Source organism: Ammospiza nelsoni, chromosome 27 (genome assembly GCF_027579445.1).
Source record: "Ammospiza nelsoni isolate bAmmNel1 chromosome 27, bAmmNel1.pri, whole genome shotgun sequence".
In the NCBI taxonomy this organism is placed as follows: Eukaryota; Metazoa; Chordata; class Aves; order Passeriformes; family Passerellidae; genus Ammospiza; species Ammospiza nelsoni.
In genome coordinates, this window is record NC_080659.1 from 6,194,870 (window position 1) to 6,315,512 (window position 120,643).

Sequence of the window (120,643 nt, forward strand, 5' to 3'; positions counted from 1 at the left end):
GTTTTTGGTTACAGGTGATTCTTGCATGAAATCCTGATAAATCATTCGGGCACCTCCCGGGTTTCCCTTATTTCAGTGAAGTGGGAGCATCAGTAAAGTCGATTTTCAGCAGGAGACTGAGCGGCCACCACGGGACAGGGACAGGGGGACAGGATGAAGAGAGAAGGGAACAGGGACAAGGAGAGGGGCAGGAACGGGGATTGGGACGGGAATAGACAGGGACTGGGACAGGGATGGGGACAGGGATCAGGACAGGAACAAGGTCCAGGATCGGATTAGGACAGACACAAGAATAAGGGCAGGGACTCGGATGGGGGACAGGGATGGGGACAGGAACAGGGACCGTGGCAGAGGCAGGGATGGGGATAGGAACGAGGATCGGGACAGGAATGGGGACAGGGACAGGAATGAGGATCGGGGACAGGGATTGGGATGGGGGACAGGACCAGGACCGGGACAGGACCAGGACCGGGACAGGACCAGGACCGGGACCAGGATCGGGACAGGATCGGACCAGGACCGGGACAGGACCGGGACCAGGATCGGGTCCGGGACAGGATCGGGTCCGGGTCCAGGACCGGGACAGGATCGGGTCCGGGTCCAGGACCGGGACAGGATCGGGTCCGGGTCCAGGACCGGGACAGGACCGGGACAGGATCGGGTCCGGGTCCAGGACCGGGACAGGATCGGGTCCGGGACAGGACCGGGACAGGACCAGGACAGGATCGGGTCCGGGACAGGACCAGGACCGGGACAGGATCGGGTCCGGGTCCAGGACCGGGACAGGATCGGGACAGGATCGGGTCCGGGTCCAGGACCGGGACAGGATCGGGACAGGATCGGGTCCGGGTCCGGTGCGGGCCCCGCGCGCGCCCCCGCCCCGGGGGAAGCCCCGGCCCCGCGCACGCGCGCGCGCCCCCGCCCGCGCCGTCCCTCCCGCGCGCGCCCGGCCCCGCGCATGCGCAACCTCCGCCCCCTCACCGCCCCCTCCCGCCCCGCCGCCGCCGCCGCGCAGGCGCCCTGCGGCCGCCCCCCCTCCCTGCGCCGGCGCATGCGCGTCGCCCCCCCTCGGCCGCGGGGAGGGGGATGCGGACGGGGGAAGATGGCGGCCTCGAACAACCCGCGGAAATTCAGCGAGAAGATCGCGCTGCACAACCAGAAGCAGGCGGAGGAGACGGCGGCCTTCGAGGAGGTCATGAAGGACCTGAGCCTGACCCGCGCGCACCGGGTGAGCCTCGTTGCCGCCGCCCCCGGCTGAGGCGGGCGGGGGGGCTGCGAGGGGCGGCGCCCCCCCCGCGGAGCCCCTCGGGCCGGGGGCAGCGGCGGCGCGCGGCGGGCGGGGCGGGCAGCGCCCCCTGGCGGGGGCGGGCGGCGCCCGCGGGCGGGGGGAAGAGGCCCCCTCAGCCCCCCCGTTCCCCCCCACCCCCGGTTTAGCGGCACCGGGCCCGGCCCGCGCCGCCCACCGGGGCCCACGGGGCCCGCGGCATCCTCCGGAGACCGGCACCTGCCGCGGGGGAGGCCCCGGTGCCGCCCGCCGGAGGGTCGGGGCAGCGGCATCACGGCACGGCCGGAGCGGGCCCGGCGGGGAGGGGGCTGTGCCGGGCCGGGCTGCGGCGGGGGCACCCCCGTGTCCCTGCCAGGGGGCTGAGGGGGGTCCCGGTTCCTCACACCGGGACAGGCCCCGGGGCGGAGGGAGGGGGATCCCGGATGCTCTGCCGGTGTCTGAGGGGAGATGCCAGTTGCATCAGCCCGGGACGGGCCCGGCCCTGAGGGGATCCCCGTTCCTCCGGCCCTGAGGGGTTCCCGGTTCTCCGTCCCCGCCGGGAGGGATGCCCGGCTCCCGGCACAGGCCGGGGCTGTGCCTCGCCCGCAGCTCCTAGCAGGTGTCGCGGTTCCTCGGCCGGAGTGTGCCGTGGGCTCCTGGCTCTGAGCCGCGGGCCGGGGTCCCTCAGAGCCCCCCGAGCATCCCCCGCTGTCCGGCTGTGCAGCGGGAGCTGCCGGCCTCGCCGGGGCCGGTGTTGTTCCCGTTACGCTCCGGTTGTCGTAGGTGCAAATTGCTGCACTTCCAAAGCCTCCCTTGGCTGGTGATGTCTCTGCAAAGCCCATCAGCAGAAATTCCCGGCGTAACCAATGCGCTTTCCGGGCACGAGATGCCTTTCCTGGTCCAGATTCGGGGATGTCGGGGCTGTTCTGTTCCCGTCTCACCTGCTCGTGTCAGTGTTTTGTTTTTAACTGTTTCAAGAAAATTTACGAGCCTGTTTGCGGCGGAAGCTTTGCAAGAACAACAGAAGGCACGGTTGGATTTGCAGGAAAAGGTTCCCTTTTATTCCTCTGTCAGGAGAGGGTAAATATTTGTTTTGAATTGGTGGTGCTGCTGGTTGGATGGAAAGGAAAGGCACCTGCCTGGGGAGGTGTGGGGCTGGAGCTCACGCTCACCTGGATGCTGGATGTTCCTGCTGCAGTTAGCTGGCACCAGAGTGAGGATAATTTGGAGGTGTTTTAGTCCCTGGAATCATCCTGTGTGGCTCAGGATCCCGGGCTTCTGCCTTCAATGCTCAGTCCTTGCTGCTGCTCCAGAGCTGGGTGCTCCTGAGGGACTCCTTGCAATCTGCAATTACAGGTTGTCCTTCAGTTAACTCACACGCTGGGCTCTCACCTTCTGCAGGAGTCAGAATCCAGGTTCATTTCTCCTGAGTTTACTTTTCTCCCAAATCCGAGTGCTCCTAGCCCAGGTTTTGCTCTTGGAAACCCACCACGCTTTCAAGAACCGGGTTTTGAGGAGAGAACCCAAGATGAATAACTTTTGTGAGCATTTTGGGTACTGAAGTGATGGAAACACTGACCAGAGAGCTGAGGAAAATGTCTCCTTTGTAGACTTTTTCTTGCAAATTCCATGATTTCATCGGGGTTTAAAATGCAGCATAAGAGCAAAAAGGGGTTAAGCACAACTTTGCTGTTTGCTCTCATTTTCATTTGGCAGGCAGCACGTTGCTGTCAGTTTGAAAACGCCTTACTCAGTTGGTGGAAGCAGCCCAACATTTCTGTTGCCTTTTCATTATTAGTAATTGTCTTTTTGCAATGTTTACCATCTTGTCTGCTTTATTGTTGGTTACTGCTCGGAGCAGAGGCAGAAATTCTGAACTTCCACCATCACCTTCCACCTATTTACGGTATGGCACCCGCGTGGGGTGTTTACCTTCTGATCCCTCCTGCAAAGACAAGCCCAGGAATCACCGGGGGAGCTGCAGTGTGCCCAGCAGCGGTGTGCCAGGCTGAGGGGCAGCAGGGCTCCTGCAGCTGTGTGGGAGCTGCAGTGTGCCCAGCAGTGTGTGCCGGGCTGAGGGGCAGCAGGGCTGGCTGCAGCTGTGTGGCACGGTGTGTGTGTTCCTGGGGAGCTGCAGTGTGCCCAGCAGTGCTGTCCCAGGCTGAGGGGCAGCACGGCTGGCTGCAGCTGTGTGGGAGCTGCAGTGTGCCCAGCAGCGGTGTGCCGGGCTGAGGGGCAGCAGGGCTGGCTGCAGCTGTGTGGGAGCTGCAGTGTGCCCAGCAGTGTGTGCCGGGCTGAGGGGCAGCAGGGCTGGCTGCAGCTGTGTGGCACGGTGTGTGTTCCTGGGGAGCTGCAGTGTGCCCAGCAGCGGTGTGCCAGGCTGAGGGGCAGCAGGGCTGGCTGCAGCTGTGTGGGAGCTGCAGTGTGCCCAGCAGCGGTGTGCCAGGCTGAGGGGCAGCAGGGCTGGCTGCAGCTGTGTGGCACGGTGTGTGTGTTCCTGGGGAGCTGCAGTGTGCCCAGCAGTGTGTGCCAGGCTGAGGGGCAGCAGGGCTCCTGCAGCTGTGTGGCACAGTGCATTCCTGGGGAGCTGCGGTGTGCCAGGCTGAGGGGCAGCAGGGCTGGCTGCAGCTGTGTGTTCCTGGGGAGCTGCAGTGTGCCCAGCAGTGTGTGCCAGGCTGAGGGGCAGCAGGGCTGGCTGCAGCTGTGTGGCACAGTGCATTCCTGGGGAGCTGCAGTGTGCCCAGCAGCGGTGTGCCAGGCTGAGGGGCAGCAGGGCTGGCTGCAGCTGTGTGTTCCTGGGGAGCTGCAGTGTGCCCAGCAGCGGTGTGCCAGGCTGAGGGGCAGCAGGGCTGGCTGCAGCTGTGTGGCACGGCGCGTTCCTGGCGGTGCAGCCCTGCTGAGGCGCAGACCTTGCACGCAGCGGAGGTGGGTGCTCCGTGCGAGCTCTGGAGCTGCTTAATTGTCTGTGAGTGGGACCTTGGTGCTCAGAATGCAGAGCTTGCTGCCAGTCCCTTGGTAACAAAGTGGGTGAGGACAGCAGAGGGGGAGTTGGCGTTTTTTTTTTCTGTGACATTGACTCCTGTGTTTTGTTTGTGGCTCTCCTCCTTCCCTTTTTTAATTTTTTTGGAGTTTCAGGACTGCACTGATTTCTGGGCTTGTTTACCAGGGCCTGTCTCAATTTCTCAGCCCAGGGATGCTTTGATGCAGCTATTTACTCATCCAAGGTTGTTGCTGCCCTTTCAAATTGTAATTAACCAAAAAATTAACTGCAGATACTGCTGAGCCCTCCAAGATGTGACTGTTGAAATGGTAAAAAATGTAAGATTTTTAAAGCCAATTTGTGACCTGCATTTTAAGGGTTGTTCTTGTTGGAGATCTTCTCAAGTTTCCAGGATTGCTTTTATTTTATTTTAATATTCACTTAAAGTCACATAATTTTGAGGGCTTTCAGCCAGAGCTGTGTTTGAGCTCCCTCTGATGGGCCTTGCAGTCTTCCCTTGGAAAAAAGACCCCCCCAAACTCCAGAAAGCTGCCAGTGGGTGCTGTCACCCAGCCCCACCTGCCCTGGAGCAAACCCAGGGAATCAAACCCAGCTTAATGGTGACGTTTGGAGACTCTGTGCAAGTTTCCATCACCCTTTGCTTGTGTTTTTTTAGGTGTTATCCAAAGTTCTGCATGGCTTTTGTTGAGTTCCTGACAACCATGTGAAGTGAAAAGTTCGTGTTTATATTTTAAACCTGGCTAATTTTAATACAAAATCCTGTTGTAGTTTAATTTTGTCAAGTGGAATATGTTGTAATAGCATAGATTTGATTTTTTTTTTGAAATAAAAATGAAGTAAAACCCTGCAGTTTGTGATGGAGTGTGTGTAAAACCCACACACACCCCCCTGCCACAAAATTGTACTCAAAACTGAGGCACTCAGTGGTTTTCTGGTTCCTGTAGAAGAGATCAAAATGTCTCTTTGTACATCCCCAGCTCAGCGCTGGATGCAGATAATATGCAAAACAGTATTTAAAAGCTTAGTTAAATCAGGAATGCTAATCTGCTTTGAAAAATGAGAAGCACTGATGATGATGATGATGATACAGAGCTGCAGTGGTCCCTGATGTCTTCAGCAGGTTTTTATTAAATAATGTGATACAAAAGAAATTCCTGATGACGTAAGAGTGGTTTTGAATGTCTGAGAGATATTAAAGAAATGCATCAAAACCAGGACTGAGCCCTCCTAGCACCGAGATTGATGCTTGCAGCTGGCAGCTCAGCTTAAAAGTGAGTTTTCTCTCAAACACCAATGGGAATTCTCCAAGCTCTAGGGGTGTTTTTTTCCTTCATTAACTTTCGCACGGTTTGCACCCTGAGTTTGCACATTTCCAGACCAAGAAATGAGTGCTTTGGATTTCACCTGGTCTCACCCACTGCTGAATTCCCTTCTCTGATGAGCCCCAGGATCACTGAGGTTGGAAAACTCAACCTCATTGGCACATCAGCTTGTGCCACCTGCAGCCCCCTGGGCAGCCCCTGCAGTGCCTGGCACTGTTTCCTTGCAGGAGTTCCCTTGTCCTGGGCACCCTTTCCTTGCAGGAATTCCTGCTGTCCTGGGCACCCTTTCCTTGCAGGAATTCCTGCTGTCCCGGGCACCCTTTCCTTGCACGAGTTCCCTTGTCCTGGGCACCCTTTCCTTGCAGGAGTTCCCTTGTCCTGGGCACCCTTTCCTTGCAGGAATTCCTGCTGTCCTGGGCACCCTTTCCTTGCAGGAATTCCTGCTGTCCTGGGCACCCTTTCCTTGCACGAGTTCCTGCTGTCCCGGGCACCCTTTCCTTGCAGGAATTCCTGCTGTCCCGGGCACCCTTTCCTTGCAGGAGTTCCTGCTGCTGGCCAGCTCCAGGCCGTTCCCTTGTCCTGGGACAGGGCCCCAAGCAGAGCAGGGACTTTGCAGCCCCTGAGGTGCCTCAGGTGCCACCACCTCGGGCTGTGGCACCATCAGAGGCAGCCTGAGCCAGCAGGGCCCCCCATTCTTTGAAGGAATGTTTGTAAATCAGAGGGTGAGAGCAGAGGGACCTGCCAGGGCACAAAGAATCTCTGTTCTTGTGCAACCCTTGGCTTCCCTCAGCCTGCCTGAGCTGTCCAAGGTAAACACAGAGAGCTCTGCTGTGCCATCCTGGGAAACTGCGCTGAGTAGGGCAGGCTTGCTTCAGCTTTTGGTAGATTTTTATTTATTTTTTTTTTTAAGGAGACAGTGACTTTTTTCCTGATTGTCCCATCACTCCCACACAGCACAGCTGCTGCTGGACGGAGTCACTCTGTGTGCAGTGGGCAAATCCCTGGGTGTTAAAGATGCAGCAAGGCTGGGAAGGCTCTGGGAGCACGTGAGGCTGGATTGTACAACTGCTGCATTTCGGGTGTTTGGTTGTAATTCTCAGGGTGAACATGTGGGACTCGCTCCGGCTGCTGCGCTTGGGTTTTATTTAGCATCAGCTCTGGGTGGTAATTTGCATTTATAGAAGGTGCTCGTTTAGGAAGGGAGTTTGTTCTCAAGGTGAGGCACAGTCAGTTCTTCCAGTTCCTTGGGGTTGATTTGGGGTTTTCCCCTCCAGACAAGCTGCAGAGGGGAGCTGAGCCTGTGGTTACCCTGAAAAGGGGAGGTGTGGGTACTGAATCTCTGGGTTCAGCAGTCAGAAACTGAAACTTGTGGTGCAGCCTTGGAGTTGCGGCTGTGACTGTGCAGGTGCCAGAGGTGCCAAAGCCTGGGGGCAGGAGGGGCTGGTGCTGAGTTATCTGAGCTCTGTGCTGGCCAGGGCTGAAGGGAGATCTCTGTGTGAGTGAAACACCACCCCCAAAACAGCCCCAGGAACTGTGCTCGAAGGCATCTTCAGGAGTGTTTGCTATTGGAAAGTGATTTCAGCAGCAGTGTGGCCTGGGTGAGCTATCCTCAGGACCTGTGAGGTGGGACAGAAAGGAGCTGTTCCTCCCAGCACAGAGGAGAAGGAGGGGAAGCCCCAGGGCCGGGAACACAAAACCCCAGAGTGTGGCTGTGGCTGGGTGGGGACGTGGCCTTGGGAACATTTTTATTGTTCTTGGGTTTCTCCATCAGATTGGTTCTTATCAATTCTTATCAAGTAAACTGCAATTTTATATTTCTGACTATCTCAGAAACAACGTTTATTGAAATCCCCCTGCTCCTCTCACTGACACTCTGTTCCCCATTTTATAATCAATTTATCAATGCCATTGATTTTGGTTGAGCAGCCCTTCCTGCACTTCAGGAATATCAAAGCCCTGGCTGTGCTGGGGCAGCAGCACCGGGCACATTTCAGTGAGACTTTTCCCTCCTGTGTTCATCCAGCGTGGCCACGTGTGGCTGCAGCAGGGATGGAGCAGATTAAACCCAACCCATGGGTTTGGGCCTTCTGGGGGGGTTTTAACCCAGATTCCTGCACTGTGTAAGAAATCCCTTGCCGTGAGAGTGGGGAGGCCCTGGCAGGGGTCACTCACAGTAAACTGTGGATTTCCCATCCCTGGAAGTGTCCAGGCCGGGGGCTTGCAGCACCCTGGGGTAGTGGAAGGTGTCCCTGCCCCTGGCACAGGGTGGAATTTGATGGTTTAAGGTCCTTCCAACCCAAACCTGTCTGGGATTCTGTGACATTACCGAGTGTTATCGAGCACTGGAGTGGTAATCAAACAGTAATTTGGCAAAAACCAGACATCCTCTCAAAAATGATCAATAGGGATTTAACCAAAATGTATTCAAGGCTAAATATTTGTGTGTGTTCCCCATTATCCATCTGTGATTGCAAGGGAACATTTTCTTGAGCAGTGCAAGGGCAGTTTGGGCCATGGCCCCGGCACATCGATCGCTCCCTAATGCTCTGTTCCACTCTGGCATCGATATTTCTGTGCCTAATGAAGCTCTGAAACTCAAGTAGGCTTCAAGGCACTTTCCAGCAAATACAAGGCTGTATCTTGGAAAGGAAAAAGTGAAGGAAATAGGGTTTTCTGGGTTAGAACCATTCCTGGTTGTGCTGGCTGCAATTCTGCCCTGCTGTTTTGTAGTGAGGGGTTGGAGTAGGGCAGTGAACAGCAGCAAATTCCAAATCAGGTGGGATTTTGGGACCAGGGTTCATTTTGTGGCAGTGACCAGCTGTGACCTTGCTGCTGCTTCACTTTTTTCTCTTTTGGTCTCAACTCCTCCCATTCTGTGAAACAAATGTGCTCCCAAAGGCTGTGGTGCCATCCCTGGGGTGGTGGGAATTGTCCCTGGGTCCTCAATGTCCCTTCCAAGCCAAACCATCCTGGAATTCCTGAGCTCGAGGGGGGCAGCTGGGTGTGAGTCTGTATTAGCAGCATCTCTGGAGTTAATATTTCAAATGTTGCTCTGATTTGTTTGAGATGATTTGCATTTTGTGGTGTTGAAGTGGAATCCAGGAATGAGGATCTCTGAGTATCTCCAGCAGTGTTTGTGAGCACTGAGCAGCCCCTCTTGATCATTTCATGTTTTATGTTTTGGCCTGATCTCCTTGGGACTTCATAATTTATAAAGTTGTAACCAAGTGTTGATAACAGCCTTGTTTTGCACATTATTTCTCAGGAATTGAAAATTCTTCCCCTCGTAGCAGAACAATCCTTTGCAATCAAACAACAACACCACACACCCACAATAAGCAGCTCTTCAATAATGAACTGGGGGAGGCTGAAGTGCTGCAGCTTGAGGCTGCAGCCAGAATTCCCCAGCCCTGGCTTCAGGTCTCTGCTCACAGGCAGATTTTCTGCAAGTGTCTTTCCCCTCCTTGCCTGCTCTCTCTTTTCCTGGTGATGGGGAATCTCCTCTGTGCTCTCTCTTTTCCTGATGATTGGGAATCTCCTCTGTGCTCTCTCCCTTTTCCTGATGATGGGAAATCTCTGTGCTCTCCCTTTTCCTGGTGATGGGGAATCTCCTGTGTGCTGTCCCTTTTCCAGGTGATGGGAAATCTCCTCTGTGCTCTCTCTTTTCCTGATGATGGGAAATCTTCTCTGTGCTCTCTCTTTTCCTGGTGATGGGGAATCTCCTCTGTGCTCTCTCCCTTTTCCTGGTGATTGGGAAATCTCCTCTGTGCTCTCTCTTTTCCTGGTGATGGGGAATCTCCTGTGTGCTGTCCCTTTTCCTGGTGATGGGGAATCTCCTGTGTGCTCTCCCTTTTCCTGGTGATGGGAAATCTCCTGTGTGCTCTCTCTTTTCCAGGTGATGGGAAATCTCCTCTGTGCTCTCTCTTTTCCTGATGATGGGAAATCTCCTCTGTGCTCTCTCTTTTCCTGGTGATTGGGAAATCTCCTCTGTGCTCTCTCTTTTCCTGGTGATGGGGAATCTCCTGTGTGCTCTCCCTTTTCCTGGTGATGGGAAATCTCCTCTGTGCTCTCCCTTTTCCTGGTGATGGGGAATCTCCTGTGTGCTCTCCCTTTTCCAGGTGATGGGGAATCTCCTGTGTGCTCTCCCTTTTCCTGGTGATGGGAAATCTCCTCTGTGCTCACTTTTCCAGGTGATGGGGAATCTCCTGTGTGCTCTCCCTTTTCCTGGTGATGGGGAATCTCCTGTGTGCTGTCCCTGCTGAGCTGCTCACTGCTGCTCTCACTCTGGTTACTTAGCACTCCAGAGCAGTGAGATGTGTAAACTGCACACTGCAGCTCTGGCAGATGAATTTGCAGTTCATGTTGGTACCCAGCTATTACTGTTTATGCCAATATGATTTTCCTTGGACGGCTGAGGTCTCGGAGGGGAGGGAATTGCAGCTGATATCCCAAATACACGAACCTGCAGGCAGATGGTGATAGCTCCCACCCCACCTCAGACAGAGGAGCAGTTGTTGGTGACAGGATGGGGCCTTGTGCAGGAGATTTCTCCAGCTCTGGAGCCTCAGAGTGGGATTTCAACATCTGTAAGCTGGATTAAAGGAATGAAGAACCTCTGTGGGAGAGGGGCAGGCAGGGGTTGTTTCACACCCTCACTTCTCACTTCTTGGTTCCTTGCAGGCTCAGTGCAGATTGTATTGTTGGCAGCAAGAGGGATAGAGAATATCTGATTTAATATTTATTTAATATCTTAAATATTGCAAAGTTTCCAGCAGCCAGCTCAGATTCAGATGTCTGATTGACCTTCTCCCTGTAATTAGATTTGCCTCTGGTTCAGGGAGATGCTGGTGCTGAATGAGCCTTTTGCATTCGAAGGATTTGGACTCTGATGATGTTTGGGATATTTTTGATACCTGAATGGTTGGCTGATGCCACACTTTCAAGCCACAAACAATTTTCTGTAGTTTTTGGCCATCTGAGGGCAGGGTGAGGTGGCCCTGAACCCCAAAGAGTACAAACATGCCCTGCCTGGCTCCTAATTTACGAAACTTGTGGGGTTACATAACTGAATTTTCATTCTTTAGCTAAAAATAAAAAATGGAACATAAAAGCTATTTTCATCTTACTTAATGAGGGCATCTCTGCTTTTATTTCAGCTTTTCTGAGGCATTTCAATAGAGGAATGGGGATGGTTGAGGAGCTTTTTAGTGGAGCTGGACGATTGTTTCTCCATCAGATCCCCGCTCAGAAGGAATATTTGCTTTAAGAAAAGAAGGTCCCTTTTAACTCAGCCTTTTGTGTGAGAAATTAATTTTTAGGTTGGTTTGTAGTAATCAGTGCTGTGTAGCACCTCAGCTGTGTGGGGTAGGGCTGTCTCTGCTTTTTGGGGTTGGGTTTTGGGGTTGGCTTTTGGGTTTGCTCTCCACAAGTCACCGAGTGCCCAAAGTTTGATGATAACGAAGACAAAGTGATCCTTGCTCCCAATTCTCTGCACCATTCATTGTCAGCTAATAACCCTCACAAAAACAAACAGGATTTCGAGTGTACAACCAAAAGGAATTCTGGATATCCAGCACTAAAGGAGCTGCTCTGCTTTCTGCTGGATTCTCAGCACTATCCATGCCTGCCTGTGGTGCAGGGAAGGGCAGGTGGGAGCTGCCAGGGTCTGTGCTGTGTGTGCACGGCTCTGGTGCCCGCTGGAGCTGCCAGGGTCTGTGCTGTGTGTGCAGGCTCTGCCATGGCTCTGGTGCCCGCTGGAGCTGCCAGGGTCTGTGCTGTGTGTGCACGGCTCTGGTGCCCGCTGGAGCTGCCAGGGTCTGTGCTGTGTGTGCACAGCTCTGCCATGGCTCTGGTGCCCACTGGAGCTGCCAGGGTCTGTGCTGTGTGTGCAGGCTCTGCCATGGCTCTGGTGCCCGCTGGAGCTGCCAGGGTCTGTGCTGTGTGTGCAGGCTCTGCCATGGCTCTGGTGCCAGCTGGAGCTGCCAGGGTCTGTGCTGTGTGTGCACGGCTCTGCCATGGCTCTGGTGCCCACTGGAGCTGCCAGGGTCTGTGCTGTGTGTGCACGGCTCTGCCATGGCTCTGGTGCCCACTGGAGCTGCCAGGGTCTGTGCTGTGTGTGCACGGCTCTGCCATGGCTCTGGTGCCCCTCTGGAGCTGCCAGGGTCTGTGCTGTGTGTGCACGGCTCTGCCATGGCTCTGGTGCCCCTCTGGAGCTGCCAGGGTCTGTGCTGTGTGTGCAGGCTCTGCCATGGCTCTGGTGCCCCTCTGGAGCTGTGCTTGGCTCCCTGCCCGCCCATAGAGCCCCACTCACAAGAACAGTCACTATTTTAAGGCTCCACTTTGCTGTATCCTGTTTTTGCTGCTCAGTTGTGACTGTGAAGTTTTAAACAGTAAACCTTTGTTCACCAGAAATAGCAAAGTGTTTTTTAAACACCGAGTCACAGCCCGTGCGTTGAGTTTCATTCTCATTGTGATGGGTTTGTTTGTTTCTTTAAATCCTGCAAGGTGTGCTCCTAATGAGTCTTTGCCCTCGACCACCCAGTGATTTATATTCATTCATTTTGGGGAGAAAAAGGCAGTTTTTCTCTGGTTTTACTGTCCAGAAATTAGAAAAGAAATAAAGAATAAAAAATAATCACAGCATTAAGTGCTGTTACCTCCTCTCTTCCCTCCTCTTCCTTTGGGTTCACAAGGAATAACATATTTTTCTTGTGGAAAAAAAATTGTCTTTTTCTTGTAAAACAAAAAATTCTTAAAAAATCCTGATTTGAGTGCGCTGTGGGTTTTGGGGGCTGTAAATAGTGTTGGGCTGTGAGATCTTTGCGCTCTGACAGGAATTGCAGGAGGCAGCTGGGGCAGAGCTGGGAGCCTGGCTCATTTTCCAGCCCCTTTCCTCACGGTTTTACAGCTCAGCAAGCTGAGGAGCTGCTGCAGCTCCTGGAGGAGAACCTGATGGGGCCTTGGAATTTGGAGATGACTCATGAGAGGACAAAACAATCCAGTTAAGTGATTTGAGGTCTTAAATAATCTCTTCAACAGGAAGGTGAAGAAAACATGAACTCATGAGTAATAATTGGCTCTCTTGGAGTGCTAAAAGTGCAGAGCTGGGGCTGGGCCAGGCTCAGCTGATTCCTGCTCTGCTGATCAATAACAGCTCAGCTCTCATCAATGCAATTTATTGGGCTGGACTCTAATGCTCTTAGCAGGAGATTATTGGGATTGCAGTTCTGATTTGGGATTCTTGGGGTGTCCTGTGCATGGCCAGGAGCTGGGCTTGATCCCGATGGGTCCCTTTGAATTCAGCATTTCTGTGATAAATTCATGGGTCCTTTTCAACTCAGACTTTCCTGTGAGAAATTAATTTTAGGCTGAAAAAAAAAAAAGAGTGGTTTTAGCCCCAAATCCAGAGGGTGGGAATGCCTTGCTCAGTTATCCCAGACTGGAGAGAAGAATTCAGTCCATCACCTCCCTCTCCTCTGTCAGAGCACGGAATTTGCAGTTCTGCCTTAATTCTGAGAGGTTTCTCAGCAGCTGCAGGGGCCTCCTGCAGGTGTTGCAGCCTTTGAGCCCTCAGGATTTTCCTGGGAAGCCACTGGAAGTGCAGGATTGAAGCAATGCTATCAGGTAACCTTCAAAATAATCCCATTTACAAAGTCCCAAGTCAGCTGCCTGGCTGTGCCCTTCCCTGTGCCTGCAGGTTTTATTGCTCTCCCAGTGCAAACCCCTTTTTCTGAACCCCAGTTTGTTTTTATTGCTCTCCCAGTGCAAACCCCTTTTTCTGAACCGCAGTTTGTTTTTCCATGGAGCTCCTGTTTCATTCCAGGAGATGCAGGAGGAGGATTTTGCTTCCCCTTTGCTCTTGCTGAGCTGGTGGGAGCTGGAACAGTTCCAGGCAGCAGCACAACCCTTTGCTCCTGGTCCTTGGAGGTGTCACCTCCCGTTTTGTTGTTCATTTTTGAAGTTTTGGAGAAAATTTGGGTGTTTTAGTGCATAGGGGTGGAAGTTAAAATCCCTGAAAATCAAGGCTGGCCTGAGGAAGGAGTTGCTTGGGAAGTGTCTCAGTGGCAGAAACAAAACTGCTGCTCTTTTGTGGCTGCTAAATTCCAAGATATTACAACAGCTTCCTTCCCTTCAAAAAAAAAGAACCCAAAAAGGCAACAAAAACGCTTTTTTTTTTGGCCTTTTCCTGCATTTTTGTTCTTCCTGGCTGCGCTGGCTTGGCCTGAGCCGTGTTTGTGTCCTGCCACGGCGATGGGATCATGGAACAAATCCTTGAGGTGGCTGCAGTGACAGTTGTGCTGTGGAGGAGTAAACAATGATGTAGCAGTTCCACGGGCTGGGGTCACAGCCAGTTCAGCCCATGTGTCTGCAGCTTTTCGGGGCAATTTTCACTTGTTTCTAGTAGACATTTGGCTTCCTGTTTTGGCTTTGCTTTTGTCCCATCCCCTGCAAAATCCATCTCTCCAGGACACCAGGGTCCTCGGGAGCCCAGCAGGGACTGGCACAGGCAGCAAGGGAAACTTTTGCTGGGCTTGTCCTCACTCCTGTGTCCAAGCCAGCCTTCAGACCTTCACTTTCATGACACCAAAACCACCCAGAACATTCAAACCACCCCCCCAACTGTTGCAAAACATTTTGTTCCAAGCTGCTGCTGGAATCCCTGAGGTCCCCGTGGAGGCAGCAGAGCAGCTGCTCTCGCTGTGGATTATCCCTTTCCTCTCAACTGCAGCCTTCATTTCCTCTCCCCTCCTTCCTGGGAGGAACAGCTGCGCCTCTGGAGCCTCTGCTGCTCTTGGAGCAGGGCTGGAAATGCAGGAAATGGGTGACTGTGGAAATCTGCCTCTTCTGAGCGTGAGCCCAGGCACAGCCAGGCATGGGCTGGCAGACGGGGCTGGGAGAGCCAGGGAGCTGCCTCTGGACCTGTTCCCTCCTCCTCATGGCCATGAAATGGTGATTATTCCCAAAAACCCCAGTTTGGGTCCCAAATCCAGAGGGTGGGAGAGCCAGGGAGCGGCCTCTGGACCTGTTCCCTCCTCCTCATATCCCTGAAATGTTGGTTATTCCCAAAAACCCCAGTTTGGATCCCAAATCCAGAGGGTGGGAATGCCTCCCTCAGGTGATCCCAGAACTCTCTCCATCCCCTCCCTCTCTGTCAGAGCACAGATTTGCAGTTCTGCCTGAATTCTGAGGGGTTTTTCAGCAGCTGCAGGGGCTCTTTGTGCTCACACGGGCTCTGGTTGGGATTTCTGAGCCCCTTTTTATCTCCCAGCTGACAGCAGCCTGCTCACCTCGCTGGAGTTGCAGATATGTTTTATCTCCTGGCTCTCAAGCCCTTTCCTAGAGGATCAGGGTGTGTTATCACAGATTGGAGCTGTGGTTTGCTGTTATCACACCTTTTCCTTTCTCTGAGGTGCTCTATAGACAATTTCAAACATGTGCCTTTGCACCATGAGATTTATTTCCCTCGTTTATCGGGGCATTGCAGATAAACTCCATTATTTACATACTGCAGGTGCTTGCTGAGGTGAAAATATTGCTGTTGTTAGATTTCATAATACTAATTTTTAATTACATGGGAAATTAAAATAAAAAGCTAAACCTGCAAATCCATCTCCTCAGCCACCTATTGAGTATTTGATAACAGCACGGGTGAATTTATATCAGTAACATGTAAATAATGGAAGTATTTGTAATTATTTGCAATAAATTATCCAAAGCATGATAAAATGATAAAAACAATCAGTATTCACCCAAGCTTTAAAGGCATTATAGAGATTAAAAAGTCTCCAAAAGTCTTCCCAACCTTCATTCCTCTCCCCTGGGGGCAGCAGGATATTTTAATTCATTTATCCTCACTCCCCAGAGGGGCCCAGAGGTGCTGGTGCTGACTGGGAGCCCCTGGAATATTTGGAATATCTTCATTTCTCCCCATTTTCCCTGGATTGCTCCTGGCTTGCAGCTCCACACAAACCCTGAGTTTCTGATGGGAGAGTGAAAGGTGCAGGGAAGCACTGAGGAGTCCCAGAGGAGCCTCTCCAGAATTCCCTGCTGGATTATTCCCATTTTCCAGGAGGATCCCTGAGATGGGGACACTTTGGGACCTGAAACCAAATCCTCTGCCTCTGAAACTTGTTCTGTGCTCAGAACTTGGTGTCTGCTCATTGTTGGTTTTCATTTTCAGCTTGGGGATGTGCAGAGGCACCAACAGCTGCTGGAATGAACAGAAATTCCCTTTTCCTTGCTTTACCAGGAGTTTCCCTTTTCCATTTGTGATTCTTTCCTCATTTCATTAAAGAAATCCCAGGCACTTTTCAGGGAGGGTGGGTTCATGAGCGAGCAGTTATTTGCATGTATTAATTTTAGTAATTATTTGAGTAGCAAGTGTTGAGTTTTTAAAACTCAAATTTTAGTGTGGATTTTGCAGTGTTAACAGAAAAATGTTCCCTTGAGAAGCCAAAGTCTGGGTGTTTGGAGAGGTTTTGGCACCTTAAAGAACTTTAAAAATAATTAAGGGTTAATGAAAGAGGTGATTTTAGCTGGTGGCAGCACCACACTCAGCTTGGCATGAGGGGATTTCCCAACAATGCAGAACTCCCACCAAACCCTGCCTGCAGAACTGAGGGCCCAATTAAGCTTCGATAATACTTTTCTAATTTTAATCTGCGCTGATTTTGCTGCTCGTTAGGCTGGAGGTGCTAAAGAGGAAGGGTTTTTTTAAAGGGTGAAACATGAAATTGTAAGAAAGCTCGGTGTGGAAGCTGCAAGGCAGTGCACAAGCTGTTATCACCAAATCTCTGCTTCCTGCAGTCATCAGATATCTGGGGCTTTATCAAACGGACACCCCACCCTGTCATTATCGTGCTGGCACTCCAGCTGCAGCTGCTAAAAAAGGCACTTTGAGAAAAACCTTTACTGTGGATTTGGGTTGATCTGCAGTGCCAGAACTGCCAAACTGCCCAGTGAGTTCTGCCCTCAAATTTGTAATTTACTCGGAGTTTCAATAACTTCAAGTATTGAATTCTTAATAAATGCTTTGTTTAATTTCCACCTGCATATTAGAAAATCTGTAGGAAACTGGATTTGTATTTAGGGTTTTGTTTCTCTCTTTATTTATTATTTTTTTAATTGTAGAACTTGAATCTCTCCCTACAAACACAGCTGGATGTCCAGCAAATGGTAACCCCAAAGGAAAAGTTGATGTATTTCATATAAATGTTCACAAAAATGGTGATTTTTCATTACTACATTGCATTTTAAAGAAAAAAATGAGGATTTAAAGTTAAGTGGCGTAAGAGAAAGGGCTGGTGGAAGGAAAATTACAGATTCCATTTGGATCTGGTGTTTGGGGAGCATTTCTTCAGAACAAGAAAACCGAGTAGAAATGAAGTGGTTTAACAAGCAAAAGCTGTTTCCTTAGCTAAAGCTTCCTTGGGAAGGATCTGGGTTATTTAACAATATTTCAGCTGTCAGGGAGCTGCTCTTGGCCACAGCACAGAGAAATGGAGAAGCTGCAGAGTGGAGTCACCGAGTTCTCGTGGTTCATGAAATTAATAAATCTGGTGAGCCCTCAGTAATTCCTTATCATCCTCCCCTGTCTGAATTCGTCCAGAATCCAAATTGCACTAATTGAATCCAACCCCAGGAGATAACCCTGGGGCTGCCCTGAGACTTGTTAACATTTCCAGAGTAATTGGAATTTTTCTGTTACGAAAATGCTTTTCCTTTTTGTTGCTTTCTTTTAGAATCAAAGCTCTCTCCAAACCTCATCCCCAGTTGGGCCATGTACCTGCTGCACCTCGCAGGGTGGATGGAGAGGAAAATGAAATAATTTCATTTCAGCCGCAGCATCTGTTTTCCTAAAGGGTGGGCAGGCCCTGGCACAGCCTGCCCAGAGAAATTGTGGATTTCCCATCCCTGAAGTGTCCAGGGCCAGCCTGGAGCAGCCTGGGATAGAGGAAGGAGTGGGGTGAAGTAAATCATATTTAATGTCCCTTCCCAAACTCGTATTCTAGATTTTGCTGCTGCTGCTTCTCACTGTGCACTGAAGTATCTTAGACTAATTTGCAGCTTTTTGTTTGGAGGGAGGGGAAAGGAGCTGACTTCAGTCCTGATTTCCTGCTGCAGTGACAGCAAAGTGCTGAGATCCAAACCAACTTTAGTTCCAGCTGAGGAGCCGGGGCTGGGAGCGCTCAGGACACAAATCCTGCTCTGCTTCCTCTTGATCTCCCCAGATTGCAAGTGGCAGCTGTTGATGGGCTCAATGAGTGCAGAGCCTGGGGGCCGCTCTGGGTCCTGCTCTCCTGCAAGGCAGGAGCTGGGCTGAGCAGGGCTGAGCAGCTCTCCCCGTGCTGATGGATGAGAGCAGCAGTCCCTGCTCTCGTTTCTGGCACACATCTCCAGCCCTGCTTATCCTTGTTTAATTCACGCTGCAGCCAAGGCTCCCCAGCTCTGGGGTCGCCTCATTTCCATGAGGTGCAGCAGAAAGACAAATGCTCCTGACCTCCCTGTGCTGTGCTGCTTTGAGGTGGGAATATCCTGAGAAAAAACCCCAAATCCTAAAAAAACACAGAGCCACCCCCTCCTCCCTGGGTGCCTTTTGGAGGTTCTTGAAAGGAAACCAACACCTGTTGAAATAGTTACTTCAATGTTTGGCCCAAATCCCAAACAAGGGTTTTTTTTTTCTTTAACAACAAAAACATATGCAGGGGCCAGGGAAAAAGCACAGCTAGTTCTGACATTGTGCTTTTTGTGCTCTGAGTTGGAGGGGCTGTGACTCATTAAGTGATACTAGCACAGGCTTTCTCTCATTTCAAGTCTTGCTTCAGGAATTGCGTGGCAAAATATTGCACAAGAAAGGCAAAGGGGCCTTTCCTGCTCCTTACACGGGACCTTTCCGAGCCATTTGATAGGGAGAACTGGGAATATGTTATAAATCTTCAGCCTGAGGGGATTATCTGCCCTTTTTTTAAGGGAAAGAACCCTAAACCACTTTGTGGGTGGTGCTGAGGGTTTGGGAGCCCCCTGGAAAAGGCTGGACACAACCCTGGGGCTGTTTGCCCACCTCAGTGATCCTGGGGTTCTGTGCTCCATGGGGAGGTTTCATCTCCACAGTCAGCTCCTAGGTCGGGCATTAGTTTGGTCCCTCAGCTCAGGCACAGGGATTTTAACTGTGCAGTTGGAAATTGCTGGTTTCTGGGGGAGATTCTGTGAATAAAAAGTCTTTGAGTTTTCTAGGAATTGTTTGAATGTCAGGAAGATGCGTGCTCAGGGTGAGCTTGTACTCAGGGACTATTTTAATATGAAATTCCTCCCCGGGAGGGTGGGAGGCTCTGGGATGGAATTCCCAGCCCAGCTGTGGTGCCCCTGGATCTCTGGCAGTGCCCAGGGCCAGGCTGGAGCAGCCTGGGATGGTGGGAGGTGTCCCTGCCATGGCAGGGCTGGGATGAGGTGATCCCTGAGGTCCCTTACAACCCAAACCATTCTGGAGTTGTGTGATCCTGCATGGACACTGCCCAGAGTGTTGGCATGGAGCAAACGGGCTGGGCCTTGTCTCTGTGTCCTGTCTGGGTGCTGGCACTGTGCTGTGGGCACCTGGGGCATCCCTGAACATCCTGAACGTCCCTGAGCACCCCTGAGCATTTCTGAGCATCCCTGAACATCCCTGAGCATTCCTCAGCATCCCTCAGCATCCGTGAGCACCCCTGAGCATTTCTGAACATCCCTGAGCACCCCTGAGCATCCCTGAACATCCCTGAGCATTCCTCAGCATCCCAGAACATGCCTGAACATCCCTGAGCATTTCTGAGCATCCCTGAACACCTTCAGCACCCCTGAGCACCCTGAGCTCCCTCAGCACGCCAGCTGAACACCCAGCAGTGTCTCCAGCCCTGGGCAAACCCCTGGACCACGTTACTGCAGGGTGGTTCCTGCAATCCAGTGAAGCTCTGCAGGCCCTCCATGTGTGCCTGTGCCACAGGGAATTCCTGGTGGTGCTTTGGGTGCTCCGTGGCTGGAGGGGTTCTCTGTGAAATCCTCTCTGTGCTTTGTTTGAGAACCTGGCTCTGCCTTTCCCTGGAAATCCCTCCCTGCCCTTTCTCCAGGGCTTTTCCTGCTGCAAGAAACTTGTGGGGAAGGTCGACCCTCCTTTGTGAAAGTTGGATTGATGCCCTTTAATGATTTCCATTCTCAGTGATCACAGTGTGCTGCTTATAACTGTTGAAATTGTGTTTTCCTCCTTCTTTTCTTTCAGCTACAGCTGCAGAAAACCCAATATTTGCAACTGGGGCAGAGTCGTGGCCAGTACTATGGGGGGTCATTGCCAAATGTGAATCAGATTGGGAACAGTGCCATGGATCTCCCCTTCCAGGTGAGTTCTGAGGATTTTTCCTTGGGTTTGGTGAGGAGTTCTGGGCTTGGATGCTGCTGTGTCCCCCCAGGCAGCTGCTGCTCCAGAAGTCACACCTTGCTTTGAAAACTCCTGCTGGGCTGGGATCTGGGGGTATTTTTTATGTTGATTGTGGTAGATTTTAGTTCTCTGAGAGATACAATTCCTGATGGAGTCTGGGAAGATGCTGTAAATTCAGAGCAAAATGGGAGGAAATAAAGATGATGTTGGGGTGGAGGAATTGATGTGCATGTTCTGTGGGAGGAATCCTGGGAGAGGAGGAGAGCAGTGGGACACAAAGTGGTATCAGAATTATCACTTCTTTTTGGAAAGGAAATGTAAGAAAGTCCTGGCTGGGTTTTGTGACTCCAGGAATGATGCACCTTAAACAAAATCAGAGTTTCAGGTGAATATTTTGCTGTTTGAAGCGTGTTTGGACAGAGGATGTTGTCCAAGGACAGGATTAGCTGGTGGATCCTTTGTGAACTCCTGATTTCCACGTTTAGTTGATTTAGAGAGCTCAAAATAATGAACATTTCTGCATTGGTTTTCCTTTTTTGAGCAGTCAGAGTTACAGTTGAGCTCACAAGGATGTGGTGGGAAGGAAATTTTGCAGTTTGTGGTTTTCTGATGAAGGCTGCTTAATAAAGATGGAGAAACTCTTGCTGACCTCCTCTAACTGCTGCTTGAAATAGGTGCAGACAGCTGGATTTGGGCAGGTTGAAAGCTTGAATCTCATGCAAGAGGAGAGGCAAAAGTCTATTTTAACCTTTAATTCTTTGGGGAATGCAGGGCAGAGGTTTGTAGTGGATTGGAGTCCCCAGTGTTACTCCACAGTGTCTCCTCTGTTCAAGCTTTTCTCTTCAGCTTTTTGCTAAGCAGGTTAAGAATTCCTGTTAAACAACAATATTGCAGTATTTCTGTGCTTGATGGACCTGGACTGTTTTAATCCTGACTGCTGAAAAGGGAATATTCAAATATTTACGAATGACTGGAGGAGGAGACAGAAACAAACTATCCTTACACCCTGGGGTTTTTTATATTTTTTCACACACACACACACTAAAAAAAAACCCAAATTGATGTTGTTCCAGATAACAAATGGTGACAAACAACAAAACAAGCCCGTGTGTTTGTAGCAGGGGGAAAAGCTTTCCAGGTTTTTCCAATCTGAGGCTGAGAGCGCGACTGCAAACGTCTCTGGGATGGTGTGAAGGCAGAGCCTGCGTGGTTGTGCCTGCTGGGAGCGTTGGTGTCTGAGCATCTTCTGCTTCTTTGATTTGCAGCACAACGGAGCTCTGGCTGAAGCCTTTGGAGCAGTTCCTGTCTCTTTGGTAAACAAGTTTTTAGGTTTGTGCAAATACGTATTTAGGACTGGTCCCTTAGCCCAGGTGGATACGTATTTGTGCACAGCTGTGCCCTGCACAGGAGTTATTGCTTCACCCCAGGGCTGCCCCACAAAGCCAGGCTGTGCCATGCATCCCAGTCTGGAACGTGCAAATAATTCCTGTGCAGGCTCCCTGCACTTGCTGTCGTGTGGCTCTTTCTGGTTTTTGGGGGTTTCTTTGGTGCAGCCAGGGGATTATCCAGTCTTGGCCTGTGGTTTCAGCAATCTCTGAGCATGTGCACTCAGCCTGCATGTTTAAATCATGGGGAAGGGCAGAATGAATTCCCAAATCCTGCTTGGCACCAGGAGGCACCAAAGCATCATCCAGCAGTAGGTACCACTCCTCCTTCCCCCCCATCCCCCTCACTGGGTTCATTTCCTGACAAATCCTGAAAGGACACTTGGAGAGCACGGAGCTTTTTCCTTCCTGTCTGCATTGAGCTGCTTTTCCCATGGTTTGGGGGCTTTGGGGTCTGCTCTCAAACCCTTGAATGTTCTTCAGGGGAGTGAAACCCTTGTAGTTCTTCATGTTCCCAAATACAATCAGTGCTCAGATCTATTAATTATTTTTAATCAGTTTTTCTCCCTAGAGTTAAATATCTCATGCTATGCAGAGATGGGGAGTTTTAATCCAGGAACACCATCCTGGTGTTTGGCCCTAAATAAATTTCATAGGAAGGTTGCAGAGAGCAGCCAGACCTGCTGGAGGTGATACCCATTTCCTCAGGTGTTTTCTGTTCCCCTAAATTCAGGATTCTTTTGGGATCCTGGTTCCTGGAAAGCCAGGGAACAGCATTGCCCCCAAATCCCTCTTTCTGTGAGCTGTAGCCCTGATCTGGGACACATTCTATGTTTGTGCCACTGCTGCACTCAGATGAGATTTTTGTTGTGTTTTTCATAAGGAAATTGTGCCAGTGAAAGGTAAAACCCTACGAAATAGCTGTTTTTACATGGAACTTTTTGTCTTTCTAATTTTCTGCCTTGGTCTCCCTTTAAATTCCAGGTGAGCCCTGTGCTCAGGGCTGGCTGCTCCTTTTTTAGCAGCACTGTGCTGACACCACTGACATAGGAAATTGCTTTTCCTGTTGACCTTCCAGGCACGTATTTGCAAGTTTTGCTGCCTTTTGGGCTGTAACAACAGCAAAAAGGAGGAGTTTGAGACCTTTTGTCACTTTGGAATGATGAATATTCCCACTTGTGTGTGGGGATTGTTGCTCAGTGCTCGCAGCAGAGATTAAAGCACCGTGTTTGAATTTAAACCCCTTAAAATTGAGATTCTATCTGAGATTTCTCAGCCAAGTGAGGAAGTGAAGCACAAACCCCATGATCTGAAGTGCTGAGAGTCCTGTAAAAAGTCACTGTGCTCCTTTCTAGTCCCCTGTTGCCTTAAATATTCTGCTGCATATAAAATGTTGGCCCTGAAATGAGAAAATAAACACCACAGCCCCTCTGCAGCTCTGTTAACACAGCCTGTGTGTGCAGAGAGGGTGAGGAGCCCAATATTTGCTGAAGAGAAAAGGGTTTAAAATAGTAGAAAGGCTCTTTAAAAAGTTCATACAAACAAAGCCTTTCAAAATAAATGCAAAGCTTTATAGAAATAATCTTTTCAACAGCCAAAGCTGACACTTGGAAAAAAAAGAAAAGCAAAAAAGCCAAAGAAAAAGGGATGAATGTGGGAGCCAGATGGTTTCATGGCTTGGCAGACAGGACAGTGCATTTGCCACGTGCAGCACCTGAATGGAGGAGGAAATTTTGGATTTCCAAACAGATGGTGTTGAGGGACTCAGCAAAGCTGTTCACATTGGCAGGGAGTGCAGGGCTGGGGAGGATTTCTCTCCCTGGAGAGCCATAAATTGCTGCTGGAGTACGAGCAGAGATTGACCCCTCGGTGCTTCCTCCGTCCCCCCGGTACGCACTGGGAAGGGCTGTGGAAAATGTGAGAGTTTTCCAGTTCAGCCTGGGAATTCATCTTCCCTGTCCTTCCCCTGCCATCCTCCTGCTCTGAAATCATCTGCTCAGGATGTCAGTGAGATAAGAGTCCAGGTGGGATCATCCCACCTCGGGTCACTGAAGGAGCTGAAAATCACTTCAAAGCCATCCGACAGAGGAGGAAGGAAACTGCTTTTCTTTTTCTTTTCATTCTCTCAGTGTCCCCTTCAAATAAATGTGCTGCAAGGAGGGGTGAGAGGCAGCCCTGGGAGCGGGCAGCGTGTCCTGGGGAATGCTGAGCTCAGCGTGCAGCTCCTCCTGCATCTCCTGGCCCGGGTCAGGCTCTGGCATGTTCCACCCTGCATGCTGCACCGAGGGCATGTGGCCAGCGCCTGGCAGCTCTGCCGCGCTCAGCCCGGGGCTTCAGGGCTGCCAGGCTGTGAGGGCAGTGCTGGGCCAGGCCAGGGCGCTCCAGCATGGCCCTTCTGGAGGAGGCAGCTTTCCCAAAAAGCTGTGGAGGAGAAACAACCACACAACGTGCACATGGTGTTTGGAGTGGGACTGCTCAGAGCGAGCCAGCCTGGCACAGCAGCAGGAGGAGGAGGAGGAGGAGGCTCTGGGCAGGCTGGGCTGTCCCCTGGGGGTAATGGCCGTGTCTCTCCCAGACCCCGTTCCAGTCGTCGGCGCTGGACACGAGCAGGACCACGCGGCACCACGGGCTGGTGGACAGAGTGTACCGGGACCGGAACCGCCTGGGCTCGCCCCACCGCCGCCCGCTCTCTGTGGACAAGCACGGCCGCCAGATATCCTTGGGGACAGGGCTGTGCCCGGCCGTGCCTCCTGCTGCATCCCCGGGGGTGCCACACCATCCATCCCTCCTGCTGCATCCATCCCCAGGGGTGCCACACCATCCATCCCTCCTGCTGCATCCATCCCTGGGGGTGCCACACCATCCATCCCTCCTGCTGCATCCATCCCCGGGGGTGCCACACCATCCATCCCTCCTGCTGCATCCCCAGGGGTGCCACACCATCCATCCCTTCAACTCCATCCATCCCTGGGGGTGCCACACCATCCATCCCTCCTGCTGCATCCATCCCTGGGGGTGCCACACCATCCATCCCTTCAACTCCATCCATCCCCGGGGGTGCCACACCATCCATCCCTTCAACTCCATCCATCCCCGGGGATGCCACACCATCCATCCCTCCTGCTGCATCCATCCCTGGGGGTGCCACACCACCCATCCCCTCTAGTTCCCCACAGAGAATCTGTGAGTTTGGTGGTTCTGACAGGATAATTGGGGTTATTCTTGGGCTGAGGTTTCCTGCTGGAGTGGAAGTGTTGCTGCCTTAACCTGGCCCACGTGGACAGCTGTCCCTATGGCACCGTGTACCTGTCCCCGCCGTCGGACACCAGCTGGAGGAGGTGGGTGTCCCCGTGCTGGGCTGTGGCTGTGCTCTGGCCCTGCAGCACTGGGGATGGTGCCTTTAGACATTCAGAAACTCACTTTGGAATTTAGTGCTCGTTTTAGATGAGTGTTAAAATTGAGGTGTCTGCAAGTGATACCTTTTTAAAGGTAAATCCTTAAAGTTTAATCTTTAAAAATCTTTAGAAATCCAGATGTTCCCAGGCACAGCCCAAGACTTGGATATTTCTCAGGGTGCAGAAACTGGGCTGGGAATGTTCCAGTGGGAAGGAACACAGAGTTATACTTTGAGGGTGGCCACACTTAAAATTCATCCTGAGATGTGTTGGCCATGAAAATTCCCATCTCCACAACATCCTGAACCATTCCTTTTCCTCCTCCCAACAGGAATGTTTGTTTTAACCACAACAATAACCAAAGTATGGTTAAACAGCTTAAAAATGGCATTATTTGATCATATTTAATCTGAACAAAGCAGATAAAACTCTGTTCTAACAAGGGCAACCAATTTATCCTGTGTTCCTCTCAATCCCATTATTGCAACAATTGCTCTTCAAACTTGAACTAATTTGTTCTGCAAATTGATTGTTTCACCAGGAAATTCTGCCTGGTTTCTGCCATATAGAGAGTTTTGGCTTTTAATGCACAACATTGAGGTTTTACCAAGTTGCTGCTTTTATCTCAGAGGAAAATTTGTTTTATTTATTGAAGCTGACAATAAAAATATTGTGGGTTTCGCTTTCTCTCAGGACAAATTCTGATTCTGCCTTGCACCAGAGCACCATGACTCCAGCTCAGCAGGAGTCCTTTTCAGGAGGGTCACAGGACATGCAGCAGAAAAGAGGTGAGCAGAAAAAAAAAAAGAGATAAAAATATTTCTACCAATGGAATCCCCACAGACTGGGCTCTGTGTGTTTGTAAAATTCAGGAGTGCTGACACTTCCTGTGACAGCAGTTGGATCACATTCACCTTTCTGGCTGCTGAAATCCAGGAAAAATGACACAAAACGAAGGGAGAAGTTTTTCCTGAGCCCCAGATGATAAAATTGAGGAGGATCCTCTGGGCTGGGGGAGGGTTGGAGGAGCTCCTGGGGCAGAGTGGAATTTCCAGAATCTCAGTAGGGACCTGCAGGGAAGGAGCAGAGGCTGCACCCCGAGTTTATTCTGGCTGGGGGATCCCCAGGAGCATCCCTGGGAGAGGGAGATTCCTGAGGATCCCAGAACAATTCCAGGTTGGGAAAGGAGGCAGATTCCCGAGGATCCCAGGGCAATTCCAGGATGGGGGAGAAGCAGATTCCCGAGGATCCCAGAACAATTCCAGGATGGGAAAGGAGGCAGATTCCAGAGGATCCCAGGGCAATTCCAGGCTTGGGGAGAAGCAGATTCCAGAGGATCCCAGAACAATTCCAGACTGGTGAGAGGCAGATTTCAGAGGATCCCAGAGCAATTCCAGGCTTGGGGAGAAGCAGATTCCCGATGATCCCAGAGCAATTCCAGGATGGGGGAGAAGCAGATTCCCGAGGATCCCAGAACAATTCCAGACTGGTGAGAGGCAGATTCCAGAGGATCCCAGAGCAATTCCAGGATGGGGGAGAAGCAGATTCCAGAGGATCCCAGAGCAATTCCCGGCTGGAGCAGCTCCGGCACCCTCAGCTCTGGTGCCCTCTGCTGGGCCCTGCTCCTGCTCCAGCTCAGGAAAATCGGGAATTGCTGATCCTAAAGGGCTTTAACAGCCTTCAAATCCCTGCTCCCAAAGAAAACTCCAAAATTTAACCCTTCAACAAACACCTACATCCTGGGAAGTTCCAGCAATCAAATAAGTTCTCAGCAATTTTTTATTGTTTCATCCTCCTCAAGAATTTAAACTTTGTAAGATTTTCCCAAAGGTTAAACTGAGAAGCTGAATATTATTGATTATTAATGATTCCTTTTCATCTCTTTTTTAGTTTTATTGCTGACTGTCCCTGGAATGGAAGAACCCACCTCTGATGCAGACAAAACCCTCTCTAAGCAAGGCTGGGACACTAAAAAGGTGGGGATTGCACCTTTCAAAGAGTAGAAATTTTATTTTCTGAACATATTTAGATAAATTAATGCTTTAGTCACTGTCAGTATTAATAAACTACTTGAGATTGGAGATTAAATGCTGTATTTAAAAACAAATAATAACTATTAGAGCAGAAAGAGCATTTTATGTGGGTGTGAATGCACAGGCTTGGTTATATGAGGAGAAACTCTCAAAATTTAAGATTTATTGGACCAATAAAACAAAAAAAAAAGATAAATATCTTCTAAGAGCTCCCAGATCTTACACAGAAATGATTAAATTGAACTTATAAATTGAAATATTTCTGAGGCAAGAGCCTCCAGCAGCATCTTTGCCTTCAAATCTCTCTCGCTTCTCTTTCAGACTGGGTCATCGAGACCTAAATCCTGTGAAGTTCCAGGAATCAAGTAAGTTCTCAGCAATTTTTTATTTTAAAGGCACTGAGATCTTTAAGAAGAACTGTGGATTGAATATCCTATTGCTTTGGAATTTTCTGGGAAGGTTCTAGGTACAAAACAAGACCCTCTGAGGGTCAGAAATACTAATAATATCTTTATGGAATTTCTTGTAAAAGATACTTTAAAAGCTCAAAAACTCTTCTTAACTGTTAAATACATTTTAAAAAGCTCAAAAAATCTTCTTTATGAATTTTTCTTGTGAAATAAATTTTAAAAAGCTTTAAAAAATCTTCTTAATGAAATTTTCTTGCTAAATACATTTTAAAAATCTCAAAAAAAGTCTTAATAAAATATTCTTGTTAAATACATTTTAAAAGGTGAGAGATATCTTCCTAGTGAGATTTTCTTGTTAAATACATTTTAAAATCTAAAAAAAAATCATAATAAAATTTTCTTGTTAGAAACATTTTAAAAAACTCAAAAAAATCTTCTTTATGAAATCTTCTGGTTAAATACATTTTAGAAAGCTCAAAAAAATCTTAATGAAATTTTATTGTTAAATACATTTTTAAAATTAAAAAAAAATCAATAAACTTTTCTTGTGAAATACATTTTAAAAATCTCAAAAAACTCCTAATGAAATTTTCTCATGAAGTAAATTTTAAAAAGCTAAAAAAAAATCTTAAATTAATTTTTCTTGCGAAATAAATTTAGAAAGTTCTGTGCAGACTGAGCTGTGAATGAATTTGTTTTTTCTCGTGCCTGCAGCATCTTCCCCTCGGCCGAGCAGGAGAACACTACAGCCCTGATCCCTGGCACGCACAACACGGGCGGCTCGCTGCCAGACCTGACCAACATCCACTTCCCCTCGCCCCTGCCCACGCCCCTGGACCCCGAGGAGTCCTCCTTCCCTGCCCTGAGCAGCTCCAGCAGCACGGGCAACCTGGCTGCCAACCTGACCCACCTGGGCATCAGCACTGCCAGCCAGGGTGAGCAGAGCCCTGCTTCTCCTTGGCCTTGGGTCGCGTGTGCAAAAAACGGGGATTTATTTACTCACAGGACCTTTAGCTGCTGTTCTTGATGCTTTTTGGGGATTGGATTTGGGGCCTTTTTTATTTTTCATTTCTTAAAATTTTTAAATTTTTTTTTTATTTTTAATTTTTTTAAAATTAAATTTTTAAAAATATTTTCATTTTTAATTTTTAAAATAAAATTAAAATTTTTCATTTTAATTTTTTTAATTTTAATTTAAAAATTATTTAAAATTTTTTTATGGTTTAAATTTTTTTTTTTTTTTTATGTTTTCATCAACAAAGATGATTGTTTGTTGTTTTTTTTTTTAATGATCAGTGACAGTCTCTTGATTCCTAGAATAGCAATGAGGAGTTGTAGCCAAAAATACAAATCTATTTCCTGTGCTGGGCAGGATTCCCTTTCCCACTTCTCCTGGACTGGGAAAAGGAAATGACTGCAATAGGTGAGTTTGGGAAGCAAGAAGAGAATTTAACCCTTTAAAGGATTTGGCCATGTGGGGACAGAGTGGGGCAGCACTTTCAGCTGCAAAGTCCCCCTTTCCCCTTTTCACTTTTCAGCATCCTTGGAGGAGTTTTTGGGCTCCAGAGTTTCAGGGATGGCTTTAGAAATCATGATTTCAGCCACAGTGGATCTCCACATTTTTCCCCCATAATTAGCAAAGTAAATGATATGAACCCAAACTGAATGTAAAACTGCTTTGAAAACGTTCCCTGATCTGCCAAAGATAGAAGAAATTGAAATTTCCTCGCTGACTTCATTGCAGCTTCTCTCTGGAGCTCACCCCACCCTTCATGCAGTGCCCCCTCAGCCTTGGGTGCTTTCCAAACTGATTTTCCCACCCTTCCCTTGCTGCTGGAAGCTCCCCGAGTGTCCTGTGCCCTGTGCCCTGCTCAGGGCTGTGCCCCAGCACCCCGAGGGGACGTGGGCACACAGCACTGCCAGGTGCCAGCGCCTTGGTGCCCACAGGAGTGCCAGTGCTGGGCTGGGCACCTGCCTGCCCGAGCCCCTTCTCCTGCTGCCCCTTGGCAGCCTGGCCTTCCTGGCAGCCCTGAGCCCGTGCCAGTGCCCGGGAGCTGCGGGCTCCTGTGAGTTCTCCTGCTCACGCTGTCTTGGCCTCAGATCCTTCCCTCATTTCCTCTGGGGTGAAGCAGAAAAGAGGGGAGGGTTCTAAACTCCCAGATTTTTGGCTTGGTCTGAACAAAATGATGATATCTGGGTTGTTTATCCTCACCCCGTGCCAGGCTGTGGCTCCTGGCAGTGTGGTGGACATTTCCTGCCCTGCTGTGCCATTAAAAACGGGGCTCTTCCTGCATAACCAGTTCTGCTTCTGCTTTTTCCATTAAAGAGGTGTTTGCTTTTACAGTACCTCAAGTGCCCTCTGATAAGGCTGGTTCCAGGATTTGTTATCTCAGCCCCAGAGCCTGAGCCCACACAAACAGAGCAGAACCTGCATTTCCTGGGCTGCCCGAGTGCAGGTGTGCGGTGTGCAGCCCGCGGTGTCTGAGCTGCTGAGGCTGCTCTGCCTCTTCCAATTCCTCAGCCTGGCCACCAGCCCCACCTAGCGTGCCTGGGCTTGAGCCAGGACAACCCACAGGGCTCTTCCTCTCATCCTGATGCTCCTCAGCCTGACCAAATTAATTACAAATCACCTAACGAGCTCCCGCGCCATCAGCCAAGGTGCCTCCGGTGCTGCTCGCTCGGGCCGCTCTTTGCTCTGGGTTTGGGGAATTCCTTTGGGTCCAGAGCTCAGCAGGGCCCTGCCCTGTCCCTGCCCTGTCCCTGCCCTGTCCCTGCTGTTCTGAGGGTGTTTTTTGTTCCCAGCAGGAATGACGACGACACCGGCCCCGTCCCAGCACCGCCAGCCCAGCGTCAGCCCCCTGTCCCTGGGCACGGACTCACGGCGACCTCAGTCCCAGCAAATGTCCCCCACGCTGTCCCCACTGTCACCCATCACTCAGGTAGGAGCTCAGGGGCAAGCCAGGCTTCCCAGTCGCATCTATATTGGTTTAATTTGCTTAATCAAAGAGCCACAGGGACACTGGGAAGGAATTCCTGGCTGGGAGGGTGGGGGGAAATGGCTGCTCCATGCCTGGGAGTGCCCAAGGCCAGGCTGGACTGGGCTTGGAGCATCCTGGCAGAGTAAAAATGTCCCTGCCCATGGGAGAGGATGAGCTCTAAGGTCCTTTCCAGCCCAAACCATGATTCCATGAACTTCATCTCTTGTTCTGTAATTTCTTCCTTTAAAGGTGTTCCTTAATTCAGAACCTAAAACAGGAGAGGTTTGTAGAGGGGACAGATATTACTTGCTCCTTTCTAGAGCCTTGATAAAAACCATCTCTTAGGCCACATTTTCTTGTCCCAAAGTGAACTGTGAAATTTGAAAGCCATTTCTCTAATTTATGACAGAAACTCAGTTAACTTTTAAAATTGATTTTATTGTGGCTCTGTGACTGCCCAGGTGGGTGATTTCTGACCTTGAGATTCAATCGGTTTATACAGGATGGTTTTGGCTTGGAGGGAACCTTAAACCTCATCCAATTCCCCCCTGCCAGGGCCAGCAACATCTCAGAGCAGCTTCTTGACTCTCTGAACCTTTAGGTGCCATTTTTACCACACCAACCAAGCCCGACTCCACTTTGTTGGTGTGAAGAGCCATCCCTGCCAGGCGGCTGACGCCGCTGCTTGTTTTGCAGGCCGTGGCCATGGATGCACTGTCCCTGGAGCAGCAGCTCCCCCCGTACCCCTTTTTCACCCAGACCAGCTCCCAGCAGCAGCAGCAGCCGGCAGTGGCCAGCTCCCTGCCCCAGCCCCCCCCTCTGCTGCAGAGCTCGGGGCTGCAGAGGGGCCCCCAGCTGCCCCCCCTGTCTGTCACGGTACCCTCCAGCATCCCCCAGTCACCCCCGGGCAGCCAGAGCCAGCCCTCCGTGGGCATCGACATCAACTCGGTGAGTCTGGCAGGGGCTGGCCCTGGCAGGGCTGGGAGTGCCCACTGTAGGCTGGCATGGGCACTGCGGGCTGGGATGGGCACTGTGGGCTAGCGTGGGCACTGTGGGCTGGGGATGGGCACTGTGGGCTGGGATGGGCACTGTGGGCTGGGAGTGCCCACTGTGGGCTGGGAATGGGCACTGTGGGCTGGGGATGGGCACTGTGGGCTGGGAATGGGCACTGTGGGCTGGGAATGGGCACTGTGGGCTGGGAGTGCCCACTGTGGGCTGGGAATGGGCACTGTGGGCTGGGAGTGCCCACTGTGGGCTGGGAATGGGCACTGTGGGCTGGGAATGGGCACTGTGGGCTGGCCCTGGCAGGGGCTGGCATGGGCACTGTGGGCTGGGAATGGGCACTGTGGGCTGGCATGGGCACTGTGGGCTGGGAAATCTGCTTGGACAACCCCTGGGCATGAGGGTGTGAGGGAGGCTGAGGTAAACTTCAAATGGTTTTGGTTAAATGAACCTTTAAGTGTTTTCTAGAGGGAATTTTTGTGGCAGGTTTGATTAGACCCAGCTTAAATCCATCAGCCTTTACTGAGGGATTTTCAGGGTGTTCAGTGTCCCCCAACACATCAGGATACAGATTGGGGGAACTCCCAGAGCCTCAAGGGAGAGTCCAACCACAGCAACCATTTCCCAATTAAATACCAGATGGAAAATTTACTTTCCAAAAGTTGTCTAGAACCAGGTATTCTCTGCAGGATCACTACTTAGAGCCCTTTTATTTGGAGGAATTTTATTCCAAAATGGGACTTGTGGCTGCCTCCAGTGCCCTGAAGAATTGGAACAGGGATTTATGGACAGATCCATTTTCCTGCTTGTTCTGAGGTGGCCTGTTAGGAAATGTTCTGTGTCAGCAGCTGAAAATCCCAGATCAGGAATCAGAGGCCAGGAAAGGAGGGAGGTCCCAGCGCCCCCAGCCCCTCCTGCCCTGGGGGTCCCAGCCGGGGTGTCCTGGCAGTGCTGGAGGGACAGGATTGGCTTTGGCAGTGAAACAAATCCATCCTGCTGACCTGCACTCACTTGTGGATGGAGTTTCAGCAGCTGGTGCTCCTTGAGAGCAGCTGCTTCCCTCCCAGGCTGGGGAGGGGAGCAGGGAAGGGCAATCCAGCAGTGGAGAGGATCCCACCCCACTCAAAACCTGTCCCTGTTTGATTCTAATCCTCATCTAGCACCAGTACAGACAATTCTGATCTCATCCTTTGCTTTCTGTGTTGCTTTCCTCATCCTAAACCTCTTTATGACCTGAACTTTTAGGCTGCTGTGTTTATCTTCTAAAGCAACTCAAGTAATTCCTAAATAAACTGATTTAAAGCCACTTTATCAAAAAGCCTTTGGAGCTGTCACAGCCTCGCTGGCAACTTCTGCACAGGTTTTGTAAAGCACAATTGAAATGTATTTGTAGTTTGTACAACCTTCTGACAGGTTGTAAGTGGCAATGCAGAGCAAAAAGAGACATTTTATTGGGATTTACAGAATTTGGGGTCAAAAACTGGCAGTGCAGAGTTCTCCCACACTCCAAATCTGGTTAAATTCACTGGAGTGCAGGTTCTCCTCAGTCATCCCTTAATTTCTAATGGAAATAAAATAAGAAGAGCTGGGCTACTCTTCATGTTAATTAGTGCAGCATTATTTAAATCCCATTAATATTACTAATTTGTTCCAAGCCAGGGTTCTTTATGATGGGAATAAATCCTGGAAAGTAACTTCTCAGGACAGCTGAGAAGAGTATAAAAACCCCAGCTAAAGGCTGCAGAGCACAGTGTGAATTCCTGGGGGTGCCTGCTCCCTGTCCTGGGGTGCAGGGGAGTTTGGGGCTCAGGTTTATCAGCCAGGTGTTCTCACCTGCCCCGTGCTGATAACACAGCTGGAGGCAGGGCAGCACCCACTGAGCACACACGGGGGGCTGCCATGCTGCTGAAGCATGAATGACATTCCTTTTGAATTATTCCCAGCTTCCAAGACTTCTCTGCCCTAAATCCTTGGCTGCCCTGATTTTTTGAACACATTTTGAAGCGAGCAGAAGTGAGACAGGCAGGAAATGCTCCCAGCTGTCCCAGAGCTCTCCCCAGTTTGGGGACCTCACTGACACAGCCCTGTTTTCCCCCACAGAGCCGAGGAGGGTGGTTTCCCCAGCAGGTGTGGGTGTTTTGCAGGCTCCCCAGTGCAGAGTTTAACTGTGTGTTGTTCTGTAGGCCTCACTCCAGCAGTACCGCAGTAATGCTGGCTCCCCAGCCAACCAGTCTCCCACCTCTCCTGTCTCCAATCAAGGCTTCTCTCCTGGCAGCTCCCCTCAAGTAAGGGACTCTGTGCTTCCACAGGCCTTGCTTCTCGTGTGTGTTTGAGCTGGATTTCTCCATCACTGCCCCATAGTTGTCTCACTGTGGTCCGTGTGTGCCTCATGCATCACCGACGCCCTCCATCCCCACTCCCACAGGGCTTCAGGAGCTGCTGAGTTGCCTTTTGCAGTGAGCAGAGAGCCACAGGATCAGGCTGCTGGTGGAGCACTGGGGTGGTGTTTGTTTGGGGGGCAGAACCTCCAGGTAGAGCCCTTTCAATGGCCAGGGTGCCAGGGCAGCTGATGGGAGGGCAGCAAAGGGGCAATTTCGGTGCCTCCTGCAGCAGGAAAACCCCTGGGCACTAAATATTAAATATTTACACTAAATATCCCAAACTGATTTAGATCAGGATCTTTTTTATGTGAGAACACACCCAGTGAGAGAAAACACTGGAGAAAATGCTCTTAAAATGAGCAGCTTGTGGCTGGCAGGGATTGGGTTCCCAGCACACTCCCTTGCATGCCAGCTGCTTCTCCTTGCTCTGCCTGTATCTCCTCACACATCCACATGGCCTGGATGGAAATCACAGCTTGGGGGAGTGTGTGATCCTCTGAAGGGGAGGTTTTTACCTGCCAGCAGCAAGAAATTAAACCCAGGCATAATTGGAGGGTGCCCCAGTGTAAGAAGGTGCATTTTCAGTGCCTGATGCTGCTGAAAGAGCCCCAGCTGGCTGCTCTGGACAATCCCACCTGGAGAAAAGAAGTGCAGGGAGTTCTTCCAGAGCATCACAAGAGTCTGAAAATCCATTTTCTGTTTCATCACTGAACGGTGAAGGCTGTAAGGAGGATCCTTTCTAAATAAGTGCTGCCCCTTCATGGTTGCCAGGCAGAAGCTCCAGGTCTCCTTCATTAGCCAGGTGATGGTAAGCTCAGCCCTGGATCCGAGTGGCAGGAATTGTCTGCATTTCCTTAACCCTGCCTCAAGTGCTTCTTAACCTCTCTCTCTGCCTGCTGCTGTGAGTTCTGTGTGCCTCCAGAAACCAGCACTGTCCCCTAGAGCAGAGCATGCTGCACACTCAGTTCTCACTGGGCAGTGCATCCACATTTGGGGTTTATGTTGATTTATTTCCCCCCCCCACCTTTGATTTCTCAATCACTCTGGCTTGGTTTTGTCCCCTCTGGTCAGTGCCAAGGACCAGAGCACACACTGGGCTGTGATTTTCCTGCTGGTTTTATCCTGTAAAAACTTCCTCAGGTTTTGCTGTGTTTGACAGGGACACCACGACTCTTGACTGAAGGCAGAGGATTTATTAATTCTTCTCTCTGTAGTTTTGGCCTCTTAAATGCCCCCAGAATTCTTTAGTTTTGCTAAATTAAAACTGAGGTGGATTCGGTGCCTCCAGGAATGCCCCAAAGCTGGTGGTGGTCACAGACATGAAGTGTGGAGAGGAGGAAAACCAGTTTGGAGGGGAAATGGGGTTGGGTGTGGAGATGGAGCAGCTGCAGGCAGCAGAACCCCTCAGTCTGCCCAGAGTGAAGGCAGAGCATCCACTGTGGAGCACCTGGCACTGCTGAGTGCCTCCACGTGCTCCTCTTCCTCCCTGATGCCAAAGGACATTCCCTGACCCACAAACCCCCTGTGGGCTTTGATTTGTGTCCCACAGGTTCCCCTCCACGCTCCCAGCTCTGCCCAGCCCCTGCTCCCCTGTCCCAGCCGTGTGTGTGTGTCCCACCAGTGCTCCCAGTGCTCCCAGTGCCCGCGGGGCCGGGAGAGCTGTGCCTGCCCCAGCTCTGTGTTTGCATGGCTTCCACCCCGGTGCCTGGGCTCTGCTCCCCTGCTCTCACCTCATCCTGTTCCAGTCAGACACAAACACTCTGCTCTAGTGCCTCTGACCTGGAGAACTGGTAGGTATGTGGAGATGTGGAGATGGACATCCCGGCCGGGGACTGGGCGTGGTGTTTCCTCACGGTCACTCCATGGACCCCAGAGGGTGCTCTGGTGGCTCTCCAGTGCCTCTGGAGATGGTGTTTGCACAATGGCCTGCCTGCAGTTGTTGTGAATGATCCTGAGGCTCTGAGGTGTTGAAGGAATGACATTTCCAGTGGGGATTTTGGGTTTCCTTTGGGAATTTCTGTGCTTGCAGCTGTAGGAACCAGCACACGTCACAGGAGGAGCAAACCCAGGCTGGGCTGGGTGGGAGGCTCTGACCTGGACTTGCACAAGCACATCCTGCTCTCCTCCTGATTTCTTCTCATGTTCCCCAGAGGTTTTTGGGATGGAAACAGTGCTTGGTGAAGCACAAAGATTTTAGGGATTATCCTCATTTTGGGAATTGTCCTCTCATTCCCATTCTGTGGAATGTAACCACAGGAGTGAAAGGCGCAAAATACCTCGATCCCCTTTGGAGCTTTCAAATGTCCTTTGGATTTTGGTGTTGGTTTTGCTTCCTGTCAAGTCTGTGCCATCCCAAAATTCACATTTTCCTTGGAAATGGTTATAAACCTTAGGTTGGACTGCATTTAGGTTGGTTAAAACCCCCAAATTTACTTTAAGCGGTGCTTTGCTTTTCTCCTGTCAGCATCTTAGCAGTGGCTCTTGTAGTGTTTGATCCCTCCTGGTGTTTGATCCCTTTGTCCTGGGATCCAGCAGCTCTGGAGTGTTGATAAATTGGTGATAAATTGGAAAAGTTTCCACCCTGGGATGTGACAGCCCTGGGGTCTGCCTGGAAGTGGGGAGGTTTTTGAGGAATATCTTTGTGCTTCTTTCCCCTCATGGAAGGGGCAATTCAGGTGATTTTTGAATTATTTTTTTATACAAGATGGGTTTTTTTTGAGGGTCTAAAATCCGTGCCTGTTCTGATTATTCCTAAACTTTTCCTGAATTTCCCATGCTTAAGTTTTTAAGGAGGCCATCTGTGGCCTTCTGCTTTTGCCATGTGGATAAACCAGCAACTGAATTTTGTTTTCCAAGACTGAGACAACCACTCCATGGAAATTGTCTTTCAGAGATGTTCTCTTTGTCAGTTAATGGTTTTTATTTTCAGCTGGAACATCAGAATTTAGAATTTTAAATCAGGAGTAGTGGTGCTGATTTTATCTGGCATTTTTGATCAGGGTTAAAACATGGACCTCAGATTCTTGGTCACCTTTAGAATAATTGATAAGTGATGGAGAATAAGTGAGGGACTGGACGTTCCTGCTCCGTGAGGGTCCTGAGGGATCTTTGTGGTCCTGAGGGATTCCCTCCTGCTCCCTGTGGATCCTGTGGGATCCCCTGGGCCGTGAGGGCCCCGGGTGATTCCCGCCTGCTCCGTGCTGATTTCTCTGAATTCCCGGATTTCTTGGAATTCCTGGATTTCTCTGGAATTCCCAGATTTCCCTGAAGTCCCAGATTTCTCGGAATTCCCAGGTTTCTCAGCATTCCCGTTTTTCTCAGCATTCCTGTTTCTCTCAGGATTCCCAGATTTCTCAGAATTCCAGTTTTTCCCGGCATACCCAGATTTCTCAGAATCCCCCAGATTTCTCAGCATCCCCAGATTTTCAGCATTCCCGGGTTTTCAGCATTCCCGTTTTTCTCAGCGTTCCCGTTCATTCCCGGCATTCCCGCTTTTCCCGGCGCGCCGGGGGCAGTGGGGGTTTTGCACCATGAAGCTCTGTTTTGTTTTCAGCATTCTTCCATGCTGGGCAGTGTTTTTGGGGACTCCTATTATGAGCAGCAGATGACAGCTAGGCAGGCTAATGCCCTCTCCCACCAGGTGAGCAAATTCATCTCGGGCCTCCTCGGCCCCTCCCGCCTCAAATTAACCCCAATTAACGCCTGGTTAATTTACGTCAGTCCCCGTTTGTCCATGTAGAGTTCTCCTGCTTTTTGTTTGTTTCTTGTTTTGTTTGGTTTCCCTTCCTCCCCTCTCTTTGTCCTCCCCATCCCACGCAGGTGTTCTGCCAAAAAAATGGGAGATCAATTAAAAATATTTATAATAATGAGGCTTTTAGAATGGGAGATCAATTTTAAAAATATATAATAATCAAGCTTTGAAAATGGGAGATCAATTAAAAAATAGATAATAATGAAGCTTTTAGAATGGGAGATCAATTAAAATTATATAATAATGAGGCTTTGAAAATGAGATATCGATTTAAAAATATATATATTAATAATGAGGCTTTGAAAATGAGAGGTCAATTAAAAATAGATATTGAAGCTTTTAAAATGAGAGATCAAGTAAAAATATATATAATAATGGGAGATCAATTAAAATATATATAATAATCAAGCTTTTAAAATGGGAGATAAATTAAAAAATATATATAATAATCAAGCTTTTTAAATGGGGTATCAATTTAAAAAATGTATAATAATGAAGCTTTTAGAATGGGAGATCAATTAAATATATATAATAATAAAGCTTTTAAAGATTCAAATAATGCCAGGCAGCTTTGAAAAGGGAGAATAGTGAAACAAAAATGTTTAAGCAGTGAAAATCAGCTTGGAAAAAGGAATTCTGCTGGGCAGAGACCTCAGGGCGAATTCATCCCTTAATTTCCCTCTCCACCCTCCAGCAGAGCATGGATGGATTAAATTATTGAATTTAATTCTGGGATTAAATTAATTAAATTATTGAATACTTAAACTGGGGTGTGTCCTGGAGGGAAATCTGCTGGGCAGAGACCTCAGGGAGAATTCAACTCTTTATTTCCCTTTCAGTCTTCCACCAGTGGATGGATCGAATTGATTAAATTATTAAATACTTAAACTGAGATGAGTCTTGGAGGGAATTCTTCTGGGCAGAGACCTCAGGATGAGCCTGAATTCCCTTCATTTCCCTTTTTTCCCCTCCCACCCTCCCTTTTCTCTGTCCCCCTCCCCAGTTTGGCTCGTACCCCCCTCCCAAATTGGGCAGGGTCTGGCCCATGCAGCTCAGGGCCCAGGGCCCCGTTTGGAGCAAGGGAAGATGAATTTGTTTGCCTGTCTGTGTTGTCCTGGAGCCGTGTCCTTGTCCCCTGTCCACGCCAGGCTGGCAGTTAACCCTCTGTGTGTCCCCCTGCAGCTGGAGCAGTTCAACATGATCGAGAACGCCATCAGCTCCAACAGCCTGTACAGCCCCTGCTCCACCCTCAACTACTCGCAGGCTGCCATGATGGGACTGACGGGCAGCCACGGCAGCCTGCAGGACTCGCAGCAGCTCAACTACTCCAGCCACAGCAACATCCCCAACATCATCCTGACAGGTAAAAATCCTCCTGGGAGCTGCCTGCTGTGGGTGCTGTGGGGTTTTATCCTCCCCAGCATCATCCTGACAGGTAAATCCACCCTGGGAGCTGCCCTGATGTGGGTGCTGTGGGGTTTTATCCTCCCCAGCATCATCCTGACAGGTACAAATCCACCTGGGAGCTGCCCTGATGTGGGTGCTGTGGGGTTTTATCCTGATGGAATGATGGAGCTGACTCTGTGGGAAATGGGAGCCTCCTCCAGCCAGCTCTCATCAGCTCCTAGAGGTTATTTCACACCCAGATAGCTCAGATACCTTACAAAGCCACAGCAACATCCCCAGCATCATCCTGACAGGTAAATCCACCCTGGGAGCTGCCCTGATGTGGGCTCTGTGGGGTTTTATCCTGATGGAATTATGGATCTCTGTGTGAAATGGAAGCCTCCTCCAGCCCTTAGAGGTTATTTTCACACCCAGGTAGCTCAGATACCTTACAAAGCCACGGCAACATCCCCAACATCATCCTGACAGGTAAATCCATCCTGGGAGCTGCCCTGCCGTGGGCTCTGTGGGGTTTTATCCTCCCGAACATCATCCTGACAGGTACAAATCCACCCTGGGAGCTGCCCTGCTGTGGGCTCTGTGGGGTTTTATCCTCCCGAACATCATCCTGACAGGTACAAATCCACCCTGGGAGCTGCCCTGCTGTGGGCTCTGTGGGGTTTTATCCTCCTGTTGTAGGGAGGAATGATGGAGCTGACTCTGTGTGAAATTGGAGCCTCCTCTCCAGTCAGCTCTCATCAGCTCTTACAGGTTATTTCACACCCAAATAGCTCAGCTACCTTACAAGGCACAAATTCAACAAAATAGCTTCTATTGCAGTATTAGAAACAAAAAGATTTTAATAAAAGGCAAAATAACAAACTTTTTACAGGGTCTCTGCAAATACCATATTGAGCAGCTCCTCAGGGCATGGCCCAACCCTGCCACAGCTCCAGGAGGTTTGGGCAGTGCTCAGGGACAGCCTGGGGCTTTGGGGTGTCTGTGCAGGGCTGGAGCTGGATCCGTGATCCCTGGGGGTCCCTCCAGCTCAGAACGGTTCATCATTCCGTGGTCCCAACCTGGGGGTTGTTGCTGTTGAGGGCTTTGTTTCACCTGGGCTGTGGTGCCAGTCCAGTGTGGCTGCTGACAGAAACAGGTAACTTCATCCTAGGGAAGTTGTGAGAACGCTCAGAGAAAGAATTAAAACAGTTTTTACCTCAATCTCTGCCCCTGGTGTTTGTGAATATGTGGAATGTTTGTACGTGGTGTTTATGGAAAGGTGTTTACAAGAAGGTGTTGTTCCTGCTTAGCCAAAGGTGTGAGAGGTGTTGTTCAAGGACCAGTCAGGTTCTGAGTGAACAGTCCTGTCTATAAATATGCAGAGTTCCTAATAAATCTCACTTCATGTCTTCTGAGCATTGGAGCCAATGTCTTCCTTCAGCCGTTGCTAACCCGAGTCCAGGTGTGTGTCCCAGTGCTCACCTGCACACAGGTAGAGCACCTAGAGCACCAGTTTTGCTGTGGATTTGTCCTCCTGAATTCCCTGGGTCCTGTGCTAGAGTGAGGAAAAGCTGTGGGAGCCAAGCTCTGCCTGCTCAGCCCCAGCTGGCCAGCAGAGGGTTGGAGTGTCACATATGGTGGCCAGTCTGGTCACAGTGGGATTTTGGAAACGATCCCTGCCCAGGGATTGCTGATGGGAACGGTGGAATTGAGGTTATTCCTCCTAAAGCTGAGGGAGAGAAAAGGCTCCAGTCACAGCAAACACAAATTTTGGGTTGTGTTTGGTGCCTTGGAGGTGCTGTGGGGAATCTGCAATCTGAAGGAGGGTGGGTGTTCCTCAGCTGAGAGCTCCATAACCATTTCCAGGGTTTTGGGAGCTGTTTCCTGGCTGCCACGCTGGTGTCTGACCCCTGTGTGTTTTGTCCCTGCAGTGACAGGAGAATCCCCCCCCAGCTTATCAAAAGAACTGACCAGCTCCTTGGCAGGAGTGGGGGACGTCAGCTTCGACACGGATTCCCAGTTCCCTCTGGATGAACTCAAAATTGACCCTTTGACCCTGGATGGACTTCACATGCTCAACGACCCCGACATGGTCCTCACCGACCCCGCCACAGAGGACACGTTCCGCATGGACCGGCTGTGACCCGGGGAGCCACCACATGGGGGCTTCACCCACCCTGGGGGCTTCATCCCAATCTGGAGCCACCATCCCGGGGCTTTATCCACCCTGGGGGCTTCATCCCAACCTGGAGCCACCATCCCGGGGGCTGCATCCATCCCGGGGGCTCCCCCCTGGGGGCTGCATCCCAACCTGGGGGCTTCATCCCACCCCAGAGCCACCATCCTGGGGGCTGCATCCCACCCTGGAAGCTCCATCCCAGCCCAGGGTCCATCCTGGAGGCTCCATCCCACCCCAGGGGCTGCATCCCAACCCTGGGTCTCCATCCCACCCCGGGGGCTCCATCCCACCCCGAGGGTCCATCCGCCCCAGGGTCCCCCCCAGCCCAGGGCCCATCCTGGAGGGAGCAGCTCTCCGTGTCCCTGTCCCACGGGTCCCCAGCTTGTTGTTCTGAGCTTGCCGCGCTGCCCAGCCCGTCCCAGCCGTGTCCCCCGAGCCGCTCGTTGCCGTCCAGCAGTCAGGATTGTCCGGTTTGTCCCGGTGGTTTATCCAGTTTGTCCCGGTGGTTTATCCCGGTTTGTCCCGGTGGTTTATCCGGTTTGTCCCGGTGGTTTATCCGGTTTGTCCCGGTGGTTTGTCCTGGTGGTTTTCCCGGTTTGTCCCGGTGGTTTTTCCCAGTTTGCCATTGGTTTTCCCAGTTTGTCCCAGTGGTTTATCCTGGTTTGCCATCGGTTCTCCCCTGCCCCGGTCCCTGTGCCCCCCAGAGGGGCTCTGGGCAGCGGAGCAGGGCCGGGGCTGCGGGGCTGGAGGGGCCCTGCCCCCCTGGGAAGCCAATGCCCGCAGTGCCGCCGTCCCGGGACTCTGCTGGTGGCACTGCCAGCCCTGCCCGGCCCCAGGTGTGTCCCCACCCTCTCGTCCCTCCCTCCTGCCCCAGCAGTCCCGGCCAAGCGGAGCCGCCAGGCCCACGGATCCTCTTCAAACACTATTGGTTCCAAGCTTTCTATGGTTTTGTTTTGTTTTTGTTTTTTTAATATATATGTAATATATATCTATTTCTATATATGGCTACATATATAGAGAGCATTTCTGAGCACACATGAAAGTTCTATAATTCATTACTTGATTAGACAGAGGATCAGAACATCTTAAAGCAGCTAAAAAAAGATAGAGACTAACCTGCATAATCCTAATTTTTACTTTGTGAGAGATTCCTGGGCAACAGGAAGGGCATTTCCATAGCAATGCCAGGCTCGTAGAATCATGATTTTTTAATTTTTTATTCTTATTCGTTACTTATTCTGTTACTTATTTATGATTTTTTTGGTTGTTGTTGTTGTCATTTCTTTTTTTTTTTAATTTTATTTAAATATTTGGATATTAGGAAAGTAGCTCAACTACATACAGCCAATGGAAGCACTCTACATAATATTTGTACAGTACTTTTTTTTTGTGGTTTTATTCCAGAAATATATTATATATATTATATATGTAGGTATTTTTAAACTAACTGGAATTTTAAACAGATGTTAAGCAGGAATAAGGAAGCCTAAGGCAAGTTTAGATATTTTCCTTTGGAATAGGCAGAATAGGGTGGTTGGAACTTAAAAATTCCTTCATTCACCCGGGGGAAAAAAAAATCTCTTGCTCCACAATGACCAGGATTAAATCCTCCAAACTTCTGTTTAATTAAATGGAGAAATAATTATTTCCGATGGTCCTTGTGAATATTTTGTGCTGCAAATTAAAAAAAAGAAAATCCCATCCAGATTCCCCAGGGTCGGAATTGGGGATTTCACTCTGGCTGAGGGAAGGTGATTCCCAGATTTGTGGGAACGAATGGAATTAGCGGGCACTGCTGGAACATCCTCATTCCACTGGGGAAAGGCAGGAATTCATCAGGAATTAACAGGATTTGGAGTCATTAACTGATTAGCTAATTAACGGACCCTGAGGGAGGCGCCTCCAGCCTGGGCTGGGAGCAGCCCCGTGGATTCCATCCCTAAAATCCCCTCCCAGTTCAGCTCCCAGTTCCCGTTCCCGTTCCCACCAGTTGGGCTTTGTTCACCCCTCCTGCCCCCCTGGATTTTCTCTCTGCCCCAGCCCAAGGAATTCCCAATCCCAACCCCAAAGCTTCTCCTCTTTGGGAACAGCCTGGGCTGCTCTTAATGAGTTCCCCTGCAATTAATGAGAGTCCCCTGCAATTAACGACTCCTCTCTGCTCTCCTGAGTTCTCCTAATGAGTTATCCAAGTTTCTGTGTGCTTCCAGAAATCCTGGGCTGCCCTGCTGAGGTTCCTGCCTGCTCTGCTGGGTCAGGGTCAGGATCTCCCCAGCCCTGGGCGTCCCCTCACCTTCTGTGCCATTTGTTGACCATTTGCACTAAAAATGTGGAATTTTTTCTTGGCTTCCCTGTGTCTTTTTTATTTCTTTGTTGTTTTGTTTTGTTTTGTTTTGTTTTGTTTTGTTTTAATTTGATCCTTCTCCACGCCCTCCAGAGGTTTCCCTGCATCTCTTGGGAATGTTTTGGGATTTTTTGGCAGGGTTTGAGCTCGGTAGGACACGTTCACTCCTGGTGGCTGCTCCTTTCAGATCCCTTCCCCTTTTCCAGTTTAAGGAGGAGATAAAAGGCAGCTCCGACAGGAGGAAACCTGGAGAAAACCAGGAGGGATTTGGGCGCAGGTGACTCAGAGCCCCTTGCTGAAGGTGCAGTGAGAGCTTTGTGCAGCTCCATGTGGGAATTGTGTTTGTCTCCTGCTGGAACGACTCCGTGCATGTGCAGTCCTTGTGTGTGCTGTGTTTGGAACAGCAGAGTCATGCAGGGGAGGCACCAGCAGAGCTGGGGTTCAGTCCTGCAGGGTCTGGGGTTCCTCACGGGAGGGAGGCTCGGGCAGGGAACCGCAGCTCCGGCTCCTGCTCGGTTTTTTAACTCCGTGTGTAAATAAGAGCTCTTTGTTTCTTAGACTTGTAAGTAGACCTTGAAAATCGCCTTAATTTCAAACTAACACACCTTGGATGCAACTGTCGCAGTTAGGGAGCCTCCAGCTGGGAGAGATCCAGGTTTGGTCCCTGGGGAGAGGGAAGGAGCAGGGATGTCCCCGTGGGAGTGCGACAGGACGGGCTCAGCTGTGGCCAGGGAGAAGCTGCCTCTCCTCCGACCCTGTGACATCCAGGGGTTCCTGCAGCTCCTGCCTTTCCCGTGGGAGCTGCCCCAGAGGATTCCCCTTTTCTCCCACTCCTTCAAATTCCAGTTTTGTGGCATCAGGCTGATGTGGGAGCAAACCCAGAGAGAAGCGTGGAACGGATCCTAAGTGTTCCCAGAACAAATAATCTGCTTTTATTCCAAATGTGACAGCCCTGTGCTCATTCCGGTGTCTGGGGCTCCCTCTCCACGGGTGGGAGCAGAAAGGGAAAACCATCACTTAGGAAAAAACAAAAAAATCAAGGAGGAAATGGTGTTAATTGCTATAATTGCTGAGTTTGATTGCAGTGGTGGTGGAGCTGTCTGGTGTCTCCAGGGGTGACTGTCCCACCCTCCCTCCTGACCCCCCTCCCTCCGTGTTTTTCTATCTCCATAAGGAATTCCCCCCAATTCCCAAGCTAGACTGTTGCATTTGCCAATACAATGGGGAAGAGCAGGAATAAACCCTCGGTGCATCCAAAACTGTGATTCTTTCCCAGCGGCCAGCCCGGCCCTGGCGCTGGGGCTGGGGGAGGCTCCTGTCCCTGTACATAGACCCCGTCCCCCCGGGCACGCGTGACCCGGCCCGGCTCCCACGGCTTGTGCATGGCAGGGAGCGCTTGGCAGCCCCCCTGTGCCCCCGACACGGCCCGGGCTGGCTCTGCCCCCGCCCCCGGGGCCGGCTCCTCCTTTTCCAGAGGGGAAAACCTCCCCAGAACGGCGGGAGTTCCGCGGCCTCGGGGAGGGAACGTGGATTGTTTGGTGAATTTGTGTTAGGAGAGCTCACGGTGACCCTTCAGCTCAGAGGGAGGTTGGGTTTGATGTCCTGGAGGTCCTTTCCAACCCTGATTTGGTCGTTCTTTCCCAACCTTGATCCCAGAATTCTTTTCCAACCTTAATTTGGTTTTCCTTCTCCCACCTTGATTCGGTCGTTCTTTTCCAACTCTAATCTGGTGATTCTTTTCCAAACTTGAGTCAGGTTCTTTTCCAAACTTGATTCAGGTTCCTTTCCAGCCTTAATCCAGTGATTCTTTTCCAACCCTGATTCAGTGGCTCTGTCCCAACCTCAATTCCACGATTCCAAGAGCAAAAGCTGCCCTGAATTTATCTAAAAGCAGTTTACCTAAATTTCCCTCAAAAACGAACCCTTGGACCTAAAACCACGGGTTTCAGCCAAAACAACAATTAAGGCTTGAGCTTAATTTGGTTAATTCCCTCAAGGAAAGAGCCTGGAAACCCCCTCTGGACAGGAGGGCAGCAGGAAGGCCCCTCCTCCCCCGCAGATCCCGACCTTGGCTGTTTTTTCGGGAGAAACCCCAAAACCAGCGCGTTTATTCCTCGGAGCAACGGCCCCCCCGTCACTGTGATGGCAATGTGAAAGCGCAGGTAGCCTTTGTTACGTGTGTCTGTCCTTTTTAAAAAACAACCAGGAAAAAGAAAAAAAACCCAAAAAAACCTCCCTCCCTCTTAGAATTAAACTTTGTAGTGTTCCTGTTCTTTGTATTTTGAGTTGCATCTTATTTATACGGCGCAGTGTAGGCATGGATTGCATGTCGGTTTTCTATGCGGGCACCACGACATTCTGACTGTGTATTATAAATCATTTTTACCTTTTTAAATAGGGAAAAAAAAAACCAACAAAACAAAACAACAAAAAAAAATAACAACAACACAACAGAATCATTGTGTGGAATTTCTATACTGCAGAGCCAAACACTACATGGAGTCCTCTCTTGGTTTGTGTTATTTATTTTCCGAGGCGGTTGGGGCGGGCGGGGGGGGCGGGCGGAGCCGTGTGTGCGTTGCCTTATGTGGGCTTGACCAATTTTATCAAAATAAAGGCCTGAAGGGGTAAAATCCGCTGGCTCTTGTCTTCAGGGGGTGGAGGGATGGGATGGGATGGGATGGGATGGGATGGGATGGGATGGGATGGGATGGGATGGGATGGGATGGGATGGGATGGGATGGGATGGGATGGGATGGGGAGAGTGTGGAAAAAATTGAGAGAATCCTGTGGGAAAAATTGAGAGAATCCTGTGGGAAAAAGGGAGAAACTTCAATTGTTGTTCCAGCAAGAACCAGGCAGGGCAGGGCTGAGGACAGGGAGGCTCTTGAGGAAAAGGTGCCTCCATGCATTGGCATTCCCAAGAAAATTCCCAATCCAGCCCAGGGCTCTCTCAGCCCCACTGAGCTCAGCCCTGGAGGTTCCTCCCTTCCACATCTGCAAGGAAAAAGCTTCAGAAGAGTGGAGAGAACACAGACATGACCAAGGAGAAATCTAGAATTTATTATCCAGCATTCCAAGTGTTTATTTTCCAACATTCCAGAACAAAGATACTCTCCTTAAAGTGCTTTTTCATTTATTAAAATGAGCAACTTGTACCGAGGCTGCTCCACACGTCCCTTCCCACTCAGACTCGTGCTGAGCTTGCTTTGCAGCAGCTCTTGAAAAGGAAAACAACATTCTCACTCAGGAGCCTTGGAGCAGGGAGAAGATTCCTGGGAATCACCCGCGCCAGAGGAGCTCCAACCATCGCAGCTGCTGCAGGAGCTCCCAGCACGGCCCTGGGCCGGGGTTGCAGCAGCTCAGGCTTCTGGGCACACTCCCTGTCTGCACTCTGCCCTTCCCGGGGGACTCGTGTGCCATTCTCAGGGTTTGCTGGTGGGGCAGGGGAGCGGGGGGCGCTGGGGGCGGGCTGGGAGGCGCTGGCAGCTCTTGGGGCGCGGTTCCGGAGCGGGAGCGGGCGCTGGGCACGGGCTGGGGCGGGAGGCGCCGCGGGGATCAGTCCTGCTGGAACCGGAACGTCTCGTAGTCCTCTGGGATGGTGTCTGAGGGTTACAGCAAACAGAGATCAGGGGCAGGAACAGCAGGGAAAACAGCCTCGGGTCCCGTTTGCTGCCCCGTCCCGTGGCTGTGCAGGTGTCCAGGACTGGAAAAGGGAGCGGAATTCCCAGGCTGCCTTTCCCAACTCACCGTTGCAGCGGTAGCGGAGGTTGGACCAGATGATGTTCTCCTGGGAGAAGCAGAAGACCCCGAGGCGTCCCCCTCTCATGGTGGTGTCCAGGACCACGCCGGTGTCTGCCACGACCTCGGGGCCCTCGTAGAACCGAGCCCTGGAGGGGAGCAAGGCGGGGAATGGCAGGAGCTGCCCCGGCCTCAGGGCTGCTCCATCCCTGGAATGCCCGAGGGGCAGCACAGGGGTCCCTGCCCATGGCTGGGCTCCCTTCCAGAACGTTCCGGGGCTGATTTCCCTGCTGGGCACGGTCCTGCCCCGAGCCTCACCTGATGTAGCCGACCTGGGGCCGGTGCTGCAGGAACCAGCGGTACGAGGTCTTGTCCTTCCAGCCCGAGTTCCTGGGGTCCTTCCAGAGCAGCTTCACCTGGTCCGTGGTGTCTCCCGTGTGCCACAGGGAATTCCGCAGGTACTCCCCGGGGCCCGTTTTGGATTTCACTGCCTGGGACAGAGGAGAGCCTGCTCAAGGTGTGCACAGAGGCTTCCACACAGCTGCTGATCCCGAGGCAAAGTTCCAGCAGGGAATTCCTCCTGCAGGGCTCCTGTACCTTCAGCTGAATGCCAGGCTCTGCCACTGCCCGGAAGGGGTTGGCCTGCCAGTAGGTCTGCTCCATCTGCTTCCACATCACCACATAGAAGCTGGAGCTGTCCTGGTAGCCAAAGATGAACCCGGCGTAGTCGTCGTCCGTGGCTGTGTTGACGTGGAAGGTGCCCTCGAAGTCCACCCCGTTAAAGGCTGTGTACCCTGTCAGGGGCAGCAGAACAGAGCCAGGATTCAGCTGGGGACGTGGATTTTGCCAGGGGGAATCTGGACTCTGTGCACTACAGGAAACAGGGGATGGAGTCACGGAGCAGTGGCTGATCAAAGCTGCACCGAGTGATGATTTCCCAAAGGGAGAAGGGAAATTCCTCACCTACAGCCAGGCCAGGGTCGCTGTTCATGGTCTGGACAATCTCCATGCCCTGAGAAAGAGGAATGGTGACTCTTTAGTGCAGTTCCAGACACACCAAACCCCCCCTTGTGCTGCCCCAGGGCTGTGACTCGGGGATTTGGGCACTGCAGAACCACAGAGCCCTTGAGGGAAAGCCCCCCAGGACTGTTCCCAGCTGGGCTCTCCCCACCTGGTTGAGGACGATCCAGTTGGGGTCAATCTGAGCGTCCCCCTCGGGGTCCAGCACCACGGTCTGGAAGGCCCTGAAGTCGGTGAGCGTCACCTCGGCGTTCTCGGGGCACACGTCGATCCTGTCGATGACCATGTCCCTGTCGAAGTCATCCTCACACAGGTTCCCCACGCCGTCCCCTGGGCACGAGGAGGAGGAGGAGGAGGAGGAAGGAGCCTGGAGCAGCAGCTCCTGCCCTGGCTTTGCTCAGCCTCGGGCAGCACCAGGGGCACTGAGGGCACCGAGGGACTGGGGCACCCCGAGGAGCTGCAGAGAAACCTGGAGGCTTCTCCTGCTGGCAGACAAACCCCTCAAAGCCCAGACACTTCTGGGAGAGAGAACCTGACCCCAAACATGATCCCAAACATGGCCCCAAACCTGACCCGGCGCTGGCACTGTGGACACTGCAGTGTCCCAGGCCTGGCACGACTCAGTGCCAACAAAACCCAAATTCCTGCGGCTTCCAGAGCCTGGAGTGACCCCAGGGAGCCCCAAGGGACCCATCCCTCCCTCACCATCCGAGTCCTCCTGGCCGGGGTTGGGCACCAGCCTGCAGTTGTCGGGGCCCGGGGGTCTGAAGTCGGGGATGCCATCATCATCATCATCCTCGTCACACTCGTCCCCCAGCCCGTCGCCGTCCGTGTCCACCTGGGAGCTGTTGGGCACCGTGGGGCAGTTGTCCCGCGAGTCCTGGTGCCCGTCGCCGTCGCTGGGGGAGAAGGGACAGGGACAGGGACAGGGACACGTCACCCACGGCCTCCGGCACGGGGAGCGCCCCCGGGGCTGGGGGCTGCAGCTGCATCCGGGATTTCAGCCTTGGAGGGCACCCCAGGGATGGCTCAGGAACGCTGGAGGGTCCCCAGCACGAGGGAAGAGATGAGAATTGGCTCCATGTTTCAGAAGGCTGATTTATTATTTTATTATATTATATTTTAGATTACATGTTATATATCACATATCACATATTACACATACTATACTATACTACACTATACTACACTATATATTCTATTCTATTTCTATACTAACACTATACTAAAGAAAGAGACAGGAGACATCAGAAGGCTGGAAAAGAATGAATAATTAAATCTTGTGACTGACCAGAGAGTCTGACACAGCTGGCTGTGATTGGCCATTAATTAACAATAATCCACATGGAACCAACCAAAGCTGCAGCTGTTGCTAAACCATCTCCAGAGCACATTCTAAGCCATCTGATAATTATTGTTCACATTTCTTTTCTGAGGCTTCTCAGGAGAAAAATCCCAGTGAAGGGATTTTCATTAAGTATGTCAGTGACATTCCTGCTGGAGATGGAGCTCTGGGATCTGCTTCCTTCCAGTGGTCACTTTTTGTGAGGTCTGAAGAAAATTCCACCTCTAAACCTCCATTTTTTATAGGAGAAGGGCAAGCCAGGTTTTCACAGCCTTTTGGTCCCTTCATTCCCAGGATTTCATGCAAATAAATAGAAGTTTTAATTTCTGCAGCTCACCTGTCCTGGTTGGTGTCACAGACATCTCCCACCAGATCGTGGTCAGTGTCTTTCTAGAAAAATAAAGGAAGAATAATTTAAATTTCCCAGAGGAAAAGGCAAGGAAGAGAACAGAGAGCTGCCAACAGCAGGAGACTCTGTGGGATTTTTTGGGGAGGATCCTGAGGAATTCCAGCAGCGGGACAGGGCAGGAAGGGAGAGCCCAGAGCGCCAAATTTCCTGGTATTTGCTCCGGAGGGAATTTCCTTTTGTGGCACAGGAGGGTGGCAGCTGGAACTGTGCCCTGGCATGGCTGGGTGACAGGAGGGGCTCGCTCTGGGCTCCGTACCTGGTCGGGGTTGCTGAGGGTGGGGCAGCTGTCACAGGCGTCCCCCACGCCGTCCCCGTCCCCGTCCCTCTGGTCAGGGTTGGGCACTCTCCTGCAGTTGTCCATGGTGTTCCTGATCCCTGCAAAACAGGTGAGAGTGGATCCACACAGATCCAGGATTTCAGGGTTTGGGGTGGCGCTTGCTGGCATTCCTGGCTGCTGGGAGCAGCTTTGTGCACGCTGTGATCAGCTCAGTTTCCAAAGCCACCCCAGGGGACTCCCCCAGCCTCGAGCCAGGAGCTGCTGGCAACTCAGATATTCCCAAATTTCTCCCTTAAAATGCAGCACAAGGCAGCCAGGACGAGGCTGTGACTGCGCGTCACTGTCACATTTTCTGAAAAATCCCTTCGCCAGGATTTCCTCTCGGGGAAGCTGAGAAGCCTCAGAGAAAAACGAAAGCAATAATTGTCTTATTGCTTCTCTTGTGTTTTGCTGCTTTGGAATGTGTTTGGAGATTGTTTGATTGGTTTCATGTGAATTGTTTTAACTTAATGACCAATCAGGGTCAGGCTGTGTCAGGACTCTGTAAGGAGTCACAAGCTTTCATTATCATTCTTGTTAAGCCTTCTGTCTGTATCCTTTCTCTATTCTTTAGTATAGTTTAGTATAGCATTCTTTAATATAATATAGATCATAAAATAATAAATGAGCCTTCTAAGAACATGGACTCAGATTCATCATTTCCTCCCTTCCACGGGGGACCCTGAAGAAACCACAACTGCGGCCAATAAAATGAAAATAAACCCAAGGCTGAGGGCAGCACCCATGAAAGGCTGAGCTGGGGGACACGGGGACAGCCCTGCCTGTGCCCAGGGCTGAGCTGGGTGACACAAACAGGCCCAGCCCGGGCCAGCTGCCTCTCACCGTCCCCATCCATGTCCTCGTCGCACTCGTCGCCTTTGCCGTCGCCGTCGATGTCCCTCTGGTCGTTGTTCTTCACCTGCCGGCAGTTGTCACACGCGTCCCCAAAGTTGTCCTTGTCGGCGTTGCGCTGGTCCGCGTTCCTGGTGTACACACAGTTGTCCTGCAGGGACAGGGACAGGCTGGGGACACGGGCACCTCCCGGGCTGTGCCCAGCAGGGCTCGCTGAGCACGGGCTCCCGACCGACCTCGGGGGTCTCAGCCTGGGCTGGGAGCCTCAGAGACCCCAGGGCGAGGCCACACTGTGACCCCTGAACTCTGCTGGGACCCCTCAATTCACACTGGGACCTCTAAATTCACACTCTGGGATCCCTAAATTCCTACTGGAATCCCTAAATTCCCACTGGGACCTCACAATTCAAACTGGGACCCCTGAATTCCCACTGGGACTCCTAAATTCACATTGGAATCTCTAAATCCCCACCGGGACCCCCGGATCCCCCCGCAGGAGCCCCGGGGCAGCCGAGCCCGCACCTCGGCGTTGGGGATCCCGTCCCCGTCCGCGTCGTCGTCGCAGGCGTCGCCGATGCCGTCCCGGTCCGCGTCCTCCTGGCCCGAGTTGGGCACGGTCACGCAGTTGTCCTGCGGGACAGACAGACAGACAGACACGGGGGTGTGGGACTGCACCCAGCCCGAGCTGCGCGGGTCCCAGCAGCCTGGAGGGAAATTGGGGTGAAATCCCCGCATTTCCCCCCTCACCTTGCGGCAATTCTTGTCGGAGCAGCGCTGCTTCTCGTCGGGGACGCCGTCGATGTCCGTGTCCTTGCCGCACACGTAGCCGTTCCCTGCCCAGCCCACGAGGCACTGCGAGGGACACACGCACAGAGTCAGCCCCCAAAATCCCGGGATCTACCCGAGACACGGCACGGAACGGTGCAGATCCGGGATGTGAAACCCTACGGGGAAATAACGCCCGGGAGAAACATTTCTGGGGTTTCACCAGCTCGGATCTGCTCCCTGCGCTGCTGGGACGTGAGGAGGAGCAGCACAAGCTGAGCAGAGCTCGGCTCTGAGGCCGCCGATCCCCGACCCGATTCCCTGGACACTCCCTGCTCAGCCCCAGGGAATTCTGTACCCGACAGGTTCGCAGCGCTTCAGAGAAAATCAAAACCCCAAAAGCGGGAGGGAGCGGCCCAGGGAGGAGCTCGGGGCACACGGATGGTTCGGGAAGGGCGATCTCCAGGAGAGGGCAGTGGCAGACCCGGGAGAGGAGCGAGGGACGAGGGAACGAGCAGCGAGCAGACCGAGAGAATTTGGGATCACACCGGACCCCAATCGCAGGGAGTTTGGGATCAGAACCGACCCCAATTGCTGGAGGATTGCACCAGACCCAAATCCCGGGGCGGGGGTCGGACCAGACCCCAACCAGTCTCGGCAGAGACAGGGACCAGTCCCCATGTGCAGGAGGGTCAGACCAGACCCCAGACTCAGGAGGGTGGGACCCGGACCCGACCCCACTCTCGATAGAGCGGGATCAGACCCCAGTCTCTATAGGGTGGCACCACACCCCAGTCTCCATAGGGTGCCCCACGCCGGTGCCAGGCTGGCAGCCGTGCCCACCTGGCAGGACAGCGAGCCGTCCCTCTCCACGATGCACTCGGCTTTCTCGTGGCACGGGCTGATCTCGCCGTTGGGGCAGCGCCGGGCCCCGGTCGCCGTCTGGCTCCGGCAGCCGCTGATCTGATCCCCCACAAAGCCCGGCTTGCACGCCCCGCACTTGTAGGATCCCTGCGGGGGGAACGGGAGCAGGAACTCAACGGGAATCCCGGAAATCCCTGCTCGGGATTCGCTTTTAAAGCCCAGCCTCGGGACACCTCCCCTGCCCCGGGTCTGGCCTGGGACACTCCAGGGATGCAGGGACAGCCACAGGGAATTCCATCCCATCCATCCCCACCCTCCCAGCCAGGAATCCCTCCCCAATATCCCACCCAAATCTCCCTTTTCCCAGTTTAAATCCATTCCCTGTGTCCTGTCCTCCATCCCCTGTCCCCAGTCCCTCTGCAGCTCTCCTGGAGCCCCTTCAGGCCCTGAAGGGCTCTGAGCTCTCCCTGGATCCTTCTCCTCTCCAGTGAGCCCCCCCATCTCTCCCAGCCCGGCTCCAGCCCCGGGACCCTCCCCGCATCCCTGAGGATTCACCCGAGTGTTGATGCAGATGGAGTTGGGGACACAATTCGTGGCAGCTCCAGTCTCACACTCGTTGATGTCGGTGCACACCTGCCCAGGGGGAACAGGACACACCTTCATATTCACCCCAGGGGGAACAGGACACACCTTCACCTCCATCCCACCCCAGGGAGAACAGGACACACAGCCCATGAGCAGCCCCAAATTCCCAGAATCACATGTGGGACAGTTATCCCTAAAAACCCCAATCAGCCCAGGCTGTTGGGATTTTTGATCTGCCTTGAGCTGTCAGAGAAGCCGGGAGGGGGTGGCAGCAGCTGCAGGAACTTTTCTGTGTCCCAGCAGGAAGGATTCCCATTCTCGTTCTTGTTCCCATTCCCATTCCCATCCCCATTCCCAGGGACACCTTCCACCATCCCAGGCTGCTCCAGGCTGGCCTGGGACCCTTCCAGGGATGGGAATTCCCTCCCAGCCCCTCTCCACCCTCCCTTCCATCAGCCAGGAGTCCCTTCCATCCCTGGGAACCATCACCTCACGTTTCCCTCCTGTTCCTTCACACTCCCAGCCGCAGAGGGGAGGGAATTGCCATTTCCCGAGGGGCACGGAACATTCCAGGCCTCACCTGCTTGTTGGCCCTGGCAAAGGCCAGTCCCACCCCCTCCAGCAGCTGCCCCGTGAAGCCGGGCGGGCAGGGGTCGCAGCGGAAGCCGGGGCTGGTGTTAATGCACTGCACTTTCGGGAAGCAGGGGTTGGCATTGCACTGAAACAACACACACGGTGCCCAGGGCGGTGCCAGGGGGCAGCTCCAGCCCTGGGGCACCCCCAGCTCTCGGGGTTTTGGTCTGAAGGAAGATAAAAGGGCACAGAACTTCCTCAGCCCGGGTGTGCCCTGGGCGCAATAGAACAGAGCCAAAGCCGCTCTGAGCTGTGACTCTCCTCAGGTGACACCAGGGAGCTGCTCTGGCTTCACCTTTTCCTTCCTGGAATCCTCAGAGCCCAGGGGACTGGACAATTCCCCACCCTGGCTCTGAAACACAACTCGAGTTGTTTGTTCACCACTCTTTCTTTCCAAAACCGCTCCGAATGCTTTGCTTCCTCCAACACTTCATCATTTTCCCTGCATTTTATGCTCTGTGCTGGCAGATGCATCACAGGGATACAGTGGATCCCACATTTTGGCCTGACAATCCCAAAATCTCCCATGGAGCCTTCAGCAGGTTTTTAAATTGAAATGCAATTGAGGCTGTGCAAGAGTGGGAAAATCAAGTTCATAGCTTGGGAAGCACAGAGCTCAGGAGCCCTACAAAAAAATCCACGGATGAGCAGAGCTTTGCACACACACAGAGCTTAAAACTGGTGGAATGCCACATTTCCTAAAAAAAGAGAAAATTTCCTAAAAATAATACACAGTATCTGCCCAGCCAGGTTTGATTTAAGGGCAGAAGCAAAGCCCTGTGGTTGAGATTTGCTGTTTCAAGGATTATCTGGGAACTGTTTGATCCCATTCCACACCTAATAAATCTTATCTCTACAACTCCTCAGCCAAGGAGGCGGCTCTGGTGCTCCAAACTCCCCTCCCTGTGTGGCACAAACCTCAGGATTTATTTTGTTGGGAGAAATCCTAAAGCCTCCCTGGGGAGGGCCAGGCACAGAATTTCAGAGCTGCAGGAATTCCAGTGCGTGCCAAGCACGGAACTGCAGCTCCTGCAGGGACCCCAGCATGTGCCAGGCACAGAATTCCAGAGCTGCATGGACCCCAGCGTGTGCCAGGCATGGAACTGCAGCTCCTGCAGGAATTCCAATGCGTGCCAAGCACAGAACTGCAGCTCCTGCAGGAATTGCAGAGTGTGCCAGGCACAGAACTGCAGCTCCTGCAGGAATTCCAATGTGTGCCAAGCACAGAACTGCAGCTCCTGCAGGGATCCCAGCATGTCCCAGGCACAGAATTCCAGAGCTGCATGGATCCCAGCGTGTGCCAAGCACAGAACTGCAGCTCCTGCAGGAATTGCAGCTCCTACAGGAATCCACCTCCTGCAGGGTTCCAGTGTGTGCCAGGCACAGAATTCCAGAGTCTGTAGGAATCCTAGCTCCTGCAGAAACCCCAACGTGTGCCAGGCACAGAACTGCAGCTCCCACATCTCCCGCAGTCTCTCGGTGCCCGGGGCAGCCCCGTGGCCGCGCTGCCATTCCCGTGCCAGTGTTACCCCGCTGGTGCCCGGTATTGTTACCCCGCTGGTGCCCGGTGTTGTTACCCCGCTGGTGCCCGGTGTTGTTACCCCACTGGTGCCCGGTGGTGTTACCCCACTGGTGCCCGGTGGTGTTACCCCGCCGATGCCCGGTGGTGTTACCTTGCTGATGCCCAGTGTTACCCCGCTGGTGCCCGGCGTTGTTACCCCGCTGGTGCCCAGTGTTACCCCGCTGGTGCCCGGTGTTGTTACCCTGCTGGTGCCCGGTGTTGTTACCCCGCCGATGCCCGGCGTGTTACCCCGCCGGTGCCCGGTGTTGTTACCCTGCTGGTGCCCCGTGTGTTACCCCGCCGGTGCCCGGTGTGTTACCCCGCCGGTGCCCGGTGGTGTTACCCCGCCGGTGCCCGGTTTCTGTACCTCGTTGATGTCGGAGCAGTGGGTGCCGTTGCCGCTGTAGCCCGCCGGGCAGGGCCCGCAGCGGAAGCCGGTGCCGCTCTCGGTGCAGGGCACGCCCGGGAAGCACGGGTTGGGCACGCAGCGCTTGAACTGGGTCACGGTGACCACGGGGCCGGTCACCTCCGGCCGCATGCCTGGGGACAGCGCGGGGTGAGGGCAGCGCCCGGGGCCACCACTGGGTGTCCCAGAGCCACCACAACAACCCTGGGGCGTCCCAGAGCCACCAGGACAACCTGGCATGTCCCGAAGCCACCATGGCGTGTCCCAATGCCACCAGCTCAGCTCTGCGGTGTCCCAAAGCCACCATGAGGTGTCCCAGAGCCACCAGAACTACCTGGGGTGTCCCAGAGCCACCAGTACAGTTCTGGGGTATCCCACAGCTGCCATGGGGTGTCCCAGAGCCACCAGTACAGTTCTGGGGTGTCCCAGGGCCACCACCCCAGCTCAGAGGCAGAGGGGCAGAAACAAAGGCAGAAACAAAGGTGAAGAGTGCGAGGATCAGGAGCAACTGTGATGAGCAGGAGTAACTAACTGCGGTAACCAGGACTGACTGGGATTTGCCCCCGGCTGGCAGCACAGGGCACAGAGGGTACAGAGGGCACAGAGGGCACAGCCAGCACTCACCGCAGGCGTCGCACTCCATGACCGTGTTCTTCAGGAACGTGATCTCCTTGATCTGCAGGGGAACAGCAGCAGGGCTGAGCCGGGGCCGGGAGCCCGGCCAGTGAAATCAATCAGTCAATCAATCAATCAATCAAAAATAAATAAATAAATAAATAAATAAATAAATACTACTACTACTAGTACTACTACTACCACCACCACTACTACTAATAATAATAATAATAATAAATAAAACCTTTTTTGAAGGTTTTTCTCACCTTGAAGATTTCCCCACCCTGAAGTTTTTTCAACCAGAATTCTTTCCCAACTTAAAGGGGTTTTTTTCCACCTTGAAGTTTCCCCCAACTTGGGAGTTTTTCCCAATTATCCCCCAATTACAAACCACCTCTGGACTCTGTTCTGCAGCAATAACTCACTCACTCTGCACAGGGAGCAGAGAATTCCCAGACCTCAGGAAATCAGGAATTTTCCACCCACCTGCTGCTTCAACAAATCCCGAACTTCCAGCAGCACCCGGTTGGTTTCCCTCATTTCTTGCAGCATTTCTGGCCCGACTTCTCCTCCTCCTAAAAAAACCCCAAAATTGTTGGGAAAAATCCCAGAATATCCCAGGTTTATAATCCAGGCTGATTATAAACTTGGGAAGGTTTCTATTCATATATATTATATGAATACATATATATTTATTGAATGTATTTATATGAAATACATTAATATATATGAAAATATGAATATATGAGAGTATATTCATATATTTATATGAATATATCTATATTATATATTCACATATTATTATATTAATTATAATGATATTAATAATGTTTAATTATTACTCACATAATATTTTATAAAGTATTCATTATAATAATGTGAATAATGATAGGAATAATATTTTAATTATTATTCCTATAATATTTTCTAATACATGAATAATAATTATATATAATATATATTATCTATAATATATATATATAGACTACATAATTACTGTATTACATTCTGTATATATTAGAGAATATAATAACTATATTGATAACATTCATATATTATTATATGAATAATTTAACATTCAGCCTCCACCCCGAGCAGTTCCTGGCTGGAATCTGGGAGCAGCTCTGGGATCTGCTCTGGCACCAGCCCTGGACCTGAACCTCACACCTGGGGAGGGATTTGGTGCCCAGAGCAGCAAATCCTGGGCTGGGGCTGGGCATGGCTGGAGCCCGAGGTTGTTCTGGGTGTGGAAAACCGGGAATGCTGCCCCGTGGAATTCTTGGGAATGCTGCCCATGGAATTCTTGGGAATGCTGCCCCATGGAATACCCGGGAATGCTGGCCCATGGAATACCCGGGAATTCTGCCCCTTTCCCATGGAATCCCTGCGAATGCTGCCCCTCTCACCTGCTCCCGTGGAATTCCCAGAGCTCCTTTCCCTCTCACCTGCTCCCAGGTTCATTCCCGGGAATGCTGCCCCTTTCCAGGTTCATTCCCGGGAATTCTCTCACCTGCTCCCAGGTTCATTCCCAGGAATTCTCTCACCTGCTCCCAGGTTCATTCCTGGGAATGCTGCCCCTTTCCAGGTTCATCCCCGGGAATTCTCTCACCTGCTCCCAGCGCATTCCCGGGAATTCTCTCCCCTCTCACCTGCTCCCAGGTTCATCCCCGGGAATTCTCTCCCCTTTCCCAGGTTCATTCCCGGGAATTCTCTCCCCTCTCACCTGCTCCCAGGTTCATCCCCGGGAATTCTCTCCCCTTTCCCAGGTTCATTCCCGGAATTCTCTCACCTGCTCCCAGCGCATTCCCGGGAATGCCGCGGCTCAAGGCGGGCTCCCTGCGGGCGGCGGCGCTGGGGAAGGGCCGGCTGGGATCTTGGGGACACAAAGGACAGGGGGGCTCAGCCGGGGGAAACCGGGAATGCTGCAGGGGGTCAGGAGCAGCTCCATGGGAAAACTGGGAATTCTGGAGGTCAGGATGAGCTCCAGGGGAAATCTGGAACTCTGCAGGATCAGGATCCTCTCCAGGGGAAATCAGGAATTCTGCAGGGTCAGGATGAGCTCCAGGGGAAATCTGGAACTCTGCAGGATCAGGATCCTCTCCACGGGAAATCAGGAACTCTGCAGGATCAGGATCCTCTCCAGGGGAAATCAGAAATTCTGCAGGGTCAGGATGAGCTCCACGGGAAATCAGGAACTCTGCAGGATCAGGATCCTCTCCAGGGGAAACTGGGAATTCTACAGGATCAGGACGAGCTCCCGAGCTCAGCCAGGGATGCGATCCCACCGTTCCCTCCCGTTGGGATTTGGGGTCTGCAGGGCCCCTTTGGGATGGGGCAAAAATCTGGATGTGCCCAAGGGAGGGAGGGATGGAGCTGGTGCTGCTGGGATCGGGGATTTTAGGAATAATTTGGGAGTGAGAACGTAACTGGGCACAGAGTTTGACTCAGGGATTCTCCCAAAATCCCAGCGTCAAATTCCTCACTGGCCATGAGGACGCACAACCTCATTTCTCTGGGTTTTTCTAGAGTTTCTCATTTTATTCCTATAATTTCTCTATTTTTCTCTCTATTTTCTCAAATTTTCCTATAATTTATCATTTTCCCCCAAAATGTCTCAATTTTTTCTATAATTTCCCTATTTTCCCCCATTTCTCCATTTCCCCTACAATTTCTCAATTTTCCTATAACTTATCATTTTCCCCCATAACGTCTCATTTTTTTCTATTAATTTCTCAATTTTCCCCCTATAATTTCTCAATTTCCCCCCTATAATTTATTTATTCCTCTAATTTCTCCATTCCCCCCTACTTTCTCTAATTTTCTTCCCCATAATTTCTCTCTTCTTTCCCAGATTTGCCAATCCCCTAACAGAAACCACCCCATACCTACAGCAAAGAGAAAACCAGGAATAAATCCCACAAACCCCTCTGTGTGTGCAGGGGGAAAATCAGCTGGAATTTGGGCTCTGCCTGAGCAGGGAGAATTTCCCAGCACTGATTCATAAAAATTCCTCATTTCCACAAGACAAACAAACCCAAAAACCTCGTGGATCTTCCCCCCCCCAGAAAAAAAGGGTGAATATTTGTGAGATCTCCAGTAAATTTTGGATTGGGAATAACTTGGATTGCCAGAAATCCTCCTGGAGCTGAGAATTCCCCAAAAGCAGATTTGGAGAAGTGGAATTGGAGCATTCCTGGAGGGCAGGAAATCCAAGGATGTGCTGTGGGATGGGGATCATTAATTTCCTTTATTTTCCTTAAACAAAACTTTCATTAAATTATTTATTTCCTGTATTTTCCTTAAATAAAGTTTCACCTCTCAGGAGGAAAATTGGGTTAAAAAATCTCATGGAGCATTATTTACACAAAATTTTCCTACAAAATCCCCCTCAACATTTTCAGGCCCCAGCTGAAAAATCCTCCCTCTTTATCCTTTCCACCCCTCAGCATTTTCAGAGCAGCCTAAAAAACCCTCAAAAAATCAGAACTGAGTTGGGATTAAAGTAGAGTTAAAGTGGAATTAAAGCAAAGTTAAAGCAGAGTTAAATCAGGATTAAAGCAGAGTTAAAGCAGAGTTAAGGCAGAGTTAAGGCAGAATGAAATCAGCATAAAATCAGAGTTAAAGCAGAGTTAAATCAGGATTAAATCCAACTTAAATCAGAGTTAAAGCAGATTTAAATCAGAATGAAGTCAGGATTAAATCAGGATTAAGGCAGAGTTAAATCAGAATGAAATCAGACTTGAATGAAATCAGAATGAAATCAGAGTTAAAGCAGAGTTAGAGTTCAAGCAGAGCCAAAGCAGAGTTAAAGCAGAAGGAAATCAGACTTGAATGAAATCAGAATGAAATCAGAGTTAAAGCAGAGTTAAAGCAGAATGAAATCACAGTTAAATCAGAGTTAGAGTTAAAGAAGAGTTAATGCTGAGTTAAAGCAGAGCTAAAACAGAGTTAAAGCAGAATGAAGTCAAAGTAGAGTTAAAGAAGAGTTGAATCCGAGTTAAAGCAAAGTTAAATCAGGATTAAATCACAGTTAAATCAGAGTTAAATCAGAATGAAATCAGAGCTAAAGCAGAGTTAAGTCAGAGTTAAAGTAGAGTTAAAGTGGAGTTAAATCTGAGTTAAAGCAGAGTTAAACCAGAATAATATCAGAGCTAAAGCAGTTTGAAATCAGAATGAACTCAGAATGAAATCAGAGTTAAACGTGGACTAAATCAGAGTTAAATCAGAATGAAATCTGCTTTAAATCAGTGTCAAAGAAGAGTTAAAGCAGAACGAAATCCGAGCTGAACCATCACTACAGCACCCCTAAAGCAGCGTTAAACCACGGTCACACCGCCGTTACCCATCACGGGAGCAGGGCTCGGCCCTTACCGATCCTCCTCTGCTGGCCGCAGCAGCCGGGCCAGCCGAGCAGCAGCAGCAGCAGCAGCGCCGGGACCATGCTGGGGCTGGCCGGGGGCGGCTCTGGCCGGCTGCCCCCGCGGGGCCGCTATTTATGGCCGTGTGTCCGTCCGTGTCCGTCCGTCCGTGTCCGTCCTGCCCCCGGCCCGCGTCACCGCCGCCGCCGCGCCAGCTGCGGAGAGAACACAGACAGCGCCGCGGAGCGCGCAAATCGCTTCTTTTTTGGCTTTTTTGGCACTTTTTTTTTTTTTTTTTTGGTGTTAAAATAGGCAGGAAAAAAAAAAAAAAAAAAGCTGGAAGAGAAAATTGGAAGAAAATTCCCAGTGGTTTGTTTTTTTTTTGTTTTTTTTTTTTTTTCTTTTCTTGGTGTTAAAATAGGGAAGAAAAAAAAAAAAAAAAAAAAAGCTGGAAGAGAAAATTGGAAGAAAATTCCCAGTGGTTTTTTTTTTTTTTTTTTTTTTTTTTTTTCTTTTCTTGGTGTTAAAATAGGGAAGAAAAAAAAAAAAAAAAAAAAAGCTGGAAGAGAAAATTGGAAGAAAATTCCCCGTGGTTTTTTTTTTTTTTTTTTTTTTTTTTTTTTCTTTTCTTGGTGTTAAAATAGGGAAGAAAAAAAAAAAATTGGAAGAAAAAACTGGAAGAAAACACCAGTGGTTTTTGGGTTTTTTTTTTTGTTCTTTTTTCTTTTTCTTTTTTTGTTTGTTTTTGTGGTTTTGGGATGTTTTTGTTTCTTTGTTGCTTTTTTGTTTTGTTTTGGTTTGGTTTTGTTTGGGTTTTTTTTGCTAAAATATGGAAGAAAATTCCAGGGTCTTTTTACTTTTTGGTTTTTATTTTTAGGGGTTTTTTCGTTTTTTTTTTCTTTGGAGGGGAGGTTTGGGTTTTTTTGGTGCTAAAATAGGGAAGAAAATTCCAGATTTTTAAGAAATTATTATATTTTTTGTGCTAAAATATGGAAGAAAATTCCAGGTGTTTTTAGGTGGGATTTTTTTTTTTGGGGGGGGGGGGGTGGGGGTGTCCTTTTTTTTTTTTTTTTTGTGCTAAAATAGGGAAGAAAATTCCAGATTTTTTTAAAATATTTTTCCCGCTAAAATAGGGAAGAAAGTTCCAGATTTTTAAACCATTATCATTTGTTTTTTAGGGGTTTATTTCCCCCTCGCAGACACGGGGCAGACGATGATTCAGGGCTGCATTTCCCTCCTGAGAGTGCCCTGGGATATCCGGAGTGCCCCGGATTACAGAAAATGCTCCTTTAAACTCCCGGAGGGCAAATTTCCCCCGCATGAAATCGGATCCGCTCCCATCCCCAGGGTTTTTATTCCCAAACCCTTTTCCAGAGGGGCTGAGGGGGAGTTTTAGTTTTATTCCTGCAGGAAGGACAAAGTGCAAAAATGAGGGGGAAAAGCGAATTTTGCAGATTTTTGTGTCCATCAGGAAGCACAGACAGGAGTGAGGAATCCACCCTGGGAAAAGCTGGAAAAACTTCCAAGAATTTCCCAAGAAAATTCCAGGTGGGAGCTGGGAAGGGCTGGAACATTCCAGAAATGCAGCAAAGCCCCAGGAAACAGGAGCTCAGTCTGGAAAACGTGGGAGCAGCAGGAATTTGGGATATTTACAGAAAATGGGATTTTTTACCTCAGACCTCCCAAGCTCCAGGTCCCTGAGGGCGCTGCTGGGCCCACCCAGGCCACAAAAGAAATAAAAAAATAAAAAAAAATTAAAAGTAAAAGTAAAATTACTCATAACTACTAAATAAAAATTAAATTAAATAAAACCTAATGAATAATAAAAACATAAAAATAAAACCCCCTAATAACGAACTAATAATAAATATTATAAATTTAAAAATAAATAATAAATATTCCCAGTTTGGTGTGCCAGGAATGTTGGAATTTATGGAATTTGGGCTCAGTGACAGTTTTGGAATTTCCCTGGTTTTAGATTTCTGGATAAATCAACCCATTATTATTAGTAGTAGTAGTAGCAGTACTAGTAATATTACTATTATTACTATTATCATTATTACTATTACTATTACTATTATTACTATTATTTACTATTATTTACTATTATTTATTATCATCATCTTATTATAATCATTATCGCTATCTTTTTTTTTTTTTTTTTTTTTTTGCTTGTTCCTGTTGAAAAAACCCAAATTCAGGAGGAGCTGATGGGGAAACATCTCCCAGCCTGGAGCAGGATTATTACTGAAGCTTTACTGACTGAAAACAAAATCAAAAACGCATCAGAAAATTATTTTTTGGGATTTTTGGGAGTCTGGGCACTGCCAGGTTCGTTCCACCTTTTTTTCCTGCCTGGAGCTGACATCACAAACGAGAGGAGCTCACAAACAAACAGCAGAAAGTGAAGCTCCTGCTGCTGCAAGCTGAAATATTTTCCATTTCTCTGTTTTGAGCAGGCCCCTGCCAAGAGAAGGACAAAAGTCAGGAGGAGGAAAATGTTATTTTTCAGCTTGGAAGGTCAGGGTCTAAAAATAAGTGGAAAACATCTCCGGCCTGGAGCTGGGCTGGGGAGGTTTCTGAGGGGCTCTGGTGCATTTCTGGGGTGAAAATCCAAATTTACAGGGGAGACACAAGGAAAGCCTCAAAAACCTTCTCATTTCCATCACAGTTTGGGCCTCCAAAGGTTTATTTTCCCTGTTTTGAAATGCTTCCAGCCAGGGGGATGCAGGCAGTGACATTCCCAGTTTTAAGGGAATTTTAAGGCCATTCCTCCGTTTTTAATTCCCCAGGGACTCCAGGAGCAGATTTGTCCCTTCAGTGTGGTTTGGAAAACCTGCAGTGCGATTCCGTGCTTTCCTAGGATCCTGGGACCCAAATAAATCCCAATAGGCACAAATCCCAATAAACCCCAATAAATCCCAATTAAACCAAATAAACCCCAATAAACCCCAATAAATCCCAATAAATCCCAATAAATCCCAATAAACCCCCCAAAAAACCCCAAAACCCAATAAATCCCAATAAAATCCCAATAAATCCCAATAAAATCCCAATAAATCCCAATGAAATTATGCTTGGAAGCCCAACCTTACTTGGAAGAACCATCCTGGTCCCAAGGTGCCAGTCCCTGCTGCTGACCCAGCCTTGCCACGGCTCAGATCCTATTAATAAAAGAGCTGCAGAAATAAAGGACAGAGTGAAAAAGTGAGGGGTGAAGTTAAAAAAATTAGGAGTGAGGTGAAAAAATTAGGGATAAAGTGAAAAAATTAAGGCTAAATTTAAAAAAATTAAGGCTGAAGTTAAAAAAAAACGAGGCTAAATTGCACAACGGAGCTGTCTCCAGGTTTGATTCACTTTGCCACTGATGAAACGGAAAAATAAAAAGCATTAAACGATTTAACAAACAAATGAGTGCCTTGATTTGCTGAGGAATTGAGAGACACAAAGCAGAGTGCACAGGCTGGGAGCAGCCCTGGATGGGTCATTGATGACGAACCCAGGGGTTCACGGGGTTATTTCTCATTTCTGCATCACTCTGGTGTTGGTCTCACGTCATCACTGCTGCTGCTGCTGCCCATCATTAATTAATTAATGAGCGTCTGCAGGTCGTCAGCTCAGCTCTGAGGGATCCTGTTGGGATCTGTTTGCTGGGATTGTTTTAGCAACGGATGGGACTGGGGTTTGAACAGGATCAAGCTGGAAAATCTGGATCTTGATATTTTTAAAATCTGGATTCTGATCTTTATAAAATCTGGATCCTGATCTTTTTAAATTCTTGTTTGTGCAGGCTTAGAGCAGCAGGATTTTGTCAGGTCTGGGGACAGGAAGGAGGCTCCTGCCTCCATCTGCACTGCCCAGCTGTTCCCATGGGGGATTTGGGGAATTTGCACATGGAGCACCCAAAGTGTGGAATACCTGAGCCCTGTGTCAGCAGGATCCTGTCCCAGGAGAACACCTGGAATTCACCTGGGCTTCACCAACCCCAATCCTGGTGTCAGCAGGATCCTGAGAACACCTGGAATTCACCTGGGCTTCACCAACCCCAATCCTGGTGTCAGCAGGATCCTGAGAACACCTGGGACTCACCTGGGCTGGACCCACCCGTGACCAGCAGGCCAAGGCAGGTCCCCCAATGTCCCCAGGCAGCCCCGGCAGGGACAGAGGGGACGGATCCTGGGGCAGGTGGGATCAGGAGGAGCTGTGTCCCATCCCTCCCAGTCTGCCCAGTAAGGAGCCTGCACAGGGGGGTGGGATGTGGGAATTGTGCTGGGGCCACCCCCTGGGAGCGATTCCTGGCACTGCCATGGCTGGGAGAGATTCCCCAGGAGCGATTCCCAAATAAATGGCTGGGAGAGATTGCCTGGCACATCCATTGCTGGGAGCGATTCCCCAGGAGCGATTCCTGGTCCACCCACGTCCGAGAGCGATTCCTGACACATCCATGGCTGGGATTGATTCCCCATCCATGGCTGGGAGCGATTCCCCCACACACCCATGGCCAGGAGTGATTCCTGACACATCCGTGGCTGGAGCGACTCCCCAGGAGCGATTCCCAGCCCGTCCATTGCTGGGAGTGATCCCTTAGCACTTCCATGGCTGGGAGAGATTCCCCAGGAGAGATTCCCCATCCATGGCCAGGAGCAATTCCCCAGAAGCAATTCTCCAGGAGTGATTCCCGATTCCAGGCCCAACCTGGAATGATTTCCCAGGAGCGATTCCCATGGCTGGACCGATTCCCCAGGAGCATTCCTGCTCCATCCATGGCTGGGAGCAATTCCCCATCCATGGCCGGAGCGATTCCCCAGGAGAGATTCCCCATCCATGACTGGGAGTGATTTCCCAGGAGCACTCCCAGCACATCCATGGCGCAATCCCAGCCCCAGGAGCGATTCGCAACTCCAGGCCTATCCATGAATGGGAGCGATTCCCCATCCATGGCTGAGAACGATTCCCCAGGAGCAATTCCTGGTCCATGCATGGCTGAGAACGATTCCCCAGGAGCAATTCCTGGTCCATCCAGGGCTGAGAACGATTTCCCAGGAGCAATTCCTGGTCCATCCATGGCTGAGAACGATTCCCCAGGAGCAATTCCTGGTCCATGCATGGCTGAGAACGATTCCCCAGGAGCAATTCCTGGTCCATGCATGGCTGAGAACGATTCCCCAGGAGCAATTCCTGGTCCATCCATGGCTGAGAACGATTCCCCAGGAGCATTCCCGGCCCAGCCCCAGGAGCCATTCCCCAGGAGCCATTCCCGATTCCTGGCCCGTCCATGGCGCAATCCCAGCCCCCGGAGGGCTCCCTGAACCCCCGCAGGAAACCGCTCGCATTTTTTCCTGCACTATTCACGGCCTTCCCTAGCGGGGACAATGAACGGTTTGGAGCTCGGGATTAACATCGCTCCTAACAATGAGCTGCTCCTCCTGCAGCGGCCAGCGGGAGCCCAGACACGCCGAGGAATCCGGGAAGGATTCCCTGGAATTGCGCTGGGAAATCGGGGGAGGCTGGGGATGTTTTGTCTGGGAGAGGTGCAAAGTGACGAGAGAGAGAAAAGCCATCGCTGCTTGCTGGGAATCGTTGGGACTTTCGTGCTCTGAGCCTTCAGCTTTTCCCACTCAAAGCCCTTTGGCTCTGATCTCCCCTTTTTTCTTTTTCTTTTTTTGGGATTTTCTCCTGCAAAACACTTCCCAGAGCCATAATGACAATAACACACATCTACTGCTCCGTGTTCCCAAAACCCTCTGGGACGGCAAAGCCTGGAACCAAAAGCTGTTTGAAGCAGCCTGGCTTTTCCTTTTACCCTAAATGATGCATCCACTGATTTCTGGGGTCAAACTCCTGGATTTGGGAGCCAGGGGTCCCAAATGATGCATCCACTGATTTCTGGGGTGAAACTCCTGGATTTGGGGAGCCAGGGTCCCAAATGATGCATCCACTGATTTCTGGGGTGAAACTCCTGGATTTGGGGAACCAGGGGTCCCAAATGATGCATCCACTGATTTCTGGGGTCAAACTCCTGGATTTGGGAGCCAGGGTCCCAAATGATGGGCATCCCAAGGGAACTCCAGAGATTCTCCATGCCAGGCCTTTGCTCAAGGAAAACCTGCCCAAATCTCCTGAACACACAGCAAAAACCAACTTTTCATTCATTAATTCAAAACTAATCCCACTTCTCTTGCCTCTTCCTCCCACTGACTGCAGCAGGACCTGGTTTCCTCTCCCAATTTTCCCTTTTTCCGTTAAAAAACCCTAAACAAACCCAGCAGGAAGATATCTGGGATGATTTAACAGCTGGAAAAAGGCAAACGCAGCAATCAGGTCCTTTCAGGACACCAGTGATCAAAGAGGTGCTCTGTACAAATGATTGTGCAGCCAGCTCTTGGCAGGAGACAGAAACCTTCTCCCTGCTGGAAATGAGATTTGGGTTGTAAGGAGAGGAAGAAAGGATCGATCACTGTGGGTTGTGTTAATTCCCTTTCTCCCAACTGGAAATACTGAGTGAGACAGAGAAAACGGGGGAAATAAATTGATTATTGAATGTAATATTCCCTGTCTCGTCTCAGGAAGAGATTAAATTCACTTAAATTCGCTTAAATTCGGTTTTAATAGGAGTCATTTAGCACTAGTGTGAGGAAAAAGGGCTTTTTCTTATCTAGGAAAATGGGGGAGAAAACCTTTCTGAATTACAATGAGAACTCTCCAGGAGAGGTGGGGATTTTTTGCTGTGGAATGGGGAGATTTGGGAAGAGCACAAAGAAAAGAAAACAGCAAATTTTCCATGCTGCTCTTTGAAGTGGTCTTGTTGCCCTTAGGCAAAATGAGAATCCCGAATAAGAAAATGGATTTATTATCAAATTCTTCCTCTTCTGGGGGTGCTGGAGCAGAGCTTTGTCTCCATCCTTCTTGCAATGCTCTGCGCGTGGGGAAGGACGGGGACACCCTCAGGGTTCCTCACCCTGCCCTTTGTCCCTCTCCAGTTTCCTCCAATAAAAAGATGAATTTCCAGAGCAGAAAAAGAGGAAATTCCAGCCATAAAAACCTGCAGCAGTGGGAAACACTTCCATGCAGGAGAATCCTCCCAGTCTGGAGCTGCAGCTCCTTCCTGAAGGTAATTAATAAATCTAATTAAAAATAATTCATTAAAGAGGTTCAAACCAAGAGCTGCACTCGTGGAAATGCTCATTTCAGCCCCTCATGGCTTTTGGGACAGCCCCTGGCTCCCAAATCCATCTTTTTGCACCCCTCAGCTCCCCTCATCACCCACCTCTCCTCTCCCACACATTTTATTTTGCTCAGCTTTGAGACGTTACAGATTCTTGGCCCCATCTGCAGATGGTGCTGCTTTGGACATCCTCGATGAGCTCAGAGGAAAATCCAGCATCATCCAGGCTCTGGGCTTGTTTTGGGGTTTCTGGTGGCTTCCAGAGGAATGGAAAAACGGCGTGTGCAGGCTCACAAGGGGCGGGAAGCTCTCCAGAAAGCAGGAGGATGGAGACTGACCCAAACCTCTGGAGTTTTCCAGAAAATCTCCCAGGAATGAACTGGCTCTGGAGAGAGCTGGCAGTGCCTCCTCCCGGCCCCACCCAGGGCTGACAAACAGCCCCAAGGGCAAAGCTGCTTTTTGCTTTTTGTTTTTCCATCACCATCTTCACGATCATGGGCTGTGGAGAGATCCAGAGTCAGCTCTGGCTCCATCTGAGCTGCTCTTCCCACCCCAAAACTGCAAGGGCACAGGCTTGGCCTGATGGTGATGGACCCAAATTCCTTTAACTTGAAATCCAGATGGAAACCACGTTGATCTGTGCATTTTTGCAGCGTTCCCTCCATGAATTTCCAGCTCCTTTTGGCCAGCACAGGGTCAGGTTCCTTCCCTGAACATCCCCTGGAGCCAGAGCACGTTGGGTGCTCACCACGAGCCAGAGAAATCCCCACCAGGAGAGAGAATTCCATGAGCTGTCCCTGAGTTCCAGCAGCCTCCCGGATGTCTCTGCAGCCCTTTCTGCACAAACCATTCTGCCCTGTTCTTCCAGGAAACTCTCCCAGTTCCAGGAACCCCACAAAGCCCCAGGTGGAGGAACGGGAATGGCAAAAGCAGCGTTTGTGCTGGCAGAGCTGAGTGTCCCGGACACAGAGCTGCTGAGGGGGCCGAGGTTTCCCAAGGAAATCAAAAATCCAGGCATGGCTTGGAGAGGGGAGCTTTTGGAAAAGAGGAAAGAAGGAGCCTGGCCCTGTAGACTCAGCAAAATCTGATCTCACAGCCTGAGCTCATTGCTGGCTCCCCACACAGCGGGAACAGAGGCTGTTCCTGGGGAGCTCCAAGTCCTAAATCTCCTCCTAGAACAGGAGATTTTTGTCATTTCCAGCTGCAGGTGCCCCTTCCTTTGCTTGCTCTGTTGGGTTTTTCTTTCCCCAGCTGAGGTTTGTGGTGGAACAGGGAACGAGAAAAGGACAAAATGTGCAAGGCTTTACCCAAGGCTGAGCAAGGCCCAGCTTTCTAAGGCTGGATTAGTGGGAATTCATTTAAAACCCACAGAAAGGGCTGATCCCACAGCTTGGCCTGAGGGTGATCCTCATCGCCCTCACTTCCATTTCTGATTCTGTGAGGTGATTCCATTCCAGATCCCGTGAGGTGATTCCATTTCAGATTCTGTGAGGTGATTCCATTCCAGATCCCGTGAGGTGATTCCATTTCAGATTCCGTGAGGTGATTCCATTTCCGATTCCGTGAGGTGATTCCATTTCCGATCCCGTGAGGTGATTCCATTTTGGCCTGTGAGGGAGAAGCTGCTTGAGCTGTAAAAAAGCCCTTCCAATTTTTTGTGTTGGGATCCAAGGGTTGGCATTTGCAGGGGCAAAATATTTCTCTGTCTGTGCTGTATTTACGAAAGCAGCTGTCATACTCCAGCCTCCCCCTCTTTGTGTGCGTGGATGTGGCTGTGCGGACGAACCGTGACACAAAGTAGTCCCACAGTGCTAGGAGTGAGGAAGGCGAGAACGCGGAGGGATATCAGGCTTCGGTTGTGCAGCATCACGCGCTGCGGAGGGATCTCTCGGTGATGTGGCCGTGCCACATCAAGGCCCGGCAGAGGGAGAGACGCGGAAGGACACATGCAAGGCACTGCAGTATTCGCCTGCCGCGGTGCCGTGTATAGACCCGGTGGCGGCGGCAGCGGCGTGACAGGGCACGGGGATGCCGGCTGTGGCGGGACAGCGGCGTGCAGCGGCTCGGAACCGGGACCGGGCTGTACCGAAGCTGCGGCCACAGCAGTCGGGGGGGGGTGACGGCGGGGCCGTGGAGATAGACCTGCGCATGCGTGCGGCTGATCCCGGAAGCGGCGCTGCGGTGGGATGAGGGGGCGCGGAGTGATATCCGTGCTGCGGCGCTGCGGCCGCGTGGGCAGTGGCGGCGGGCGCATGGCGGGCCCGGAGGCAGCGCCGGCACGGCCGCGGCTGCAGGCGGCGCGGAGCCCCGCCATCCCGCAGCTCTGAGGCGGGGAAGGCTCTTGGGCAGGACTGCAGGCGGCGCGGAGCCCCGCCATCCCGCAGCTCTGAGGCGGGGAAGGCTCTTGGGCAGGACTGCAGGCGGCGCGGAGCCCCGCCATCCCGCAGCTCTGAGGCGGGGAAGGCTCTTGGGCAGGACTGGGCTCTCCCCAGCAAAATGGTTTTTCCTCTTGTGCAGTGAGAATGAGATTTTGCAGCCAACTCTGTAGGTGGGGGGGGTGGGGAAAGAAAAATAGTTTTTTTTCTTGGAATGTTGGGTAAATTCCTTGGGAGCTGCCTCGGGGGAATCACAGTTCAGCTTCTTCTTTTTGGAGGTGATGGAAGCAGTGAAACGGTGCAGGGCTGCTCCTCCTCACCCTTTGCTCTGCTCCTGAGCGGCCTGGGCAGGCTCTGGGTGCCTGGTGGACGTTCCCTGGGCAGGGAGGTTTTCCTGGGGGTGACACTGAGGTCAGGGTGTTCAGCTGGGATCCCCCATAGGACACAACATAGCACAGCATGGACACGCAGCTCTCACAAGGTGAAAAGAGAATTTTAAATTTCTGACCCCAACATATATAGATTTATAGATAACATTTATAGATTTCCAGAAGTGACAGTGGGTTGGAGGGTGACAGTGCCACCTCTCAGTGACACTGGACAAACCAACAGCCCACTGGAACAACGTCCCTTCGTTGTTTCAGCCTTTTGGCCTCTCCAGGCAAGGAGTGGATGCAGCTTTTGGCTGGATTTGGGTTAAATCCCAGCAGAAGATCTGGGATCTCAGTCTGGGGTCACAGCAGTCCTTCAGGCAGTTCCTGTGCTCCAGGATTTGGCTTCTGACTTCCAGGCAGAGCAGTGAAAGCCCTGTCCAGGGTTTGAACATCTTCCTCCCCTCCATTCCTTGGAATCCTCCTGCTCACAGAAAATTCCAGAGTTTTCATCCACCTTTTTTTGAGGTTATTCTGATTTGGTTTTCCACCATGACCTTCCACTTGTTGGACTTTCCATTTTGCTGCAGTTCCTCCCCACCCTGGCTGCTGGCCCCGGGCTCTGCTTGCCCAAACTTGAACATTATTTTTCAGCTGAAATGACATCATGGCTGAAGTGCTGTTTAAAATTACTGCTCCAGACCTCCCTCACATCCCCTTTTGCAATCCCCTCTTCCAGCAAAGCCGTGCTCTCATCTGGAGCCAGGAAGAGTGGCCTAAAACTGGGATGTCTTGTCCACATCCATTCCAGGACTTTTGCTCTGTCCTCATCCTATTGCCAAGAAAATAAATTCCAACCGAACATTTCAATTTTTTAATAACACTTGCTAACAACTCCATAAAAATAATTCTGTGTTCTGGGCCCTCTCCACATGACATCAGGCTCATGGATTTCTGGGCCAGGCTCCCGAGGCCTTTGCAAACTCCTGTTTGCTCATAAATCAGGGCCAGCGGTGCCGTTTTTAGCAAAAGCAGCCCGGCCTGTGCCGCCACACTGCTCTGCACAGAGAGGAGCAGGGCACAGCTCTTCCCAAGAATATTTCTGGGTTCCACATTCTCTGAACCTCAGAGAAAGGAAAAACACAATTCTCATCATTTGCTGTGCCTGTGTTTGTGCCACAGCAGAATGCAGTGTGGGGACTGTTGGTGGTTTGGTTCCTCGGCCTGTCAGGGCCAAGTGTGCAGCCCCACATTTCTCTTGACAGAGAAGAGCAAGGCACAAATCTTGGCAAGAACATTCTTACCTCATTTTCTGTGCCTGTGTTTGTGCCACAGCAGAGTGCAGTGTGGGGATTGCTCACCCACAGTGAGGGTGTTTGGTGCCTTGGCCTGTCAGGAAATAGCCCCACGTTGCTCTGCACAGAGAAGAGCAAGGCACAATTCCTCCCAAGAATATTCTGATCTCATTTGCTGTGCCTGTGTTTGTGCCAGAGCACAATGCAGTGTGGGCATGGTTTCCCCACAGTGAGGGTGGTTTGGGTCCCTCACCAGCCTCGTTGCCCACGTGGAAAAAGGGAAAAAAGGGAAAAGGGATCATCCCTGGCAAAGGGAGCAGCTGGACGAGCCCTGAACATTGGGGGATGAGAGGAAAAGGGGAAAGGAAAAGGAGCAGCTGGAAGAGCCCTGAACATCAGGAGGATGAGGGGAAAAGGGAAAGGAGCAGCTGGAAGAGCCCTGAACACTGGGGGATAAGGGAAGCCTTCCCAGCACGTAGGGGCACAGGCTGAGTTCAAGGGTGCCTCTGTTTTCTCTGTTTTCTGTGTTTTCTCTGCTTTCTCTGCCCCAGGGCGCTGGGGCCACGCTGCAGTGGGAACGTTCCCTCTGGGGGTGTGGGACAGTCTGGGAGCCCGCAGCCCCCTTGGTCTCCTCCCAGGCTGTTTGATGGCTCCTGGGCTCGTTTCCAAGGAGCTCCTCACTTCTGGGAAGGCCTCACAAAACTACACTGGGACCATTCACGGCCTGAGGGCAGCCCTGGCCGCCTTCCTCCCGAAATCCACAGAATCCTGCAAGGAAAACACTAAAACGTTCCTTGTCCTTCCCCAGACCATCCCCAGACACCACAAACAGCTCCGTGCAGGGCCTTCCACCATGGCAAAGCAGCTGCAACACTTCTGGGCTCCCTCCATTCTGTTTTAAATTTGATGAAATGTCACCAGTTTTTCCTATAGCTGTGGAAGCATAAATGACTTTACACTCCTTGTTTTCCAGACTTGGAGAATTTGCAAGGTAAAGATAAGGCCAAGCTGGGCAAATTTAACATCAAAAGGGACTGAAAAGGAAAATTCTTCAGGGATGGAAGCCAGAAAATGAAATTTTCCTGTTTCAGGCCATTTTTGGGCGAGGGTGTTCGGTCTTGGAGCCCTCCTGAAGTCCTGGTGTGGCCAAACACAGCTTGGACACGTTGGGACACTCAGCCAAACCCCAATTATTGATTCCTTGCATCATTTCATCATTAAGAGCCAAATTAAGATTTTTCCACAGCAGGAAAGAAGGATTTCCTTGGGAGGATTTATTTTCTATGCAGAGAATGTAAATATGTTATTCCATTACACCAAAAGCCAGGGTAGGACTCCAAAATTCCTGATTTTGAAGGGATTTTTTTTTTTTTCATTGAAGATACAAACCCAAGCTCAGGTTTAACCCTGAGTGTTCTGCCTTGCCCCAGGATGGAAAACCTGCTTTAGCACAAAATCTGAGGAGAAATCCAAACCTGCCCACACTCCCAAATTCCCATGGGATAACCTGGAAATCTCCCATTTTCCCCTGGTTTGGGGAGGCTCAGCAGCCCCAGAGCCCTGTGGGAAATCTGCATTTTCCATTACTCCACAACCCCTGCATCTGCCCAGGAAAGCTGCCAGCAATCCCAACAAACAGGGACATTTTGGAGCCCATCAACAGCTCCACATTTTGTTTTTAAACTCAGCTCCAACAACATCTGCTCTGGAGAAATCCCTTTTTAAAATTATTTTATTTTTTTTTTCCCCCAGAGCTTTGGAAATTGAGGATTTTTAACAACTCTGCTCCTTCCAGAGGCAGCTTTAATGGGGAACAGATCCTCCCAAAGTTCTCCTTGAATAAATTCAGGAGTTCCAGCAGCTCTTCCTTGGGGTTTAGGAACTCTTGGTTTTTTCTTAGTGAGTTTTACCCTCCCACGGTGGTTCTGAACCTACAACAGGCACAAGTTCTGCCATAAAAAGCTTTTTTCCTGCACTAATATATGAAATGATAAAATAAATATCAATTAGGAATACACAACAATATCAAATATAAATACAAAAATAGAAAAATATATAAATACAATAGTATTTATAAATATATAAATACTTTATATAAGTATAAAATAAAAATAGTTATATAAATATATATATATTAAATGACCACTCAGTGTCCCAGCACTCAATGGGCCTTTCAATGTGATATTAAAATGCTGTCCCAGAAGAGTAAGACTGAAGCCCATAAAGTTATATTTTTTTAAAAATAAGGATTTTTTCCCTCCCATTTTCCTTTTTCTCAGCATTTTCATCCCAATCCCAGCCAGGGCTTTGCTGACATTAAGGATGAATCAACTGCAGATCCCTAAAAATCCACTTTGCATTAATTCCAAGCCAGGGCATTGCAGGCCTGGGATTTGAATTCCACAAGAGCCCACGAAATATTCAATATTTACTTCAGGGGGTTTCATGGGGCCTTTGTTCCATGCAGGAATTTTATGGGATTTGGGATTTCCTGGCATTTGCATCACCAGCTGGTAATTAGTGAAAATTCCCTGGGAATAAACAGAATTACCTCCCCAAACACAAATTCCCTGGGAATAAACAGAATTACCTCCCCAAACGCAAATTCCCTGGGAATAAACAGAATTACCTGCCCAAACCCACAAAATCCTGGGGGATTTGTTGCTCCAGGAGCTCAGGATGGAACAAAATCCCAGCCAGCCCAACCCCTCCCTGTCCTGACATTCTAAAGGGAAAAAGCTGAGGGGAAATGAGGAAAATCTGGGAAAAAAAAAAACTCATTTTAACTATTCAAATTTCTTAGCTCGTTATCTGTGAAGATTTTTTAGGATTTTACGGGATGAATTTAGGATTTTATGGATTTTTTTTTAGGGTTTTATGGGAGCTGTAGGAATGCTGTGATTGCCAAACAAAAGGGAAATGGGCTGCTGTGATCCTACCTCGAGCTGCTCCTCGGATTCTTCCCTTCCCAGCTCCTTTTGCTTTCCTTCTGTGTCCCTCTCGTGGCAGCTCAGGAGAAATGGCCCGGCTGCACCGGAAAAACTCAATCCCAATTTTTTCCCTATGGATTTAACCCTTAAAAAAATAAATTGGAATTTTGTCAGCATATAGACAAAAAAAAAAAATCTGTTTAAAAACATTTTTCGTTGTTGTTCTTTCATTTATTGGTATTCAATAAATTGAATACCACTTGGTTGGTTCTTTCATTTATTGGTATTCATAAATAAATAAAATTTTAAAGCATTTTCATTTAGTTTTAAGGAAAAAGGAAAGAAAAAGGCAATAAAGGTGAAATAAGTAAAATTTTAAGGCATTTTCATTTCGGATTGGTTTTAAGGGAAAAGGAAAGAAAAGGGCAATAAACAGAGACAGAAAATGAAGAAAACGGAGAATTTGGATGGAATTCTTTATTATGAAAGGCACTGGAAGACATTGGTGTGGATTCCCCATCCCTGGAAGTGCCCGAGGACAGCCTGGATGGGGTTGGAACAACCTGGGATAATGCAGGTGTCCCTGCCATGGGAATGGATGGGATTTAAGGTCCTTCCACCCCAAACCAGCCTGGAATTCTGTGATTTTCAAAATAAAAAAAAAATATGACCAGAGCAGGGGGGAAATAAAGTGATTAATTAGCTTCATTTATTATTTATAGTCCCTAACGAACACCCTGGGTGCATTCATTGCCCTGGGTGGGAGCTTCCCTGCCCACCTGAGCCCTGCTCCACCCTCACCTCCCCCTAGGCCATTTTTATCCACGCCAGGGTAAGAATATCCCATTTTCCCCCCGTTTTCCCCCATTTCAGCCAGCCTGGCTGCCTTGGCTGTGCCCCTCACGCCGGCAGCCTTACCTGCATGGCTGGGGAGTGCTGCAGAGCAATGCCGTATCGTCGTCATCTTACTGTATTTCATATTTCTGGAGTCCCATCTTAAAGTCCATACCTTCTTGCTGGTCCTATTATGCAGCTCCTCTCCGCAGCACAGTTCCTCATGGCTTCCACAGGGCTCATCCTGGGCTCTCGGCCCACCCCTTTTATCCCAGTTGCCTTCACAAGCTACAGCTGCTGCCCAACTAAGGACTTTGCAGCTGTAGCTCATTTAGAATAGCTGGGACCCACTTATCTAACACATAGATCTTACAGGGACTCTCTCCACAACGCCGTCCCTGCCCCAACGCAGGAGGAGGAGGATGCGGCTGCCAGGCTGCTCCGGGGTCCCAGTGAGCCCCGGGAAAGGCCTCTCCTCCCTCGCAGCACCGGCACTTCCCTCCGGCTGCTGGGCTTCGGCACCGCTCACACAAAACACACTTTAAATACTAATTCACCCGAGTTCCTGCTCTTCTGGTGAATGCCAGCTGCTGGTCTGCAGGGACACGGGGAGCTCAGCGCGGTGTGAAGGGAACTGTGCCCGGTTTTGCCTGTTTAAATTCCACACCGGCTGCTCAGCACACAGGCCCGGCGAGTCACAGCCTCTGTCTCCTGTGCAGCAGCCCGGATCTGAGGGACAAAACCTGCACGAATCGCCCCAAAATCACAGCCTGGGAGCTCTGCAGCCTGCCTGGGCATCCGTTCTATCCTGAAAGGCTTCCAAGTGCCCCCTGAGCTTGCAGCGCTGCAATGGAGCAAAGTTATCCCGCAATTCACATGTCTGTGCTCTGGGCTGGTGTAACGGGAATCCCATGTCCCAGTTCAAACCAGTTTGGGTTCCCAGCTCAGGCAGGCCGTGCAGCTTCAGCACCTCAGACAGCAGCAGCAGAGTGTCCCCAGCGCACCCTGAGGGGACACATCCACACATCCCCTGTGCTGGCAGGCAGGGACATTTCCAGCTCGCACGTTACTCCTGGGCAGGGACAGGAACCCGGCACAGCTTTGATCCCTTGCCAAGACTTTTGAGGATTCTGTCAAGCAGCCAAATGTCGGGAGTGTGTTGTGTTTATTAATAAATAAAAGTGTTTGTAGCGAGCAGCCACCTGGCTTTGTGCTGGTTTTTTTTTATTCCACCCCACTCTGGTTCCACTTTCATCCTCAAATGTTATTTCACGCTTTCTCCCCGTTCTCTTTGGTCTGAACAGTTTATTCTACTCAAAAACAAGATTAATTCAGTCTCTCTGCAGAAGTGGATTCTCTGGATTTGTTTTTCCCCCTCCTTTTGCTGCACAATATTCCCAGGACAGGGATGTTTTCCAGTCTCCATCTTTTCAGCCCAGCAGCTGCAGATCTGGAACACGTTGATTCAGGCCGGGCTTTATCCTACACCAAAAGCAGCGATATAAAATCCAAGTTATTTATAAGAGAAAATATATATTTGCATCTCAACGTGGAAGGGAAGAGGGACTGAATATCCAGCCTTTCCCAACACACAGATTTCTCTTAAAAGGGATTTATTGTGTGCTGATCGAACAGAATGAGTTTTTTGTATTTAAAGGCAGAAGTGTGGTGGTCCCCTCACTGACCTCAGAGAATCCCCAGTCCAGCAGGCCCAGATCAGCTCAGCTTTCACTCAGGGCTATTGCAGGTGTGACAGGAATTACAGCTGGAGCAGGAATTCCTAAAATTCCCCATCCTTAATTCCCACTTCACCCCAACAGGGGTTCAGTTCCAAGGGAACAGGCCGAGCTGGCAGATCATGGTAGGCACAGTGACCCCACGGTCACCACGGGGTCAACACCTCAGCCCTTCCCCTCAGGAGTGTCCAGTGCCACCACATCCCCTCACAGTGACCTGTCCAGGACCTCGGCCCCTCAGGAGTGTCCAGGGCTACCTCAGAGTGACCTGTCCAGGACCGCATCCCCTCAGAGTGACCTGTCCACCACCTCAGACCCTCACAAGTGCCCACTGCCACCACACCCCCCTCAGTGACCTCTCCACCACCTCAGCCCCCACAGCCCCTGCCCCTCATCTCGGTGTCCCATTGGCTGCCACAGCCGTCACTCAGAACCAGGAACAGCCCACACCTAATCTCAAGCACCCATTGGTTACCAGGGCAGTCACTCAGAGATAAGCCCCGCCCGACAACGTGGGCGATAGTGGGTGGAGCGCGCACTCCCGCCCTCTCGCTCTCATTGGCTGCTAAGCCTGTCACTCAGCCTCAAACCCGCCCCTCCCCGTGTGTGTGTGGGAGGGCAGCCCTCCTCCAGGAGGCTCTGGACACGCCCCAGCCCCCCTCTTTCACATTATCTCGATGGCCCATTGGCCGCCACATCCATCACTCAGAACCAAACCCCGCCCCTTCCTTCCGCGTGCGCTGGGCGGGCGGGGCGCGCACTCCCGCCCCCTCACCTTTTCAACAACCCATTGGCCGCCGCACCCATCACTCAGAGCCAAGCCCCGCCCCATGAGGGCAGCGCGCCCCCTGGCGGCCACGCCGTGCCCCCCCCCCCCCCCCCCCCCCCCCGTACGTGCTACGTGTGCGTCACCCCCCTGTACCCCCCGTCCCCTCCCGCGCGCGCGCGCTCCGCGTCACCGCTCACGGGCCTGGCGCGCGGCGGCCGCGGCCGGACGGACGCTCGGACCGGGCCGGACACACGGACGCGGCCCCGCTCCTCTCCCTTCTCCCGCCCGTTGGCTCCGGAGCCGCCCGGCGGAGCGGCCCGAGCGCGGCGGCGGCGGGTTCGTTTTTGTGTGTGGGGGGGGCGCGCGGCCTGGTGCGCGCGGCGGATCCCGCCGCTCGCGTAGCGCGGCCGCCCGGGCTCGCTGAGGGGGAGGCCCGGGCTGGGGGGGGGGTGGGAAACGAAGGCTCCCGGCCTGAGGAAACGCCGCCGCCATGAGCGTGGAGGCGTACGGCCCCAGCTCGCAGACCCTCACCTTCCTGGACACCGAGGAGGCCGAGCTGCTGGGCGCCGACACGCAGGGCTCCGAGTTCGAGTTCACCGACTTCACCCTCCCCAGCCAGACCCAGACCCCGCCCGGGCCCGGCCAGGCAGGGCCGGCCCAGGGCCAGGGGCCCCCGGGCGCGGGGCAGGGAGCTCCGGGCCCGCTGGAAGCGCAGGTGAGGGCCCGGCCGGGGGCGGCGGAGCGGGGTCCGGAAGGGGCGGGCGGGGTTGGGCGCTCGGGCCCGCCGGGCAGCGGGGGCCGCGTGTGGAGGGGCCCGGAGGCGGAACCCGAGCGGGTTGTTCGGGGCGGAAACTCGGGCCGGCTGGCCCGGTCGCGATAGTTGTGTGGTTGCGATAGGGGGAGGAAAAGCCACCGGGGCCGGGTGTCACTTCGGGTCCTTTCTCCTTCAAACAAACGCGGGGTTGGGGGGTGTTTGCTCATCGGAAGTTGGGCGCTGAGGAAATTCGGTTTTTTACTTCCCCTCTCTAAAATACGCGTTAATTTCTTCTTGTTGTTACTGTGAATGTTGGTTTTTTATTTCAGTTTCCACTTTCTTTGCCGCACGGTTGTTGGGCTGGTTTGTTTGGGGGTTGTGAGGCAGGGCCAGGCCCGAGACAAGTTCTGAGCTCTGCTTCCTCGTGGCTCAAAAACAACTTTTAGTTTTGGGGTTTTTTATTATTACAACTGATGGCTGGTACCTAAAAGAAAATGAAATTGTGTTTATTTAGCAATTCACAGCTCGTAGGCAGGGGAGGAATTAGGATTACAGCTCCCAAGAAGTGCTGGAAATGGAGATAACAATCTCAGTGTGCCCGTAGTAAACAACAAAAACACCAAAGAACTCTCCCGTATTTTTAAAAAAGCCACGCTTTTGTCCGGTTTGAAGATCGTGGAATACTCAGGCTCCTCACAGGAATCCCATTTTTAACCATGAAATGCCTGTGCATCACCCACGTGTTGAGGGATGAGTTCAGACAGGAGCTGAGAGCTCTGGGTGAGTTTTTATCCCCAAACCAACCATCCTGGGGCTGCTTTTGGTGCTTTTATTTGCAAAAGCAGCCCCAGCTGGGTCTGAGGGGAGCGCAGCAGCTCCACAGGTGTGCAGGGCAGCGCCCAGGGAGGATTTCCCCTGTCCTGGGGGCTATCCCAGCACAAATTAAATCAATTTTTATGCCTGAAAGTGCTCGGTGACAGCTGGGATGTGCTCAGGTCGCTGTGGTGGTGAGGCAGAGCTCAGAGTTTTGGGTTGTTTTCTGTTCATTTGCAGCTTTTAGATTTGGTAGAATTGATCCAGTTTGGCCACTGAGATCAGAATTATTTTCTACCAGCAGTAAAATCTCTGTGACTGTACATTAAAAGGGAATTTTAATCACATGTAATTTTAAACCTTTAATGGGCTGTGATCACTCCAGAGCTCCCAGTAGGGAATTTGTGGCCAAGGAGAAGAAAAACCACCCCAAAATCAGCCTCATAAGCTGAAAGTCCAGACAAGAGGATTATTAATTGGCCTTTTTTTTTGTCTAAACATGTTTGAAAACCTTTGAAGTCAAAGTAAAAAAAAATAAAAGCTCTGGAGAGCACCTTCAGTACTGGCTTTGTCTCCTGGCTAAAAGAAAGGGATTTTATGTTGATTTTTTAAAAAAATCAGGGTGGTTTTGAGTTTCTGCAAACTTTTGTGGTCGTCCTGGAGCTCATTTTGATGTCAGAAATGTCATTTTTGGGGAGGGACTCTGAGAGGTGGAGTGAAGTAAAACAAAGCCCAGGATCTGCTCAGACCTGCCCCTCTCAAGGGCTCAGGGCTGATAAAATCACAACATCTGGGGTTTTTAAAAGGTTCTGGGCAAAATTTTTGCTGCCCTCACCAGATAATTGAAGTTTGTCGTTCTTTTTGGCATCTCAAATAATGACTTCTCCAATTGATCTGGATTTGCATAATGAAATATTAGCCCTGTGATTATAATTAAAGCTAATTAAATAAAAAAAATTACTTAGAGCTGAGGAATATTGGGGGTGGAAACTTCTGCTCTGCTGTTTCTGGGGTCTTTTTAAAAAGATGAGTTGAGCAATGCAGGGCACCTCATGTTGTAGGAAAATTTGATGTATTTAGTTTAAAAGAATGTGTTTCCCCAATATATTTCATTAATAGTTTAATAGCGTTACAATTGATTAATGGTCGATAGCGAAAAGTAGGAATAGAGCACAAACATTTTCTATAGGATACTCTATTTCCATTGTTTCCTAGAATAAGCAAACATAAGAATTGATTTTCTGAAGCGTTTTAGGAGGAATTTAAAATCCTCAGAGCAGGATTTTCAATTATTGTGCCACCACATCCCCTCAGAGCAGCTGTGGCTGCCCCTGGATCCCTGCAGTGCCCAAGGAGCACCCCGGGGTCATGGGGGTACCCCTGGAACCCCGAACCATCCCGGGGTCCCTGCAGTGCCCAAGGAGCACCCCGGGATCACGGTGGGTGCCGTAGGGTCCATTCCCACCCCAAACCTCCCCTGGATTCCTGCAGTGTCCAAGCAGCACCCCGGGATTGGGGAAGGTGCCCCTGGAACCCCAAACCATCCCGGGGTCCCTGCAGTGTCCAGGCAGCACCCCGGGATCATGGGGGTGCCCCTGGAACCCCGAACCATCCTGGGATCCCTGCAGTGTCCAGGCAGCACCCCGGGGTCATTGGGGCGCCCCTGGAACCCCGAACCATCCCGGGGTCCCTGCAGTGCCCAAGCAGCACCCCGGGGTCATTGGGGCGCCCCTGGAACCCCGAACCATCCCGGGATCCCTGCAGTGTCCAGGCAGCACCCCGGGGTCATTGGGGCGCCCCTGGCTGGGCGTTAGGGTCCCTCCCCAGCCCAGAGCCCCCCGGGTTCTCTGCAGTTGCCCCTCCCTCGGTGTGGGTGAGCGCCGGGCCCGGGCAGGCTGGGTTCGGGCTGCAGCCCTAACAAAGGCTGGTTTGTGCGGGCCAGACCCGTCCTCTGCTCGGGTCCCTCCCGGGGCGAGGCTTTCCCAACTTCCTCCTGGGAAAGGGAAAGGGAATGGCCCTCGCTGGGACAGGGCAGGCACAAACGGCAGAGCTGCCTTTGCCAGCCGGCGCAGAATGGGGGTTTGGGGGTTCCCTGGCCTGTGGGGAGAATCCAGCAGCAGGGTGGTGCCAAAGCCTCGCTGTGGGGCTGTGCTAGCACTAATCCTGCTGGAGTTCAGGTGCGGCTCTGGTTGCAGCTTGGATGCAGCACCTGAAAGCAGAGCTGGCTGAGGAGCAGCAGGTGTACCCACCTGGGGACCCACAGGCAGCAGGATCCCACAATCCCGGCCTGATTTGGGGTGGAAAACCTAAATCCTGATAGTCCCGGAGACAGAAACGCCTTCCACTGTGCCAGGCTGCTCCAGACCCCCTCCAGGGACGTTCCCAGGGATGGAGCAGCCCCAGCTCCCTGTCCCCTGCTGGTGTCTGTCCCTCAGCTCTGTCCTGGCCTGCTTTGTGTCCCAGGAAGGTTTTGGGGCCAGCACAGGAGCAGCCCCAGCAGTTTTTGGGAGCAGCTCTGTGGCACCTCAGTGTTCAGCCCGGAGCTGCCAAACTGGCCGTGCCAGGAGCTGCAGCCAACACTCTCTGAAGCAGAGCAGTGCCCCCTGGCACCAGCCCTGCCCGTGCCAGGTTCAGTGCAGGGCTGGCATCACGCCAGGGTGCGCAGCAACCACTTCCTCGTGCACGGCCTGCCAAGGGCTGGGGCTGCTCTGCACAGCGCAGGTGACATCACTGCTGCCTCCTGCCCTTGGCACTGCTGCCTTTTCTGCCTCAGAAAACCCCAAACGGAGCCCAAACCTTGCTGCTTTTTTAAAAACACAAAGGCAGGTTTGTATGAGCACCCAAAAATGTATTAAAATCAACCAATCTTAAAATAGGAATGCCTGGGAGTGCTGGGAAGGAGTTCAGATCAACTCCAGGCTTTGAATCCCACCTGGGCCAGATCTGGCCTTGTTTATCTCCTCAGGAATGGCTCTATCAGTTGGAAATGGAGATTTGAGGTGGAGATTGGAAGAAATGGAGATTTGAAGTGTGCATTTATGTGCTGACACCTGTGCAGAGTCTGTTCCACACCGAGCTGGTGGGATTTGCCCTCACCCCACTCATGGGATTGTGGGGTTTGATTCCTTTTTCCATCTTCCCTTTTGCACTTTCAGTTCCTTTGGGCTGATTGTTCCTATTAAAAGGCAGAGCTTGGAGATAACACCAATAAAAGGCAGCCCATTTATTTATTTATTTTATTTTATTTAAATGCTCCTCATTTCATTTGCAGGGCTGGTGGCTTTGAGGGCAGGCCCTGATGGCTCAGGGCAAGTGGGAAGTTGGCTTTGGACTTTAACTCTTGCAATTGGCTGTTAAATTTTTAATGTGGATCTCTCTAAATGAGGAATAAGCTGAGTTTGCTTCATTACAGCTTGAAGAGGGCAACTTTTAAATTTATTTTTTGATGTCTTTTACAAAAGGTTTTGTGTTCTCAGCTTTCTGTCAGAATTAAGTTGCACCTCCCAGAGAAATTGCATTAAATCCAAGTTGTTCAAATATCGTATTCAGAGACAAAGGCCTTGAGTGATTTTTGTCCTATTTGGCTGGTTAGAATTTATAAATCAATCTTAACTTTACAAACATTGGGGTTACTAATTATCCCTTTGATAGGGAAATGACCCCAGCCCTCCGCTCAGCTGTGCTATGAATATCCCAGTCACTTTGGTGGCCCCTTTCCCACATTTCCCACTCAAAATTAACATGGATTAAGGTAAACTTATCCCTGTTCAGCTTTTGCTGGGATCTTGGCTAAAGAAGGCAGAGAATAAACCAAATGTTGGGGTCTTTCCCAACTCAGTATTGAGGTGCTAAAGCCTCTCAGGGCTGGAGAAATTAACCCAGGACACCAAGGGGCAGCAGCTGCAGTGGCCATGCCAAAATCCCAGTGTGACATCCACACCTCCTGGTGCTAAAAGTGCCCAAAAATGGAGTGAGTTTGGTCAGGAGAAAGGCTGGGGGTGGAAAGTTGCTGAGACAGCATCAAATGTTGCAGAGTTCTGTGATTCTGGCAGCCCATGGTGGGTACAGGAATAGGTGGGGGAAATTCCTGTTCCCAGGTGGATCCCTGGGATAAAAAGAAAGGTGAGAAAACAGCTGCTGGAATTGGTGAAATGGAATTTTGTTATGTAAGGCTGTGGAAAAATGCAACTGCAGAAAAGCAATCTCCCTGTTTTCGTGCTTATCAGTTGGAGTTCAAATAATCCTGTGAAACAGGAGGTGATGGAGCAGGTATTGACTGTGGGATTGTATGGAAAAATACAATCTGCAGGAAAGCAATCTCCTCCTGGAAACTGTATCCCAGTTTATCAGCTGGAGCGAAATAATCCTGGAAAACAGGAGCAAATGCTGGTAATGGGGATCCCTGTGTAATGGTGTGCATTTAGTGCTCTTGGCAGTGTTTTCTGTGGGGGGTTTTCAGTGCCACACGAGATTTGGGGTTCATTTGGGTGTGCACCCCAATCCAGGTGAATGGCCCTGATGGGATCCTGCAGAATGGAGCTGTGGATGAGAACGTGGCCAAGACCAGCCAGCTCCTGGCAGAGCTCAACTTCGAGGAGGATGAGGAGGACACCTACTACACCAAGGACCTGCCTGTGCACGCCTGCAGGTGGGGCTGCCAGAGGGCCCAGGGACAGGGGATGGGGAGCAGCTCCCAGAACTGTGCTGCTCCTCAACAGGTTTGGGAGCAGCTCCCTGAACTGTGCTGCTCCTGAACAGGTTTGGGAACAGCTCCCTGTGTGCTCCTGGGGCTCCTGAACAGGTTTGGGAACAGCTCCCCAAAACTGTGCTGCTCCTGGGGCTCCTGAACAGATTTGGAGCTGCCACGTCCACTTCTGGCCAGCTCAGAGCTCTCTGGGGGATAAATCCCAGGCTCAGCCACCCCAGTGATGGGAATATTAAATATTGAGAATATTTAATATTAAATTATTAATTAAATATTAAAATATTTGTGACTCACAACAGGAATTTGGCTCCTGTTTGGTGCTTCTCCCAGCACTGATGTTCCCCAGTTTCCATTCCCCTTATTTCTGTGCCCTGTAAATCCAGCTAGAGCTTGGATTTGGATTTTCCTCTCAGCAATAACCACTCACTCACTGCCTTTCCCTTTGCAATTGCAGCTACTGTGGGATCCACGACCCTGCCTGTGTGGTTTACTGCAACACCAGCAAGAAATGGTTCTGCAACGGCCGTGGGAACACCTCTGGCAGGTAAGGGATGGAACCATGAAACAGAAAAGTCAGCTCTGTACCCATTTCCTCATCTTTTCACTGTCAGAGCATCCATGCACTGAGCAATGTTCCCTGCATGGATGGAGAGAGCCAGCCACAACTTTGTACCCATTTCTTTCACTCTCAGAGCTCCCATGCTCTGAGCAATGTTCCTTGCATGCATGGATGGAAGGAGCCACATCCTCCCAATGCGTGCCACAATAAATAGATTTATCAGTGTGTTACTAATTGCTAACAGAGGTGTTTCTGGTGTGAAAGTGCTGTAAATTGAGCTGTAATCTGAGCTGTGACCCGTGCTGTTTGCCTGCAGCCACATTGTGAACCACCTGGTGAGAGCCAAGTGCAAGGAGGTGACGCTGCACAAGGACGGGCCCCTGGGAGAGACGGTCCTGGAGTGCTACAACTGCGGCTGCCGCAACGTCTTCCTGCTGGGCTTCATCCCAGCCAAGGCTGACTCCGTGGTGGTTCTGCTCTGCAGGTCAGACAGGCCTCTGCTGCCTTTATAAACAGCAGCCCTTGCTTGCATTTTGGCCCAAAATATATTTTATATTCTGGTTTGCCACCCTTTTCCCTTCAGGTGGTCGCACAGAGTTCAGGGGCGCAGGTGGATAATGCAGCAAAGGGAGTTCTGTTGTGTTGGGCAAACATCTTAGTGCTGTAGTATTTTTTTTCCTAAATTCTGCATTCCTTAATGGAAGGAAGGTGGTTTTCCCTCTGTTTTGAGCTTTGGAAGAGGCACAGCTCCATTCAGGAAGTGACTCTGGAGCATGGAACAGTGACTCTCACTCAGGGTGTTTTTCTCTCTGCTCATTTGAGGCCACAGTAAATCAGAAATTGTTCTGACAGGCTAAGTCATAACTAAAAATTTATAATTGTGAGTGTTTTAATTGGGTGCTGTCACTGTGTGGTTGCTGGTAGAAATTGTATTTCTGTGGAGGAAGTTCTGTTTGGGAAATAAGCTCTTTTTCTGGTCTGTGTGTGCACAGTCCTCATGGAGTATAACCACCTCCAAAGGTGTCACATTTAATATTTCAAATGCATTGTCAGTCCTGGAAACACCCAAGCAACACTTCTCACAATACTGAAAGAAGAACTGAGAAATGGATTTTCCCAGCAGCCTGGGGTTGTTTTGCTTGGGTTTTCCCTGGTTTTTGAGCAGTTTCAGGGGCACACCAGCCCAGCTTTCACCCTCCACAGCAGACTGGTGTGAAGTCACAACTGCTGGCTGTGCTTGGTCCTGCAGGCAGCCCTGTGCCAGCCAGAGCAGCTTGAAGGACATCAACTGGGACAGCTCCCAGTGGCAGCCCCTGATCCAGGACCGCTGCTTCCTCTCGTGGCTGGTGAAGATCCCCTCGGAGCAGGAGCAGCTCCGCGCCCGCCAGATCACGGCCCAGCAGATCAACAAGCTGGAGGAGCTGTGGAAGGTACAGCCTGGCCTTTGAGGGGTTGGTTTCACCAGTTCTGGGGTTTTCAAGGGAGGACAAGAGTTCTAGGAGCTCTGGAAGGCAGAAATCCCCCAAGGTTTAAATCCTGCAGTGCCACAGCACTCAGAGTGTTCAGGGAATTGTTGAAAGCTTCACCAAGCTGAAAACCAACTTTCCTTGCTCATATCAAGACTTCCAAATAGTTCTGCTTTAAGTGGTGCAGGGAAATGTTGCTCATTCAGTTATGGGGTTTTTGAGAGGTTTTTTGTGCATCCTTTAAAATTTTAACTGGGTTTAATACGATTTGTAATGCCCTGGTGTAGCTTTAAGGGTGGTTCCAACTTGATATCACTCCCAGTATTAGTAAAACACAATTTTAGCAGTCCTGCTGTCAATTTTATACTTCACAGTGTGAAACAAAACATCTCTGCTTTTATTTCCAGGAAAATCCATCTGCAACCCTCGAGGACTTGGAAAAACCTGGTGTTGATGAGGAACCCCAGCATGTCCTGCTTAGATATGAAGATGCTTATCAATACCAAAATATATTTGGTCCTCTGGTCAAGCTTGAGGCAGATTATGACAAGAAACTCAAGGAATCTCAGGTAAAATATGTGAGATTTTCCTTTTGAGGGACTCCTGACAGTGCTGGGGTCAAACACGGAATCACAGCACCCTGAGTGCAATAAATAAATAAATGTTGGAATTGCTGTGGTGTAGCAGTGATGGTGCTGTGAGAGCAGGGAGAGGAGAGGAAAACCCTCACACTGAGGGGTTTTAAGAGCTTGAAACATTTGGGAACTTGTCACCTTTGCTGTGCTCAAGTTTTCCTTCCCAAACACCACCTTGTGTCCCAGAAGTGCAGCTGTTTGTTCCCCTCAGAAGCTGCAGGTCCCTGCCAGGGCAGTGGGAGTTCTGAGAGCTCCTGGAAACATTTCCTGGGTGTTTGAAGAGGGGGAGAATTCCACAGCTGGTGAGCAGGACTTTGTTTCTCATCATTAGCTCTCAGAACAGAATTCACCTCTGCAGGTGCTGTGAACTCAGCACAGGAATGAACACAGATTTTGGTGACATGGGAACAGAAAGTGTTGTCATTTCTGCACTGTTCTGAAGCACAGGACTGTGGTGGTTGGCAAACAATTCTTCAGGAAAATAAAAGCTGCTCTTTTCTTTACCCTCAGACCCAAGATAACATCACAGTCAGGTGGGACCTGGGCTTGAACAAGAAGAGAATTGCTTATTTCACTTTGCCAAAGACTGATTCAGGTGAGGACACCTGGGCTGTCTCTTTGTCAGGGGTTTTTGTACCTTCTGAATAAAAGCAGAGTTCAGAGCACTCTGAGGCTGGCCTGGGGAGGCTCTGGAAGGGTTTTGTGGTTGCTCAGAGCTTTTTTCCCCTTTTCCTTTGTAGACATGCGCCTCATGCAGGGAGATGAGATCTGCCTGAGGTACAAGGGAGACCTGGCCCCCCTCTGGAAAGGAATTGGGCACGTGATCAAAGTTCCTGACAGTATCCTTTACTTGGGGAGCCTCAGCAGGGCTGCCCAAAGCTGGAGTCAGTAACAAGCCATTCATTATCTCCAAAAGTAATTTCTGCTAATTTAAAATTTGGGGTGGGTGGGGGAGGGAACTGCTGGAGAAAATCACCAAAATTGGGGAGAATAAAATTCAAAATTTTGCTCGAAATTACTACTTAACGAGGTTCTACAGATTATGGTGATGAGATCGCCATCGAGCTGAGGAGCAGCGTGGGAGCTCCCGTGGAGGTCACCCACAACTTCCAGGTGGATTTTGTGTGGAAATCCACTTCCTTTGACAGGTATGGAGGCTGCACCTCACAGCTGGGCAGGCACTCGCTGTACACTTCTGTTCTTTGCCTTCACTGAGCGTTTTCCAACCAAAGAGTTTGTGTTGGTTTGGCAGCAGCCACCAGAGATCCCAGTGTGTGGTGAGCACCTGGTGCCTGGTTCAGAAATGGAATTAATGCGCAAAATGGCCAGTTGTTCTCATTTTGAAGGGTTTGTTGCAAAGACATCAAAGGGAGAAATTTACCTTATGTGTAATAATAATTGAAACAGAAGAAGAAAAACAAGTTTATAATTGAGCTTCCTGAAATTGCTTTAAACTGTTAAAATATCAAAAATTGGCTGTGGAGCCCACAGGCTTCAGCCAAGTCTGTGTTTGGTAAGCCAGGAGTTGGCTTCTTATCCTATTATTAGAATTTCCTATTGGTAATAGATCCTATTACTATTATCTCCTCTGATCCTATTATTTTATTCATTATGGCTGCAAATTTACTTCAAATCTTGCACCTAAATTCCTGTCACAGGTTCTTGCACCTGAAATTACTGTCCCAGATTGTGTCACCGAAGCTGCTGTTCCTGTCCACATTTTCTGGGAATACCTTGTAATGTTCACATGGGGAAAAAGCAAAATCTGAGTTCTCAGAGTGTAATTTCTGTGATTTTAATTCTGTTAATGAGTGTTGGCCATTGTTCTCTTTGCCATTTGTGTCTGATACCTGCTGTAGGACACCTGAGGGTGCTTCACACTGATCTTTAGGAATGATTTTCCTGCTTTTCCTTTATTTCAGGATGCAGAGTGCTCTGAAAACGTTTGCAGTGGATGAGACCTCAGTGTCTGGGTACATTTACCACAAACTGCTGGGCCATGAGGTGGAAGATGTCATCATCAAATGCCAGCTGCCAAAACGCTTCACAGCCCAGGGACTCCCTGATCTCAACCACTCTCAGGTAACCTCATCTCCTCTCTGTGCCCAGGATGACAGAAAGGATTTATAAATAGAGGTTAAACATCTTAAAGCCTGTGCTGGGAATGTTAAATAACAATAAATATTTTTTATTTTTTAGGTTTATGCTGTCAAGACTGTCCTGCAGCGTCCTCTGAGCCTTATCCAGGGTCCCCCTGGCACTGGAAAAACAGTGACATCAGCCACCATCGTGTATCACCTGGCCAGGCAGGGCAATGGGTGAGACCTGCTCTCTGAGCCCTTATGCATGAGCTTGAGTCATGCAAAGAATCACCTTGATTAAAAAACAAAAATAATTTGTGTCATTGAACTGTACTGTCTGGGGAGACTTGGGCTCATTGCACATAATACCCTTCCCCTGCATATTTATTGATGTGTAACTACTTATATTTTATTGCAAGTCTGGTGGAAAGAAATTCCAGTTTATTGAGGTTGTTGGCTGATTTTGGCAGGCCTGTGCTGGTGTGTGCCCCCAGCAACATCGCTGTGGATCAGCTGACAGAGAAGATCCACCAGACTGGCCTCAAGGTGGTTCGTCTGTGTGCCAAGAGCCGCGAGGCCATCGACTCCCCCGTGTCCTTCCTGGCCCTGCACAACCAGATCAGGAACATGGACAGGTGAGCAATGAGGAAAGACCTCTGGTTTTGGTGTTTGTGTTGGGCACAGCTGACGGGTGCTGTCGCTGCAGTACTGCTGTTTGCTTAATGGGTTTATTTTACTTTAGTTAAAAATCACTTGCACTGCAATCCTACAGAGTTGTTTGGGCTGTAAAGCAAAATTCCTGGGTTTTTTTTCAGCATGCCAGAGCTTCAGAAGCTGCAGCAGCTCAAGGATGAGACTGGAGAACTTTCCTCTGCTGATGAGAAGCGTTACCGGGCGCTGAAACGCACGGCGGAGCGGGAGCTGCTCATGGTGAGGGCCTGGGGCTGATCCCCAAAAATCCCTGGGACTGTTCCCTCCAAATCCATGCTGCCCCCATCCCCGTGCCCCCATCCCGTGCTAACCGTGCTCCCTGCTGCCCAGAACGCCGACGTGATCTGCTGCACGTGTGTGGGAGCTGGGGACCCCCGGCTGGCCAAGATGCAGTTCCGCTCCATCCTCATCGACGAGAGCACGCAGGCCACCGAGCCCGAGTGCATGGTGCCCGTGGTGCTGGGGGCAAAGCAGGTAGAGCCCTGGGGTCCCTGAAAAGGGTTTGGGAGCACAGCAGGACCAGCACTGAGCAGCCACCTTCCAGTGCAGGCACACAACATTCTTCATTTTCTAGAACATAAACTTACCTGACTTCATTCGGGCTCAGCCCTCTTCATTTTGGGGTTAGCCCTGTTCACTTAGTGTTAGCCCTCTTCATTTAGGGTCAGCCCTGCTAGTTTCTGTTTCCATGGCCTGGAGGGTCATGATGCTGTTGGAACAATCTGGAGAGTTACCAAGGTCTTTATATTAAAATGATCATCTGAGAAGACAGTGACACTAAAGGTTTCTGAGCCTTTGGGGAGAGCTTTAGCCTATCACAAGTTGGAATGATTAATTCCTAATATGTCAGGGAATGGTTTAAACTGACAGAGAGTGGGTTTGGGTTTTATATTTAGGGGAAATAGTTTCTGTGAGGGAGGGGAGGGGCTGGGATGGAATTCCCAGAGAGGCTGTGGCTGCCTCGTCCCTGGGAGTGCCCAAGGCCAGGCTGGAGCCACCTGGGATGGTGGGAAGTGCCCCAGGGGTGGCACGGGGTGGGATTTAAGATCCTCCCATCCCAAATTATGATCCCCCATTTTTGTAGGATATTTCTGTTATTCCAAACAACCTCCAGGCACCAAACTGAGCTCTCCCCAACCTCCCCACAGCTGATCCTGGTGGGTGACCACTGCCAGCTGGGCCCTGTGGTGATGTGCAAGAAGGCAGCCAAGGCTGGGCTGTCGCAGTCGCTGTTTGAGAGGCTGGTGGTGCTGGGCATCCGGCCCATCCGGCTGCAGGTGCAGTACCGCATGCACCCCGCGCTCAGCGCCTTCCCCTCCAACATCTTCTACGAGGGCTCGCTGCAGAACGGGGTCACTGCAGGTAAGGGGGCTCTGGGGCAGCCTCCGCAGCAGCAATGGACTGTGGGGACACAGCAGGGAGCAGCACTGAGCAGCCACAGTGCCGGTGTAGGCATGCCAAGTGTTTCCCTTTTCATCACAGAAACCCGGCTGAGTTCACTTGGGATCAGCCCTGTTCATTTGGGGTTAGTCCTGTTCATTTTGTGATAGCCCTGTTCACTTGGGCTCAGCCCTGTTCATTTGGGCTCAGCCCTGCTAGTTTCAGTTTCCATGGCCTGGAAGGTGTTGGTGCTGTTGGAACAATCTGGAGAGTGAATATGATTTTATATGAAAATGATATCTGAAAAGAGAGTGACACTAAAGGTTTCTGAGCCTTTGGGGAGAGCTGCAAATCTTGAGCAGGGATCAAAGCAGGCATTCTCTCATCTGGGTTTGGTTTTTTAATAAAAAAATTTGCATCACGCTTCATTTTGAGGCTCTTTGATATGGAAATTGACGAGTGGTGTTGCTGATTTGTTCTGCCCCTGTTGCTGTGCTCCTCAGCTGACAGGGTGAAGAAAGGCTTTGATTTCCAGTGGCCCCAGCCTGACAAGCCCATGTTCTTCTACGTGACCCAGGGCCAGGAGGAGATTGCCAGCTCAGGCACCTCTTACCTGAACAGGTGAGCTCTGGGGTCTGCCCTGGCCGCGTGCAGGGCAGGGCTGGTGGCTCCTCGTGGATCAATCCTCACTTGTGGTGTAATAAAAGCCTCCCTCAGGGCTTGCAGCCCCAGCTGCTTTTCCCTGGGCTCCTCTCACAGCAAACCAGGAGGAAAATGCACCGCCTCACCTCACTGGGTAGAGAAGGAGCAGGCCATGATCAAGTGCCTGATGTGGGTGAATTTGGGCCAGCAGGAATTGCTGATCAAGTCACATTTTGAATTCCTGTAACTCCTCAAGCAGAATCCTGAATCTCAGATTTACTTCAAAAGGGATGGAAATGCACTTTTTTTTTTATCCTATCCCTTTTTTCTGCATATTCAACCTTCAATTTCAACAAATAAATGTAAAATCTGCTCCTCTTGGGTCATGGTTGTTCACGTGCCTGGCAGGAAAACCAGCCCAAGTTGTGAACAAAATATCAGTGAGATATTTTTAATCTCAGTCTGTTTCCTGAGCTGCATGTGCAAGACTGGATACAGTGGAGCAGATTGTGCACAAACAAACAGCACAATGCCTGGCTGATAGGGGGCATTGACATTCAAAACATTCTATATTTAAAGCTTTAAGATAAAGCAGCTGAAGGATCTGGGGGATGTTTGGAATGATGGTGATTGTAAAAGTTCCTTGTGTACATTTAACTGCAGCAAGAAATCCCATTTGGAGTTCAGGAGGTTTTGCTGTTTGTTGTGCAGTGCTGAGGAGGGGGAGGTGAAGTCTGTGGTTCTGAGGCCTTTGGGATGTTGGTTTTGGCCCAAATTCCTCTGTGCATGTCCAGAGTGAGGAGCTGGAGCTGAATTAATTGCAGTGCTTGAGCAGAATTGATCTTTCCATTGAAGCACCCTCACGTGGGAGCCTTTTAAACCCCATTAACTTGCTAAAACCTGAGCCCTGCTGGCCTGACCCTCCTTGTCCTGCTGTGCCCCTGCAGGACCGAGGCTGCCAACGTGGAGAAGATCACCACCAAGCTGCTCAAGGCTGGGGCCAAGCCCGACCAGATCGGCATCATCACCCCCTACGAGGGCCAGCGCTCCTACCTGGTGCAGTACATGCAGTTCAGTGGCTCCCTGCACACCAAGCTCTACCAGGTACTGCTGCACACAGCCCAAAAGGAAATCCTCAATGGTTTTCATTTTTATTCCATCTTCAGGCTCAGCCTTTGGGATTTCTGCGTTGGTTTTGGTTAATACCGATCGATTTTTGAGTTGCTTTTGGTTAATATCGATCAATTTTTTGAGGTTTTGAGTTGGTTTTGGTTAATATTGATCGAGTTTTTGAGTTGGTTTTGGTTAAAATCAAGGAGAGGAGTTAGGAGGTACCCATGGGAACAGGGGAAGGAGGAAAGCCTGCTGAAATCTCTGTGGAAAGAGGTTGTAACAAATCCTGTGAGACACAGAAGGGAGAGGTCACTGTGGAAAACCTGGTGCCTTCATCAGCCCTCGGTGCCAAGGGACGTGCAGGAAACCAAGCACATAAATCCTGCTGGCCACACGATTTATGTGCTTGGGAACACATCCTGCCAGCAGTGGAACTCCTCCACCAAACAGAAAAATGAGCTGCTACAAACAGGACAATTTTGTGTTCAATATGATCTTGTTTTGCAAGATTGAGAACTTGAGCAGTGTTTTCACTGCAGGGAAACTTGGTGGAAATATTTTTCCCTGTGCCAGGAATGATGTGTCCCTCTCACTGAGGTTTCTCAGAGCTAATTTGGATGTTTCATCCTCCAACATTTTGGAACAGTCAGAGCTTTTTGGCAACATCCTCAAGCAAAGAGCTGCTTCGCACAGTTTTGGGAAACAGGAGGACCATAAAGCTGAACATGAAAGGAATTTCTCCTGAACTGAGAGTCCCTGTTCCCCTCTGGGGCAGCTGCTCAGTGCCCAGAGGAATTACCAAATCACTCCTCCCTCCAAAAACAACATTTTTCTCAGCTGATGGAGGGCTCAGTGCTGGCCAAGCCCTTTGGCAGTGCCTGCTGGTGGCAGAGCTGTTTTGCTTCCGTGCCTGAGGTGTTTTCCTGTGTTGCAGGAAGTGGAAATTGCCAGTGTGGATGCCTTCCAGGGCAGGGAGAAGGATTTCATCATCCTGTCCTGTGTGAGGGCCAACGAGCACCAGGGCATCGGCTTCCTCAACGACCCCCGGAGGCTGAACGTGGCCCTGACCAGAGCCAGGTGGGGCAAACCGGGCATGGAGGGGTGCAGGGACAGGACACAGGGAGTGCCTTCCTTGGGGGGACTGGGGAAGGAATTCTTCCCTCTGAGGGTGGGGAGGGGTTGGGGTGCAGTTCCCAGAGCAGCTCTGGCTGCCCCTGGGTCCCTGGCAGTGCCCAAGGCCCGGCTGGAGCAGCTGGAAGGGGTCCCTGCCATGGCAGGGGTGGCATGGAGGAGCTTTAAGGTCCCTCCAACCCAAACCATTCTGTGCCATTTTTATCTCTCATCTCAGCCCCTGCCACCATCTGGCATCAGTACGTTGGGGAAGTCCTTCCCATTTCCAGCACAGATCCCTTCCTTTCATCTGCTGCTTTATCACTTCCACAGCCATTTTGTGCCCATTTGGGTTTTTTTGATGCTTCTGATTGCAGAGAGGCTGAGGTGGAGCCCAGCATGGTGCTGCTTGGCTTCCCTGCTGTTCCCAAGCCCCAAATCGTGCCCTGGGGGTTTGGTGGGACACAGAGTGAGCCTGAAGGAGGAACTCTGTGCTGCTGCAGGAACTGCAGCCTCCTCCCAGGTGTTGAGCCACATCTGGAATGGCTGCTGTGAGCAGTTCCAGCTGCACCAGGCTCCTCCTGCAGCTCCCAGAGAGGAGAACCCAGGGGCTGCTCTGTTCAACATCCTTGTAACAAATCCCCCAGTGAATCGTGGTTCCTCTGTGTGCACAGGTACGGGGTGATCATTGTGGGCAACCCCAAGGCCCTGTCCAAGCAGCCCCTCTGGAATCACCTCCTGAATTACTACAAGGAGCAGAAGGTGCTGGTGGAGGGGCCCCTGAACAACCTGAGGGAGAGCCTGATGCAGTTCAGCAAACCCCGCAAGCTCGTCAACACCATCAACCCTGTGAGTGACCCTGCTCCTGACAGCAGCCAATTAGCCCTGACGCCTTAATTAATCCTGAATGGGCGGGATGAGGCACCCACACAGCCTCACACCCCCACGGGTTTCCATTTTTGCTGCCTTTTGGTGCAGCGTGACTGCAGGGGAAGCAGCTGCTGCTGTCCCTGGGCTGAGCAAGCTTCATCATTTCTCTTTAATTGCAGGATTTTATTGGGGGTACGTCTTGAGGTGAATGAAATGAAATTAAGGAACTGGTTTGTGTAGAAAGGGAAAACTCACTTTTAACCCTCAAGCTGCAAGTGTTATACAAATTACTACTGGGGGAGCTTGGCAGCCACCAGAGGACAGTGAATGGAGCAAGGGAATTGCCAGGGCCTCAGAATAGACTGAAAACTCATCAAATGTCTCACAGCTTGGGACAGGCTGCTGGAAAATCTTACTTTGGGTGTTCAGGATGTGGCTGAAATAATAATTAAAGGTTTTCTATGTGTTAGAATTAATTTCCACAACATTTGCGCGATCTGGGGAGTTTTATGGATTTTTACCCAAAATAGCTTCCACTGAGGTTGCAGTGCAAGGTTTTCTAGTGGGGAAAGAATGAGGATGGATGCTAATTGCCAAAATCCCTGCAGGGTGCCCGTTTCATGACCACTGCCATGTATGATGCACGCGAGGCCATCATCCCCGGCTCTGTCTACGACCGCAGCAGCCAAGGTAAAGGAAATCCCCAAAATTCACTTTTTAAAGGTTTATTTTTCCCCTAACCAGCCACTGAGGGGTCACATCTTACACACTTCAAACTTTGAAACTTCTTAAGAGCTTTTAAACTTGTGCAGATTTTGAATTTGTAAAGGTTTGAACTTCAAACTACAGAAATGGAATTTGAGAACTGGAAGTGATGGAATTTGAAGGCTGAAAATGTTTGGGACAAATTTGAGGGCTGAAAATGTTTGGGATGAGTTTAAGGGCTGAAAATGGATTGAATTTAAGGACTGAAAATGTTTGGGATGAAGTTGAGGCTGAAGTATTTGGGGTAAATTGGAGACTGAAGTGTCTGGGATGAATTTGAGGCTGAAAACGTTTGGGATGAGTTTGAGGCTGAAATCTTTGGGATGAGTTTGAGGGCTGAAAATGGAACAAATTTAAGGACTGAAAATGCTCAGGATGAATTTAAGGACTGAAAATGCTTAGGATGAATTTGAGGGCTGAAATGTTTGAGATTTAATTTAACAACTGACAATATTTGGGATGAATTTGAGAGCTGAAAGTCTTGAGCCTGGATTTGGCTCTCTGTAAATAGAATCAGCCTGACAATTGCAGAGCGGGTGCAAACTGAGGGGAAAAGGAGAGTGAGCAGCATTTCAGGGATCTCAGGTGGTGCTGTGAGGAGGAGGAGCTGTGGATGAGCCTGTGTTAGGTGGATTTATGGAATGTCCTGGTGTGGAATCGGCAGCGAGGCTGAGATGCTGCTGCCTCCTGGAGCAATCCCTGCAGCCCCTCCTGTGCTCTCTCTCCCCAGGGCGTCCATCCAACATGTACTTCCAGACCCACGACCAGATTGGGATGATCAGTGCTGGCCCCAGCCACGTCACTGCCATGAACATTCCCATCCCCTTCAACCTCGTCATGCCCCCCATGCCGCCCCCGGGCTACTTCGGCCAGGCCAACGGCCCCGCTGCAGGTGAGGGCACACCAGCCTGGGGGCACCGGGGGGTCAGGCCGTGCCTGTCAGGCTCTCACTGCTCCCGGGGCTCTGTTGCAGGCCGTGGGGCTCCCAAAGGGAAGACGGGCCGTGGCGGGCGGCAGAAAAATCGCTTTGGGATCCCTGGCGCCAGCCAGTCCAACCTGCCCAACAGCCAGGCCAGCCAGGACGTGGTGTCCCAGCCCTTCTCGCAGGGCCCCCTGACCCAGGGCTACATCTCCATGAGCCAGCCCTCTCAGATGAGCCAGCCTGGGCTCTCCCAGCCGGAATTATCCCAGGTGAGTGGAGTTTGGGATATCAGGAGCTTTGCCTGGGGTTTGTGTTGGTGATCCGTGCCTGCACCTCCTCCCTGCTGAGGGAAACGAAACTGAAACTGCTCTCAGTGGCTCAGCTGCAGCGTTTGCACTGCACTGATGGGGGCATGGAAGGGAAATGTTGCCTCAGCTGACAAACAGCTCAGAAACCCCTCAATTTAGGGAAATTCTGCACCAAAAAAAGCAGATTTAAAACACGCAAATGCTCTCAGCTATATGGTTAACCTGGTTCTGCCTTGCACTTGAGCTGGACACTGATGCTGAGGCTTCCCTCACCTCTCCCCTTGCAGGACAGTTACCTTGGTGATGAGTTTAAATCCCAGATTGACGTGGCGCTGTCACAGGACTCAACTTACCAGGGGGAACGAGCTTATCAACATGGTGGAGTGACGGGACTGTCACAGTATTAGAGTGTAAGCACCCTTGTGCCCCTCCCCTGAGCCAAACTGTCCCCATGCCCTGATTTAAACTGTCTCCTCCCCTTGATTTAAACTGTTCCCTCCTCTAATTTATACTGTCCCTTCCTTGATCATAACTGTCCCCTCCCTTATTTAACTATCCCCTCCTCCTGGTTTAAGCTGTCCCCTCCCTGGTTTAAGCCTGGCTGGGTGAGCAGGGCTCCCCTAACTGAGCTCTCCTTGTGCCCCCAGGTTGAGGAAGAAGAGCTAAGCTTGTGTGGAGCTTAGTTCATCAGCATTTTATTCTGGGTAATAAAAAAAATAAAATAAAATGGATACCTGTTTTCCACTGCTAAAACTGAAGCACCACTGTGTGAGAGCAACAGGAGAAAGAAACCAACCAACGGAGAGGAGAGAGAGAAGAGAGAGGAGCGCGCGAGAGAGGAGAGAGCCACTGCTGGAGCTCACTGAGCCACGGAGCCTGAGAGAGGAGAGAGAGCCCTGAGGAAGGAACTCACCCAGCAGAGTGCTCAGCTGAGTCCCCCCAGCTCCGGAGAAGGGCCTTAACAAAGCAGGTTTCACTTCATTCCATACTTCTCTTGGCGAGCAGGGCATTATTAACCTTTCAGAGCAGATGGGGAGAGGAAAACCCTCATCTCAGAGTTGGGCTCGTTTTGCGAGGGTACTGAAAACATTTTAGCAGGAACTGTTTACATTTTAGAAGCAGAGTGTCTGAGAGAAAGGGGGGGAGAAAAAAGGAGAGAGAAAGTCCCTGCCTGGGTGAGAGCCAGCCAAGCAGAAATCAGCTGCTGCTCAACTCTGAGGTGCAGGTTTTGTTGTCCAACACTGGCTCTGAAATTTGTTGTCATCGTGTCGCCCACATTCTGAACGAGGTGGTTTTAAAGAGATTCTTTCAAAAAGAGCACTGAATTTTTTAAGAAGTTTTGTCTCTGAATTCTTAGTGGTGGACCTGGGAGATTTAGATCCTTGTTCTGAGAAGCTTATATTACAAAAAAAAAACTTTAAAAAAAAAAAAAAACAAAACAAAAAAAAACCGTTTCAAACAAAAATTAGAGCACCATCCTTGAGAACTTTCAGTGTGATTTCAAGTTGCAGCAATCAGCCTCTTCTTCCTACATGGGATAGGTTTAGAGCGAGAGGAGCCTGCGTGCTCGAGCAGGAGGGTTTCAAAGTGTTTTCTGTATGCTTTAATTGGCAACTGTCTGGACTCTACTCTGTGAAAAACAGCCTTTCTGTAAGATGAACTTTATGCTTGAAAGGGGACGGGTTCCTGTGCCCTTCGGCCCTGGAGGGAAGGTGCAGCCAGGCCTGCTTTGGTCCCCGCAGCCCTGGGGAGGACCGGTGGAAATTGGGGATTATTTTGGATGGAAGGGAAGGCTCCACGCCATTGCAGGAGCAGGACGGACAAACGGACAAAGCAGGCAGGTGGTGGAAGGTGGTGGCCTCTGAGAGACAGAGCTGGGTTTAGTTTGGGAGAATGGGTCAGGCTTTGGGGTGTGGAGCAGGAGAGGACGGAGGGAGGAGTTGGAGCGAAGCTTCAGGGGAAGAGAGTTTGTTCAAGCTGTGCTTTGTGCAGCAGAGCTGTGAGCCCAGCTGGGAGCAGGGCTGGGAGGAGAAGCCATCCACGCTCTGAGGTGTGTGAAACACTCACAGGGAACACTTGGGAGCTTTTCATTTCTGTCAGGACCTTTTCTAGGAGCAGCACAGAGACAAGTGATTCCTCCAGCCCCGTTCTTAGCAGATCTTGAGTCAGAGGAGCCTCTACCTCCCAACTGGGCAGCAGCAGCAGCAGAGATTGATCAGAGCCTGGCTGTTCTCAGCCTGAGTTTAGCTTTACACTCAAAGGGCTCCAAGTGTTTCTAGTCCTTTTTTTGGGGGGGGAAACTCAAATACCTCTCATCTGAATGTACTTAAACAAACAGCTCAGAGCCCCTTTTGTACCCGGGGAGGGGAGACCCTTCCATTGCTGTCCTTCCTGCAGATCCTGCCCTGGGTTTGCTGGACTTGCCCCAGAGCAGCCCTGGTGTGGAGCACCCCCAGCCCGGGGGGGAGCTGCAGAAACTGCAAAAACCACAAAAATCTCAACTCACAAACCCATTCTTTTCTCATCCAAAGCCTCCAGAGTTTAGATTCTAAAGCAGTGAAAGAATGGAGACACAGGCCACCTTCCTTCCTCGTGAGATGGACTTGTTTTATTTATTAACATTGCCGAAGGGCTTTTTAATTTTTTTTCCTTGGTAGGCAGCGTAGTGGCGTAGATTTTCGGGTAGGTTTAAGCTGAACCCCTCTGTGCAAAGCTTTCCATGAGTATTGTAGCCCCCTCCTCTGCCCTCACCCTTTATTTCACTGCTGGGAATGCTTGCCTCTGCTTCGTGCTGGTTTTTTCCTTTGTAGCAGTTCAAACTCTTTTTGAGTTCTACAAATCCAGACATCAGTGCTAGCACGGTGTTAAAACTCTTTTCTTTTTTTTTTTTTTTTTTAATTAATTAATTTTTTTGTCTCAGTTTTGTTTTAAAACCTGTTTGTCATCAATTAAAAAAACCAGAAAAAGAATAAACAGCTCTTGCATTCAAGGTGGCCCCTAAGTTTCAATGAGGAAACCATGCAACGTTCATTAAAGCTTTAGTCTGATTGTATAAACTTCAAGTTTATTACTTTTTTTAAACACAAGACTAGTACAAAAGTGGGGGGGTGTGCATAGCAGAGGGGGTGAGCGACTCGACTGGGAGAACTGGGAATACTGGGAAGGGCCCCAGGGTGTGGGGGGAGCTCCCCCTGCCCTGCAGCAAACACAGGAATGGCTTTGCCCTGCCAGCCTGGGGCTGGGGGCTCCAAGTGGCTCTCACTGCCCCCAGGGTGGCACAAACCCGGGAACACTTCGAGGTTTTCTTCTTCTGCCCATCTAAACTCATAATTGAATGGCTCCTGCTGGCTGGAGTTAAGCCCTTAAAACACTGAAATGGAGCAGAGCAGGGCAGGGTGGGAAACAGCAGGACTGGGAATGGGAATTCAGCTCAAGCTGCTCCAGGCTGGCTCTTCAGCTCCACGATTTGGGTGTGAAAACAACAACAAAAAAAAACCATCCCAAGGCTCCACATTTTGGGTGTGAAACCAAAAATCTCCATCCCAAGGTTCCACATTTTGGGTGTCAAAATAACAAAAAACCCATCCCAAGGCCCCCCCAGTGGTTAAACCCTCAGTGCTTCCCCTGGGGGAGGAGGTGGGAAAACCATCAGAGCTCAAGGAGAAAGCAGCAAAAGAAAAACCCCAAAGCTGCACTACGGCTTCACAGTTCAAAATAAAGAGAAAAAATTCAAGTCTAACTGGGATTCCATTGCCCCAAAATCCCAAAATCCTCGCTCTGGTGGTTTCCACTTCAAAGCTCAGGGATGGGAATGGCCCAAATTGGGGTCCCTGGTGCCCCTCGGGGACACCACAGAGGGGCTGGGGCTGCCACGCGGCACAAAACCCAACAAATGCACCAAAAACAACCCGGAACAGCAAAAATGTGCAGAGCTCTGAGCCCTGCCCTTGCCTGAGGCTCGGCTGCCACCTGGGGACACGCAGGGGACAGCCCGGGCTCATGGATTTGCTAATGAGGTAAATTAATACTGACCCAGGCGGGCTGCGAGGGGAGAGAGCCACTGAAATCCCAGCGGATTTCTTGGGTAAAATCTCATTTTTTTAGGTAAAATCTCCATATTTTTTAGGGAAAACCTTCATTTTTAGGCAAAACCTCCACTGCATTTGGCTACCCAGCACAAGCCCTGTTCCCAAACCAGCCCATCACCAACCACGCTCTGAGAGCAGCTCCCACAGCACAGAGAAAGCTCCTGCCCGGCTCTGCCTCCCCTGGGAAGGGATTTGCTCACCCCATCCCTGTCCCTGCAGCTGGACCACACCGCAGGGAACCCCAGCCCCGATTCACCCAGAAAAATCATTTATGCCCTGAGAAATCTGCAGAGTTCAGCCAAAAGCCCCCAAAACCTGCAGCCCTGGGGGTGCCTGGCACGAGCAAAGGGGGAAATTTGGGATTCACAGCCCGGTGCCAGCATCCCCTGAGGAGAAGGGACCCAGCACCGAGTTTGGTCATAACCCCACACCCCCATCCCAACTAATCCTAACCCAGCACCGCCCTTAGCGCCAGCCCAACCCCGGCCCAGCCCCCGAGCGCAGCGAGGGTTTCCCAGCGGGAATACAAAGGAATTTCCCCCGTTTGTCCATCGTTCCCGCTCGCTCCCCGCTACCTGCAGCCGCACTCGTCCACCACCATGTCCTCGTAGTGGCGCAGCACCACGTTGTCGCTGTTGTCGTAGTAGAGGATGGAGATGGGGGAGAGGCGCACGGGCACGCAGCAGGGCTGGGGCGTGCCCCGCGGGTCCAGCGAGTGCACCATGGTCTGCAGCACGGCGTGGTTGGTGCTGTTGAGCTCGGCCGCCAGCGGGAACGGGCACTCCCCGCCGCAGTAGTTGGCCAGGTAGCCCTGCGGGGCGATGATCCAGTTCTCCCAGCCCACGTCGCTGAAGCTGATGTAGAGCCGGCGGGGCTTGCACAGGGGGCTGGGGGACACGGCGGGGCTCGGGGCGCTCCTCCGGCCGCGGGCAGCGCGGCACTGCGGGCCCAGCGTCACCAGCAGCAGCGAGGCGCCCGCGAAGGCGGCGGAGCTGCCGCAGGGGCTCCGCGGGCCGCCGGGGCCGCCGCTCTCCGACAGCTCCAGCACCAGGGCCAGATGATCCCGGCCCGGCCCGGCCCGGTCCCGCAGCGCCGCGCCCAGCCCGAACAGCAGCGATCGGCGCAGCTGCACCAGCGAGCGCTCCAGCAGCGGGGCCCGGCCGGGCCGCGGCGAACCCCGCGGGGACCCCCGGGACAGCCGCAGCTCCAGCACCCGCCCCGGGCTCGGGCCGTGGTACGAGCTGTGCTGGAAGCGCAGCTCCAGCTGCGCCAGCGTCGGGCGCTCGCCCTCCTCCAGCGCCGAGAGGTTGAAGAGCAGGAGCCGCCGCAGGCACAGCCGGGGCTGGGGCTGCCCCGCGGGCAGGAGGCGGCCTGGCGAGGAAGGAGAAACAGCGGTGGGGGCGGCTGGACGCGGGCATGGGCAGGATCGGCTCCGGGATGGGATGGGATGGGATGGGGGAACCCTGGGGCTGGGTGGAATCGGCTCCAGGAGGGGTTGGGGGAACCCTCGGGATGAGCAGGATCAGCTCCAGGGCTGGGCTGGGGCTGAGCAGGATCGGGGAAAAGAGGACGAACAGCAGCGAATTTGGGTTTAGCCTGGTTTAGCCAGCCCGAGCCAAACTGGAGCCACGAAAGAAAAGAGCTCTGGGATGCCTTGAGCCCTCAGGGACACCGATCAAACAGTCCCCAGGGGACTGCGAACGGCTCAGAGCAGCCAGATGTGCCCCAGGGTCAGCCAGATGTGCCCCGGGGTCAGCCAGAGGCGCTGGGACAATGAGGAGGGGGGACACAGCCTGGGGATGGAGCATCCCATCCCTGGGATCAATCTCGGGATCAATCTCGGGATCAGGACCGGGATCGGGACCGGGATCAGGCCTGGCATCAAAGCCGCGCCTCGGGAGGGATTCAGGGGGCTCCAGGACAGAGCCAGGCACAGCTGCCCCCCTCACCCCCATGCCGGGGTTCCAACCCCATCACCATCACCGGCAGCATCCACAGGGCTCCATCCCGCAGGGATTTCTCCTGGAATCCGGCTCCGGCCTGGGACACGGGGCAGGGAGGAGGGAGCGGAGCCCGGGGCAGCCCGAACGCGGCCGCGGCTGTACCTTGGTCGGCGAGCACTCGCACGATGTTCCCGGGCACGTTGAGCTCCTCCACCGTGCAGGGCTCGGGCGCTGCCCGCGGCCGGGGCCGGGCGCTCCGCCTGTGGAAGATGCTCCAGAGCAGGGGCGGCACCGGCGCGGGGCTCCTGGGGCTGGGCCTGGCGCTGAGCCCCAGCGAGCGCAGCGGGGAATGGTCCTGGGAGAGCGGCTGCGAGGGCAGAGCGGGGCTGAGCAGGGCCCAGGCCGGGCTGCGGAGGAGCCACAGCCACATCCAGATCCACGTGGACATGGACATCCTCATGGACATCCCCCGTGCGCACAAAGAGCGGCAGCGCCGGGGCTGGGGCCGAGCGCAGCCTTTGATGGGCTCGGAGCTCAATCAGCACCGCGGGATCCCGGCTCGGGGTGGGATCCCTGCGGCTCCGGCACCCCTTAACCCTTTCAGGGCTCTCCCGCAGCTCCGGAGCGCCCGCTGCGGCTCCATGGGGTCGGGATGAGGATGGAAATCCAGCGTTGTTCCTAAAAACCCTGCCCGGAGCTGGGCGCAGACCCGGAGCAGTCTCTTCCTCCCAAAAAATCCATTTTTAACTCAATGTGGGGTCAGGATGACGATGGAAATCCAGCGCTGCTCCCAAAAACCCTGCCCAGAGCCGGGGGCAGACGTGGAAAGGGCTCTTCCTCCCAAAAATTCCCTTTTTTAACTCAATCACGGCGTCCAACGCTTCTCTCTTAAAGCCATTGGCCTCCGGCACATCAAACCATCACAGTCTGCTTCACATGGCCCCAAAAACCACTGGCCCCAAAAACCATCGGCCCCAAAAACCACAGGCCCCAGCCAGGCACCCCCAGGTCCCCCAGTCCCTTGCTGGCCATCACAGCAGAGCTGCCACCGCCACCACCTGGGTGTCACAGCCCCCAGAGGCAGCTGCAGCCACCCAGCTCAACGCCAGCCCTGGGAAATTCAGTTTAATCCCCCCACGGCCACCCCAGCTCTGCTCCGGCCCTTCCTGCCCTGCAAACCCCACAGAAAACCGAGGAATTCCGCACTGGGAGGCTCCTCAGACACCCTGGAGGTGACAGGGGGGGACAAGGTCCTGCCACAGCTTGGGGACATCCCCACAGCCCCACTCAGGGCCTGTCCCTGCCTCAGGCACAGCAGGGGAGGGGAACCAAACATGGAAAAATCCCTCAAATTCCCACAAATGGAATTGATGCCCTGGATCAGATCCCCCTTGGCTGCTGGGGCAGGGAGCGGAGGGTCCTGGCCTGGGAGGGGACAGCGAGGGGACAACGAGGGGACAGCAAGGGACCCAAACCCACAGAGCTGCCCGGGATGGGGACCTGGGACTGCAGGGCTGGAGCTGCCTGGAAACCCAGCAGGAATTCTCTGTTCTTCCCAAAATCCCAACCCTGAGCAGGAACTCTCTGTTCTTCCCCAAAAATCCCAACCATGGAAGCAGAAATTCTCTGTTCTTCCCAAAATCCCAACTCTAGAAGCAGGAATTCTCTGTTCCTCCCAAAAACCCAGCCCTGGAGCAGGAATTCTCTGTTCTCCCCAAAATCCCAGCCCTGAAGCAGGAATTCTCTGTTTTTCCTCCAGCAAGGGGCCAGTCCTGGGGGAATCTCCCAGCAGGGACCTGCAGGACCCTTTCTAAGCCACTCCAAGACCTACACGGGGATTTTTTCCAAGGAAATTGAACCTCCAGAGCCTCCTCCCGAGGGCTGGGCTGGATTCCCGGGATGGATTCAGGTGACAAGGGCACCTCTGCAGTCCCTGGGGCACAGCTGGGGCACATCTGGAGCACATCTGGCCTCGGGGTCCCTTCCCAGGGCGGGACAGGAGCTCCCCTGCCCGGGCTGGAGCAGCTGGGAGGGCTCAGAGGGAGGGTCTGGGGGTGTCACAGCGGGGCTGAGGACGTGGAGCAACACCAGGGACACCGAGGCAGCCCCAGGTCCCCCCTGGCCAGCGCGGCCACCAGCGTCCCGGCCAGACTGGGCCAGACTGGGCCGAAGTGGGAGCCCCAGGCGCGGGGTGCTGGCAGTGCCAGGGCTGGCAGGGGGCAGGGGGGCAGTTCCTGTCCTTGGCAGGGTCCCAGAGCAGGTCCCGGGCAGTGCCAGCCCCGCAGCCGTGCCCACGCCGCCCTCACAACCTCTTGTCCTTCACGAGGCCGTTCCTGAGGTGCAGCCTGGGGAGAGCAGAGCCGGGGTCAGGCCCTGAGCACAGAAATTCCCCTCACTGCCCTGTCCCACATCTGTGCCCTGTGATGGCTCCAGGCCCTGAACACACAGATCCCCCCTCATTGCCCTGTCCCAGATCTGTGCATTTTGATGGATCCAGGCCCTGAACACACAGATCCCCCCTCATTGCCCTGTCCCAGATCTGTGCATTTTGATGGATCCAGGCCCTGAACACACAGATCCCCCCTCATTGCCCTGTCCCCAGATCTGTGCTCTGTGATGGATCCAGGCCCTGAACACACAGATCCCCCCTCATTGCCCTGTCCCAGATCTGTGCTCTGTGATGGCTCCAGGCCCTGAGCACAGAAATTCCCCTCACTGCCCTGTCCCACATCTGTGCCCTGTGATGGCTCCAGGCCCTGAACACACAGATCCCCCCTCATTGCCCTGTCCCAGATCTGTGCATTTTGATGGCTCCAGGCCCCGAACACACAGATCCCCCCTCATTTCCCTGTCCCAGATCTGTGCTCTGTGATGGATCCAGGCCCTGAGCACAGAAATTCCCCTCATTTCCCTGTCCCACATCTGTGCATTTTGATGGATCCAGCCCCTGAACACACAGATCCCCCTCATTTCCCTGTCCCACATCTGTGCATTTTGATGAATCCAGCCCCTGAACACACAGATCCCCCTCATTTCCCCGCTGAGGCCACTCCTACCCCCACATTTGTGCACTTTGATGGCTCCAGGCCCTGAACACATGAATTTCCCCTCATTTCCATCCTGGGGCCACTCCTGTTCCCAGATTTGTGCGCTGTGATGGCTCCAGCCCCCAAACACATGAATTTCCCCTCATTTCCATCCTGGGGCCACTCCTGTCCCCAGATCTGTGCTCTTTGGTGGCTCCAGCACCAGGAGCAGCTCCAGAGCCCAGAGCCCTTGCAGGGCCTGAAGGGGCTCCAGGAGAGCTGGAGAGGGACTGGGGACAGGGGATGGAGGGACAGGACCCAGGGAATGGGTTTAGACTGGGAAAAGGGAGATTTGGGCGGGATATTGGGGAGGGATTCCTGGCTGGGAGGGTGGGGATGGAATTCCCAGAGCAGCTGTGCCCACCCCTGGACCCCTGGCAGTGCCCCAGGCCGGAGCCCAGGCCCATGGGGGTGTCCCAGGCGTGGGGCTGGATGTGCTTTGGGGTTTCCTGACCCAAACCAGCCCGGAATTGCACGTACCCCTCCTTCAGAGCCCGGGGCAGCGGGATCCCAGGCTCCTTGCCGGGTTTCCTGCTCTCCTCCAGGTCGTACTCACGGACATCGTTCACCTCCTGCATCTGCCCCAGCAGCACCTTGGCCACGAACAGCACGATGTACTGCGGACAGGAGGGGACAGGAGGGGACAGCGACCCTCAGGCACGGCCCCAGCCCGGGGGGGGCCTTTCCCTGCTGCCCCCTCCCCATTTCGGGCAGGGCAGCCCCCCCGGCATGGCCACAGCCCCGGGATGGGGTTTGGGGCTCCATGGAGCAGAACTCCAGGGACAATTCCTGGGTTCATCCCAGGGGCGATGGGCTCAGCAGCTCCCTGCCCTGCCCTGCCCTGCCCTGCCCTGCCCTGCCCTGCCCTGCCCCATGGATCTCCCCTCTCCACCCATCCCCACAGCCTGGGGCTCGCAGGAACATTCCCAGAATGTTCACACCTCTGTCAAATCCCCTTTCTGGGATGCACGAACGTTCCCAGATCATTCACACCTCTCCAAATCCCCTTCGGAGCATTCCCAGACCGTCCCCACCTCTCTCCCTGCTGTTATCACTCCCCCAGGTGTCAGACACTGAATTCCCCCAAACCTCCCCATCCCTGCCACCCCCGCAGCAGCACCGAGGACAGGGCTGGCCCCAGGGACAGGGGACACGTCCCCGCTGTCCCCAGTCTGTCCCCTGGGGTGGCACCAGCCCCGGATCACCCACCAGGAACCAGTAGATGTTCATCAGGGTGAGCACGAGCAGCAGCGCGTTGAAGAAGAAGTAGAAGGGGATGTTGGGCACGGCCTGGAGGCTGGAGTGGCAGGTGGCGTAGAGCACCTTCAGGGGGAACCAGTAGAGACGGAACCAGAACCTGCAGGGACGGGGACAGAGAGGGGTCAGTGGGGACAGAGCGGGGTCGGTGTGGCCCTGGGAAAGGGGCAGAGCCAGCACAGCCCGTTCATCCATGGATCCATCCCTGTGTCCGTCCATCCGGCATCGGCTCCTCCTCCTCCCCCCTGCCCGGCTCATTTGTCACAGCAGTGTCACCAGGGTGTCACCAGGGTGTCACCAGGGTGTCACCAGCGGTGTCACAGGAATTTCACAGACACTCAGACCCCGCACTACAGAGGGATTCCCAGCCCAGCAGGAGCCCCAGGAGATGCTGGGGGGTCTCAAAAACCATCAGGGGAGAGGGGCCCAGGGGGACAAAAATCCTCCAAAGAGTGCCAGGATTGGGAGCAGGGGAGGGTCAGGATGGGATCAGGGCCCCAAACCCAGCAGGGAAGGTGAGGATTGGGACCAGGGACAGAAATCCAGCAGGGAAGATCGGGTTTGGGATGGGGACACAAATCCACCAGGTCAGGATTAGGATCAGGGGACCCAAACGCACCAGGGAAGGTCAGGATTAGGATCAGGGACCCAAACCCAGCAGGGAAGGTCAGGATTAGGATCAGGGACCCAAACCCAGCAGGGTTTAGGATCAGGATTAGGATCAGGGACCCAAACCCAGCAGGGTTTAGGATCAGGATTAGGATCAGGGACCCAAACCCAGCAGGGTTTAGGATCAGGATTAGGATCAGGGGACACAGACCCACCAGGTCAGGATTGGGATCATTGGGATCAGGAGACCAAGACCCAGCAGGGGAGTTCAGGATTAGGATCAGGACCCCAGAGCCAGCAGGGAGGATTGGATTTAGGATCAGGGCCCCATCCCAGACCCACCAGCTGACGCTGAAGGCCAGGCAGCCCGCGTTGGCCAGCACGTCGTTGAGGCGGTGGAAGGCGCCGCCGCGGTGCTTGAAGTACACGTTGAGCTTGGTGAACTCGAGCTGCACGTCATTGACATCGTGCAGGAACAGCACCAGCACGCCCACGTTGTGGTACCTGGGGGGAACAGCGGGGAAAATGGGGGAAATCTGCGGGGAAATGGGGAAAATCTGCAGGGAAATGGGGAAATGGGGGCAAATCATGGGGAGAAACTGCAGGGAAATGGGGGAAACAACGGGGAAAAATGGGGGCAACTGCAGGGAAATGGGGAAAAACCGCAGGGAAACGCAGAAAAATCATGGGGGAAAACAATGGGGAAATGGGAAAAACTGTGGGGAAATGAGGAAAACCATGGGGAAAAACCGTGGGGAAATGGGGAAATGAAATAGGGAAAAACTGTGGGGAAATGGGAAAAACCGCAGGGAAACGGGGAAAACCATGGGGAAATAAGGAAAAACACAATGGGAAAAAAGCATGAGGAAATGGGGAAAAACCATGGGGAAGTGGGGAAAGATGGGGGAAATGTGGGGAACAGCTGGGGAAATGGAGAAAACCAGGAAAATGGGGAAACGAAAAGGGGAAAATGATGGGGAGATGTCTCACCTGAAGGCGTAGGAGGAGGATGAGGAGGATGAGGAAGGTCAGGGCTCACCTGAAGGCGTAGGAGGAGGATGAGGAGGATGAGGAAGGTCAGGGCTCACCTGAAGGCGTAGGAGGAGGCCAGCAGGGTCAGGGTGACCACGTGGTGCAGCAGCATCACCAGCGAGTCCTTGCGCCACGTGTCCATGTAGGCCGTGGCGTAGAGGGAGTGCCCGTAGAAACTGCCCTGCAGCAGGTATGCCAGGGCAATGTCCCTGGGCACCTCCATGCCCCGATGCCAGCCTGAAACACCCAGGGGTTTGGGTTTGAGAGGGGGAAAATAGAAATGGGAATAAAAATAGAAACAATGGTAATAATAATAATAATAATAATAGTGCCCTGCCGCCAGCCTGCAACACCACCGAGGGGTTTGGGTTTTTGGGTTTGAGAGGGGAAAAATAGAAATAGAAATAAAAATAAAAATTAAAAAATTAATAATTATTATTATTAATAATATAATTTTATAATATTATTCATATAATATTATAATATTAATAATATAATATATTAATAATTAATGATATAATAATAATAATAATAATAATAATAGTAGTAGTAGTAGTAGTAGTAGTGCCCTGCTGCCAGCCTGGAACCACTCCCGTTTGGTTTGTGTTTGTAAGAGTAAAAATGAAAATAGAAATAAAAATTAAAATAAAAATTAAAATAAATATTACAATAATAATAATAATAATAATAATAATAATAATAATAATCTATATTACTATATAAAATAATCTACATAATAACAATATTGATAATAATAATCTATATTATTATAGGAAAACTATATTATTATATAAAATAAAAATAATATAGATTATTATATTACTATTAAATAATAATACGTATTATTATAGAAAAATTAAAATAATCTATATTACTATAGAAAATAAAAATACCTTATATTATTATCGACTATTGCTAAATAATAATCTATGTTATTATATTCGTTTTTGCAAATTGTGATCAATCACCATGGGTTTATATACGATGTATATGTGTGGGTTTGTGTCCCTGTCCACAGCCGAGGGGGGAATGAGGAGATTTTTAACCCTGATTTGGGCAGGGGTTGGAACGAGGAGATTTTTGAGCCCTGACTTGCTGCCCCTGCCCATGGCCATGAGCTGATCTTCAAGATTCTTCCCACCCCAACCCATTCCATGATTTAATTGTCTGTTATTTAATTGTCCATGATTTAATCGTCCATGATTTATTTCATTGGTTCCTGATTCACTCAGCCCCTCCAGCCGCCACCAGAAGAAAGGAACGCCCAGACACCCCCTTGTGCCCTTTCTGCACCCAGAGCAGGACAAAAAAGGGACAAAAAGAGGGAATTTGGGGGTGTCCGTGCTGCCCTCACCGTAGAAGACGGAGGGCGGGTCGTGGAAGAAGGGGTACTCGGTGCAGAACAGCAGGTAGGCGCCGTAGGACCACGACACCGAGTAGAAGAACAACTTCCAGGCACTCTCGGGCATCTTGGCGGCATCTTTGGGCTGCAGCTGGCACCACTCCGCCAAGGGCTGCGGGGAAAGGGGGAATTTCATCCGGGCAGCCTCACCCGGGGGGCTCAGCAGCGCCCGGGGGCAGTGCCAGAGCCAGGCTCTGCCAGCAGGAAGGGGCTGGGGAGGGGAAACTGGGAGGGGGGGGACCCTCCTGGAGCTGTGCAAGGGGAGCCTGGGGCATTCCCCCACTCCCTGGAGCATCCTCGGAGCATCCCCGGAGCATCCTCCCCCTCCTCGGGGCATCCTGCCCCACCCTGGAGCATCCCCGGAGCATCCTAGGAGCATCCTCCCCCTCCTCGGGGCATCCCCAGAGCATCCTCCCCCTCCTCGGGGCATCCTGCCCCACCCTGGAGCATCCCCGGAGCATCCTCCCCCTCCTCGGGGCATCCCCAGAGCATCCTCCCCCTCCTCGGGGCATCCTGCCCCTCCCTGGAGCATCCCCAGAGCATCCTAGGAGCATCCCCTCCCTCCTTAGAGCATCCTGCCCCTCCCTGGAGCATCCCCAGAGCATCCTAGGAGCATCCTCCCCCTCCTCGGGGCATCCCCAGAGCATCCTCCCCCTCCTCGGGGCATCCTGCCCCTCCCTGGAGCATCCCCAGAGCATCCTAGGAGCATCCCCTCCCTCCTTAGAGCATCCTGCCCCTCCCTGGAGCATCCCCAGAGCATCCTAGGAGCATCCTCCCCCTCCTCGGGGCATCCTGCCCCTCCCTGGAACATCCCCAGAGCACCCCTGGAGCATCTTCCCCCTCCTTGGAGCATCCTCTGAGCATCTTCCTCCTCTCAGGAGCATCCCCTCCCTTCTCAGAGCACCCTGCCCCTCCTCAGAGCATCCCCGGAGCATCCTTTGAGCATCCTCTCCCTCCCGGGGCACCCTGGCGCGGCCGGCGTTGGCAGGGAGGAGCCGGGAATGCAGAAAATCCCAATAAACCGCAGGAAAGCCCCGGAGGAGAAGCTCCAAGAGCATCACCCGGGCGGCTCCCGGGAAAAAGGGAGATGGACGGGCAGGGAAGGGCCGGGCACAGCCCTGGGCGCTGCCACCAGCGGCGGGCACACGGTGCTGATGGAGCCGTGCCACCCTCCCCGCACCCCCAGCGCCTTTTCCAGCCCCTCCCCAGGGCTGCTCTGCTTGGGGAGAATCCATGGAAATTCCTGAAATTCCTGTCCTGGCTGCGCAGGGGGACAGGGACAGGCTGGGGGTGACAGGGAACACGGAACAGGGTTTGGGGATAAATGGATCCAGACTCGTTTTTGGGGGGTGAATGGATCCAGACTCGTTTTTGGGGGGAATAAACTGAGCCAGCCCCATTTTGGGGGGAACAAATGGACCCAGCAAGGCACAGGGAGGGGTTTGGGGGAACCAAAGCCCTGAGAAATCCCAAATCCCCCCCAGAACTGCTGCGGGTGAGCCCCAGGTGAAAGCAGAACTCGGCAGGGTAACAGGACCCGGCCCGGGTCAGCACTTTCTGCTCCTAAATTAAGGCCCCAGCTGTCCCTGATGCTTGGCCCCTTCTCCAGGGGCTGCCATCCCAAAAGCTCTGGGGTTCCTGGGCTCCCATCCCAATCCCAAAAGCTCTGGGGTTCCTGGGCTTCAATCCCAAAAGCTCTGGGGTTTCTGGACACGTCCCCTGCTGCCTTTTCCAGGGGGAGAAGAGGAGCAGGGGGAATCAAAAATGCACGGAAAGCTTCAGTTCCTGGGGTGCCCACACGGCAGGGACATGGGGACAGCCCAGGGGATTTGGGATCCTCAAAGCCACGCTCACCCCACAGGGTTTGGGGCAGAAAGGACCACAGGGATCTGTGGGGCAGGGATTCCCTGTCCCGGGCTGGATTTGGGGCCTGAGCTCTCCTGCTCACACCATGAGGGTTTGGGGTGGAAAGGATCACAGGGATCCGTGGGGTCTGTGGGGCAGAGATTCAGGAGTGGGAGGGGGCTCCGGTGGGGATACAGGGGGACAGGGGGGGACAGGGGGACACAGGGGACAGGGGGTGTCACAGGGGACAGAGGGACAGGGGGGACAGAGGGACACAGGGGACAGGGGACACAGGGGACACAGGGGTGTCACGGGGGTGTCCCCGGGGCTGCCCACGGACCCGGCTCTGCCCCGGGGTGGGGGAGGGGGTTGGGGGATGTCCTCCCATCACCCGGCTGCCGTTGCCATGGTGACGGCACACGGATGCCCGTTGCCAGGGGCGACGGAGCCGCGCCGGGATCTGGGCCGGGGCTGGGGCTGGAGGAGCCCGGGGCTGCGGGCGGGGATGTGACGGGGCCTGTGGAAAGGGCACTGCCTCATCATCCTCATCATCCTCATCATCCTCATCCTCATCATCCTCGGGCTGGGGCTGCCCCGGGGTCAGGAACACCCGCGGGGAGGAGAGAACGTGAAGGCTCCTTTGCCGGCCTCCAGGGATCCCTAAATCCACAGCCAGGATCCCTAAATCCATCTCCAGAGATCCCTAAATCCACAGCTGGGATCTCTAAATCCACACCCAGGGATCTCTAAATCCGCCTCCAGGGACCCCCTAAATCCATCCCCAGGGATCCCTAAATCCACCCGAGGGATCCCTAAATCCACAGCTAAGGATCCCTAAATCCATCTCCAGGGATCCCTAAATCTACAGCCAGCTCCAGGGATCCCTAAATCCACACCCACTCCCAGGGACCCCTAAATCCACAGCCAAGGATCCCTAAATGCACCCCCAGTTCCAGCAGCAGGACACAGGAGCATCCGGGGATCCCTAAATCCACCCCAAACTCTGGGGATTCCTAAAGCCAGCCCCTGGGACCCCTAAATCCACACATGGGGATCCTTAAATCCATCCCAAGCTCCAGAGATCCCCAAATCCACCCCCAGGGACGCTGAATCCATCTTTAGTCAGCAGCAGGAGCTGGGAGAGCCGGGCAGGGGGAAGGGGCACCCAGTGCCAGGGTTGGTGCCAGGGCTGGAAGGAGCCCGGCGGTGCCAGGGCTGGTGCCAGGGCCGGCCGGGGCACAGAACGTTCCCCAGGGACACAAAGGAGCGGCTGGCACGGAGCAGCCCCGGAACTGGCGGTGCCAGCGGGGAGGACGAGCCAGGAGAGCCCCAGAGCCTGCCCGGCCTCAGCCCAGCCGGGGTCCGGCCCAACGGCAGGGCTGGGGGTGCCCTGGGGGGCTCGGCGCTCTCTGTGCCCTCTGTGCCCCCTGTCCTTCTGTCCCTCTGTGCCCCCTGTCCTTCTGTCCCTCTGTCCCTCTGTCCCTTCTGTCCCTCTGTGCCCCCTGTCCTTCTGTCCCTCTGTCCCCTCTGTCCCTCTGCTCCCAGCTCAGCCACTCCAGGGCTGGGGCTCCCAAAGGATCCCAGAATGGGTTTGGGACCCCCAACCCAAACCTGGCACCTTCCACCCCCCCAGGGCACTGCCAGGAATGGGGCAGCCACAGCTTTTTTGGGGCATTCTTTGGGAATTCTGCCCCAAATGGAGCCGTTCCTCCCCAGAATCCCACCCTGGCAGCCCCAAAAAGGGAAAAACCAGGAAAAAACAGGAAAAAGTCCCTGATCTGTGAGGCCAGAGCATCTGGGGGACGTGGGGGCAGTGACTGCCACCCACCCAGAGTGCCCTGGGGACACCAGGGCCGTGTCACCCACCGGCCCCGCTCTCCTCTCCCCGTCCACGCAGCAGCTCCGTGCCTCAGTTTCCTTGCACCGTGCCTCAGTTTCCCCGCCCCGAGCCAAGCTCAGGCCGCCACTCCCCATCTGCACCCGCGGGCAAAGGCGATTTCCCCCCCAGATTCCCACCAGGAGAGATTTTATCCCAGCACAAGGGATTTCGTGCCCTGCTCCGTGTCCCGGGGAAGGAGCAGCAGCGGCGGCGCTGACACAGCAGAGCACAAAGGCCCCTTTGTGGCTGTTGAGGTTTCTCTGCCCCCGCTCTGTGCTCAGGGAGGAAAAGGCAGAGCCTGGCCCGGGTCCCTGTGCTCAGCTCCCGCACGGGGCTGGGGACAGCCTGGGGACAGCCTGGGGACAGCCTGGGGACATCCCCCACTCCCAAGGCTGGGAAATGAGCTCCTGGCAGGGCTGCAGGGGGAGAAGGACACCAGGAATCCTGGATTTCCAGAACCCCGAGTTTCCAGAATCCCCAATTTCCAGAACCCTGAATTTCCAGCATCCTGGATTTCCAGGACCCTGAATTTCTAGAATCCTTACTTTCCAGAACCATGAATTTCCAGCATCCCAAATATCCAGAATCCCGGATTTCCAGAATCCTGGACTTCCAGAATACTCATTTTCCAGAATCTTGAACTTCCAGCATCCCGAATTTCTAGAATCCCAAATTTCCAGCATCCTGAATTTCCAGCATCCTGAATTTTCAGCATCCTGAATTTCCAAAATCCCAAATTTCCAGCATCCCAAATTTCTAGAATCCCAAATTTCCAGAACCCTGAATTTCCAGCTCCCTCATCCTCCTGGGGCTGCTCTGGATTGCTCCCCTTCCCTGAGCACATTTCCCAACATTTCTCCCTGCAGAGGACACGGGGATGGCCTGAAAACCTGAACACCAGCAGGTCAGGGTCGGGGTTAGAGCTAGGGTTAGGGTTAGAGTTAGGGTTAGGATTAGAGTTAGGGTTAGGATTAGTCATTTCAGCCTCCAAGGGAGGAAGGATGCCCCAAAAATCCAGATCCTGAGCAGGGCGAAGCCCCTGTGCTCACACATCTCCTTTTCCTCCCCTCGGGCCATCCTGACCCAGCCCTGCCCTCCCAGGGGCTCTGAGACCCAAACCTGTCAGATTTCAGAGAAAATCCACAATTCCCATCCCTGCCCACAGCCATTCCAGCCAGGGAATTTTCCAATCTTTTTAAAATACAGCCCTGGAGCTCGAGCTGTGCCTGCCTGCAGCCGGGGGAAAGCTGATGCCACCGGAGCCCTGCTCAGCATCTCATCAGCATCAGGCACAGGAGCTGGAGCCACTGAACCCCCCGGCCCTTCTGCAGTTACAGACTGACCCATTTCCCCAGGGAGCGGCACCTCGGCCCTGCCAGGACCTGCCAGGACCTGCCATGGGGCTGCCAGGACCTGCCAGGACCTGCCATGGGGCTGCCAGGACCTGCCAGGGGCTGCCAGGACCTGCCATGGGGCTGCCATGGGGCTGTCATGGGCTGCCAGGGGCTGCCATGGGGCTGTCATGGGCTACCAGGACCTGCTATGGAGCTTCCAGGACCTGCCAGGGGCTGCCACAGGCTGTCATGGGCTGTCATGAGCTGCCAGGACCTGCCAGGGACTGCCATGGGGCTGTCATGGGCTGCCAGGACCTGCTATGGAGCTTCCAGGACCTGCCATGGGGCTGCCAGGACCTGCCAAATTCCCCTTACAATCCTCATCTTCAGTCCCTTCCACACCTCATGGACAGACAGGGGATGGGGGAAATCCAGCCTGGCACAAAATCCCAGCACAAATTCCGCTCACAATCCTCACCCCCAGCCCCTCTGACCCCTCACAAGGAATGGGGAAATCCAGCCCGGCACAAATTCCGCTCACAATCCTCATCTCCAGCCCCTTCCACACGCCGTGGCAGACTGGGAACGGGGAAACCATCGTGGCACAAATCCCCCTCACAGCCCTCATGCCCAGCCCCAGAGGGCTCGGCTGGAGCTCGCCCAAGGCCAGGAGCCCCCGGGACCCTGCAGGGACCCCCAGAGCGCCCAGCTGGGCCAGGGAGGGGCAGCCAGGCCTGGATGGGGTGACAAAGAACTGTCCCCAAGCCCAAATCCTCCAAATCCCCGAGGGTTCTGTGCTGGAGGCCGGGGCAGAGTGGCAGCATCTCCTGAGGAACAGGAGCACAGGGACGGAGGGGACAGAGAGGGGACAGAGAGGGGACAGAGAGGGGACAGAGAGGGGACAGTGGGGACAGCAGCGACGGCAGCGCTGCAGCAGCGAGCCGAGCACCGAGATCTGCTCCAAAAACCGCAGAAATGTGTCCCTTCCGTGTCCCCTCCGTGTCCCCTCCCTGTCCCCTCCGTGTCCCCTCCGTGTCCCCTCGCTGTCCCCTCCGTGTCCCCTCGCTGTCCCCTCTTTTTCCTCCCGGGCAAGGGGACAATCCGCGACCTTCTGGGGATGCGGGGATGGGAACGGCAGCGGGGGAGGAGCGGGGAGGGCTGAAATCCTCCGGGATGCAGCGCCGGGAAAGGCACAAAAACCGGGAATAACCGGGGAGAAATAACCTCAGCCTTGCGGGGATGGAAATAACCCCAGCCCTGCGGGGATGGAAATAACCCCAACCCTGCGGGGATGGAAATAACCTCAGCCTTGCGGGGATGGAAATAACCCCAGCCCTGCGGGGATGGAAATAACCCCAACCCTGCGGGGATGGAAATAACCCCAACCCTGCGGGGATGGAAATAACCCCAGCCCTGCGGGGATGGAATTAAAGGGTAAAAGGAGCAGGGGGGGCTCTGCCGGTGCCCAAATCCTGCAGGATGCAGCGCCGGGAAAGGCACAAAAACCGGGAAGAAATAACGTCAGCCTCGAGGGGATGCGGGGATGGATCCGGGGGGATGCGGGGCAGGGGGAAAGGGAGCAGGGGGGGCTCTCCCGGTGCACCGGGATGCTCCATCCCCAGCGCTGCAGCGCCGGAGGCAGGCGCGGAACAACCTGCGAATAACCTGGAAGAAAACGCGCTCAGCCTTGCGGGGCTGCAGAAATAACCTCAGCGGCGGCGGGGGAGGCGGGGAAGGCGGCGGGGGGGCTCTCCCGCATCCTCGGGATGCTCCGCGCTCGGCGATCGCGGCTCCCGGGGCTCAGCCGTGATCCCATGAACGCATCCCCGAATCCCGCAACGGGTGCGGGCACCCCAAACCTTCCCACCGCGTTCCCCCCGCTCCCAGCCCGGTTCCATCGCTCCCATCCCCGGTTCCATCGCTCCCAGCGCGGTTCCATCGCTCCCATCCCCGGTTTCATCGCTCCTAGCCCGGTTCCATCGCTCCCATCCCCGGTTCCATCGCTCCTAGCCCGGTTCCCCCGCTCCCCCATCCCCGTTCCCCCCCGTTCCCCGCTCCCAGCCCCGGCACTGACCCGCAGCAGGCGGCGGGAGCAGGCGCGGCGCAGCGCGGTCCAGCCCAGCGCGCAGATCCCGCACAGCAGCAGCTCGGCCCAGCCCAGGTGCGCGTTGTCGGCCCAGGTGCGCAGCGCCCGCTCCCAGCCGCAGTCCCCGCAGCCCCGCGCCGCCGCCGCCAGGCTGCCGAGGCCCCGGCGCAGCAGCTCCCCGTAGCCGGGCATGGGCTCCGGAGGCGGCATCGCGGAGCTGCCACGGCCGCGGCCCCGCGCACGCTCGGCGGGGCGGGCGCCGCTCCCCCCGCCCGGTACCGGGCTGGAGCCGCCCCCTGGCACGGCCCGGCCCGGCCCGGCCCCCGCGGGGACAGCGCGGGAGGAACGCGGGGGGCGCTGCAGGGCCGGGCAGGGCAGGGGGAAACAAAGAGAATTTCGGTACCGGGGGCGGTGGAAACGGGGGCAGCGCTGTGCCCGCTGGGAGGGGCACGGCATGGCACGGGGATGGCACGGGGATGGCTCGGGGATGGCACAGAAATGGCACAGAAATGGCACGGAATGGCACGGAATGGCACAGGGACGGTACGGGGATGGCATGGAGATGGCACAGAGATGTCACAGGGGTGGTACGGATATGGCATGGAATGGCACGGAATGGCACAGGGATGGTACGGATATGGCATGGACATGGCGTGGAGATGGCATGGCAGTGGCATAGAGATGGCACGGCATGGCACGGATATGGCACGGCATGGCACGGTGATGGTACAGGGATGGCACGGAGATGGCACAGAGACGGCACAGCATGGCACAGAGATGGCACAGCACGGCAGAGCATGGCACGGCATGGCACAGCACGGCACAGAGATGGCACAGCACGGCACGGATATGGCACAGCATGGCACAGCACGGCACAGAGACGGCACAGCACGGCACGGATATGGCACAGCATGGCACAGAGATGGCACAGCATGGCACGGCACAGAGCTGCTACTGCAGGGAGTCGGGCAACTTTGGGGTCTCGGGTGCCAGTTGAGGGGATTTGAATGTGAATTTGGGGAATTTAAATGTGAATTTTGGGGGGTTCAGGTGTGAATTGGGGGTTCAGGTGCACACAGCTCTGCGTTGAGGATCCCTGCCAGAGCCTTGCCCCTGCAGCGCCGTTTCCTCGGATGTACAAAGAAAATAAATTCATTTATCCAGGTGCTCTTTGTCCTCCCTTGGCACAAACCTCAGAGGAAACCTCGGAGCCTTTCCCTCCTCACCCTCTGGATGTGCCCGAATTTCCCACAGCTCGGGTTGGGGCACTGCTGCAGCTCAAGGGTCTGAAATATAAAATTCACCTTGAAAATGGGTCTGGAATAATGAAATTCACCCTGAAAATGGGTCTGGAATATAAAATTCACCTTGAAAATGGGTCTGGAATAATGAAATTCACCTTGTAAGTGGATCTGGAATCATAAAATTCACCCGGAAAATGGGTTTGGAATAATTAAATTCACCTTTAAGATGGGCCTGGAATAATAAAATTCACTCTGAAAATGGGTCTGGAAAAACAAAATTCATCTTAAAAATCAAACTTCCTCTCAAAGGTCACCCCTGATGAAAAGACCTGAATGAACTCCATCATCATCATCATCACCATCATCATCATCACAAGCACCCCTGGAGCTGCCAGGGAAAGGAAAAACTATATCAATATGAAATAAAACGATAAAAATATAAAATAAAAATGATATAAATATAAAATTCAAATTATATTGAATAAAAACTATATAAATAGAAAACACAAACGATGTAAATCTAAAATAAAACTACATAAACATAAAATAAAACCGATATAAATAGAAAACACAAACGATGTAAATCTAAAATAAGACTATATAAACATAAAATAAAACCGATGTAAATAGAGAGTACAAACGATGTAAATCTAAAATAAGACTATATAAACATAAAATAAAACCGATGTAAATAGAGAGTACAAACGATGTAAATCTAAAATAAAACCGTACCAATACAGAACACAAATTATGCAAATCTGCCATCGCACAATGCCCGCGGTGTCTGCAGGAATTGCCGAGCACACTGGGCCCTTTCAGAGCGGCACAAAGGGACATTGAGGGGACACCGAGGGGACACCGAGGGGACACCACAGCCCGGCCGGGCGGCACAAAGGGACCTTTCAGGAAACCAGAACTGCCCAAACCCGGGGAAACTCCCGTGGGGAGGGGGCAGAAATCCTAAAAACCCAGCAGGGGTAGGGGAAATTCCCAGGGAGATTTATGCGGAAACAATTCCTAAAAATCCAGGTGGGATCTGGTTTGGATTGGGGGAAATTCCACGGGGAAGGGGCCATAAATCCTAAAAAATTAAAAAAAGTCATAAAACTCCTAAAAAATCCAGGTTGGACCCTGTAGGGATTGGGGAAATTCCCTTGGGGGTTTCTGCCACAATAATCCCTAAAAAATCCAGGTTGGATCTGGTCTGGATTGGGGAAATTCCCATGGGGATCTCTGCCACAATAATCCCTAAAAATCCAGGTTGGATCTGGTTTGGATTGGGGGAAATTCCATGGGGATCTCTGCCACAATAATCCCTAAAAATCCAGGTTGGATCTGGTTTGGATTGGGGAAATTCCCTTGGGGATCTCTGCCACAATAATCCCTAAAAATCCAGGTTGGATCTGGTTTGGATTGTGGAAATTCCATGGGGATCTCTGCCACAATAATCCCTAAAAATCCAGGTGGGATCTGGTTTGGATTGGGGGAAATTCCATGGGGATCTCTGCCACAATAATCCCTAAAAATCCAGGTGGGATCTGGTTTGGATTGGGGGAAATTCCATGGGGAAGGGGCCATAAATCCTAAAAAATTTTAAAAAGTCATAAAACTCCTAAAAAATCCAGGTTGGACCCTGTAGGGATTGGGGAAATTCCCTTGGGGATCTCTGCCACAATAATCCCTAAAAATCCAGGTTGGATCTGGCTGGGATTGGGGGAAATTCCCATGGGGAAGGGGCCATAATTCCAAAAAAAAAAAAAAAAAAAATCCTAAAATTCCTAAAAAATCCTAAAACAATCCAGGTTGGACCCTGCAGGGATTGGGGAA

At 52.0% G+C, this 120,643-nt stretch overlaps 5 protein-coding genes and 1 long non-coding RNA gene across 12 annotated transcripts; 2 read left to right on the top strand and 4 right to left on the bottom strand.

Annotated features, from left to right (window-relative positions):
* The first annotated feature begins 1,096 nt into the window (after positions 1-1,096).
* Positions 1,097-45,765, top strand: CRTC1 (CREB regulated transcription coactivator 1). Its single transcript, XM_059489776.1, has 14 exons — positions 1,097-1,228; positions 19,836-19,952; positions 23,952-24,089; positions 24,653-24,714; positions 25,465-25,559; positions 26,662-26,747; positions 27,126-27,169; positions 27,929-28,149; positions 30,020-30,153; positions 30,889-31,140; positions 33,378-33,479; positions 37,129-37,215; positions 38,509-38,689; positions 40,644-45,765. The coding sequence occupies exons 1-14, from the start codon at positions 1,103-1,105 to the stop codon at positions 40,853-40,855; spliced, it is 1,857 nt and encodes a 618-aa protein (XP_059345759.1). The 5' UTR covers positions 1,097-1,102; the 3' UTR covers positions 40,856-45,765.
* A 506-nt stretch (positions 45,766-46,271) lies between these two features.
* Positions 46,272-60,877, bottom strand: COMP (cartilage oligomeric matrix protein). Of its 3 annotated transcripts, XM_059489761.1 has the most exons (20): positions 60,716-60,877; positions 58,134-58,217; positions 56,831-56,919; positions 56,354-56,405; positions 55,691-55,863; positions 53,710-53,847; positions 53,100-53,177; positions 52,524-52,691; positions 51,663-51,767; positions 51,438-51,545; positions 50,907-51,066; positions 50,004-50,122; positions 49,676-49,728; positions 48,699-48,892; positions 48,145-48,323; positions 47,937-47,985; positions 47,571-47,767; positions 47,292-47,464; positions 46,983-47,122; positions 46,272-46,837 (listed from the first exon to the last, which is right to left on the bottom strand). In XM_059489761.1, the coding sequence occupies exons 1-20, from the start codon at positions 60,783-60,785 to the stop codon at positions 46,791-46,793; spliced, it is 2,376 nt and encodes a 791-aa protein (XP_059345744.1). In that variant the 5' UTR covers positions 60,786-60,877; the 3' UTR covers positions 46,272-46,790. The 3 variants fall into 3 exon arrangements, with proteins under 3 accessions (XP_059345744.1, XP_059345745.1, XP_059345746.1); XM_059489762.1 differs by lacking the exon at positions 58,134-58,217 and having other exon boundaries at positions 60,716-60,800; XM_059489763.1 differs by lacking the exons at positions 58,134-58,217; positions 60,716-60,877 and adding an exon at positions 57,954-57,972.
* A 10,602-nt stretch (positions 60,878-71,479) lies between these two features.
* LOC132084418 (uncharacterized) lies at positions 71,480-78,935 on the bottom strand. Of its 4 annotated transcripts, none has more exons than XR_009420067.1 (4): positions 78,709-78,935; positions 75,848-77,154; positions 74,848-74,983; positions 71,480-72,676 (listed from the first exon to the last, which is right to left on the bottom strand). It is a non-coding gene; the product is annotated as an uncharacterized LOC132084418 (long non-coding RNA). The 4 variants fall into 4 exon arrangements; XR_009420066.1 differs by having other exon boundaries at positions 75,757-77,154; XR_009420068.1 differs by lacking the exon at positions 71,480-72,676 and adding an exon at positions 73,706-73,883.
* Positions 78,619-98,479, top strand: UPF1 (UPF1 RNA helicase and ATPase). Of its 2 annotated transcripts, none has more exons than XM_059489472.1 (24): positions 78,619-78,892; positions 84,250-84,392; positions 84,904-84,993; positions 85,325-85,492; positions 86,258-86,438; positions 86,882-87,043; positions 87,620-87,704; positions 87,850-87,948; positions 88,140-88,257; positions 89,032-89,191; positions 89,309-89,427; positions 89,661-89,825; positions 90,006-90,120; positions 90,232-90,375; positions 91,050-91,263; positions 91,785-91,902; positions 92,871-93,027; positions 93,971-94,113; positions 94,821-94,995; positions 95,625-95,706; positions 96,512-96,673; positions 96,755-96,972; positions 97,299-97,421; positions 97,659-98,479. In XM_059489472.1, exons 1-23 carry the CDS (start codon positions 78,668-78,670, stop codon positions 97,416-97,418), a joined length of 3,363 nt encoding a protein of 1,120 aa, XP_059345455.1. In that variant the 5' UTR covers positions 78,619-78,667; the 3' UTR covers positions 97,419-97,421; positions 97,659-98,479. The 2 variants fall into 2 exon arrangements, with proteins under 2 accessions (XP_059345455.1, XP_059345456.1); XM_059489473.1 differs by having other exon boundaries at positions 78,620-78,892; positions 88,149-88,257.
* Positions 98,480-99,644: 1,165 nt separating this feature from the next.
* Positions 99,645-103,508, bottom strand: GDF1 (growth differentiation factor 1). The gene is made up of 2 exons (XM_059489601.1): positions 103,205-103,508; positions 99,645-102,470 (listed from the first exon to the last, which is right to left on the bottom strand). The coding sequence occupies exons 1-2, from the start codon at positions 103,506-103,508 to the stop codon at positions 101,671-101,673; spliced, it is 1,104 nt and encodes a 367-aa protein (XP_059345584.1). The 3' UTR covers positions 99,645-101,670.
* Positions 103,509-104,356: 848 nt separating this feature from the next.
* Positions 104,357-117,782, bottom strand: CERS1 (ceramide synthase 1). Its single transcript, XM_059489831.1, has 7 exons — positions 117,561-117,782; positions 110,381-110,540; positions 109,083-109,263; positions 108,337-108,498; positions 107,338-107,485; positions 106,609-106,745; positions 104,357-105,387 (listed from the first exon to the last, which is right to left on the bottom strand). The coding sequence occupies exons 1-7, from the start codon at positions 117,780-117,782 to the stop codon at positions 105,345-105,347; spliced, it is 1,053 nt and encodes a 350-aa protein (XP_059345814.1). The 3' UTR covers positions 104,357-105,344.
* Positions 117,783-120,643: the final 2,861 nt, after the last annotated feature.

Coding starts and splice junctions, on each gene's coding strand:
- CRTC1 (XM_059489776.1), top strand. CDS start 1,103: ATGGCGGCCTCGAACAACCCGCGGAAATTCAGCGAGAAGATCGCGCTG. Junction 24,090..24,652: donor TGGACAAGCACGGCCGCCAG/ATATCCTTGGGG, acceptor AACCTGGCCCAC/GTGGACAGCTGTCCCTATGG. Junction 26,748..27,125: donor AAGGCTGGGACACTAAAAAG/GTGGGGATTGCA, acceptor CTTCTCTTTCAG/ACTGGGTCATCGAGACCTAA.
- COMP (XM_059489761.1), bottom strand. CDS start 60,785: ATGGTCCCGGCGCTGCTGCTGCTGCTGCTGCTCGGCTGGCCCGGCTGC. Junction 52,692..53,099: donor CCATCTGCATCAACACTCGG/GTGAATCCTCAG, acceptor TTCCCCCCGCAG/GGATCCTACAAGTGCGGGGC. Junction 47,768..47,936: donor CGACCCTGGCCTGGCTGTAG/GTGAGGAATTTC, acceptor TGCCCCTGACAG/GGTACACAGCCTTTAACGGG.
- UPF1 (XM_059489472.1), top strand. CDS start 78,668: ATGAGCGTGGAGGCGTACGGCCCCAGCTCGCAGACCCTCACCTTCCTG. Junction 78,893..84,249: donor CGGGCCCGCTGGAAGCGCAG/GTGAGGGCCCGG, acceptor ACCCCAATCCAG/GTGAATGGCCCTGATGGGAT. Junction 91,264..91,784: donor GCAGAACGGGGTCACTGCAG/GTAAGGGGGCTC, acceptor TGTGCTCCTCAG/CTGACAGGGTGAAGAAAGGC.
- GDF1 (XM_059489601.1), bottom strand. CDS start 103,508: ATGTCCATGAGGATGTCCATGTCCACGTGGATCTGGATGTGGCTGTGG. Junction 102,471..103,204: donor GCGAGTGCTCGCCGACCAAG/GTACAGCCGCGG, acceptor CTTCCTCGCCAG/GCCGCCTCCTGCCCGCGGGG.
- CERS1 (XM_059489831.1), bottom strand. CDS start 117,782: ATGCCGCCTCCGGAGCCCATGCCCGGCTACGGGGAGCTGCTGCGCCGG. Junction 106,746..107,337: donor TGAACATCTACTGGTTCCTG/GTGGGTGATCCG, acceptor TCCTGTCCGCAG/TACATCGTGCTGTTCGTGGC. Junction 105,388..106,608: donor CCCCGGGCTCTGAAGGAGGG/GTACGTGCAATT, acceptor TGCTCTCCCCAG/GCTGCACCTCAGGAACGGCC.